At 42.9% G+C, this 130,690-nt stretch overlaps 1 protein-coding gene across 1 annotated transcript; it reads right to left on the bottom strand.

Moving 5' to 3' along the window:
• Positions 1-9,401: 9,401 nt before the first annotated feature.
• Positions 9,402-104,055, bottom strand: Prtfdc1 (phosphoribosyl transferase domain containing 1). The gene is made up of 11 exons (XM_052156634.1): positions 104,008-104,055; positions 103,436-103,506; positions 98,112-98,151; positions 93,312-93,418; positions 87,837-88,020; positions 26,425-26,490; positions 16,048-16,065; positions 14,619-14,701; positions 14,176-14,222; positions 10,918-10,994; positions 9,402-9,533 (listed from the first exon to the last, which is right to left on the bottom strand). The coding sequence occupies exons 1-11, from the start codon at positions 104,053-104,055 to the stop codon at positions 9,453-9,455; spliced, it is 822 nt and encodes a 273-aa protein (XP_052012594.1). The 3' UTR covers positions 9,402-9,452.
• Between the last annotated feature and the right edge of the window lie 26,635 nt (positions 104,056-130,690).

Below are 130,690 nucleotides of genomic sequence, written 5' to 3'. Positions count from 1 at the left end.
CCTCCATCCGCATGCATATTATGCATATTTTATTCCCATCCGAGGAACTGTGAGACAGAAAGGATGAGAGATGAGAAACACATCTGGGCAGAACAGAGAAAAAAAGTTTACCTAGAGATGCATTTTGCAAAAAACATGAATTTTATCTTTTTTGTAGTAGTTATCAGAGAGATCACAAACATCTCTTAATAGAAACTTCTCTATAAGAAATAGGACTCTAACCCAGGTATATAAACTGTAATCCCAGCTCCTAGGAGACTGAGGCAGAAGAATGGTTATAAATCTGAAGCCAGCCTGAGCTACAGCATGAGATTCTGTCCCAAGAACACAACCCAATCAAAGCCAACAAAAAGGACACGGCGTTCCTCGCTGCCACATACGGCAGAGGAATTTTATGTCTTTGAATTCAATTTCCAATTATTTCTGGTTTTCATTTTTCTTAAGATTGGATCAACATCAACATCAAAGATTCAGGAACTGATCACTGCAAATGCTTATGGCGTAATATTTGACCAGGTTTCTGTGTGTGTTCGTCTTCCCCGGGAGATTGGAGATGTCTGACTATACAAAGAGAGCAGCCACTTGGAGGGAAATGGAAGACCGCCAGGTGCAGAAGCATGCTGTCCAGAAAAATCACTGATTGTAAAGAACACCCTCTCTTCTTATGTAAGCGACCAGATGTTGTTGAACAGAAGTTTTTAAAAAAGCTCGTGAGTCATAGAGAACAGCGGCCTCTGAGCAGGGCTTAGCAGCATTAGCTGAAGCACGTTGTGATCTGCGTGATGAGCAACTTATGAAGTGAGAGGTAGATTCTGTACCAAACGATTCAAGAATTCCCCATTATAAACGAGAAAGGTACTGAAAGCAAATGCTGGGTTAGTGTAATCAACAAACAAACAAACAACTAAATCAGGTCCGATCCAGAGCATTTTGCTAGTCCTAAATTGTACTTTAGCGAGTGTGCCGAGGTGTTGGGGTTTATTTCTGTCCGTGGTGGGGAAGGCAGCCGACCAGAGAGGGTAAGGCAGCTGGCCAGTCACCTTTCCTACACAGCCAGGAGCCACGAATGTTCTATTTAGCTCGTTTTCTTCTCCACATTCAGTCCAGGGCCCCTGGGTAAGGAATCATGTCACCCACATTCAGTAGGGGACTTCCTTCCTCAGGTAAATATATCTAGAACCACCTCACAGACAAGCCTAGAGTTCTATCTCCTAGGAAATCCTAAACTCAGTCAAGGCTGACCAACAAGGTTCACAGTTATCCAACAGTGGATATCTCCATGCATGCTTTAAAGGTAAGGGAAAATGGCTTGACCTTTGCCCATTCAGAAACCTTGATAGTTTACAATAGTTGAAAGGACGTTTAGAGGTCTAGACACAGTTTTTAAAAAAGCACAGCTACAGTCTGGTCCACATGGAAAGGAGGTTGACATATAATTCCCTTCAGAAATGCAACTTATTAGAAAGAAAGGTGGCCAAGCTCATGGTGACTTGGTGGCTCAATGTCAGATGTTCAGTTTCCACTAAGGCTACCTTTTTAAAGGAAGAATAGTTGTCTGTAAATGCCAGTAGAGTCTTGATCCTCTGCGATTCACCTATAAGGCCCTGCCAATGGTCCCAAAGAGCATCTTCATCTTCCATGAACCACAGGGGCTGCTGGATTCTATGGAAGCCTGCACAGTGATGTGGACCTGTAATAGAGCCTTCTATTCCAGGTTCCGCTAAAACTAGTAGCTTTCAGAGTCATTTGGCACATGGCTGGAGGAACACTCCAGGGTGAAGATTATGCTCCCCAGGTGATCCAAAGAGGCCCGCTAGCCACTGTGCTTCCTTCCTGGTGGTGGGAAGGGGAGGTGAGGCGACTTTCGTTAGAAGGGATGTCTCTGCATGCCCCACACACCTAGACATTTTACTGAGGTAGAAAGCCCTTGAATTTTGGTTGGATTTATTTCCCATCCTTTGATGCAAATCTCATATTTACATATTTTACATATAGTCCTGTGCTGAGTAGTTTTTATGTTAATTTGACATAAGCTAAAGTCCTCTGAGAGGAGAGAACCTAAATTAAGAAAACTTTCATAAGGCCACTGGCAAACCTGTAGAGCATTTTTCTTTAGTGATGGATGAGGGAGGGCCCAGCCCATTGTAGGTGGTGCTGCCCTGGGTTGGTGGTCCTGGGTGCGGGAGAAAGCAGGCTAGGGAAAGCAGGTTAAGCAGCACTCCTCCCTGTCCTGTGAGAGGCTCCTCCCTTCAGGTTCTGCCCTGGGTGACTTTCTGCCCTCACTGCTTTGATAATAAATTGTTAGATAGAACTGGGGGAGAAATAACCCTTTCTCTTCCCAAGTTGTTTTTGGTCACCGTGTTTTATCACAGCAATAGTGATGAACTTGATCACTGTTGAAAGCGATTTCAACCCTAACTAAGAAAATCTCTCTCTCTCTCTCTCTCTCTCTCTCTCTCTCTCTCTCTCACACACACACACACACACCCCACACACTTGTATTAGTTTTATTTGTGATGCTGTGATAAAATACCCTGACAAAGAGAAACTTCGGGGAGGAAGGGTTTATTTTAGCTCTCATTTCCAGACTATAGCCCATCACTGCAGGGAAGCCAGAGGCAAAATACTGAGACAGCTGCCACCGACACATCCACAGCCAAGAGCAGAGAAAAACAAATGCCATCCTCCCTACTGCCTGCTTGCTTGCTAGCTTTCTTCGCTCTTAACACAGTATAGGGCTAGGCCTAGGGGATGGTGCTTCCCATAGTGGGTGGGGCTGACATCGCTGAACAACCAGTATACTCCCACCTACCTTAGACATGCCCACAGTTAATTTGGTCTAGATAACTCATTAGTACTTTCTTATCAAGTGATTCTAGGCTGAGCCAGGTGGACAGTTTAAATAGTACAATCATGTACATTATATTATTTATATTTGTATGATACATATATAGTCTCATATAAATTCTTTATACATATACATTTTATAGTGTGACTAGTTACATTATGGTGTTTTAAAGTCTACCTTGTATTAGGTTATTGGCTAAATTTTTGTGGAAGTTCTTCATATAGAACAGGGGCTGGTGAGATAGTTCAGCAGATAAAAGTGTCCACCATGCCTGACATCCTTGCCTCAATCCCTGGGACGCACATGGGAGAAGGAAAAAACCAAGTTCCTGATAGTTGTCTTCTGTTTGCTCTCTCTCTCTCTCTCTCTCTCTCTCTCTCTCTCTCTCTCTCTCTCTCTCTCTCTCATGCTCTCTCTCTCTCACACACATCCTCACACACACATGCACACACACATACATATGAACACATACATAAGCAAGCACACATACATATGCACACACACGTTGTAGACACATATATACATGCGCACACACACATACACACACTTAATAAACATAAAAAGAAAAAGGGAATCAAAACTAACTCTGGAGTCTCAGGATGAATTTACATTTCTAGAATTCTTGGTGAGCAAAAGTAACTGCTTTCATTACTGCAAACTTAGGTTAACCCAGTGTTGCAAACTGCTCTCCCAGAGTCTTCACGATTTCCTCCAAACTGTCAGTGAGCAAATATCTATCTTTAAGGTCTGCAGACTGCTGGGTATTCTTTTCATTGTCTCATGTTTTCTTATATGTGGCTAAGTAGAATTCTGTAGTTATTTTATTTTTACTTAAAATCTCTATGGGTTGGAGCTGGCTTGGTGGCTGGAGATGTTTGAATTTTCAGAAGGACACAACTGGACACATATCCAGCACCCATCTCAGCTCTCCTCCTGGGAGATGGGAGGTAGAGACAGGAGAATCCCCACAACTTGTGGGCAGGACCACCTAGGATGCATAGTGCAAAAGCAAGGAGAAGGATTCTGCCTTGGAACGAGGTGGGAGTTGAGGACTGGTTTCCAAAGTTGTGCTGACTCCCACATACAGGTGCCTGTATTCACACACAAATTCATGCACACATTTATACACATACATTTACACACACAAAGAATACATATATGTAAACATGTTTTTATTCACATATTATAACCATTGAATAATCAATATCCTCACTGATCTTAAGAAATGCACAGGACACAACTTTTCTGAGGGAGATGGATTTTCTCAAGGTAGTCACAGCCACGTATATTCACCCCTCTTGAACTTATAATATGATGTTAATGGTCTATCAAGTTGTGATCATCTGCTTCCTTCTTCAGTATCTATGAACTACACCAAATGTGGTAGAAGTGAGTCCGTCATATAAAATGCACTGTAGGCCCTGCCCTTTGTCTTTAGAATTCAGCCTCCGTGTTTTGAGGGAGATGGGGCCTTGTGGAAAAGGAACATGGGAGATACCCCAGCTAAGCTCCAGCTGATTGCTAACAGTGAAACACAATCTTTCAGGTCAGGGTTTCCATGTGACTTCCTATGAGAAGAGAAAAGTCCCATGTCTCCCTGTCCATTGTGGTATCACAGGGCCCAGCAGGTTACAGAGCCAGAGTGGCTCAGCTAGTATGAATGAGGACGTGCACTGCTACTTTTATTTACCATTCATTCAATCACGCACAATTCATGGTTGCACTGCTGGACAGTTGGGTGTCATTTGGTTGAAACTCTCAAACTTTAGGGTCTCTGTCTGAAGCATCAGACCTCATAGAACAGAGGCAGCCAGACCATCCCCCTCCCAGACACAAGGCATGCTAAATAAATAAATCCATTGTTGGTTTAAGGCCTCAGTCTAGGGATATTTTACTACAAAGTGTCTCAGTTAGGGTTGTTATTTCTATGACGAAACACCATGGCCTAAAGGCAAGTTGTGGAGAAAAAGGTTTCAGTTCCTAGTTGTGGTGATTTGAATGAAAATGACCCCAATAGATCCATAGAGAGTGTCACTAGTAGGAGGTGTGGCCTTGTTGGAGTAGGTGTGGCCCTTATGGAGGAAGTGTGTCACCAGCGTGGGCTTTGAGGTCTCAGATGTTCGAGCCACGCCCAGTGTCACTCTCTTTTCCTGCTGTCTGCTGATCCAGATGCAGAACTCTCAGCCACTTCTCCAGTACTGTCTGCATGCCACCATGCTTCTGCCATGATGATAATGGACTAAATCTCTAAATTGTAAGCTAGCCCCAATTAAATGTTTTCCTTTATAAGAGTTGCCATGGTCATGATGTTTCTACACAGCAATAGACACCCTAAGATTTACATCATAGTCCATCACTGAATGAAGTCAGGACAGGAACTCAAGCAGGGAAGGAATCTGGAGGCAGGAACTTATGCAGAGGCCATAGAAAAGTGCTGCTTACTGGTTTGCTTCCTATGGCTTGTGCGCCCTGTGATTTTATAGAAGCCAGGACTACCAGCCCAGGGATGGCACTACTCACAATGAGCTGGGCCCTCCCACGTCCGTCACTAACTAAGAAAGTGTCTTACAGCCACATCTTATGGAAGCATTTTCTCCTTTCAGATAACGCTAGCTTATGTCTAGTTAATCTAAAACTAGCCTGTACATGAAGCAATAGATGACTGATTCTTCCTGTCTAGAATGTGCTGTTCTCTGTAGTAAACAGAAACATACACGTGTCTCTCTGTGTGTCTCGCCTGTCTTTCTTTTTATTTTTTCTTCTTTGTTGGAGTTTAAACATAAGGCCAGGCAGGGTTAAGCAGCTTTACAGTGCACCATAACCCCACCCCTATCTTTTAAAAGCCAGGCTTCTCAAGTATGCTGTGGTGGGGAAAAAACAAAACAAACCCATCTACTTCTAGATAGGAAATTGCAAACATCAACAGCAAACCAACTAGTCCAACTTTGAATAATTAAGAAAAGGATGCTTTTTTATTTTTATTTATTTATTTATTTATTTATTTATTTATTTATTTATTTAGTAAGAGCAACCCCTTCCTGGAGCCACTACAGCCATTAGCAAGGTTCCTGGGCTGGGTGAGCCTGGAGTCTGACCAGCCCAGTGTCCTGTGCAGGCTCAGGCAGCCTGTACCACAGCAGTACTTCCAGCTGCCTTGAACTTTCTCCCCATGTCCATCAAGAGTCCTGCCCCATGGTCCTCAGGGCAACGTCTGCAGTAAATGAAGCCTCCAGAATGTGGCTTTTGTGACTGGTAGAGATGGTCTTTCCACAGTTCCTTCTTTGCCCCACTACAGACCCCATGGGGTCTTCACGTGTAGCTGCTGCTCTGCCTCTCTTTGGACCAAAGCTTTGTCGTGCTCACGGGTGCCCTTGTGCATATAAAAATCAAGAGTATCATTCTTTTGGCTGTGCCTCTCAGTTAGGGTTCTGATACAACTCTGCAGCCGGACTAGGGCCAGGTAAACCTGTAGCCAATCCCATGAGCAACCTTTTCATTTTTTTTCTTTGTTTGTTTGTTTTTCCGAGACTGGGTTTCTCTGTATAGCTCCAGCTATCCTGGAACTCACTCTGTAGACCAGGTTGGTCTCGAACTCAGAAATCCGCCTGCCTCTGCCTCCCAAGTGCTGGGATTACAGGCGTGTGCCACCACTGCCTGGCTGAGCACCCTTTTCGTATCCCTACACACCTCTGCATCAGGGCAGAGCCACCCCTTCTGAAGTCTCCTTCTTCCCTCCCAGAACAAGCCTGCTCTTCCATCCTCTGCTGTGGTCTTTGGAGCTGAAGAAATCTTGTGACCAGCCAAATCAAGTAAAATTCTCAAATGTTGACTTTTCCAAAGCAGACAGTTGCGTGGAGAGTGTAGTTCAAGGGTTTCTAGAATGTGTAATTTCTAGCCCCAAAGGGAAGGGGTAGCTCACTGAGGCCTGGGAGGGGATAAGTGACCCCGCCCCCCCCCCACACACACACACCTCACACGCAGGAGCTGAGCAATGGCTGACAAGCTGTTTTGCCATTTTCGAATACCAGAAACAATCCGAGATAGCCAGAGAACACAGACACACCTGTCTGCCTTTCACACTTGAGTAAGAAACTGAAATTCTAATAAAGTCCAGTCAGATTATAACTAGGCATTCTAATTCATTTTGAAAAATCCCAAATTATTACTAATTTTATTAATTAAATAGCCCAGAATTTCTAATGTAACACATACAGTTCTCTACCCAAGCTTTTTTGCTTTTGTGGTATTGGGGCTGTACAGGGTAGGCAAGGGTCCCACTACGAAGATTCACTCCCAGCTCTACTTTGAGTCCCTGATGGTCTGTGCTGTCAACTTGACGAAATCTAGAATCATCTGGGCATGCTTGTAGGGCACTATCTTGATTACTTCAACTGAAGTTGGCCAACCCATCTTAATTGTGGGTGGGGTCATTCCCTGGCCAGGGGATCGTGGACTGTATAAAATAAAAGAGTGAACTGACCATTAGCATGTTTCCATGTCTCTGTTTTTTGCTCATGGGTGCTATGCGACTAGCTCTGCTATTATGACTTCACCAGGATGAACTGTAGCCCAGGAAGGGGAACTAAACAGAGAAGAAACCAAGACAGTTTCTTCCTCCTCACAAGTGCTAAATAAATACGTGGATTTGTTGCTAATCGGGTAAAAGGATTATGTGTTTTTGGAGTGATAATGAGTTAACTTGGGGGTATAAAACAAAAGTAAGAGTTTTGCAAGACAAAAGAAAACACTGTTTTTCCTAGGATGATGTTCTTGTATATCAATGTCAAAACAGTCTGCAAAAAATTGCAGAAATGATTAAACTTTTGTATTTACTGTTTTTTTCTTTTTCGTTTTGATACTGAAATATACAATCCTTCACAATCTGTGAAACAGATCAGTTTCCTTTCTAATATGAATAAACAGAACCCTCCCAAATGGTAAGGATGCTTATCAAAACTCAAGGTAGTTTAGGAAAACATTTCAAGCTGTATATTTCATGGATAATTTCTATTCAGAAGCAAGTGTGCCTATCTTTCTAGGCCTATGGGTAGAAATATAGCATAGTGAGAAAGTATATATAAATATTGGTTTTATGAATTCAGTTCTACACAATTATTCATCAGTGACTTTGGTGTGAGATAAAGCCAGAAGTGACTCTCATTGTGTCCCATTCCGTCCCCTCGCCAAGACCCCCGGTCTGTTTTCTACAGAGGGAAATCTCTCACGAGTAAAATCCCTGTTCTTACAATGCAAGTGTGAGAAGGAAAATGGGAAACGCTGTCTCCCGGACTTATGCTTGCTTAGTTTAGCGCATAATTTGGATTTAATCCAGGCTAACCATGGCACAGGTACACAGCCATGCATTTAGGCTGCTGGCTCATATACATTTCAATGACTAAAAATATTACAAACAGTAAGCAGCTATGAAGCATAATATCTTTTTTATTTTTAGTTTAAAGGACTTGACAATATAACAATACACCACATAGGATGGTTCAGAATCAAGCAAAGGCTGTTTCGGTGTTTATCTTGCATTTGCTTCTTTTAGGAGGTAAGAAATCCAGCACTTTGGACTTGGGAGCTTATTTTTAATTAAACCCCTGCAAATTAGGAAATGTCACATATAGTCGTGATAATGAATATGCATGTGTGTGTGTGTGTGTGTTACACACAAAAACTTCCATATATGCTTGTTTCCTGTGGCACCCTGGATTGTGTGAGAAGCCGTATAAGCTTAATCATTTAGCTAAATAATTCAACCTTTGTTGATGTTTAGGTGTTTTATCCTTCCATGCAAATATGAGGAACAATTTACACTTGCTTAGTACTGATTTTTGGAAACAGCCCCACCCCAAGTGCCCGCGTCCCACTTGAATAAAGGGATTCAGCTCAGGGAGGGCAGGCCTTGCTGCTATTGTGCTTTTTGCCTCATTAAAATGCAGAGTATTAAACACAGTTGAGTACATCCATGCACACATCCACACTGTCATCACACACAGGAAGCAGAGCTCATGCTCTCGCCGCGAAGGCTCATTTCATAACATCATTAAGATCCATTGTACCCGCACGTCTGAAAGGCTTTGTCAAAGCAGATAATAATGTCCTGTCAGAACAGAGCAAACAGATGCTCATGCGAAGCTGTCCTTTTGCTCCTGTTTTAGCAAGGGGACCTAGCTGCATTCTTATAGTACAGGCACAGGGGGAGGCTAAGGGGGCTGCCGGTCATTACTGTAAGGTGGTATTATTATTATTATTGCTATTGTTATTATTATTATTATTATTATTAAAAACAGTATTAAAGGAGTTAAGTAAACAGTGGTTGAGTCACCGGGTGGGTGTATTCCTTGAGTCACGGAGCGTAGTGACTGTACTAAAGGAGGAGCATGAAGTGGGCGGAATTTTGGGAATCAGAAATTTAATTTGTAAAGAGCCAAGCGCAAGCACAGTCTTCTCTTCCCGAAGAACCTTTGCTGTTTACAATCTAATCTCTGTAGAAAGAGAGCTTGTCTTTTAAAACAGTCTTTTATACCTCGCTGAGTGAGGATGGCTACAGAGACAGACTTTACACTCTTGGCTTCCTGAGTAGCAAGGTAGAAGAACGGCCTTATCTAGGAAAGACATTGATGAGTTTTGCTTCGCATATTCGGTACTTTTCTTTACCGTGTTCGTTGATCACACAAATGTGCTGGAACAAGAGAGAGAGTTAAAAGGTATCTGAGTCTTACATTTAGGTTAAAAATCTGCATATGATGTGCTAGATGCCTTTGCGACATTTTCAACAAGTGTGTTTTGGGAGCACCCCTCCCCCATCAGCATCCGTTGCATAGCAAGATATGAGGCCCAGGAGGTGAGATTTGACAATAGCAGCCTGACAACTTGTGACTGGTGACTCTTCACCTAAACCCTGGTGTCTATATGGGCACACAAGATCTAGAGTCCCGTTCAATGCTCGACAAAGGTTCTCTGCTGATTTGGTTTTGAGCCCTAGTCAGGATTTGGTTTCCAGTCCTGCCCCCCCCCCCCTTGCCCCAGCCGCCAAATGTAAAATTGTTGAAGTCACAGTATGGTTGTCTCTAGTGGAGACAATGTGAAGTGATAACTCTTTGACTGAAAGGAGAAAACAATACTGGGAATTAGAATCTGCTCTACCCTGTTAACCCTCTTTGGGAGAGCAAGTAATATGTCTGGATTGGAAAGAGCAGAGCAAAGAAACAATGGGAACAGGGCTGTGGTCCTAGACAATGCAGCCAGCTGTGCTAAGGATGCACCAGGCATTGCTACTAGAGAGCTTATATACCCTTGGTCTTGGTGACTTCTGGCTTTCAAATTTTCTTTTCTTTTTTCTTTTCTTTTCTTTTCTTTTCTTTTCCTTTCCTTTCCTTTCCTTTCCTTTCCTTTCCTTTCCTTTCCTTTCCTTTCCTTTCCTTTCCTTTCCTTTCCTTTCCTTTCCTTTCCTTTCCATTTTTATGTTTGTTTCGAGACAGGGTTTCTCTGTGTAGCCTGGACTGTTCTGGAACTCGCTCTACAGAGACAAGGCTGGCCTCGAACTCACAGAGATCCATTTGCCTCTGCCTCCTGTGTGCTGGGCTTAAAAGCATGCATCACCAACCACCTGACTGGCTTTCTAATTTCTAATAGGGAGACACTGGTTACTTTGAGGTAAGATGCCTCCTCCAGATCACTTAGGGTGGATCAGGGTTGGATCATTGGGTACCACACTGGAGGGCTGTTTCTGTATGTTGAGGTAGCTTCCCCAAATTAATTCTTACAATGTCACTATAATTCCAAGTGGTCAGATATCAGACACAGACATGAAATGACTGATAGAACATTGGCTGGGCATCCTCAATTACTATGGAGAAAAATCAGAGTAGGCCATTTTCCTGCTTCCCCATTCTCATCACTTGCCTCCAAGGCTCTGGTACCTACTGTGTAGGGTTCTGGAAGAATTCACTAAGTCACAAGGTACACCTAATCATTTTATTACTGCTTTTAGTACTTTGTTAAATTGATGCTAGTATTAATCGTTCTTAGGCAAAGAGGATTAGGGCTTAGTATGTAATACTTACATTAAGGTCTCTGAAATACTCGTTGTAGTCTAAGGCGTAGCCTACCACAAAGACATCTGGAATCTCAAATCCAGCATCTTAAGGGAAAGAGACGAGGAAGAAAGTTCAGAGCGAATACATAAGCACCATATCCTGCTGTGGCATTTAAACAGTGAGGCAGAAGACAGAAGGGAGACGCAGTGTGCAGGACAAGTCCAGCAGTTTCCTGGACTACAGTGACAGCTTGGGGACACAAGGCCAACTAGCACGTGTAAGGAATGGACCTCGAGTATTCAGAGTTGAGGAAGGGCTCAGGAGACCCAGTGGGTGACGAGGTGGGGATGCTAGCTACAGTGGGCTTGTTCAAAGGGAACAGTATGCTATGTCACTGTGCCTAAGGAGATTCTTTTAAAGGCACAAAGGACCAATCCAATACAAAGCACCACGGCATGGCCATACATGAGCAGCAGTCACCAGGAAGCAATTCCCTTCGGCTGGTTGAAGGGCTGGAAAGCAAAACCTGAGGGGCAGGATGACAGGAGTGGAGCTTGTTCAGTGTGAGGGGAGACCAGGAGAGGGTTATCTCCATGCTGATCTCTGCACCAACAATGCAGGGGTCCTAATAGCACTTTATCTCTAATGAGGCCAGAATGACAGGAAATGGATGTAAATACAGTACAAGGTACTTGGGCTCACAATGAGAAGACCACTGAGAGGAAGATGACGTCTGTCGAGAAACAGACAATGGTTCTCTTCCAGAGATCTTCAAGAAGAATCAATGTGTGTGGTACAGTGGTTTTCAAACTTGCTTCAGTGTATGAGACTCTTGTAAGCTCATTTATTACAATTCAATAGACAGAGGTGTGTATGCCTAGTTACATGAACCTGTCCTGTCCTTGGTACGGCCTGTGAGCTGGGCACATGAACAGAGACCTTCACAGTTACTACCATTTTTGGTTTTATTTTTGGTGTGTTTTTTCCCTTTTTCCTGAGACAATGTTTTTCTATTTAGCTCTTGGCTCTTTGGAAACTCACTCTTTAATCCAGGCTAGTCTTGAACTCAGAGATCCACCTGCCTCTACCTCCCGAGTTCTGGAATTAAAGGTGTGTGCCATCATGCCCAACCCATCATTTCGATTTCTATGACCCAATATGTTTTCACATGGAGTATTTTAGGCTTACAGAACTTGCTAGACCAACTTACAGAAAGTGCTAGAAGTCCTGGATCAGTTTTCTAGGGGTCTGTCTTATGGGGTCACTAAGTAGGTAGCCTGTTTGATTCCTCAAACTTGCTGTTTCTTGAAAAATAATTCTAGAGCAGCTGTAGATAATGGTGTGTGCTTGTAATCTCAGTATTTTGGGAAGCTGAGGCAGCAGGTTTTTAAGTTTGATGCTAGCCTGTGCTACACAGAAGTTCCTGTCTAAACAAAAAGAAGCAAATTCAAAGAGAAGAAGCAAGTGCAGAAGAAAAGACATTAGCACTTGAGCATGCAACAAAGAGTCTGAGCCGCTCAAAAACACTGTCTTAGCGCTCCAGAAAGAAGGGAGAAACAGATTCTGTGCTAACAGGACAGGATTAGATTCCAGAGAACCCTACTTTAATAATAATGGATTTTCCAATGAGCAATATAGTTGCCTACAACAGGTATGACGATTCAGACTGTGCAAACTGAGGCCGAAAGCCATGTAGAAAGATGTTGTGACATAAGGTATTGACCATCAGTCAATAGGGCTGTCAGGCATCAGAGGTGTCCACCACTCACTGCTCACTGCGGTGTTTGTAAATGTCCTGTGTGCCTAGGCTCATCACTGGCCCTCTCCATTTGCTTATAGGACCCTGGTAAGCTATTTATTTGTGTTCCATTTTATCTGTTAAATGGCATAACAATAACAATTGCCTCTACAGAGTGGTAGAGACTAAATTAATTGCCCCCTGTATGCCTGTAAGAACCTTCTCTGACACATCATAGCCTCTTACAGTACTAGTTAGCATTTTTTAGAATTATTTAAAAATGTGGTGTGTGTGTGTGTGTGTACACGCGCGCATATATACAGGCCAGATATATCACATCCCCACAAAGATGGAGTGACAGGTGGCTGGCTGTGAGCTGTCTCATGGAGACACTGAGAATAGAACCTGGATCCCCTGTAAAAGCAGTGATGTTTTAAACCACTGGGTCATGTCTTCCGTCTTATCTTTCAAACACCATTTAATAAAATTTCCTCACAAAATTTTTGCTTAATATCCTCCTATAACGACAGTGACATGCAGACCAGATCCCAAGGACAGTAACTGACAGGAACTGGCCATTGGCTCTCTCTCTCTGTTCAGAACCTGGTGTGTGGTTAGGAATCCAGCAGAGGAGACCTGGGTTCAGAATGTCGAGAGCCTGACCTATCCATACTACTCTTCCCTATCTAATGTTGTTTCAGCTTACGGATGAGAATTTGAGCCAAATTTTACTTTAGAGCAATTGCAAGTGAGAAATTTTAGCTGAAGTCTGCCTTATGCATGTAAAAAAGAAAAAAAAAATCACCTCTTGTTTAGAATAATAAATAATTCAATGGCTTGTTTAATCCTCCTGGCAACAGAGTCAATCTTGCCATGAGGGGAGAAAAGTGCCCTGGACAAGGAAAGTCCCCTCGAGCACATGTCTGAAGTCAAGTGTGCAGATGACAGGCACAGAGCTCTGCTTGGTCGTGTTCTGGGGCTCTGGATTTTTGTTGGAGGTTGCCGGGAGATGCTGTACTAAATGTGCAGGGACTGGAAAGGGGTGGGAGGATCCTTCTAAAGCTTTGCAGTGCCTCTTTGATTGGTGAAAACAGCTGTCAGTCAGGGATCCTGAATGTCTGAATTAGTCTAGGGGAGTCAGTCTATCTCCACCCTAAAACTGATCAGCTGCATAAAATGTAACAGAAGCAGCCTCCAATGCACCGGGGTGTGGTGCACACCTGTAATCCCAGCACTCTGCAAGCTGAGACAAGAGGGTAGATGTCTGTTTGAGGCCAGCCTGGGCTACATAGCTGAGTTATACAGTAGCCTGGACTGAATCACACACCAGTGAGGTTCTTTAAAATACAGCCAAAACAAACCCAAACAAATCCCATATATAGAACGGAGTTGTTGTGAAAGATGCAAATATAAAGCAGTGGTCTCTCAAAGAGCCTCAGCCTCCTTCACAAGGTGATGGAGATGAAGAATCTGTAGGATTATCAGTCCCGCATGAAACATCATCACCAAGAACCGCCCCTCCTCCCCCCAAGCCCTTCAACACTTACAGTCAGGTTTAAAGCTGTCGCTTCTGGCTGTCCTCTTCACCAATAAACTGCCATTATAAAAAGAAAGTTACTCTAGTAAATCGGGATATGAATTTGCAAAGAGAACTAAACACCGGTGCGCCGTGTGTGCTCCTCCTCAAGCCTGTGGAGTGACATCATCACCACGGTCTACTTTAACTCCTGCCTTTGCAGCTGAGGTATGGCACGACCACACTGGATAGAAGGACGCATGCTGAGTGACTGCTCAGGGCTCACCCACCCGCTTCTTATGCACACATGAGGAGCAAGCAGGGCGCCCGTTAAAGGCCTTCTTCTCCCTTTTCTCTCTCAGGCTAGAAATCAGGTGATCAAACGATAGCATCCCAGGTATAGGGGTAATGGCTCAGAACAGTGGTCTTGTTTTGAAGGACAAAGGACAGATGGTGCTGTGGTGTCTGACTCACCTGGCTACCTTCACCATGTTGGGTTTGTATTTCTCAATGCTGCTGAGCAGGGCTTTCATGGTCCTCCCGGTTCCAACAACGTCCTTTGTGAAAAGCAGACATGTTCAACAAGGCAGTTTGCACAGCATCATGCCCTTTACATTTGCAGAGCTATTCCTTATTAATAAAATGCACATTAATTTCAAATGTCAACCAGTAGGAGTCAAGACAGGAAGCAGAATCACTTATGGTTTAATGGGCATTTCGTTTTGGAAGCTAGAGACTATCTTGGTGAATAAATTCTGTTCTTGAATCCTTCAGCTGTGTCAAGGATTCAGTTCAGCCTCCGGAGAGGGCGTGGACCCTTCCTCATTGAGAGTGCCCATGCTTCTGTATGCACGGTCAGGGACTAAATTTGGCCTGGAGGTTACATTTTACAATACAAGAGACACATGAATTTTCATGGACATGGGCTATACATCTGAATACATGGAACAGATAAACACTCAGCCTCCGACTCCTTAGGGGATGCCATGGCTGGGAAGCTAGACGTGTCTGGGCAGCAGCTGGTGACAGCCAGGAGGTCTGAGCTCTTCAGCTGCCGTGAACACGGGGTCTCTGCCTCTGTGAGCTGTGGATGCACAGTTACACAGAACTGGCTGCTGTAGTTTATTGTCCTCCTGACAGAACTCAGCTGTCAGGAGCAGCGGATGACTGCAGTGGGTCTGAGCAAAGCCAGGGTCCAGTGACTCATTTGGCTGGAGGGTCTGCTTGTGAGTTGTGTAAAGCCAGAATTGCGCATACGGAAGGCCATACTGGTAAATGCGAGACTGAAGCTTGCGGGCAACAAGATACTTTGACTTTTAGGGGGCTGATGAGACAGGATCTTGAGGGAGCATGGGCACTGACCATGGGAGCCTACAGCAGTCACAAGATGGCCTTTCTGTTTCTTTTTGAACAGAACAACAACAAAAGACCCACCGCTTCAAAAACTCCATAACTTTCCCTTGGATTGATGTGTTCATTGACTCAATTTAAGATTTCTGAGGCTTGAGAACAGATTAAAAGCATTAGAAGTCATTGGGCGAGGAGAGGTCTAGCCTTGTTTTACCTGTTAAATAAATAACAGCAAACGTATTGACTGGTTCTACAAGCCACTTTACTTTCCCTACAACTGTCTAGTGTATAAATCCACACAAGAATGGGTTAAGAAGCATGTGAGATTAGATATAAAACAGGAGCAACTATCAAACAGTCATTGTAAAGTGCTGATTCTGAATTAGTTAAAGCCAGTGACTATAGTTGGCTTCTGTTCACCATGAGTTGAAGAGTCTCACACACACAGTGAGGACTCACTACTTGGCCAGTTTAATAAACAAGGCCAGCCTTTTAAAACTCACCATTGGATTCTTGTACCTTCCAAACACAGAAAAGGAAAAGGCCAGCTTACCTCAACAATGAGGACATTCTGGAGGGAGATAAAGAACAAAAACCCAATATTTCAGAATATGATTAAAGCAAACAAGCAAAGAAATCCTGGGTCACAGGATTACTGCAAGTTTTGCTTACAGTTAGAATTCCACGGGGTGTGTTGTAGGCCTGCCCATCCTATGAGTCCAAACAATTAGAGTAGTGGTTCTCAACCTATAGGCTGCAACCCCATTAGGCCCTTTTCACAGGCTATATGCGTATCAAATATTTACAGTATGATTCACAACAGTAGTAAAATTATAGTTATGAAGTAGTAACAAAAATGATTTTATGGTTGGGAGTCACCGCAACATAAGAAACTGTACTAAGGGGTTAGCATTAGGAAAGTTGAGAACCACTGAACTGGAGCAAACCTAAGTGCTCCAGATTCATGTTAATATCCCTGTGGAATTGCTTGATATTGTAATTTTATTGTCTATATTCTGGTTAGTAGCAAGCTCACATCAGACTTTGTTGCTTCATGATAGCATACAATCATGACATCTCAACAGTGCCATGTCCCTCTGGCTCCCATCTTTGGGATTACCAGGAAAGCCAGCCAACATAAACTCTATTATTAATGGAGGAATGCTCAGCAGATGGTCATATACTTAGTGGTGACAGCCCTATTCCTATGTAGCCACCCAAATCCCCAGTGTATCTACCCAGAGGAAATAGGGTGAGGGCATCGAAGGAGTTGCAAGGGGCCTGCTGTGACCTTTTTACTGTCATGGCCAGATCCCTGCTAAATGCTCACCAGGTATTCATCTATATCTCCCAAGAACACAAATTATGCTTTATCCCAATTTCTTGTTAGTTTCTTTGCCTATAGGCTCCAAACTTCACGTAGTGGGGAGTTGTTTGTTTTGTTTACTCCTGTGCTCTCAGACCCTACTGCATTGTCTGCGTGGAAACAACAATTGTTTTTTTAAAAGAGTACGACTGTCAAGCTTATTCACAATCCATCAATCAACCAACTAATTGGATTAGCGGTAATATGCCAATGCTGTCCCATCAAACTATGACTATGTTAATATACCATTCCATCCACCCAGTGGGGAGAATAGTCCTTGAAAGTAACACACTTTTATTTTATGGTCTTAGATTTTTTTTTAAAGATTACTTATTTTTATGTGCGCACATATGCACACGTGAAGGTCAGAAGACAAACTGGGGAGGGGCTTGTCTTCTCCCACCATGTGCTGTCTGGGGACTGAACTCAGACAGTCAGGCTTGGGGGCAAGTGCTTTCACCTGCTGGGGCATTTTGCCACACCCCTAGTGCTTTCATTCATCCTTGATTAAGTAACACTGTCACATCAGATCAAACTATAAATTTCTTCTTTATATCTAATACGAAAGAGGTAAGACGGCACCAATACAAAAGCCATGATAAAGCTGTATTTCCACGTCACACATGTAGAAACGCCTTTCTAGAAGTGTTTTCTCTTAGGTAGGACATTCTTATTAAGAATATTAGTTTTATTTTCCTGATGGAAGGCTATGTTGTTTGTCCTCAAAGCCCATGTTCCTTCTCCATGACACTGCACATTAATGTCACATGTAGGGGTCAGGCCGTCATGTCCCCTAAGACTCACACCGACAGCAGCTTCTTTGGCATTTTCAATACTGCTTTCTATGGCCTTTGCCCTTATTCCACAGCACTTAGCTTGGACGTGTATTTTTAGTTTGACTGAGGCTTGAATAAGCCTATTAGCTAACCAGGATGCTTAGAGAATCCTGGTTAATTGAATTTCCCTGTTCACAATCCATTTTTGGTTCAATTGTGTAAACAAATATTTCCTTCCAAAATATGTTAGTATGCATGCTTGTCTAATTAGGTAGGAAGTACTGAAAAGAATTAGGTCTCAGTCCCTCCCTCTCCTCCTCTCCCTCTCTTCTTCCATTCTCCCGCCCTCAATTTAGAAACGATGTAAACTAGGCGTCATCTTTGAAAAGATTAACCATGATTTTAAGACTATAACTAGGAAGTAGGACTTGGATGTGTATCAATCTGAGATATATTATCAAAATGATTCCAACATATTTTAAGCTTGAAAGGTTTTAAGGAAGATGACTCCTCCCACTTCACATCTCCCATCCCCAAGTACTGCTTTAAGGGGCAGTCACCTTGACCTCTGCACTGTCTTCCTGGCTGGTGGGCCTGGATTTCTCATATATGCTGCTACGCCACATTTCTAAAACCACACACATTAAAAACACTTTTTTTTTTCCCTTTGCAAGACTGATATTGAATGCCATGCATACCAGGCAAACGTTCTAGCCTCAGTCTTGTATGTTTACTAACACATTTTATATAGCTACTTTGGTTTTTAAATGTATTTAAAATATATTTGAAAACAGAAAAATCTAAATATTTTCCCCCTTCACTCCCTCTTCCTTCCTCTTTCCCCGAAAACATACAGGTAAACAAGCAGTCTACCACCAAGCCCTGAACTTTGCTTAACTTTTGATGTATATTTAACTTTAAAGACTTTAAATATGTTTGTGTGTGCTTTTAAAAAAGGATTGAGCCAGGTGGTGGTGGCACACACCTATAATCCTAACAGAGGCAGGAGGATTTCTGAGTTCGAGGCCAGCCCGGTCTACAGAGTGAGTACCAGGACAGCCAGGGCTATACAGAGAAACCCTGTTTCAGGGTGGGGGTGGGGAGACCAATAAAAAAGAATTAAACTTACAGTACCATTTTCTATTTTATATAACCAAAATCTCACATCTATCAAAAATGATAAACTCTTAGTATTACATAAAGCCAACTACATATTCAAATATTTTCAATTGTCCTTTAAAAGGCCTTTGTAATTTCTCTGTTCAACCTGAGACTAGATATTGGATTCTACTATATTTTGAATATATTCTCCAGAGTTCCTGAATTGGAAAATTAACCACCAATAAACATTAAGATGGAGCCCAATAAAAGGTCATCAGACATGTGTTCTGCCCCCAATAATAGAGTATTACCATCATTTCAAGAATGGGTTAGTTGCCTTAATAGCAGATTGTTGTAGCAGTGAGGTAGGTCCCTGTCAGTCTCTCGTCTCTCTTCCTTATCTTTCCACTTTCTACCACAGCATGATACAGCATGAAGGAAGAAGGTATAGCAAATGGAATTGTCTCAACCTTGGAAGCATTTGTATTGTATCTAAGGGAACCAACTCTTGGGTTTCCATGTGCAAGATTATACTCAAGGGCTCAGAGACAAATAGTAGCCCATCTCCACATGGTTAGCACGGAACTCTGATAGAAAAAGGTGATCCAGAAGGGCTTGTGCTCCAGCTATGGTGGTGCGTATGTAAGCAGAGCACCCAGGAAGGCAGAGGCGGAAAGATCATGAGTTCTAGGTCAGCCTGGGTTATACAGCAAGACTCTGTGATAGGAAGGAAGGAAGGAAGGAAGGAAGGAAGGAAGGAAGGAAGGAAAGAAGGAAGGGCATGGAGAAGAAAAAGGAAAAAGGAAAGAACTCTGTGGTAAATGAATAACCTTGGCCCATCTCTTTCACTTTCTGTAGCTTATTTTACTCACTAGACATCATCTCCACCTATCTTTAAGGATCTGCAGTTCTTCTTCAACCAACCTTTCATTACTGTCTACTGCTTTTAATTTACTCTGAGCAGTCTACTAAGATTCCCACTTTTTGAGTGGGCAACTCTGGGGATTTTTTTTTTCTCAGAACACTCTGTGCCTCCAGAACACTTCCCATCTGATAACCGCTGATTGCTGAATCTGAGATGTTTGCCAGTTACTGTCTTAGTCATCTTCTCACACCTAGCTCACTTCCTCCCAGGGAGCCAGTAACAGTCTGCGGGGGCTGTAGGCAAGAATTCTATAGGGACTCTCTAGACACTGTGTTGACTTTGATGCTATTCTGAGGTCTGAGCAAAGCCCATCACATCCAGTTTTCCTAAGGAAGGAGACAAGAAGGTACAGAAGAATTATACAAACACAGATGATTTTCTTAAATTGGCTATTCCTATTTTTAACCTTTTAAAATGCAAAGTGATCAGCAGCAGCAGTGGAGTGTGTGGGTGTGGTCACCCCCAGAGAGATTGGCATGGCAAAAATGGGCGAATGGTGGTGGTTGTTGGCGTGTGGAGGGGTGTGAATACAAATCCCACAGGGAAAGGAATGTCACTCAGCATTTTATTTTATGTGATAACTCACAAAATTGCCAGAGTCATCCGTCAGGGGCCATTTCTACTATTGTTCTTAGGCTAGTCAGGGGCAATAAAAAAGAATGATTTAAGTTAAGGCAGCCGGTTTGCTGTGGTGGGGATTTGGCAGGTTTCAGTTCTGGCATTTGATTAGAAACTTCTTTGGGGGTGGGGCGCGCGCCTCCTGAAATCTTGCACAGAACCTGCCCAGCTGTGCATCTTCGCTGCCAGATCCGGGCCTGCTTGCCCGCCTTTCAGTTTTCTTCAAGCCTTTCAGAGGTTTCTCTTGGACATGAATAGAATCTTCCTGCTTTAATGGATACACACATTTTATGAAGTGCCAGGATTAAATCAACTTGGGAAAAAAAAATCAGAGTGAGAGTGTGTTGTGCAGACAGCTTAAATACAGTGAGTAATGCTTTTAAGTGCAGAGAGCCCACTGAACAGAACTGTCGAGGGCCATTGTATTCGACAGCACCAGCCTATTTAGAGCCCTGACTCAGCCAGCACAGCCCCTGAAAATGAAAGAAGGCAGCAGAGAAAGGTCGGGAGGGAGCAAAAAAGATGAGACCTTTTCTCTTAGTTGAACTCTAACATCTTCAGAGGACCTCAGCAGTTGGTTCCAGAGCTGCTGGTTACAAACTCGACACAGCAGAACAGAGGGAGCTGTTTCCGTATGCTTTCTGAGCCTCTTCCTTTCATAGAGCTAGGTAAGAACTATGTCTGGTTTCCTCTTCGTTTTGGCCACAGCCTTTGTCTTCCAGGTTCGCACACACAGGCACGCACTCCACTCCGCTCAGCCCTCGCCCTCCTTCCCTCCTTCACTTCCTTCTACCACGTGTCAGGCTCAACCTATTTTTTAAAATTCACATTAAATAAATAAAATTCACAATTGTGTGAATTTTGTACGACATACCATGATTATATTCTTTTCCCCTTAAACGGCTCCGTGATATCACTTCTGCCCAAACAGCCAAGTTCATCTCTTTATTGAGACCATCATTCTACTCTATAAACCCAACTCCACTACATTTTCAGCTATTTTATTATTTCCTTGTTTGGTTCCTGACTTCTTTCCTTAGTCATGCAGGTCCAGCCCTGTCTACTTTCCTTACTTTCTCTTCCCTCCCCAAGTCTAGGTCTAATTCTCTTCTGTGTTACTTCCATACCTTCTCCCTAAGATCATTACAATTCCAAGAATCATCATCTTCTTCTCCTCCTCTTCCTCCTCCCTCTCCTTTTTTTGTACAAAGAAAGGGGATTTGTGGAAAGACTCAGAGAGCTATTCTTGAGGTGCTCAACACTGAGAGAAGTCATGTCCAAATTCCTGGTAGGGTAGTAATATGAAAAGAATGCAAATTTATTGACTGAACCGATGGACTGCATGACAAATACAAATATATGAGAAAGAGGAAGCTAGATGATGGCCTGTAACAACCCTGCCACATGACACAGATATTTATTACAGTTTGGATTCTTCTATAACCACTGAGACAGACCCAGTAGGTGCTGAGTGCTGGCTTCCCTTAAGCTTGTTCCCCATCACACATCTGCCTCTGTGAAGAGATTCTGCTTACTGGATTTCTTTGTTGTCTTGATGATTCTTCTTCAGTAGACAAGCGTGCCATAGAGCTGGCTATTGCGGGTTGCATATAAACTGTCCTCCCCAAAGGCTCTCATGTTGAAGGTTTTGTACCCAGGTGATGGCACTACTTCGAGGTGACCTTGGCTCGGGGACCTAACTTTATGATTCTGCTATTTGGAAGCAGGTGGCTGGGACATGTCTTTGAGAAGTGATTTATGTCTGGTTTCGCAGATCCCCACCCCACCCTCTGCCCAGCCTCTCCTGGCCAGCAAGGTAGACACACCCTCCCGTCACCAATCACTCATGCCTTTCTATTGTGATGTTCTGACTTAAGCCTGGCGTCAAATGGCCATGCACTGAGGCTACTGAAACTGTAAGTCAAAATGACCCTTTCTTCTTTTTAATTGTCTTTTTTCAGGTATTTTGTTACAGTGCTACGGTTGGAGTAAAATAATGTCCTTATTTTATAAGGAAAAGCACATCCCTAAAGTTAAATGAATTTTTTTTCCTTTTTTTTCCTTTTCCAGTAGTGCTGGCCATTCAATCCAGGGTCTTGTGAGTGCAAGCTAGGCAAGCACTCTGCCCGCCGCTGCCACAGCCAAGCACTCTGCCCACCGCTGCCACAGCCAAGCACTCTGCCCGCCGCTGCTACACTCCAGCTGCAGTTCTTTTCTCTCCCACCCTTAGCCAAGCAGGATTCACTTCCTCCATTTTCCTTTTGGTTTCTTCAGTATTGAAGCTTTGCCCTCTCACAGACACTCCACGCTTTCCAAATCAGCTACTCTGATAAATCCTTTCATTGTTACACTCATTAGCTTTTGTTACCCTCCAAACTGTCCTCTTTGAAGCAGCAAATGTGTTTGGTTTTGGTTTTGGATCCCGTCTCTCACCACTCACCACCAGAAGCCTGGTCATTTTGGCTTGGTTCTCCCCCCCCCCGTGTCCTTGCTGGAGAGTGACTGAAACCATCTCTCCGATTCCTACGTAAGCTGATGCACACAGTGATCTTCCAGTATCTACTCTAACCTGTGCTGGAGCAGGCTGTGTACAATGCTAGGGTTAAGATGGTGAACACAGTGGTCCCATTTCACGCTGATTTTTCTGGGGAATGAGGGGAAAGGTAAATAAAAAAAACATGCTCGTAAGTAAGTGCTAAACTGTGAATTGCAGAAAGGGCTCCAAGGGAGTTGGGCTCACATACAGATGCACACTGGAACTGGGGGACAGTAGGGGAGCAGGACCAGGTTCTCGTTCCTTACAGCTATGCAGGGAAGCTGTGCTGTACAGAGCAGACATTGGGGCTGAGTCCTTAGAGAGAAGAAATTGTATTCCAAGAAGGTTGGCAAGAAAGGCTTTGCTAGTGACGGTGCAGTGTCATGAGGCCAATAGAGTATGACAATATGGTAGAGATGCCAGCTGGATCAAGCAGGATTTACTGTAGTCAAGAATTTGGATCATACTTAAAGAGCATTGGGGGAAGGGAGGCTTGCTAGGTAAACCACAAACACTTAATTCTATTTTAAGGTCAGGTAATCAATGAATAAATTTTTAGAGTAAGTATGTCCAAAATACCACACAAGGCACAGTTAGAGTACATATATTTACTATGTACTTATACTGAACATCTATTCAGTATTTGAAGTTCAAATTTGACTGGGCTCCTGGGTTTTTGTTTTGTTTTTGTTAAGTCTGGCAACTGCTAATTAAGAGGCCGCTGAAAGGTTTCAATTGCCAAGTGGCGTAACCCAATTTGTATTTTAAGATGATCCCCTGGGCAGCTTTATAGAGAATGGTTTGAAGGTGAGAGTCAACTGAAGTCTGAAGTTCAGGGCAGCGAGTTGGACTCAGAGGGAAGTTCAGTGACATGACAATGGCAACTCTTAAAAAGGAAAATATTCAATTTGGGCTGGCATGCATTTTAAAGGTTTCATCCTCGTTGTCACCATGGAGGGAAGCACTGCCTGCAGGCAGACATGGTGCTGGGGAAGGCAGCTGAAAGTTCTAGATCTTCATCTCAAGGCAGCAGAAGGAAACTGTGTGCTCCCCTTGATATAGCTTGAGCATATGAGACCACAAAACCCACCTCCACAGTGACACACTTCTTCCAACAAGGCCAGACCTCCTAACAGCCCCACTTCCCACAGGCCAAGCATGAACAACACGAGTCTACGGGGCCGTTCCCATTCAAACCACCACAAGGGGCATTCAGTGTCTTGTAAACCTTGACATTAGAAGAGACTGTCTTGAGGTTGCAAATGTGGCTTTTTTTTTTTTTTTTTTTTTTTTTTTTGGTTTTTTGGATTTAGTTTTTTCAAGACAGGGTTTCTCTGTATAGCCCTGGCTGTCTTGGAACTCACTCTGTAGACCAGGCTGGCCTCGAACTCAGAAATTCACCTGCCCCCGCCCTCCCAGAATGCTGGGATTACAGGTGTGCGCCACCACGCCCAGCCGCAAAGGTGGCTTCTAACTCAAGAGTTCCGGTGTGGCTCCTGAGACTGCATTTCTAATAAGCTCCTAGAAATCATGTCAATAAACTATATATAGCCCCTGGGACACATTAGGCCTCATCCCTGTTTTTTTTTTTTTAAATAAATTTTTATGGGAACATATTCATTTGCTTCTGCATCACCTCTGGTACAACAGAGGCAAATCACTGCAACAGGGACTGTTAGTCTGCACTGTCTACACTATTTATATTTGACTCGTTTATGGAGACACTTGCTTGCCTACACTATACTTTGAGTAGCAAGGGTCAAGAGTTGGAAGACAGCCAGGGAAGTAATATGTGGATAAATATCCTGAGTAGCTGAAGGTACCAGAGGGCTGGGAGATGGTCTACCCTGGCTCACCTAGCCTTCCCCTCTTCTGGGAGCTAGGCACTTGAACTTCAGTCTTCAAAATCAAGTTGGTATGTCAGCTGCTGAGTGGCTAGTCATTGTTGATTCATCTTAGAAGTTCTTGGCCCAAGGAGTTCTACTTCGCACCAATTTAAACAGGCAGAAATGTGGCTCCACAAATAGGAGGCTATAGATATAACTAGATAGCACCAGGTGATCTGAAAGAAACTGTCTTGTCAGCAGCGAGTTAATGTTGAGTTCTGCTTGTCCTTGCCCCTGCCTAGTGGTCCACCCTCTCCCCTGAATGTACACTCACATGGGTCTCTGTGATTTACAGCAGGAGACACCAAAGCCAAGACCCAGCATCCCTTCTGCTTACTCCAGCAACAGTAAGTAGTCCCGCCTCCTCCATCTCCTACGTTGTCTGAAAGGCATACCTGTGCATGTCTACGTGGGAAATCACTTCAGAACAAACTGGTGAAGTAGGAGACAGGAAGCCCAATAGGACTCCTTTCAGAGTTGTCATTTTGACGGTCCTCTCAGTAAAAGCACAAGCAAGATCTGGCTGCTGTGGAGTCGTAACTATATAGAAAGAACTAAGCTAAAATGACTTAAAGAACGCTTTCAGGGTGTTAAAAGCTATGAATTTCAGGACATTGCTGCAAGTATTTTAGCTTTCCTAGGCTAGTTCCTGTTGTAATACAGTGATGACAAACGATGCCTAGTGATATGCTAACATTAACAAGTTCACTGCAGTTGCCATAGAACAAGATATACTACTCTTGGAATCCACTTGGCTGTCTTCAGCAGAAGCAGAAACTGTTTTCTAGTCAGAGTCCGTGCATCCCAATAGCATTCTAAACATTAGGATATGTATTTTTATTAAATGTGGCTGCTGTTCTGTTTTTCCCTGTCCGGGGACTGTGTAGCAGTAAGAACTGCCAAGGATGAGAGATTAAGCATGCGTAATAGACTGACACACTCTGCGGAGAAAACCGAAGGTGTTTGTGGGCAATGAGCACAGCATTGGTCAGGATAGGTGAACAGAAACGAGTTCTGCAGTTGCTGTCATCCTTCCAGGGGAATCTGTATTTCAAGTCACACACCACCAGGATCATCTGCTTATAAATTCCTTGGGAATCCTAAAATTGTGCTAGATCCAAATAGTCTTTTCACTTCATAATTAATAGAGGGCAAGTTTGGAACGCTAAATTAAAATAGGATATTTCCTCCCAAATCTAGTAGGTTTCATTTTCTCTTTCTTCACCCCCTCTCTCCCTCTTCCTTCCTCCTTCCTTCTCTCTTTCTCTGTGATATTAGCTCTTCAGCAAAGGGCTAATAACTGTGCTCTCAAAACGTGACCCCATACCATGCTGCATGTATCAATAAACCAGCTTAAAGGTCTTATTACTACAGTGCCTGCTGCAAAGCAACAGACACAGCAGAGCAGACAAAAGAGAAAGCTTGTTTTGGGGTGGGGGTGCCTACAAAGTAGAAAAGAAGCCGCTAAGGGCCCCGGGGGGTTTTGGTGTCTGAAATAAGGTTGGGATTGGAAGCTGGGAGGATTTGTTCTGCAGCACGTCCCAGAAGCCTTCTACTGGCAGTGTTTTGGACGGGAGAAATCATTAAAGGGCCTCACACATCTATTTGCATGAATTAGCAAACCCGAGAGAGCTTTTGAAATGCATTTGGAACTCTGACCTGACATGAAGGTCACATAGATGTCCCCAGAAGTGTATGCCTACTGAGAAGTTACAAACAAACCTTTCCAGCCAGTGTTGAAAGATCCTCGCCTCCGATGATCTGCATCTCACCCATGGATCGATCATTCTACAGAAAGCGGGGAGGGGAGGGAAAAGGAAGACAATGATTTTAGTGCACCGGAAAACGTTAAAAGCACATTTTCCCATCTCTTTGGTTAATGGCTAGATTGTGCCTTGCAAATACAGCACACATAGCTAGCAAGGGCTCATGGTTGCCCATGGTTACCAAGAGCCACTTTCCTGCAGGCTCTTGAGACAAAGCCAGCTAATGACTGGCTGGCTGGCGGGGGCAAGTCTGAGGAGGGGGATGGACAGCTGGAAAGAGGATAGACAAACTTAATATACCACAGACGATACCTATCCTGAGGCAGACAAATAGGAAAAGACACACACTCGGACTTTACTGAGGGGTGGGGGCTGAGTGACTTCCGATAAGCTCTCTCCGAGGAGAACAATCAAATTCTGATTCCCCTAGAAATGGAGCCCTCATCTATTTTTTTTTTGTCATTGTAAACTCAGCCCCTCATCTGATGACAAGAATATGGTCCAACAGACCATAGGGCAAGAAAAATTTGGTCTTCTGACGTGAGTGAACCAGTCCAAGAATATGAAAACCAGGGAGATTAGGGTTTTGTTTTTTTTAAAATCCAAATCTTCTATAAGTGAGCTATCATTCATGTTCTCAGTGTTTAAATATCGAGCATTACTGTGTCCTAAGAAAGCCTCAAAAAGCAAGCAAACAAGCACAAAACCAAACAGGCAAATACTCATTTTGAAAGTGCACCTTATGAGAATCACTTGGGGATAAAATGGAAATGGAACTTGGCCTCTGTCTAATGACAGGCACACACTAGAGGAACTCAAGCAGACAGACCCAGCCAGTCTGCTCATGACCCAAGCAAGAATGTGATGATGTTGCAATGCCTCGATCTAACAGATAAACCTGAGAAGCCGGTCCGAAGGAGTCTAGCATGCTGTGCTGAGGCAGGAGAGGCTGAGGCTGGACTGCTGTCCCCAGTTACCATGCAGACGCAGGTGGCTGTTCTTATGCCAGTCTAGCAGGTCCTTGTCTTGAAAAGGTTTTCCCACCTTCTGGAAACATTCATCCTTCCCATAGGGTCCAGCAGGCCCAGGGGTTAGCAGTGTAGAGAAAACAGCTGGAGGCTCCTTCCAGTCTTAGAATTTCTCAGGCTAAGTTCTCGGAGAACTTCTCAGGAGAAGTTCTTGGAGGAATTTCTTTGAACTGGGTTAAATTGGATTCTGCTGCCTATAGGTAGGAATCTCTATTAGGGTACAGAATTACTTTGTCAGGGGACTGGTTGTCTGGGAAAGGAAAAAATAGTCTAAACACCAATATGACAACTCTGCCAGTGAAGTACCTTTGTTTGACAAGAGAAAAACAACAAAAAACAAAACAAAACAAAAGTGGAGAGAAAGAGTACTTAAAGATTCACACCTTTAATTCCAGCACTAGGGGGGCAGAGGCAGGAAGATCTGAGTTCCAGGCCAGCCTAGTCTATGGAACAATGAGTTCCAGGATGGCCACAGCTACCTAAAAATACCCAGTCTTGGAAAAGCAAAATGAATAAATAAGTGAGTGAGTCACTTGTCCATGCTGAAGGGTTTCCCCTTAGAGCAGAAGGGAGAGGAGACTGAAGGTGAACCCTTAAATTAGATAGTCTGATCCTTGAAAGAGAACACTGGATACTCAGAATTCTAGGCTTTTTTTCTTTCTTTTTCTTTTCTTTTCTTTTCTTTTCTTTTTCTTTTCTTTCCTTTTTCCTTTCCTTTCCTTTCCTTTCCTTTCCTTTCCTTTCCTTTCCTTTCCTTTCCTTTCCTTTCCTTTCCTTTCCTTTCCTTTTCTTTTCTTTCTTTCTTTCTTTCTTTCTTTCTTTCTTTCTTTCTTTCTTTCTTTCTTTCTTTCTTTCTTTCTTTCTTTCTTTCTTTTTTTTTTTGAGACAGGGTTTCTCTGTGTAGCCTTGGTTATTCTGGAACTCACTCTGTAGACAAGGTAGGCCTTGAACTCAGAAATCTGCCTGCCTCTGCCTCCCAAGTGCTGGGATTAAAGGTGTGTGCCACCACCGCCTGGCTCTAGGCTATTTTTGTATTGGTAAAGACGACCATTCACAAGCAGATCTGGTAGTGGCAAGAATTTTGAAAAAAAATAAGTCAAGGAGGGCTGACGAGTCATCTCAGTGGCTAACTGCTTTTGCTGCCCTCCTAAAGGACCTGTATTCTGTTCTCAGACCACACCTTCAGGAGGTCATGTTAGCAGTTCCAGGGGATCTGACACCCCCTGTGGCCTCCAGGGGGTAACTGCACTCATGTGGCATACTCAAACACATACATACATATATACATACATACATACATACATACATACATATGTCAGAATTTTAAAAAATCTTGCCTAGGGAGAATACTTTCTATCACTCCCAGGGTCACTCTGATACACAGTCCAACATGAGAAGATTTGTATATTAGAGTCAGCTAAGTTGTTACAAGCTTCAGGAGAAACACTTCAGGTCAGGGATAATGCATAGCTGGATGCAACCGCTAAACTACAGAGCAAGTGAGATTAACGGCTCAGAGTACATTGTGAAACCGTCCTGCTATTACACCCACCCTGTGGAATGATTATCTTTATCCTACTGATTTTGTATTTGTTTTGTTAAAACAACAACAAGCACAGACCATCAGAAAATTAAATACTGTGCTCAAAGTCACACAGCGTGCTACCAAGAAAGTCTCATTTACAAAGGCCTTTCTTAGCCCAAGTTTCTAAATATGTTTTTAATATTCAATTTCTTCTTAACTCATCTGGAAGTTATATCTCCCAAGTGTGTATATAGTCAATTATCCCAACACCCTTAACTGAACTGTTTATTTTCTCCACTATGGACTAGAAATGCCAATTTTTAAAAACCATAATTTTTCTCTTCATGTGTGTAAGGGTCAGTTTCTACATCTGTCCACTTTAACATGCCCATGCTAGTATTAATTAATCTGATATTGGCTCAACTAATTAATTTGATTTTCCAATTAATTATAAATAGTAAGTAGTAAATTAACCTTTCCCAATATTAAAACTTTATTCTTATAATTTTCACAGTTCTTCAATGTCTTAATATCTAGTTGTACATGATATTTTTATATTCTCTGGCTAGCCCATATTAAAGACGCACAATCCTGATATTGTATTTCCAAGCTGTAAGCCCTAGATTGTGCTGTTTTTGAACCTATTACCTTATATCCTAGCCATATATGTCCCTTGTCACCTGCTGTTTCTCCATGGCAACGTGCTCACGGTCCATCTCCTGCTCACGGTCCATCTCCTCTCCTGGCCATTTCTCCTCACCTTGTCTCCTCCTTTCTCTCTTTGTCTCTCTCTGAGACCCCCTCACAGGATCTCCAAGCCCTGCCTTTCTCTCTTCCTACTGCCCAATCACAGGTGTACGTGAAAACTTGCTTCTTCTTGGGACAACCAGATCTTGGGATACAGAATTTAACATTTGAATACACCATAGCACACTAGCAACCCCAACATCTAGTAGAGTTTTAATTTTTATTTCTGTTTTCTGTTTTTTTTCTGCTTTTTGTTTTTGTTTTGTTTTGTTTTTGGCTATTTCCGTTCCTGCTCTGTGTCCTTCCAGTGGTTTGTCTTTTGAAGATCAAACGCATTGATCACGTGGAACACTGGGAACAGAGCAGGACCTTACTGTCACTGTGTGGTTGACAAGCACTCCCGCCACCCATGTTAACAGTGTTAACCATGTTCCAGTTTTGGAGGCACTTGGAGGTAGCGGAACCTTTAAGGGCTTAGCGGAAAAAGAACCGGGGGGGGGGGGGGGGGGCGTGTTGCTCAGGAAAGTGATGCTGGCACCACAACCCTTCCTCCTACTCCATCTTATCATTTCCTGGCCACAGGGGTCAGCGGCATGGCTCCTATGCTCGCTCTGTGGATGTTGCTGCATCACCCACAGATCCAAAAGCAGTAGAGCCAATCAACCTCCAGAACCAAGAGCCACCACACACTTGTCTTGTTTTCTCGGTGTATTTGTTTACACCGGTGGAAAGCAGATGGAATGTAAACTTTTTTCCTTTGTTAGTTCATTAGAAAACAGCCTCTCCCTAGGCACCTGAGGGTCGGCAAGCTCCCCTGCTTTATTTATTATAAAAATAAGTGAGTCTTCCTTCCTCCTTCCTTCCTTCCTTCCTTCCTTCCTTCCTTCCTTCCTTCCTTCCTTCCTTCCTTCCTTCTCTTCCTTCCTTCCTTCTTTTGTTTTTTGTTTGGTTTTTCCTTGTGAGGCAGAAAGGGGACCTGAGAGATCTAAGCTCTCCATCTGTAGACTTCTGACCAACCTTGCTGCGTTCGCTCCCATTCTGCTTTTCCTCCATCTTTTCAGAAGGTGGTGACCGACTCCTGGCGTCCCGGGACCCCTGCGGCTGCCCCTGGCCTGCCGCTGACCTTCCTCTCCATGGGCATTCGGGGTTCTCTGTCTGCTCTGCATTGCTGGCGATCTTCATCAACCTGTCTGCTTTCTAAAGCTTAAATGCTGACCGCCACGCCCAGTGGAAGACTTCGCTCTCTCCTTTCAGTCCTTGCTCGAATACATTTTATTTCTTTGATCTTATTCTCTTAGAGTCAAAAAAAAAATTTCTCCTGGTCAAAAGAATAGAATCTCTGGCCTGTGTGGAGGCCTAACATTCCAATCACCCCAGTCATTCACTTGGCTAAGGGACCACACCTAGGAAAGTGAGCTCAGTGGGCAGAATAATTAGTCCTTTAATGAGATGCTGTATTTTTCCTTCTTATTATCCCCACCCCTACTGCAATGGCTCACACAGCTATATGGCTTGTAAGGCTTAGTTTCTCTTCCCTGAGCATGCTTTCTTTAACACTTTGAGTTCTCTGAGCACTTTGGCTTCCTTCCTCTCCTGCTAAAGCCTTTCCTTCTGCCATGGGGCTGCTTATCTGCCATAGGGCTGATGTCAGCCATGGGTCTGACCTCCTAGTATGAACCACGTGGCCTTTTTAAAGCTCTTTCTCTCCTCTATCCTTCTCCTCCGGACAGCAGGAGCAGTTCCTCCGGATAGCAGGAGCAGTTGACAGCTGCCCCGCTTTGGTTTTTTTGTTTTTCCAGACAGGGTTTCTCTGTGTAGCCCTGGCTGTCCTGGAACTCCCTCTGTAGACCAGGCTGGCCTCGAACTCAGAAATCCACCTGCCTCTGCCTCCCAAGTGCTGAGATTACAGGCGTGCGCCACCATGCCCAGCTGGTTTTCTTTTAAACTCTATTGAGTCTGTTCTTCAGTTCTTTTATGGTGAGATTAGAAACCTAAAGAAGGGCTCATGACTTCCTCTGTATCAGTTCTAGCAAGGCTTCAGGAGGTGATAACGTTAGTGATATGTATCCAGTCCTTTGTCCTTAGCCATGACCTAAATCTAATTGTTCCCAACTATCACATACAAATAAACTATCATACAGAACTAGGGTAGGAGCTTGTTTTAAACTGGGGGGTTACTCATCCTGGCTTCATCTGACTGGGCTGCTGTGTTTTGTCCCTGGATCTCTAAAGCAGATATACTAGCCTCATAAAGCAAGCTGGATATTTCCTCTTCCCCCATAATTTAAAAGAGTTTTGAATGAATGGGTTTATCCATTTCATTAAGGTTTAGTAGAGCTCAGACTAGAGTAGAGCTGGGATCCAATGACGGATCCCAGCTCCATCCTAGATCTGCCTAGAAGACATGGCCCAATTCCTTCCTAGTATCCTAGAAGCAAGAGGCACACAGTGACTCCCAGACTGGCATGGGAAAGGAATACAATAGCTGAATGGCCAGGAAAAATGAACATCACGGTATAAATGCTGGGGATAGAGGAACAGTAGACAGACTAAGATACTAAAGGAAATCTCTGACATTTACCTCAGTCATCCTTAGAAGAAATATTTTGAAAGTTAGCTGAGGTGTCCTGCCTTGCATCAGGTGACACGGTTCTCCATTCAGAACTGGACTGCTTAGATATGGAAAATAAACTGAGGAAAAGCCACTACTGAAAATATCCTGTCCTACCGAAGAACCGGAAGACGAATACCAAGGATGTAAATAAACAAAAAAAATGGTTCTCTAAGCCACTGGTTATCCAAGTCAGAGCAATTTGCCCTGAAACCTCTATGTTGCACACGTCCCCAGCATCCTCTCTGCCACAGATGCCTCTGCTCATGGCCTGCTCGTGCTGGCCACCGGGGTTCCAGGAAATGAACAGCAATGCAGAACAGAAATATTTCATCCCACGAAAATTCAATCACCACAGAGGGAAACTTCTAGAAAGGTGTTGCACAGGGCTCAAATCGAGTCCTCCCCTTTTAGGGCACTTGATCCCAAGCCAGATCCTGAGGATAACGGAGCTGGTTCTGGCGTCCTAGTTTTCCAGGGATGGAAGTGAGGTCAGACCTGATTCTTAATTAGATCCCTTAGTTCCTTACGCTGCATGGGATGTCACAGCACATCAAGGATACACCCCAGAGCCTCATGCATTATCTGCCTCTGCGCCTGCTTCCAATTGTGCAGTCACTTACTGGGTTCAAAACAAGACATGGGGGGTAGGGGTGGGAGGGCAAATTTCCGCAACTACACCGAAAGTGATGAAAGCTACCATGCTGATGTTTGGGGATTCATCACTGTTGGTGTTTTGTCTAAGCTCTGCCCCACACCTACCTGGCAATAGCCAGGTATGCCCCGCCCCAGAGATCTGGCCCACTATAAAAGGGGCTACTTGCCCCTCCTCTCCCTCTTTGCTCTCCGCTCTCCCACATACTCTCACCTCTCTGCCCCTTGGGCTCTCCCCCTCCCCCCTCCACGTGGTCATGGCCGGCCTCCACTCCACTTCTTTACTCTCTCTCTCACTCTATTCTCTCTCTCTCTCTCTCTCTCTTTCCCACTAACTCCCATCCCCTACTCTGAATAAACTCTATTTTATACCATGCCTGTATGTGTGTGGTCCCTTAGGGGGCAGAGGTGTCCAGGCAAGAGCCTGCCTGGGCATCCCCTTTCCCAGGCCGCTGTGCCACATTCCCTTAATCCCCATCCTCCTCTTTTTAAGCCCCCTCATTGGTGCCATGACTCGGATGAGAAACACAGTGGGTTTTGCTTAAGTCCTTTCAATCACCCCTTCACATTGTCTTACTGTTTTACTTGGGTTTTGGGTTTTTTTTTTAGTGTGTGTCTTTGTTTTTTGCTTTTGTTTCTTTAAATACTTCTGAAAGACTTTTTGTTTAGAAACCCATTTCGTGGGGGGCTAGAAAAGGGAAAATCATTTGAAATGTAAATAAAAAATATATCGAATAAAAAAAAAAGAAACCCATTTTGAGCATCTCTGGGTTGGGGGGAATCATAAAGGAGAAACAAGAGAAACAAGACTGCTAGTGTCCTGTACCCTAGAACAACCCCCCAGGTTCTAGTCACAGGGTCCGCCACCCTTTCTGAGACAGGGTCTCTCTGTGTATCCCTGTCTATCCTGAAACTTTCTCTGTAGAGTAGGCTGACCTTGAACTCACTGATCTATCTACCTCTGCCTCCTGAGTGCTGGGATCAATGGTGTGTGCCACCACACCCAGCCACGGGTTCCCTTTTAATAGGTATATGAACCTGAAGCAATTTAACCTCTCTGTGCTTCAGTTTTCCTGTGTATAAAAAGACTGCATTTATGGTTTGTACCTCAAAGGATTATGGGAGGAGTGGATGAATTCATGTGTCTTGAGCATTAAGAAAAGCACCTGGCATGCAGCAGTTAATAACACTTGAAGAAGGATACTCTCTCTTCTTACCGTCTGTCTGTGGTCTGAAGCAATGGATGCACCTGCTGTTTCCTAATCCTGGGTTCGTAGCGGCTTAGTCAAATCACCAAATACGTGTAAATTGTGTGTTTAGTGGTTGTGGTCCATTGTCAATGCTGATGACTGCAACCCACAGCTGTGACTGCAACCCAGGGGTCATGTGGTTAAGAATGTGTGCTTCCAGCGACACTGTGAGTCATGGTCACCACTGGTGGAAACAAGGTCACTTGTGAGTTTCTTCAGAGTTTCCCAGCTCCTAAGCCACAGTCTTGCTGCTTTAAAATGACCCACTTGACAGGCATAATTTTTTATCCCCTTTTGCTGTTTTCATTAACAGAAGCACCTGGGGATCACACTTTGCACTCGAAGTGGATGCATGTTAGTTTTTCTACCCAGATATGGATAGATCAGTAGGCATAGGACTGACCTTAGAAGTGCTCTAAAGAGGTGTATGTGGTCAGGGGTGGAGTTCAGTGATCACGTTCATGTACAGTATGCATGAGCCCCTGGACTGGTCTCCAGCACATTAAAAACATGGAGGTAGAAGATGGGATCCAGCGTGGATGGCTAAGTTTCTCATTGTTCCAGACCGGAATGCCCTGTTTATATGGTTACTGGGGACTTGGGATCGTTTAAATAGATTTGCCTACTTGTGAACAAAAGAACACTTTCCAAATATCAATGTAACAGAGAAATCCAGAACTCACAAATTTCAACAATACTGAGTTTCCGATTTGTGAGCTGATTTACCACAGCTAATGGGTACCCCTGGCTACAGAGGACCCTGGGCGTGTTAGTCACCTGTCATGGCCTTTCCCCTCGAGTCATGGCTTTCGTTTGTCCATGCCATGTCTTGCCATCTTTCTTCACAGAGGTGATAGTACTCTTTATTAATTTTATTGCATGTATCTCTGTGTGGCACCTGTGCATGTGTGTTCATGCGTGTGCGCCTATGTGCATATATGTGTGTTCATGTATGTGTAGTGACTCAGGTTTGAGTCAGGTGTCTTCTTTGTTTGCTCACCACCTTATATATTGAGACAGGGTCTCTCAGTAGAGCCCAGAGCTTGCTGATTCAGTCAGTCTAGCCAGCTAGCCAGCTTGCCTTTTAAGTGCTGAAGTTACAAGCAGGCTGCTATGCCTGTCTGGCATTTATGTGGGTACAGGGGACCCCAACTCTGGTCTGCATACTTGTACAGCAAATGTTCTACTTACTGAGATACCTAGTTAGCCTGGCAATTCTTTTCTATTTTTTAACTCTTGACAGGGTTTCACTGTGTAGCCCCGGCTGTCCTAGAACTCACTCTGTAGACCAGGCTGGCCTCAAACTCAGAGACCCACCTGCGTCTGCCTCCCGAGTACTGAGATTAAAGGAATAGCCTGGTAATTTTTAATTCAATTGCCTGGACTTCACATTTTCTGTGTCCCAACAACATTTTATGCATATCAGCAAACCAGGACAGAATGCCGTGAATGTTGAAATTGCCAAGGAAGGAAATCTTCAGGCACTGTAACCTATTTCCATCCCATTTGGACCACTGTGGTTAGCATCCAGTTTCTGCTAAGGCACCAGAAGCACGTGGCACACTTTGCTCATATTGTAAAACGTCTCTCCCTACTCATTTTAGACGAGAAGCCTTTGCAGGGAGCACTTGGTTTTTCCTGCTTTCTGTTCCTAGCCAGACTCTGGAAGGAGCTCATTCTCAAATGGATTAACAACAGAACTAAAATAACAAACATCACATATGGAAGAATTTATCTGTGAAGCTTGGATGGAGGGTCAGAAATGACTCGACTTGGGCGTCGTGGGCCATGGGAAGACTAGGCGCAGAGATCAGCCACATACACACGTACGTTCCCTCCTTCTCTTTACTACTGTTTGTTATCTCACCTCCTGGGCTTCTTAAAAAGCTGAGATGCATAAAGCCAGCTGAGCTCCGAGCATTAAAATGAAAAGCACTGATTTTTATTGCCAACACTCTACCTATTGAGTAGTAAAGGATACATTAAAAACATTAAAGTATTTGCAACCAGGTGTGTGTGTGTGTGTGTGTGTGTGAGAGAGAGAGAGAGATACACAACTGAGTTCTCTTTGCATCTCTTGACAGTAGTGTTCCTAACTTTGTAAACACCATGTGACTTTCTTCCATATCTGAATGGTTTTCTGTTTAAGGACAATGATTTATTATTCCTCTGTGATTGGCACTCTCTCTGCCTCATCTTTAAGAGGGGTACTGGCTAGCTAATGGCAAAATCCCCAGTCAACAGAGCAAAGTTCTTTTTAAGAAATAAAGGACCAGGAGCGGTGAAGTGCCACTGAGAAAACAGGGAGGGCTGAGAGCAGAGGCAGCCTCGCTTCCACAAGGTTCTAGAAGATTCCAGGAAAGAGGAAACTGAGTTTCCAAACAGATCCAGCCACTGTGCTTCCCGTGAGCCTTGTCTGAAACCTTGGCGCAGGGCAGGATATCCTTCTGTTTTGAACCGTGGTATGAACTTCTTGTTTTGTTTTAAATTATGTTTTAAAATCATAGAGCAGGACAAACAAGCCGAGTCTCTTGACACATCTGACCCCCCTCGCTCCCCCCCAAAGACTGTAGTAGAGTGTTTCTTAACAAGTGTATGACCACATCCCAGTGGTGACTAACTCTTAAAACATAATTTTCACAGTTTCCTTCCCATCCTTAAATAATCCAGGAAACATAACTATAACTTTAAAAAATAGCTAGACAACTCCCGGCCGAGGAGCTCACAGGCTCCGGGATGAGCCAGTATTGTCACCTGGCTCTTTGTGGCTTGCACCTGTGATGATGAGCCTGCATTATTTAGCCCAGTCCTGACAAAACAACCTTATCTGATTTTGGTATTTCGATCTTTATTTACCCTTGCCCATGGTAAGCCTGATGGTCAGAATCACTAGCTGAGAAGTCTCTTAAGTGTTAACCACTATGCTAAGCACTTAGCTGTCACAAATCCTGAGGCCCATGCAATATGATCTAGCAATTATGGTATTTACCTACACGACTTAAAAAACACCTGTCTGCATAGGAATCTGTACACAGCAGCTTTGCCCACAACTGTTAAACAACAGAGATGTCTTAGTGTAGATAGCAGAAAATACACTGTAGTGTATCTAGACAGTGGACTTGGTTATTTGCTGCTAAGAAGTATGCTATCAGGTTATGAAAATACATGAAGAAAATTTCAATGCGTCCTTTTTAGTGAAAGATGTCATCCTGTCTCACTCCAACTATATCACATTCCAGTCAAGACAATACTGTCGACAGAGTTTTAAAAAGATTAGTGGGTAGTAGAGGTCGGGGAGAAAAATGTAAGTAGGAGAGCTTGGGACTCTCAGGGCGGAAACCATTGCATGCAGCGCTTCAATGGTATTGATAGGTTTAGGCCATTGGACAACTGGTCAAACCCAAAGAACATTAAATATCAGACATGAGTCCTCCCTAAGCTGGATGTACTATCACAGGACTTTAATTCCAGCACCCAGGAGGCAGAGGCAGGAGGAGTTCTGTGAGTTCAAGGCCAGCCTAGTCTACATTGCAAGTTCTAGCCCAGCCAGTGATATCCGGTGAGACCCTGTCTCATTAACTGTGAACTGTGGAAGCTGGGTAATGACCATCTACCAACATGGCTCCCTGATCATCACGAATGCCCTGCGCTAGTGCAGGATGCTCTAAGAAGAGACATTACATGCGTGGTTGGGGGTGGGGGTGGGGGTGGGGCGGGGACAGGGTAGCTCTTGTACCCTCTGAGCAACTTTGCAGGAACCTAAACCTGCAAACATTTTCAAAAGATGAGCCCAAGGGGGTGTGTGGTCATTTCAGGTTCAGATCATACACCTTACTAACTAACCCACAGTCCCCCAACTGGAAAGTTATGTTGTTGGCAGGATACACAGATTTTAAGGAACTGGAAAGACAGCTCCGTGGTTAGCTGTGCTTACTGCTCTGTAGTTTGGTTCCCAGCATCCACACTAGGCATCTCACAACTGCCTGTAATGTTAGCTCCTGGAATTCTGTTGTCTTCTGACCTCTGAAGGCACCTGCACTCATATAGTGCAGATACAGACAAGTAGGTATGGACAGAGTCATAAAGAATAAGAAATATTCTAAAGGATTTAAATTTTCCCATCCCAGTTTGCTCTGAAGCCTGTTTTCCAGCCTCTCGCTGGCGCCTGATCACCCGTCCGTCCGTGTGACTCGAGTCTCTAAAATTCTCTGTCCCAGAGCTTCCCAGCATGCAACCTTGCCAAAACCGTGCTTGTGTATCTCTTCTGCCCTCCTTTCCTCATCTTTCATCATCTGAGACAGAATCCTCCCATCTCACCCTTCCAAATGCTGGGATTCCTGGAGTGCTGTACCAAGCCTGGCGAACAGTCTGAGTTCCTAAGGAGCTCCCAGGAAACAGGGATGTTACAGGATCATGGGATACCCCCTGAAGCCGTGGTGTATGCTCCACTAATGTCAACTGCATTTTGTTCTATGCCAGCTGGTGCATCTTCTACACATTATGTCTCTCTGCCATATCTCTACCTGTTAATGGTAGAGGTAGGGCTGATTGTGGAATCATCCCTAGACAGCCAGACTGAAGTCTGCTTCGCTATGACTTATTCCTTGATTCCGCCTCTCCCATCAGTTTGCTTCTTTTCATTCAGCTCCAATTCACAGAGCACCATAGATCCCTTCTTGTGCCAGCTCTGCCTTATTCAGTGAAGCTGTATCTGCTCAGCTCGGCTGCTTTGAAAGCAACCTGGAGGTGGAGCCTTGCTGCCTGTGTTCTGGAGAGGGATCTTTACCAGCAAGAAGGCTTTTCATTCACGATACTAAAAGAACATTAGATGCAGAAGATATTTATCAAAGTGTATTGGGTAAAGTACTTTGCATGTGACACTTAAATTAGATGTCATGGGAGGAGTTTGAACAAAAGTTTTACTTTGGAATCTAACCCTAGTTAAAGAGTCCCGTTACAAGGCCTTAGTTTATCACTCAAGCAAAATAAGTGAAACTTTAAGAGTCATCATTTTCTTAGACCTCTTCAACCAACTGTTATTTTTATATGAATCTCTAAATAAAATAGTGTTCCCCTCAAGGTATAGATATAAGCCAGCTTCTTGGTATAAATAAAAATTTATGTATTTATTTATAAACAATTTCAATGTATAGCTTGAGAATTCTGCAGCTTCCTCTAAATAAAAGAACATGCATATTGAAATGAAAAAAGAAGTAGATGTCACGGTGACACAAAGGGAGGGATGCTGTCTGTCCCCACATTATAGAAGTGAGGACAAGTATCAGAGAGCTGATGTAAAAAACAAAGAAAAGTCAGAGACCATCTTCTATTTCCACCCTACGTTGTTTTCTGCATAAACACACAAGAAACCAGTGCATCCCATATCCTGGGGAATGGGATGGGACTAGAGGGTAATAAAGCATGTTTCATACGCACTCACCACAAAGTGGTGTGTCTATGAAACTCAAAACAATCAAATTTAAAATGAGGTGATGGTTTCCAGATTAACTATGATTGTATAAGGAAAAAAGGCAATTTATGATAACAATGGTACTGACTGACACCCTTCAACAAGGTTGAAATCCCTTCCTTTCTCCTTTGCTGTGATCTGCTTGCTGTTATCTGAGTGGCCTGGCCCACATCCCCATTCATTGGTTGAAATATAATCACCAATGAACTGATACTAAAAAGTGGGGTCTTGCAGTTGGCGAGACAGTTTGGCAGTTAAGAGCACTGACTGCTCTTGCAGAGGTCCAGGGTTCAATTCTCAGCATCCACGTAGTGGCTCACAACCATCCTTAACTCCAGTTTCTGGTGGTCTAATGCCTTCTTCCTCCTGCCTCCACAGGCACTATGCCACCGTGCCCAGACTAAGGTGGTCCTTGTGAAATGAATAGGCTTAGTATCCTTATCTGAGTGATACGGAGAGCCACCATGTTCATTTTACCATGTGAGGGCACAGATGGAAAACGTCATTGCTGAGCTGGGATGCAATCTGCCGGTGTCTCCATCTGAGACTCCCCAGGCTACAGAACTATGAGAAACTTCCTTGTTCATAAGCCACTTAGCTTATGGTATTTCATTATAGCCGCCTGAACAGATTGAGACACTGCCTGATGCGCTTCTCAAAACCAATGTAAGCAGCATTATTACCAAATGTATTTGTGCCCTGAAAAAACCCTAACCAATTTTCCATGGGCAAAAATTTTAACAGTAACTTTATGCACACAACATAGAGCTAAAAAGGAAGGCAATTTATGGGAAATACACATAGAACAGGAGACTGGGGGAAGGCCAAATACCAAGTGTTTCATCTTCTGCTATTAGTTTTTTTAGATTCATGGCCTTTGCTCAAATTTCTCCCAGTATTTAAGGAGACAAGAGGCAAGCCATAGACAAGAGGTTCAGAGAGCAGAATGCTTCTATGGACACCTCTCATTAAAAAAAAAAAGTATAAGAAAAGATGGCTTATTTGACATGGCGTGCAGATCAGTAGTGCAGGCTTGCAAATACTTTCAGTATTAAGTCATGTCTTCAGAACTGGGTGGGGCGCTGAGTTGTTACATTTTCTCTTTTCCTCTGGAGGCCAGGGCTTGGAAAGCTGAAGAAGACATGTGAAATGAGTTGGGTGGTCTTGGGAAAATTCTGTGTAAACACCATTGCTCATCTAAAAGCAGCAGCGGACGTTGTGCACGTGTTCCTCCATGTCGTCCGAGAGAGTTGGACCCCAGCCATGTGCCCCAGGAATACAGTATTCTCCAATAAACACTGTAGTCACAGCGAGGCAAAAGGTCCAGAAAGCAAGAGTTAATGAGTCCGCTTTCTCCATGTACTGGTGGGAACCCAGAAGGTCAAGGTCAAGGACCAGAATTGTGTCTGAATGAGAAAGGCTGAGCTTTCTTGAGAAAGAGAGAAAGGAAGGTCCTGGAAGGAAGCCTCATCCTAGCCTGCCAGGGAGGAAGGCCAGGTGTCTGGGGAGGGATGCCTTTGTTTTTGCTGTCTGGGGTGTGGTGATCACCTTGATAGATATTCATCAGTGTAGTATCCAGGTGAGAGAGGCTGTGTGCCCTGAAGGTCAGGCATGGCCACACAATGCAGCAGGACAAGAGTTGGCACCAGGAAATTGAGCTTGGGGCTCAGTTGCCCGCCCCCCTCCCCCTCCCCCCCATATTATTAGCAATAAAACACCTAGTCTTCTCCTGGTCACTGGCTGAGGAACACAGGCCCCTTGCTGTGGGGAGAGAGGATATACCAGCGGGTACAGGGAAGAGGAGGTCGAAGGGAAAATACTTCAAGCAATGATTTTCAACATGTGTCACAAGAATGCCAGAGCTGGCAATAAGGCTTCTCAAGCCAACAGAAGATGAGGTACTGTGGGAAGCAGGCAAATCAGAGCATAGACAAATCCAATGGTCCTGGGGGAACAAAGGGTGCCGTTTAGAGTTCTTGACCCTCCTGCAGACCTGCTGGGTGTCAAGATGGCGGCAGCCTCTTGGGTCAGGGAACCTTGATTGGCCACTATTATTGTTCCATATGATGTGTCTACCAACAGACTGATGTTTTGAATGCTTCTGATGGTGGGGGACAGTGGAAACTTTGGGAGTTGGGACCTTGCTGGTTGAAGCATACACTAGGGGTGGGCATTTAAGGTGATACCCGTCCCCTGGTTCTTTTCACACTCTCTGGGTCCAGCTTCACTGCAATGTGAGCAACTCATTACGCGTGCCTACCACTATGAACCGAGCTGCCTGCTAGGCTCTCCCTGAATTCCTTCTGTAACCATGAGCATAAGCCAATCTTTCCTCCCTTGAGTTGTTTCTGTCAGTTTTTTGTTGTTGTTGTTTTAATCTTAGTGACATAGGTGACTAATCAGCCCCTAGAGCACAGAGCTACCTGCTGAGGGAGGTGCCAGTGAGGTGCCACACAAAGATAACCTAGCCACTAGGGGTGATGGCTCTGGCCCACTAGAACGTCCAGTTAGGTTTTCATCACTGCCACGGAGATTGAGACCTCTAGGAGGAACTGGCCAGGGGCTCTTGGCTATGAATGGACTCCCTGTCTGTTCTGGTTCCTGTGGTCAGAATGGTGTTCTGCCCTATGAGTTGCAGATAGATTGGGGGCACAGCCCCATGGGTCTTCACAGACACACCTGGCATCATTCCTGGGCATTCCTATGTGGCTTGTAGCTAGCTCAGCAGCCAGCAGCTTCTGGCCCAGCAGAGCCTGTGCCTCCTGACTCCTATCACCTGCTAGAACCTGGAAGATGCGGATTCATGCCTCTGTAGCTGCCTCCTTTTACAATATATGATGGAACTCATGTTTTCAGGGACTGGGAGATTTGAGGGAAAGGCTATAAACCAGAGTAGTGGGAATGTTCAGAACTGGTTTGAACTCTTAAAATCTGAAGAGAGCCGCTGGGCGGTGGCGGTGCATGGTTATAATCCCAGTACTCTGGGAGGCAGAGGCAGGCCGATTTCTGAGTTCGAGGCCAACCTGGTCTACAGAATGAGTTCCAGGACAGCCAGGGCTACACAGAGAAACCCTGTCTCAAAAAAACAAAACAAAACAAAAAAACAAAAACAAAAACAAAACAAAAACAAACAAACAAAAAAAAACCCCAAAAAACAACAACAACAACAAAAGACTAACCCAAAAAACAAAAAACAAAACAAAAAACAAAAAAATCACAACAACAACAACAAAATCTGAAGAGAGCCAATCCCATCTCATCCTGAAGGACCAGTAACTCTGGCTACTAATAGTATTAATATGACCACTCTCAGACATCAGCTCAGGGATGACAAAGAACCCAAAGTAGGTTCCTTGGATAGAAACATGGGAGCAGGGGCTGCAACCTGGCTGGGGGAGGAGGTGACAGTCACCTGGTACTGACTGTATTTGACTGACTTGTGGACGTGTGTGAGAACCCCAAGAAGTACACATAGAGGGGCTCTAGGGTATGGAAAAGGGTTAGCTCAAATTCAGTGTGTTTTGTACACATTCATAAATAGATCCAATTTTGTATTTATCATCTGGTAAACAACGTTAGGTGTGCCTTGAATTTGTGATCCTTGAGAACTTCGTTCAAAATAAAAAGAGTACAGCTCAGTGGTAGAGTACCTGCCTCGTATGTGTGAGTCCTCGGTATCAATGCCCAGCATCTCAGGGTGTGAGGAGAGAATATTGTACAAGTCCACTTACATTTAACCCTTTAATGTACGTGAACTCACAGAAACCAAAAGTAGAACGGGGGTTTTCAGTGGACGCAGAGCTTTCATTTTGCAATATTCGAAAGTTCTAGAGATGTGCCGTACAACAAAGTAAAATACACTCTACTACTGCCCTATATTCTGACAAATAGTTACAACACAAAGTTTCATGTTTCATGGTCTTTTTAAAAGCACAATGAAGCACGATTTTAAAATATGATTCCACGTTAAAATACTTTATAAATTTTGACATCTGGTGAGAGATTACTAGGCACAGAGGCAAAAAAAAAATTATTGAGAGTAATCAACACATTAACATCACCAAAGAGCCAGGCAGTGGTAGCGCATGCTTTTAATCCCAGCACTTGGGAGGCAGAGGCAGGCGGATTTCTTAGTTCTCGGCCAGCCTGGTCTACAGAGTGAGTTCCAGGACAGCCAGGGCTACACAGAGAAACCCTGTCTTGGGAAAAAAAAAAGATCACAGAAGAACTGACCCAGACACTAGAACTAGAAGTCAAAGCAATTGCAGAAGTGATCAGGATGGGGTCCTGTGCACTACCATGGGGTCCCAGCTGCCACATTGTGCGCTACCATGTTTTGGAGGGAGCCACGGAGCAGGAATGGGGGTGGGGAGGAGCAGCCCCCAGCCGACCACAGGCGAGAAAGCATGGCTTCAGAAAAATAACCTCAAGGAAACAAACTCAGCCAACAACCCGAAAGGACTTGGAAGCAGATACTTTTCCTAACTGAGCATATTTGGATGCAGTCAGATGACAACCTTGATTTCTGCCTTGAGAGATCTTGAGCAGAGGCTCCAGCTACGACAAGCCAGACTCCTGACTATGGAAATTATGAAATAATAAAAGATTTGTTTCAAGATCTAAAATCTGTGGTAATTGGTTATGCAGTAAAAAAAATAAATCTATACAGCTGGACAGGGTTGATTACGGACTAGACAGTGCTGAAGAAATGTATGAGAGCTGGATAACAAAAACAGAGAATATGAAACTGGGCGTGGGGCACACACATGCCTGTAATCCTAGCACTCAGGGTCCTAAGTCAGGAGGACTCAAGTTCAAGGCTGGCCTGGGCTCCACAGAGAGACTTTGCCTTAAAAAGCAAAAGAAAAGGAAAAAGAAAAACATAAAACAAATGTACAATACTTCTGGCTAAAAGCAATGGCATTTAAAAAATATTGGACTCACACACACACACACACACACACACACACACACACACACACACACACTACTGTCTGTCACCATAGAAGTATACACCTAGAACACACAAAATTCAAAGTTGAAAGTGAGAAGAAGAGTCTTTCTGGTGAAAGGTGCAGTATGCTCTGTTGCAAGAGATTGTCCCCGTAAAACAAGTCCCAGGAACAGCTCAGGCAGAAGGACTATGGTACGAGAAGGAGAGGTTAGATGTAAAGAGAAGAACATCACAACTGGGATCCATGTAGGAGATTCTCCAGTGCCTGAAATCTGCTAAAAAGCAACTCAAAGAATAGTCGTTGATTTAGAGAAGTTTCAGTGATATACAAAGAATTTCTGTATAGTTATGACCCACTTGCCCACAGTTTAAATGTCTTACACAACCATGGTATATTTTCCCACAAACATGGATACATTGTTCCTTCTAGTCATCTCTAAGTAGATGTACTTTATAAAGACATCTATTGTATCATCAGAGTTTATGGATTAACTATGTTCCATAATCAAACATACTTGTGGAAAAAAAAATCACTTGAAAATTAAAACACAGCTCTGAAGGAAAGAATCTAAACTTAAAACAAAAAGGGGTCATGGACCCAGCTCTGAATTAACATGTAACAATACGTGCTAGCAAAGTTTTTAAAAAAAACACTGGTTCTTTTCATTCTCTTACAATTAGAAAATTAACCTCATTAATTTAAAACAATAATTAATAATAATAGCTGATGATGAGCTGGGCAGTGGTGGCGCACACCTTTAATCCCAGCACTTGGGAGGCAGAGGCAGGAGGATTTCTGTGTTCGAGGCCAGGCTGGTCTACAGAGAAACCCTGTCTCAAAAAAAAAAGGGCTGGTGATATGTATTGGGGTGAATTTTATTTGTATAATCTCATTTTCTAAATGAGAAAATGAAATCTTTAATTTTTTTATTGTTGTTCTTGTTGCTGTTGTTAGTGGTGGTGGTGGTGGTGTATGTGTGTGTGAGTGTGTGTGTGTGTGTGTGTATACACAGGCACATGTGCTGTGGAGTGCATATGGAAGTCAGATAGAAACTTAGGGAGGTTGGTTTTCTCGTTCCTCTAGTACTCAGATCATCAGGCTTGTGTGGTAAATGCCTTTCTCAATGGGCCATCTCATCAATTCTGAAAATGGGACGTGAGAGAGTTGGCCCTAACCCATCCAATGTTTGGTAGACCCGGAATGTGGGCCCACGCTGTCCCATAGTGAAGTCCTCACATTTGATTTGACTCCTGTCTGTAATTTGAAGTTAGTAAAACAAATCAATGCCTGCCAACCGGGCAATGCTTTTTGTGTTGCCACTCAACAGTGGGTCCTCACAGGCTCCCACCTTTTCCCGGTTATTTGGAAATGTGACCAGGTAAAGCAGAGGCTGCATAGCACCAGGTACCATTATCCCGTGTGGTCCTCGGAGGAAGAATGAAACTAGACCGGCTCTGCTGTCTGGCAGCTGATGATGATGCTCACACTGTGAGTCATGGTCGTGTGTCTTTGCCTCTCTTGTGGAGACAGAGCATTTGGCCATCAGGCGGAGTCTCGATGGAAGACAAGGTGAGTCTCGCTTTGCTGTGGTCACACGTCGTAGCTTTTCTTCTTGCATAGTGGATGGGACGTGTGGCTGAGACGCAGGTTCCAATTTAACTATACCCAGAGATGCTTTGCTTTTGACATTTTTGGAAATATCCCTTACAAAAATCTCAGTGCAGAGCTTAAAAACTGTCCAACCTACTAGGAGACATCACAGTCTAGTGGTTAAGTTTGTGATTTCTCAGCTGGACAACTTGGGTTCAAATCCAGGCCATGCTAAGTGCTATCTACACTAATAGATACTGTGTGCCTCTGGCCAGTTAACCCTTTGAACCCCCAATACAGCTGGGTGCCGTGTAGGCCTCCAGCAAAGGAAGTGATTTAGTGTTACAGTAGGGATCCATGGCAGGTGAGCTGGAGGGGTCAGGTTGGGGGTGTGGTGGGGGTAGGGTCACAGGGACAGGCAAGTGATCAGCCTCCTCAGACAGACTGGACATAACCTGTGTTACTCCATCTACCATCTAAAATTACAAACCTGAGTGTCACTTTAGCAAAAATGACACCACCTGTGCTATGTGTGGCCTGGGAGCTTATACCTTGTCCTGCTGATGGAAGGTGCCTGTTCCACTAAGCCATCCTCTCCCTATAATGGGGGCTCTTGTTTTCTTCTGTAGATTATAGATTTTCTTAAGCTGCCTCTTTTAGTGGGGTGTGTGGGCGTGGCACACAGAGCCCAGCCTGCTCTTGGGATTTTCCTTCACTTCTCTTCCAGTGTTATCACAGTGTCCTAAGCACATGCCAAGCAGACTGCCCCAATACTTTGATGCACATATAGGAAACTACCACATTTGACCAGGACAGTTTACAGATTTCATGTGTATACATACATAAATGCAAATATAACATGTGTAGACACACATATAGTGAAAGAATGCTTCAAATGCAAAAGTAACTATGAAGTTTTAACCCACCAGAGCACTAGTGATATTAAAAACTCTTACACTAAACATCCTTTCATGTAATTTTCAGACCTCTAAGATATGTGATATATATTTGATCTAAAAAATAGAGTGTAAATAGTTCCCGTTTGCCTCTCTTCTGATGCTCTGAACTGGAGTTTCAGCATGTCCTGCCACAGGGTGTGTATGCACAAGTCAGCAGGTTTCTGATAGGCAACAGGTGCCTGGAGAAGTGGTCTTTCTCTGTTCCCTGCCTCCTTATGAAACACCTGAGTCTACTAAGGTCACTTTCCAGTACCCCCTGATCATTTCAGTCTGTTCCCCATGAAAGAGAGAGAGAGAGAGAGAGAGAGAGAGAGAGAGAGAGAGAGAGAGAGAGAGAGCCTGAAAGTAAATGTGCCTCATTTGAAATCATCACAAGGCGAGACAGAATGGAAAGGCATTCTGGCTCTTTTGGGGATACCAGGTCCTGGGGGTCACCCTTGTCATAGTCACTGGAAAAGGGGAGCGCCACAGAAGAAGGACCCGCTTGTTTGGTTTTGTTTTAAAAATATGAGACACAAAAGGCAGTCTCTTGTGTCAATCAATGGGCTTTCCACCCACCTCTGGCCACCAAATCTAAATGTTAACAAAACCAAACAAAATCGAGCAAAATTGCTCTTGCTGTCTTTGGTCTTCTAAAGGTGTCAAAGGTCACAGTCAAAGGCCTTACTCCCCCACAACAGAGTGAAGAAAGATATTGGTATTTGAGATCACAACTAGATCACGTGATGTTTTGAGCAAGCCTTTGGCTGACAGGAAACTCTGTTAGCATTTGGATAGGGTGAGTCAGTCAGCGAGGGAGGGATCCACCGGGTGATAAGGGCAGCATGAGTATGACACCCTAGAACTGGAGGGGAATCCAAGGCTTCTTTGTAAGCATGACCTGGTTTTCCCAAGAAATGCAAGCTTGAAAAACAGAAAACAGTGTGCTGGCTCTTTCTGCCTCTCAAATTGGAAGCTGTATTAAGGAACTGGAGTGATGGTGTCTGGAGTTGGTAATAACATGTAAAAATGACACGCATACCAACTGCTTGAAGAATATATGAAATACAGCTGTTTTACAGGAAAGCTCGGACATTAGCTTTCCAGTGCACTGGGCACTAGGGGCAAGCCCAGCAAAAGACATGAGCATAGCACTTGTATGTAGTAGTAGTATAGCTTTTACTCAACTCCAGTGTGTTTATCACAGAACTAAGAATCTAAATGTATGGTGATAGAGAAATGCTTCCTACATCTGTAACTATATACACAATGGGCTCACCAGTTGTTAACTAATATTTTTCTTGATGCCTGACTTGGGATTTTCTCCAGTAGATACACAGGGTCCCTATTTCTGAATTCATTTAAATAGAAACAGGATTAGTTAAAAGGGAGAATTGGGGCATGATAAATATCTCAGATGGGCTGGGGAAGCAGACACGAGAAGGTCTCTGGGACTTCCTGGCCAGATAACCTAGCTTACTTGGCCAGCTTTAGGAGTGGGAAAGACCCTGTCTCAAAAAATAAAAGGTGGTGATGCCCATAGAGCAGTGCTCCAGGTTGTCCTCCTCACTTTATTTGAATATGCACACATGAGCACATTCACCTGTGTGTGTCTATAAACACACGAGAGAGAGAGAGAGAGAGAGAGAGAGAGAGAGAGAGAGAGAGAGAGAGAGAGAGAAAACACACACACACACACACACACACACACATGGGAAAGGAGGGAGGATTAATCAATCATAGAAAGTCAGGCTACAAGGCAGTTTAAATGGCAAATGACAGAAAATGCTTTTCCTCTTGTCTCTGCTTCTATTTAATACCTAAGTTAACATGTCCCCCAGGAAAAAAGAATTCCCAGAAAGAGAATTTCCAGAAAGACCCAGTCTACTTTGGATCAATCTACCATTGTTATTATACAAGAGTTATAGCGATTCTCCAATTTTGTATCAGATTGTTATGAGACTTTTCTTGGGGATATGTGAACAGTGTCTTAACCAGACAAGACTCTGAACAGACCAAAGAAATGCTTCTACTCAACTCCAGCTTGTTGAACAAGGGAGTTTATTGGGGCTGCTTACAGGAGCGTGAGTGAGGAGATTCTCACAGGACTGTGGGTGATTCCCAAACAACAGCATCACTGGAAAGTCCAGCCCCAGCGTTTGTCACGGTTTCTCCAAAACTACATATGGAGTCATGTCATATACACTCACCCTTCAACCTTCTACCTCTTCCATCCCCAGAGGCTCCTAAGGTCATGCACAGCTGTGGTGGAATCCAACACAGCTTGGAGATGGGTGGTGTAATATGGTAAAGTGGTCGGAAGCTCAGGAGAGGGTCTGATGAACTTTCTGCCTGTAAGGTAATATCCATGGTGCGATTGGCTGAGGTTCGTTCCTATGTGGTCACAGCTGTTCTCAGTAAGATGGTAATGGTCACACTGTGCTGGAAGACGGGGGCCCAAAACACACATTGTTACAAACCGAGTGCTTTTGTTCCCCATGTTCATATGCTAAAATCCTAAACCCTTATGTTAGGCTCTCCTAATGCTATAAGGATTTAGGGTCACTAGAAGGTAATTATGCCATGACATTAGTGCCCTTACAAGAATTAAAGAGAAGTCTCCCATCTGGCTCAAGAGGACTCTCACCAGCACTCAACCATGCCTTTTTTCTATTTTTTTTCCAGAGGCAAATACTTTTCTATTTTTTTTATATACCAGCTCCTGGGATTTTGTTAGAGCTTGGTGAGCTGACTACTAAGATGCTTTAATGGACGTAACACCACATCTATCCTTATATAAGCTGCTGAGGTCTCATGCTGAGCCTTGAGAGACCCCCAGCGTGGTTGACCTAGTGAGAACTTGGAGCCAGTGAGAAACTGCTTGAACCCAGAAAGCAACTCCCAACTTCTGCCTGTGACAATTTTAGTTGGGAAAGTGTTCACTGGTACTTTCTTTCCACAATAATTTGACCTGGTCTTCTTGAGAGGTGTAAGTTTAACTGTGTCTTACTTTATTGCATGTAACGAGGCCCTCAGTGAAGTGCTCTGGATAGTGGTCACACTCCTGCAGTTTATCACCTTCTCTAGCTATTGTGCTTGTTAAAGATCAGATGAAATGTGTTGCCAGCCCTGACAAGATTCCACGTCCCTCACCAAATCCCATGCAATTGCTTGTCTAGAGCAATTTACCTATGATTTCAAAATCTAGCTGGCGCTCCTAGCGTATACAAATTTCTAACTAAGCAAAACATAGGCTCATAAGGCTATCCATGGATGGCTTCTTTGCATCACATACTTTACATAGAGGGAAAAACAACAACAACAGTGTGGGTCTTTGAAATTCAGGTTTTCATGACAACTGAGCTAGATGACATGGTTATGATGAGTGACAGTTACTTTAAACACGTCACCATTATAGTCAAATTCTCATGTTGAGTTAGGGAGTCCCAACCATGTTGCTGCAAGTCCTCTGAATTGACCAGCAATAATGCCTTTGGGCGTATTCCTAATCCATAGACCTCCACTCTGACATTAGTGACAGGGAGCTGGGAGTGGACCTTGATTTTATTTGGGAAGCCAATTAAAAAATAAAATCAAGATGTGTCAGTCCATACTTGAAATCCAAGAACATGGGATGGAGAGATGGCCCAGTGATTGGGAGCATTGGGTGCTCTCACAGGGGACCTGGGTTGGATTCTATGCCCCCACATCGTGGTTTACAGCCGGCTGTTGCTCTAGTTCCAGGGAAGCTTGTGCCCTCCTCTGGCCTCCACAGGCACTGCATGCACACAGCTCACCGACATGGTACATGGAGGCAAAACGCCTATACATATAGGATGAAATATCTTTAAAAAAAAATCCCAGAGTGTGAGAGGCTGAGTTAGGAGGTCATGAGTTCTGAGTCTTAGCAACTTGGTGTAACTTTGTTGAAACAAAATGAAACAAAACAGTTCAAAAAGAGAGAAAACTTAAGCCTCTCCACTAATGGACAGAACTAGTACTAATGGCCTAGTAGATGTAGACAGCCTTTCTCCATTATATGTCAGATTAAGAGACTATGTTATAGCTGCTTATCTCTGCTGAAATGATCTTTCATTTGAATGAGGGAGAAACCTATATCTACACTGGGGAGAAGTGAGAAATCTGACACACAAAATATGCTTTAAAGTAATACTACATAAATGTGCTGATCTGTGTTGTGGGTTCTTTTATCTTGTGGACAAATCTGACAAGGATATTCAGAGAATAAAGAACGATGTATCCCAAAGAAGATCATTCTCTGCCGGCTTACTCTCTCCCTAAATCAGATGCCACATTTCTTTACTTCTGCTCAAGATCCTAGAAGGGTTTAGAGTTACAAAGGTTGATGATGGAAAAATTCAGATGAAAAAATCCCAGTTGTTCTGGGGTTATATGACGCGTCGGCTATAAGCCCTAGTCTCAGAACTGTTAGCCTCTTGCTTTCTATTCCTCTGGAGCCCAGAAAACAGAGACCCAGGCAAATGGTGGCTACAGTGATTCTTCCAGAGAGGGCAACAAAGCCTTGATGGGCAGCCCAGCCTGACCTTGAACCTCAAATCCTTCTGCCTCAGTCTCCCCTGTGTGAGGGTAATGGACATGCGCCATCATACTGATTAGTTTTTAGAATTAAAAAGCAAGCGAGCAAGCAAACAAACAAAAATGATTATACAGCTCAGGGGACAAAGATTCAAGTAGAACATTTTATATATACATATGATCTCTCTATCTCTCTATCTATGAACTATATTTGGAAACCAAGGACCCTGTTTCCTGGCACATCACCAAAAGAGGAGATTATTTCTGGGCAAAGTTTTCTAACAGGTGTTTGAAGGTCAACTTTGAAACTTGCAGCCTGAATAACAACCTTAACTTATCAAAGTCCAAAGTAATGATGACTCAAAAATCAACTTGTATTAGAAAAAAGTCTAACTCTCTGAAAATTCTTTAACTTAATGTTTTAGACATCATTATGCAGCTTTACAGAGAAGTAACTATGTCTTGGTTTCTTTATGAATGCACATAACAGAAGACCACAATGAAAAATCCCTCCATTCAGGTGGTGGTGGCGCACACCTTTAATCACAGCACTTGGGAGGCAGAGGCAGGTGGAGCCCTGTGAGTTTGAGGCCAGCCTGGTCTACATCCAGAGTGACAGCCAGGGCTACACCAAGACACCCTGTCTGGGAAAGAAAGAAAGAAAGAAAGAAAGAAAGAAAGAAAGAAAGAAAGAAAGAAAGAAAGAAAGAAAGGAAGGAAGGAAGGAAGGAAGGAAGGAAGGAAGGAAGGAAGGAAGGAAGGAAGGAAGGAAGGAAGGAAAGAAGGAAGTCCCTCTATTGCTCAAGTGACCACGCTAGACCTTGGCTTCCTTTTGTGATGCCATTGAATGGGCTACAAGCAACTCAGCACATTGCAAGGAACAAACGAAGTGGGTGGCTCTTCGTTGGCATCACGCCTGCGATTGGAGGAGGGAAGGGAAGCAGCAGGCGAGATGTGTTGTAATCAGAGATAAAAGGAGAAGTTGCTGGGAGAAGGATGCTTCTCAAAGGAAAGACCCAGTGCACTGATCCACGCTGTGTCCTTGTTTTAAATAGAAGCAGAGCAACTTCATTTCCAAAATTCCATTCGTCCTATTTGCTGACAGTATCTACAGTCTTAGCGTCCAGTTCCCCTGCACTCCCAGGGAGTTTTCTTTCTGAGCGTGGATGGACACCCACCTCCCCAACAGATGGTGGATGGATAACCACTTGCCTAACAGATGGCTTCAAGGCAGAGTCCTGACAGGTCTTACCCTCCAGGTCCAGGGGCTGGGAATTCCATCAGGCATCTCCCTGACATTCCTGCACAATTATCTGTGCAGCAGGTGGCTGTTAGCAGAGGCTAGGGGCAGAGCTGAGAACTCTGCACCAATCCGGCCCCTCCAGCACAGCTGGCACAGGCACTGGCAACAAAAACTGAGGCCCAAAGGTGAGAGAGGAGAGCCAACATCTGGAGCAATAGACAGTTACTCATCAAAGCTGCCAGTGCGACCAGACTGCCCAGGATTTCTCCCCCCTTAATCTTTAAATTGCTCCTTTGGAAAGCAACAATTCACATTCTACTTAGGCATTAATGTCTGCCCGGTTTGATTGGCTGGCTCCTCCGGCCCTGGGCTAATGCCAACAGTGTACTGTTGTGGGGCCCTGGGGTTATTTTGATCTGCTCCATGGCCACAGATTGCACCCTGAATTGCAGCTGGACATCTTGTTTTAAGTGTGTGTGTGTCATCAGAACTTCAGAGAAGACTAGATCCTCATCTTTGACAAGTTATACTTAATTGGCCGTGACATCAGAATCCTAGCCAGAATCTAGAACCATAAATTCCTATCCTGTGCAAACTGCGTCTCGGGGAAGTGAGCTTCACCTGGGTGTCCCATGGGAAGTTCATCTCCTATCCTTTTCTTCACATTTGGACCAAATATAAATGGCACCTGGGTTAGGAACATTCCTAAAATCCTGTGGCAAGGTCACAGGAATTATGCCCGACAAATTAAAGAAGTCAAGGTTCTTCTACCATGAGCCGTGTGCACTCTTTCTCCTTCACCGTCTTGGTGCTTGGATGTGTGTGTCGGTTTAGCTGTTCATTCATTTATTCTTTCAACAAACAATTGACGATTTAAAGATAACTCTAACAGGTGGGATTGATCACTCAGTACAAATTCTGTCATATAATGGAATAACAAGGTCTAGAGATTTTTGAGGACAAAGTGCATTACGTTGACCTCACTAAATTATTGAGTATTCCCTTTAAGTTGAAGAACAACAAAGCAGATAATTGGTAATGCCCTCTCCTCCCCTCCCTTTTCCTCCCCTTCCCTCCTCTTCCCTCCCCTCCCTCCCTCCCTTGCCTCCATCTGTCTCTGAGACACAGTATCACCGTATAGCTTCTGCTGGTCTCAAACTTGCTATGCCCCTCAGGCTGGGTTTGGATCTTCCATCTTCCATCTTCCATCTTCAGCTTCCCGAATGCACAGTTCCAGTATTCAAGTAGTGAGTATTCAGAAAAGCAGTGTTAGCTGAACTCCAGCATCCAGCCAGTTCACCGGGTGGTCTGGGCTGACCCAAGATGGGCACTGCTCCCCTGGTTTGTCTTTCTTTCTATTCTACACTTGTTCATCTCAGTAGTGTGGTGCTCTGTGGAGCCCCCAGCCCTGCCACAGGAGGCTGCTGAGAAAAATGAACTATTTTTTGCAGGCTTGTTCTGTTTGATTATGTCAGCTGACCCTTTGAGCCTTTTTAAGATTACGAACTGAATTATTAAGTACTTAAAATTAACAGAGGCAGATAACAAAGGGAATTACCTCAGCATTGTGAGTCAGCTCCGTGCTCACAACGATATCAGTCTCTTTCTCTCTCTCTCCCCATATACATATTTGCAAAACTGAGATTTTCTTCAGGAATTCTAAAGTTGACAAAAGCTGATGATGTGAAAAGTAACCTCTTTTCTTCAGCACCAGATGGAACCCAGGGCCACCCTCATCCTAGGCAAATGCTCCACCACCTAGCTCTACTCCAGATCTGGGAAGTACCCTGCTGCTGAGACCAATCATATTAGCCTCTATCTCCTTTGTGATGGCTGTAAGCCAGCTGTGCCCTTCCACCAGAATCATGTGCACCAAGTTGTGTGGATAATATCTGAAATCTTGTGTAACACCTCAGTTCCTGTCTTTAGCCACTCTGGTCCATAGTATCGATTTCTCCCTGTGTGCTGGATGCTTCTCATTCATATATATATATATATATATATATATATATATGAAGGCAAATGTCAAATAAGCATGAGAAATAAGTGTTTGACATATGACAAACATACCCTACAACAACATAAAAACAGCCGTCTATTCATTCAACCACTTAAAGGAATTAATAGTTATTGATTGTTTCATCATATTCTAGGAAAACAGGAAAGGCCTTGTAAATCATTTACATGGTACTGGATTGTAAGGAGTCAATGAATTCCTATGAATCCTAGTACTGTGATCACTGTTACTTGATCAGTCGGATGTTTGCTAGATACACGATGACAGACAGATGAATGGCAGGACTCATGTATCTGTCAGTGTACATCAATTATTTATGCATTCAAAAGTATTTATCAGAAGCATAGTCCAACCCCTAGCCCTATCTATTGCAACTGTTGCTTTGGCCTGTGGGCCTCTTTCAGGACTGCAGCAACACAAGCCATTGTTTCCACGATGGTGATCTACCTGTGCATTGCATCTTGTCTATAGTGATAAAGAAGAAACAGAAAGACAATTCAGTTTCTTCGAAGCAAACAAAATACGATTTGAAGAAAATACATTGGAGGCAGAGAGGAGAATTAAAGGTGGATGAGATAAGATGTACCTGAAAACAGTTGACGAGCCGTGGGTGCCTCTGGCAGTCATGCTGCTGTAGGCTTGTGTTAGCACCTGATTCAAAGGCAGCAGAGGCCCAGGCAGAGCCACGGTGTGAGCATTGAGCATCCCTCACTCAGTATCTTGAGAAACGAGTCTCCATCACACTCATAGAATAGCAAAGTGATCTAAGCTTCAAAAGAAATAGGCTTAATGTTGATGCAATAGACTAGTCAGTGTCCTCAAGGTGAAGCGATAATTAAAATGTGACAATATCAGCATGAAAAATGGGACATGTAACCCAAACATAAGATGATATCATAGATGGCTATTGTCATTTTGTATACTTCAAATATGGAGGAATTAAAAGGGTGGGGGAGGAAGGGAGAGAGGAAGACTTAGGTCAAAAATTGTCTCAATTCACAAACATGTACCTTCTCATGCTTCTTTGACATTTTCCTTCTCATACACACACACACACACATATGAATTCACATATATGATATATATGCTAAATATTACATATATGATATACATTATACATATATGATATATGTGATACATATATGATATAGATCATATGTCATATACACACATGTATATATGAATCACAATACATCATATATATATTTTATAAAGTTTTCCAGGCTTCATAGTATGGCTTTTCATTGAACACTCATTGGCCAAAATCTCAAAATACATGACTTTTTCCACAAGAAAAGCATTAGATGCAACAGTGGATTCTTTGTTTTAACCACACAGTGATGTCAAAGCCATGCTTCCAGGCTTCTTGTCTCAGTGGAATGCCCATGGAAAGCCACTGTCTCTCTGACCGTTTGTCTCAGTTTAGGTATGTGAACACAGTGAAGTCAAGGAAAAAGCATCACTAGTGTGATTTCATCAGAGAGCACAGGTACCAAGCAAAAGGAGCAACTTTCAAAATACACTTTTTTTTTGGAATTAATTTTTTAAAGACTTCCAAAAGGACAAACATAAGTCTGGAATCGCTCCTCAGAGGATTCACATGTTGTGCTTTAATGCTATGCAACTTTGCTTCAAAGCAAGCAGCTTTTATTCCTCACTGCTTCACTATATCTGCTGTTCATAAAGCCATACTCTGCAAAAGCCAACGTATAATGAAGCCATGGCTTTGCTTACTAAGATGCAAACAATATCGTGCTGGAAAATAAACCATGTTTTAGAAACATAAAATATATTTATAGTGTCCTGTGATGGAGAAAAAGCTCTTAGAATCTGGAGACAGGATATTAAGTGAATAAAGCAAAGTGTCTGTCTCATGGACTCACAGTCAGGAGATGCCACTAACAGATACAGGCAAACTGTATTACTGATACATTCTTCAGAGAATAACCTAAGCTGAAAGGGAGCAAGGATGGGGAATACCACTTTAGATCAGGTTCAACAGGTGACATTTAGGAAGAGATTTGAAGGAAGTAAGAGTACAGACATCTCATTTTATCCTGATTAGAATCTTTAAGGAAGATACCCAATTACCACCAGGAGAGAGCTGGTCTCCCAGGAGTGCTGGCACACCTGTGAGCACAAGTAATACCACGACTTCTGCTCAAATTCCTGGCCCAAGAAGGACCAACCCAGAGTCATCAGGACACAGGAACCAAGGAACAGCCAGGGACAGGATTTTTCAGGTTCCGTCTGTGCCCCAGAGCTGACCCTGTGCCACAGTTCTCCATACCCAATTTCATCCTGGAAAGAACTGGTCTTCAGGAGTACTGACACACAGGCTTGTAGGAGGGACAAGCCACACCCAGAAACAGCAAGACCAACTAACACCAGAGATATCCAGATGGCAAGAGGCAAGGGCAAGAACATAAGAAACAGAAACCAAAGTTACTTGGCATCATCAGAACCCAGTTCTTCCACTACAGCAAGCCCTGGATACCCCATAACACCAGAAAAGCAAGGCTCAGATTTAAAGTCACATCTCATGATGATGATAGAGGACTTTAAGAAGGACATAAATAGCTCCCTTAAAGAAATACACAGAACACAGGTAAACAGATATAAGCCCATAAAGAGGAAACACAAAGTCCCTTAAAGAATTATAGAAAAACACAACCAAACAGGTGAAGGAATTGAACAAAACCATCCAGGATCTAAAAATGGAAATAGAAGCAATAAAGAAATCACAAAGGGAGACAACTCTGGAGATAGAAAACATAGGAAAGAGATCAAGAGTCATAGACTCAGGCATCCTCAACAGAAAACAAGAGATAGAAGAGAGACTCTCCAGTGCAGAAGATACCATAGAAAACATGGACACAACAGTCAAAGAAAATGCAAACTGCAAAAAGCTCCTAATCCAAAACATCCAGGAAATCCAGGAAACAATGAAAAGACCAAACCTAAAGATAATAGGTATAGAAGAGATCAAAGATTCCCAACTTAAAGGGCCAGTAAGTATCTTCAACAAAATTATAGAAGGAAAAAACCTTCCCTAACCTAAAGAAAGAGATGCCCATGAACATATAAGAAGCCTATAGAACTCTAAATAGACTGGACCAGAAAAGAAATTCCTCCTGTCACATACAGTCAAAACACCAAATGCAGAAAACAAAGAAAAAATATTAAAAGCAGTAAGGGGAAAAGGTCAAGTTACATATAAATGCAGACCTATCAGAATTACACCAGACTTCTCACCAGAGACTATGAAAGCTAGAAGATCCTGGACAGATCTCATACAGACCCTAAGAGAACCCAAATGCCAGCCTAGGCTACTATACCCAGCAAAACTCTCAATTACCATAGATGGAGAAACCAATACATTCCATGACAAAACAAAATTTACACAACATCTTTCCACAAATCCAGCCTTATGAAGGATAAAAGATGGAAAACTCCAACACAATGAGGGAAACTATACCCTAGAAAAAGCAAGAAAGTAATCTTTCAACAAACCTAAAAGAAGATAGCCACACAAACATAATTCCATCTCTAACAAAAATAACAACAAGGAAGCAACAATTTTTTTGTTAACATCAATGGACTCAATTCCCCAATAAAAAGACATACAAACTGGATACACAAATAGGACTCAGCATTTTGCTACATACAGACACTACCTCAGAGTAAAATGCTGGAAAACAATTTTCCAAGCAAATGGTCCCAAGAAACAAGCTGGAGTAGCCATTTTAATATCAAATTAAATAGACTTTCAATCAAAAGTTATCAAAAAAGATAAGGAAGGACACTTCATACTCATCAAAGGGAAACATCTATCAAGATGAACTTTCAATTCTGAGCATCTATGCTCCAAATGCAAGGGCACTCACATTCATAAAATAAACATTACTAAAGCTCAAAGCACACATTGCACCTCACACAATAATATAATGGAGACTTCAACACCTCATTCTTACTGATGGACAGATCATGGAAACAGAAACTAAACAGAGACACAGTGAAACTAACAGAAGTTATGAACCAAATGGATTTAATAGATATCTACAGAACATCTCATCCTAAAACAAAATAATATTCCATCTTCTCAGCACCCTATGGTACATTCTCCAAAACTGACCATATAATCAGTCACAAAACAGGCCTCAACAGATACAAGAAGATTGAAATAATCCCATGCATCCTATCATATCACCACAGACTAAGGCTGGTCTTCAATAACAACAAAGACAATAGAAAGACCACGTACACATGGAAGCTGAATACCAGATCATAACCTCAGGGTGCACTGCAGTGAACCAGAGACTTCAGCTTGTGTTTCACAGCTCCTGCTTCCAACACCAAGGCAGTGCCACACCAGGCATTGATACCCCAGATTAAGTTAATGTGAAATGTTTGGAATGGTTTCTACTGAAAGTTAGTTACATTCCTCCATCATAAAATGTGCAAAGGATTCTTGAACTATCACAGATTGTGAGCAGCCCGTATCGGCTAATTTTTGTAGATCAATAGACATGCATCTGTTTGGATAGCTGAATGTATATATTTAAATACTTCATGATTAAAATGTTCACATATCCTTTTTTCCTGAAATATCTTGTAATTTCTTGAAGACATTTTAGAAATCACTGAGTTAGAAATTTTCTATAAAATATGCATATTGACAATGTTGTAAGATATGAACACCAGGAATCTGCACGCTGGTGATATAACATAAAAAAACAAAAAAATAAATTGAATACAATTATAATAAAAAAATAAAATAAAGATGGGCCCAATACAACAACAAGAATCTTTAAGGAAGTACCATGTGCATCCTTAGATTCTTCTGTCTCCAGAGGTCCATGTCAGACTGACTTCCTATGATGCTAAAAGGTTTTCAATACTTAAAGTTCTTCCTTTGCTTTGGCCCTCTATACTCAAAGCTAGTCCTTCAGAGCTCCAAGAAGTCCATCCTGTCATGTCCTGAGCATATAATGCTCCATCCAACCCAGTTTCAAGTTTCCTTTTGTTTCTGAAGCTGTTGTATGAAAGCCAGAAGGCTGCTTTTTTTCAGCAATAACGTCTTTTCTCCTGTTAGCTTGAGGAATGACCCTGCCATATTATCTTTGCAATTCATGGCTCAGCCGATGACTCTTCTCAAGTGCTCCTCCCATCACCTGCTCCCACGCTTCAGCAAAGGCCTCATCCTGGGACCAATTACACTGTGACTGACAGGCATTCTCTGAAGTCAGCAGAGGCCAGGCCCTCTCATTGGATGAGGTCCTTGACATACAGTGAAGAACAACTGAGAATTACTAAAGTATAGTTGTGTCTTCACATTGCATATTCAGGTATGTACATTTCTTCACATAGATTACGTTAGTTTATTTATATCAATAAGTGATAGCCCCCTGTGATACACAGACAGACTATAGATCCCACAAAGAGTGAAGGGAAGGCTGTCTTTAATTGTCTGGTACATACAGCCTTGGGATTTCTGACTAGTTAATACCCATGTTGATTTATTGAAGAGATAAAAAGGAGATTGCCACAAGACTCATTTCACAGATCAGCCACAAAGCCTATATGCCGAAGTCTCCTCACATATACCAAGACTGGCTTGAGGCCTATGTGTTTCCTCACATCTGAGCATGGCAGGCCTTGGCTCTAATAGACCTATGCCTGCAGAGTGGAGACATGGAGATGTCAGACATCTTGACACCTCCTGACATTCTTCTTGGTTTTGCCTCTAGTTCTTCTTCCTTTATGTTTGAAACGTAGTCAGATATATATATATAGCCACTTAGGATATGAGATGGCCGGCTTACTTTTTTTTTCTGAAAAGGGAGATAGTATAACTGAGCATGAAAATGGAAAATTACCCAGAAAGGTGGTGATAATGAGTCGTATAAATGATTACTCCTGCAGGATAAAGTCATACAATCTAGAATCAGTTCAAGATGAGGTCTACCGAAAAAACAATTGCCTATCAACATGCAGCATAACTGGTTTTGATTATTTACCTTTACTTGATTTTTTTTTTTGACTATCCAGGGAAGCTTCATCAATGCCAGTGAAACAGTCACATCCTTCCAAATGCAATATCTAACAACAAAAAATATTTAGAGTAGCGACTTCCTTTCGTCGCTTTCTGTCCTTTCCTGACTTTAAAACTACAACTCAAGTCCTTTCAAAGCAAAGTTTTCCAACACAGTATATCTAGAAAACACAGAACAAAAGATCATTTCATTCTGGAGCCAGGCAACAAAATGTCACGACCTTTGTCCTGGGAGTTTGACTTTCAGTCAAATTTCTTCATAGACTTTTCTAGCAATCAAGTGTTTGGAACATTAAATGTGGGAAAATTTTACTTGAGGCCAGCACTGCTCTCTAGGATATGACCCAAGACATTTGAAATGAATGTTGAAAGGGGTCTTTTATAAGAAAATGTGCCCAGTGTTGCTAGATACAAAGGCGTCAGGGCCCAGAGCGCTATTGCATCCTTGAATCCCACTCCTGAGTTCAGAAGATGCTCCCTACACGTCTTGGTAGAATTACATGTCGCAAACATACCTTCTGTCTTTGGTAAAGAACCTGAGGACCACTACACTGCATTTCAAGGCCCCATTTTTTTTTAAATGAAAACAATGCTTATTGTTTTAATGGGATTTTCTTTGATGATTTCCACAATCTCATTCATGCGGCCCTGTCTCACATTTCCACCCCTCCCTGCCCCCAGGACTGCTGGCATGGCCAGAAGTTGAGGGACTGAGCACTGGAACCTTCCAGGTATCATCACTGGGCACCTCACTAGATTTGAGACCTACCCGCTTCTGCTCTGACCCTGGTGAGACTGTAGGAAGCCGAGAAACAGCATGGCTCTCTCAAAATGACCCCTTCGGTTCCAGCTAGTGTGAGGAAAAAAAAAGGCAAGAGGTCTTATGAGGGTCAGAATTAGGCAAAGAGGGTGAATTTCCTTAAACCTTATTTTTAAATTACACCTTACTTATTTTTGTGTTTGTGGATGTGGACCAGACGGCAATCTGTAGCTCTCTTCTCCCTCCCCTTCCATTGTGTGGATTTTGGTATCAAACTCAGGTCATCAGACTGCAGGGGACCTTTATCCACTGATTTCTCTGACACCTAAACACAAATTTCTCTTTCTGTACTGGGATGGGCCAACCTAGGACAAAGCACCCAGCTGTCTGGCCTTGGTTACATCAGTAAGTGAAAGGTGGATTATCTACCTTGCTTCTGCTGAGTGCATGCTTAAAAGAAAAAAAGTGTAAACTCCAGCTAGCCTTGAACTTGGGATCTTCTTGTCTCTGTCTCCCCAGGGAATGTATCATTGTGCTTAGCAGACTGCCTCTTTATTATAAGGGTGCCTATCACTCTGACCTCAGGGTTCAGGATTTTCAGTTGTTGTTTTAGCTTGCCTTGCCAGGCCAGGCCTCCTTCTGAGGCCACAAATTGAGTGAGATTTTTTCCCCATGGACTCACGGGGTCTACCAGACTTCCAGCATATCCTAATTAAATGGAAACATCTTTAAATACTGTGCATATGTGTCTTATTCCTTCTCCTTTGCACCAGAAAGAGTCGGGTGCTAGTCAGTTTTATGTTAGCTGGACAGAGCTTAGGGTTATCTGAAAGGAGGGAACCTCAATTGAAAGTTGCCTCCATAAGATCTGGTTGTAAGACATTTCCTTAATTAGTCATCGATGGGGGAGGCCCAGGCCATTGTGAGTGGGGTCACCCTGGGCTGGTGGTTCTGCGTTCTATGATAAAGCAGGCCGAGCAATCCACGGGGAGCAAGCTAGTGAGCAGTGTCCCTCCATGGCCTCTGCACCAGCTCCTGCACCAGGTTCCTGCCCTGTTTGAATTCTTCTCTTTATTGCCTTCCCAGATGAACAGTGCTGTGGAAGTGCAACCCAAATAATCCTTTTCACCCCCAAATGCTTTCTGTCATGGTGCTTTATCACAATAGCAACCCTAACTAAAACAAGTTCCTTTCACCTAATAGCCAAAGGCTGATACTGCTACACTTAGAGTTTCACATGTTCTCGGGCCCTAGTTTATTCTCTAAAACAGAAAAGTAACGCTTTGCTTCATCTTGCATCTTATTCCAAGTCCACGGAGCTCTTAGTTCTTCTGCAAATGATGGACTTGAAATAGCAGCACAACCCCTCCCTTAGTGCCTATAGCCAGAAACTACTGGCAATGTTGGTGTCCTAGTGAGAATTTATAACCTAGTCCAGTGAGCAGAACAACAGCCAAGGACTGAGAAAAATCACAACCTTGACAGTTTCTACATACAAGGGGTAGGATTTCTGAGGATCTAACTCACAGTCTTCTGATGCTAGGCAAATGTTCTATTCTTTAAGTGATACCCTAGTACTATCTCTCATGTATTTTCAGGACTAGTAGTAGAAACAGGAGGGGTGGAGTCGGGGATGGGGTTGAAGAAAGAGTGCTTTGAAAGCCTGGTAAGTTATAATTTTCATTTTACAAGTTGGCTGACCACAATCAAGTCAGTAAACAATTCACATATTTTAAAATCTATTCTGTGTACAGTGGAGATGATGATTCCCATGTCAAGAGTCTGGTAGCAATTAAGATAATGCGCACATGAAAACACAGTACAACTGAGTGAGCTGTTGGTGTGAGCAGAGATGGGAACAGCTAAAAACCTCACATTTCTGGCTGTCAGTGTGAGATAGAGCACTTTCCTCTAATTACATACCCACCCAGCTTTACCATGACGAACTACAGCATGCAAAATTATAAGCCCGAGAAGTAATTCGAGCCCACTTAAATTTTACTACAAGAGAATACAAAACAAGGCACCACTGGATTGTGCTAAATAAAAGCTGAACTGCCGGGTGGTGGTGGTGCACGCCTTTAATACCAGCACTTTGGAGGCAGACGTAGGCAGATCACGGAGTTCCAGGCCAGCCAGGGCTACACAGAGAAACCGTGTCTTAAAACAAAAACAAAATAAAAAAACAAAAACAAGAAAAAACATTAACTGAAGGCAGTTAATATTCAAAACAATTAACAAAAAACATTATTACACATGACTCTGTATTTAAAAAACAACCCAAGTCACTATGATTTGTACCTTATAGCTGAGGAGGCAGATACCTGGAGACTAAAGATGTATGTATGTAGTATGTATGTACGTATGTATGAATGTATGTATGTATGTATCTATGTATGTATATATGTATATAATGACTCATTAAACATGGTACATCTATATACTTCTTTATCAAATCTCAATTAAAATTTGCTGACTTCAAACATAAAATGCAGTAATACTTGGAATTAGGTTTTACAAAAAAAAAAAAAAACCCAAATCAGCTCTTTTGAGGCAAAATTTTCATACATCAATACTGGTATTTCATCCAGTGAGTCGTGACAAATGCATTCAGCCCGGAGTCCTTCATCACAGTCCTGACATGGCAGACCTTCAGCCCAAGCAGTTCCTGGTGTCCCTTGTCTCTTTGCTCTTGCTTGGTGGCTTTCTCAGCAGTGAGAAAGTGTTGCTCTGCTTTCTGCTCTGTTTAGTTTTCCTAGAATTTCATTTCAGTGTAGCTGAGTAGCTTTTAGAATCCAGCTCTCGTACTGAATCCGGTTCATCTGAGACCCCTTCAATCCCAGTGCTCTCATTCCTGTCTGCTGTGCATTCCTTGGGAATTGCTGAGTGATGTTGTTAGGATTCTGTCTAAGCTCCACCCCACAATTACCTGGCAACAGCTAGCTATGCCCCTTTCCACCATTACCTGGCAACAGCCAGGTAGGCCCGGTCTACTATAAAAGGGGCTGCTGGGCTCCTCCTCTCTCTCTTACAACTCTTATTCTCTCACTCTCAGTTTCTCTCTTGCCCCTCTTGAGTTGTCCTCCCCTCCCCCTCTCTGCACGGGGTCATGGCCGGCCTCGACTTCTCTTCTCTCTGCCTTTCTCTGCCTCTACCACCCCATTAGCTCCCACCCTCTGCCCTAAATAAACTCTACACTACATTATTCCTGTGTGTCTGTCTGGTCCCTTGGGGGAAGAGATGCCTCGGTACGGGTCCACTGGGGCATCCCTTCCCCCCCACACCACTGTATACCACATTCTCTAAAACCTTGTTCTCTTTTTATGATCACAACAGTTATAGTCCCTGGTCTACCCCTTCAACTGTCTCGGATAGTTGGAACAGTCTGGTTTGGGTTATTATAAATACAGTAGTTATGAACTTTGCAGATCAGCGTTGGAAAGTATGTCTTCATTCCATTTAGATAAATGCCTAGGTGAAGGGCTCTGGGTCATGTTAAGTGTGTTTTGCTTTATAATAAATCGACAAAGTGATTTTGAAACTGGCTGGACCATTTTACATTTTCACCAGCAGGATCCTGCTTCCTGTCCCACCACCTGAAGTAAAGTTTCTACTTTACTTTTGTATTGTGGGCAGCCTAGACAGTGTGAGGGACACGATCTCCCCTCCATACATGTCTAAGGATGCTACCCCTCCATGTCTGATGGTACAACCCCCCCATCCATGTCTAATGATATGAACCCCCCTCCCCATCCATCCATGCCTAATGCTGCCCACAATCCCACTTTCTCACTTACTACTTACCTGTCTTTGCTTGAAAGAGGGCCTAGTCAATTCTTGATGACAAAAAACTCAGTTATTTGTTTTTCTTTGAATGAGTTATAAGAGCATTATGGGTACTTGGATACGTGGCCTTTGGACGATCTTTTTAGTGATAATTTTGTCCAATTTGTGCCTGTTTCCCTAACTATGATGTCACCTCTGTTTCCTCATATGCAGCTCGTGTTCTAGCTGACACCACAGAATCCCACACTTGTCAGCCCCTGCCACCCTTCCATCCTGGCTCGACCACCAGTTCTCACCCAGCTCTGACAGCAACCTTGTATCTGGTTTCTCTTACTCTGCCTGCGGTGCATCTCATCCTGAACACAGAACCACTGCCATCCTCTGAACCTACAAACAGACCATGCAGCTCTTCCATTTGTCCCGAAGGTTTCTCTTCAAAGTTCCAACTCTAAAGCTCCAGATCATTACAAAAGTGGGGACGATTCCATTTACTATGCCATGAAAGCAGATTTTGATACTATAGTATCACACAGTCCTTATACTAAGTAACATATAAACATGGCATCTTTCCCATTTATCTTCAAAATGCAAGGCATTTTATGGAGGAAACAATACAGTTTAAACGACTGCCCAGCCTTCAAGGCAGAATCACTTGACAGAGCAACAGATGAGCCGACAGTTAGTATTCCTAACTGAGAGGTAGCACTGCCAGGGAACACTACGCTAACTGCTCCTTGTTGCTTGATATCTTAGATAACTGCGCATGTATTGATCTAGTTCCTAAGATGATCAGTTGTGTGATTTTCAATAATCATAAATTCCTCTGTTGGATGTTATTATTGTTTCAATGGCTCCAAACTCTTTAACTTACGTCAGGCCTAAACTCATGATTCTTTAGGCTCAGATAACAGTTTTAGTACAATTCTCTCATAATCATGACAATCAAGAGGTTAGAATCAACAAGCCAGGCATAAAACCTCTTATCTGGGGAGTTAGGAAGGACCAAAATGGCCCTTAAAGTCTGCCCAAGTGATTTAGTATGCCTCTATTAGGATACATTTTCATGTCCAGCTAAACCCCTTGGGGCAATGATTACAAAGAAAGTTTCAAAATCTGTTTTTCTCTAACACGGGGACCAGACCTCAGCTCCTGAAGGTCAGCAAAGGAGTCAGCTGGCTTCTGGAAGCATGAACAAACATTCCCCGAATCCTACATTAGAAACAGGATTTCCATGGTTATTTTTTTTTAAAGGGCTAGAAGATCTTTAAATTCAGAGACTAATGAAATTTTATGTTTCCCCTGGGGAAACTATTAGACTTCTGGGAAATATCCATGTGTCCTGAATGTTTTTAATGTTGATAAATTGAATGACCATGAACTGAAATATGAAAACTGAAATTCAAAACCCACACTGTTCCTTGAGCATCTCAGCTCAAGGGCTCTAAAGCTATAAAGTTTCAAGCCAGATAGACAAAAATAAATCATAGGTTCAGGACTCCGAATCATATATTTAAATACGAAAATGAAGTTAATAATAGCCCCAAGTAAACATTTCAGGACACTGAACAGACTTGCTAAAGTTTTAAATATTTTCTTCAAGAATGAGGAATGTGACTATTTCTACTAAAAGATTCCAATTTGGTTTTGGTTTCTGTGAAAATAGAAAGAAAGTCATGATGTACTCTCAACATCTTTTTCCTGAGGCGGTTGCTATCTGCTTTCTATTCCATGAGCCATCGAGAACAAAACCAACACCCTCGTGGATACAGGACCTCAGTGTGAAAATCAAGGAGATCCAGAGTCAAAACAGAAAGGTGAGCCCGAGGCTACTTGGTGCACGGCAACCATTTTCTTCCTGGCCTGCCAATACCCTCAGGCTACAAGGTGTTCACTGGCCCCCAGCCTCCCAAGGGTGCAGGGGCAGCCTAACCTTACAAATTTGAGAGCTAGTTGAAAGGGCAGAGTTTCAGAGAAGTTAAATGACATTTATTTAGGAATATATCAAGAAAATATGACCCCGAGACCTATTCTGTTTCATATAAGGCTCAGGACATGGGAATGTCTTTCAGGGGATTTTATAAAGCTGCAGCCGCAGTTGCTTCCTCTTCAGCTACAGGCACGACAATGCAAACGATGCTCCCTGAGCCTAACTCTGAGACAGTACCAATGATAATGGCTTTGTTTTTTGATCCCAGGTTAGGATGATATAGCGCCTGGGCTTTTCCACATGGCATCCAATTTATTACTCATAAACTATTTTCATTCTCCTGATGGCCCTTAGTTTACTAGGGGGAGTACCACAATTAGTAGCTTGGTACCAAAACACAATATGCTGTAATTTTTTTTTCAAATCATACTTTTAATGATGGTTCTTAAATTCTTTAACCTCCCTTCTTAGCCCACCACTCACCAGAGGTAGGAAAAAAGAAAGGATATGGGGGAAGTGGACCTGTTTAGAAAGGTCCTTTGGAGCAACTCCCATCTGAGCTGTCTGGAAATCGGCAGTTCAGTTCACAGGAGTTAGCAGTGGCAGCTCAATCCACAGGAGTTAGCAGTGGCAGCTCAATCCACTCGCAAATGCTTCACAGAAATATCTGCAGGTCAGTTCGGTAGAGGCGGAGAGAGCCAGGGCACGACCTAGCAGGAACAGCCAGGCCTTAGCCTCAGCACTAGTCAGCAGAAGGGACCGGCACGCCTGCCAGGAGCTGTTCTCGGCTGTGTCTCTCTCAGCAAAGCGAAGACCTGCTAAGGTGTGAGACCCACAAGCACTGCGCAGCCAGCTCTGTCAGCAAGCCTAGCTCCGCCTCCATCACTGTCCATTAAGTCCTGGTTATGCCCTTCAAACGTCACATGTCCTCCGTGGGTTTTACCTCAGCACATGCATCTGTCTCAACTGGCATCACTCTGCCAATCATTCTGAGTCTGCTGAAGTGGCAAGAAACCACAGCACACCACCAGAAGTTTTTTTTGGTGTGTTTCTTTCTATGGAGTCCCGACAAAGGCAGCTCAGCTATGCAGTGTAAGGCAGTTAGCAAATTCGTGTGTGTTGTTAGCAAAGGATGCGTCATCATGTGTCCTTTCATGCGCTTGCGTTAGCAGAATATTCTCTCTCCTGTGTCTGCTTCAGCCAAATGTTCCTTTACAAGTCTGTCTTAGCCTTTCACCTGTATCCACTTCAGCTAAACTTTCCTTCACGCATTTGCCCCAGCAAAACACCATCCAAACAACTTTCCAAAGAACCCTTATGTTTCCATTTTAGTATACAACACTGGAATTTGTACCAATGATGCTTTTCTTTTTCTTAAAAATAATTACATTTTTATTTGTTCATTTGTGTGCATGCTACAGAGTGCACGGGGAGGACAGAGGACGACTCGTGGGAATCCGTTCTCTTCTCTCATTATGTGGGTACCAGAAACTGTAGAACTCAGGTTGTTTGGCTTAGCGACAAACACTTTGATCATTTGAGCCATCTCACTGCACGTGCACACATGATCCTGGACTAGCTATTCAGTATAGGCTGGCCCTGAACTTCAGTGCCTCTATAGTCAAAGGTAGGCATTAGCATATCCAGCCTGGATACATCTTTCTTCTGTTTTAGAAAATCAGGGGGGAGGCCTGAAAAGGGGAAATCATTTGAAATGTAAATAAAAAATATATTGAATTAAAAAAAAAAAAGAATTGATGAGCACTATTCCAGACACAGTGCTTTGTGCCTGGAATCCTAGCACTTGGATTGCTTGGGAGACTGAGATGAGATAACTGAGAATTCAAGGCTAGCCTGGGCTACAGAGAAAAAATCTCCTATTAAACAAAAAGCAAAGCAAAAAAAAAAAAAAAAAAAAAGAAAGAAAGAAAGAAAGAAAAAAAGAAAAAAAGAAAATCATGTCACCAACCTTGCTTGCTTTATTTATTTATTTATTTATTTATTTATTTATTTATTTATTTATTTATATGTGGTTGTGAGCCACCCCGTGTGTGCTGGGATTTGAACTCAGGACCTCTGGAAGAGCAGCCAGTCCTCTTAATCACTGAGCCATCTCTTCTTCATTGCACACGTGGTTTCCATCTTGCCTTGTGTTCTGCTTGCCTCTCTTCAAAGGCTTCTGACATTTGGACAGGGAAATCAATTTGGCTTCTCTTAGCAGGGTTTTTTACACAGACAAAGGCTTCTCATATCTGCTCAATGGAAGTCACCACACCAGAGCTTCTCATTCTCTTTTCAAGGACTCTGATGGTTTGAATAAATGACCTAGTCTATAAGCCCATAGGGAGTAGCACTGGTAGGATGTGTGGTCCTTTTGGAGAAGGTGTGGCTTTGTTGGAGGAGGTCTGTTACTTGGGAGATGGGTTTCAGGTCTCAGAAGCTCCAGCCAGTTCACTTTTGCTTCCTGTGGATCCTGATGTAGAACTCTTACCTCCTTCTCCAGCACCATGTCTGCCTGGACACTGCCATATTTCCTGCTGTGATGACAGTGGATTAAAGCTCTGAAACTGTAAGACAGCCCCAATGAAATATTCCCCTTTATATGAGTTGCTGTGGCAACAATGTCTCTTCACAGCAATAGAACCCTGACTAAGACAGACTCCCTTCCCAAAGCAGGCTTCGGTGGTTCACCGTCAAGGTGAGACTTGCACAAGCAGGGCAGCTGCGGAGTTACCTTCAAGCGTGACTCTGCCTGAGCTGACTCTTAGGATTCCCTGTTGTTGCACACATCACAGTTCGTTAGTGCCAGCAATACGCTCATCTTGATCATTTTGGTGGTTGGATTCCAAACTTCATTTCTTGGTTTGCTGCTTGTTGTCATTTTTAGCTATTTTTCTTTGTTTGCTTGTCTTTTTGAGATAAAGTTTGGCTGTGCAATCTGGGCTGACCTCAAACTTGCAATCCTCCTGTCTCAACCTCCCAAGTGCTGAAGTTGCAGGTGAGGTTTCGGTCTTCTTGATAGGTGCATCAATTGCGTATATCCAGAATACGTGTGCACTATATACAGGGCATGATTTCCTGTGGCAGGCTCCTTCCTCACAGGTTCTATCCTACCCAGACTCTGGTCTCCTGTGTACAATTCTTCTGTATGCACTCTCATCCCCTGGTGGATCTGTTCTTTATCAAAATTAGATTTCTTTTTAAGTAGTAACCTCCCTCAGGCTTCTGCCTTACCCATCTAGCTGCCTACCCAATTTGGATACCAAAGAACAAATCAAACTTCTGGTTCCTCTTCTCCTTGTTAGTGAATGACCACCCAGTTCCTATTTTTGCTCAGTCCCCACCCTGGAAATCTACCAGTATCAAATTCCTCAGTAATGGGGTTGTCTCTCCACGATCTAGTTATCTTCCACTTTTCACCAGGTCTTCCATCAGTGTCCTGGCTCAAGACAGCAGTCTCTCACTGCAATGGATTCCCAAACATCTCCCTGCTTTGAACTCTGACTTAATCCCTAAAATGAGAGTCAGAACATGCTGCTATACTCAAATCCCAAGAAAAACGCCCCACCTTTTCATAGCAAAAGGCTAAGTCCACACCAGAGCCTGCCAGACTCAACAGTATTTTAACTCTGTTTACCTCTTAGTCATCTAGTGTCTCCAGTTGGCTTTCCTTTGGCTGCCTTTGCTTTTCTTCAAATGTACCAAACACATTCCCACCTAAGGCTTCTACCCTTGCTGCACCCACTGTCTGCAACTCACTTCCCTGCCCATGTGATTTGTGAAAAAGAAGATTTGTATTCTTCTTTCCTTCAAGTCTCTGCTTCAAAGGCCTGTGGTTATCAGCTAGCTGCCCTGACCTCTGGCCCCTACTGCCACAGAGTCCATCTTATCTCTGTGACCCACTTCAGTTTTCTTCCTAGTACTCTCACTGATATACTTCATGTCTTCCAATTTATTTCCAATTCTTATGTGTTCTGCCCTCAAAATTGTGAAGTCTCAAATGTCAAGGAATCTATTTTGTTTACTCCTAAAACCTTGTCTCACAGAACAGGGCTCAATACTCAGTGTAACTATTTGTGGAGAGAATGGGTTTACGCACCATTGTGCTTGATGGAACCCTGGCAGCAATGTCTCTTTTCTGCAAGGTTCTGTTTTCCCATCTAAACTTCAAGATCTTCCCTTATGGCCCGCATTTCATATATTTAAATTTTTTTCCTTTTAGTCAATATGACCCTGGCTTACTGGTGCCATTAAAGACCCAAGCTCCATCTCCTCCGTCCCTGCCACCTTTAGTCACTAGCTATGGCTTTTTACTTGGTCGTCTCATGGTCTCAAGAAAGTCACCACAGTTGCAGGGTTCATTTAAAGTAATATCTTTCTCCACACAGAGAGATTTCATCCATTAGTCTATTTTTTTCTTTTTCACTGGGGAAGCAAACTCTCTCCTCTGAGAAGATTCTCAGCATGTCTCCATATCTTAGTACAAAGGATGCTGGGAAAGCAAAGTGCTGGTGTTGGTTGTCTTGGTGATCGAGGCAGGGAAATGGGTGGAGGGTAGGGATGGTTGTTGACTAGGCAATCAAGAGCAGCCACGGAAGCTCATGTACTTCTAATTGCAGAAACCCTTTGGTTCATGTTCTCTTGTCATGTTAGTTTTGATTATGCTTAATGGATACAGGTTACTTATTCTGTCTCCGTGGAAATAAGTTGGACATTTTCTTCTGTCCCTATTGTGCTCTACAAAGATGAATCCATTAGTGTCTTCAGAATGTGCTCAAGCAGGAATGAGTTTATAAAAGCACTTAAGGCAGTAGCCTCTGAAGCAATACTTATAAATCTAGTTGAACACCTAACAAACTCAATCAGCACTATCATATTAAAAATATCGACCAACCTATCCATCCATCCATCCATCCATCCATCCATCCATCCATCCATCCACCTGTCTGTCCATCCATCCATCTGTCCATCTGTCTGTCTATCTATCTATCTATCTATCTATCTATCTATCTATCTATCTATCTACCCACCCATTGATTACAGTTCTAAGGCTCATACTAAGGGAGTTGTATATGCTCACCAAGCTTTCTGTGACTAACATCTTAGCCCTTGGTTTTACAAGTCTTATTATAAAAGAGCCCAAGCTGCCTTGAACTCACAATCCTCCAGCCCCAGCCTCCTATATGTTGGTATTACAGATAACACTATGTGTGGTTTAAAGATATCTTACTTTAAGAAATGCTAGATTGTGAAAGGAAACCTCTATTTCTTGGAAGATGTCATTTCATCTTTAAGTGACTTCACAGAACTGCAGACATGTCCTTGAGATTGCAAGAAGACAAACAAAAGTAAAGGTTTTCTTTTCTTGAGCATCCCTTTCTGATTGTTGTTTTTATTTTGGTTTGTTGTATGGTGTTTCTTCTTGTCTGCCTTGTTCATAGTTTAACACAAGCTACCTGCCTAGCCTACTGGAAAGGGGGTGTATGCCTCCTGGGGAGCAGAGGGCAATGATGCATTAGAAGGTTCCCATAAGAGAGATGTCTTTTTCAGGTGTGGAATTCCAGTGTCATATGTAGAGGTCCTACATGACAGAGGTTTGAAGAAAGGTCTTCAAACCCATTCAGTTCCTGCAAAGAACGCCCATTGTCTAATCCCAGTACCTATGTGGTCAGAGAGTGGTAATATGGCTGGTTGGGTAGGGACACTGGAGTGCTCAGAACCTCATGCGAAGCCTATAACCAAAGCTCTCCAGATTTCTATTCCTTTCATATCCATGTACTGAACAATTTTTTAAAATTGTTTTTTCTTTCTGAAAAATGAGTCTTCCGTCTCCTGCAGCAGTGGGTGACTGGATGTGAGGGGAGGTAAGTATGCGCCAGTAGAAGTGACATCAATGACGAAGATATACAAATGGTCTGTGCAATGGCATTGCTCATGTCTGCTGTGCCTGCAGTCTTTAGAGTGCCAGATCTCTCAGGCCACAGTTGCTCGTCTCTAGGACTTTTTGCCCAGACACTTAATCTCCAACACTATTAGGCTCACTATCTTTGGCCTTGCCATCTCTCTCCCGTTCAGCATGTCATATGAGGCTTTATGTACATATCCATGCCATTTTAATGGAGAATGAGAAACCAACATAATGGGGCAACCAGTCATTTTCATAAGACATGTGAAGACTTTAAAGATGACATAAATTTAGATTTATCAGGGAACTAAGGGAGCTTGAAGGTCAGCCTCACTGGTTCCCAAAATAAGGGAAAATCCAGAAAGAAAGAGAAAAAAAAAAAAACCCAAAAACCAAAACAAAAAAACAAAAACCAAGATTCTTCCCATATCAAGTCAAGGTCACAGGAAGCAGAATAGAGAGGCTGTCAGGCTTAAGTCTGGGTCAGACAGCTTAATTTTGCATCTTGGTCTCTTTCCAACAAGCTTTGTAATAATGGGGTGTTTTAAAAAAAACACTAGGCCTCATTGTCCTCCTTTGTGAAATGGGGATAAAAGTAGTTGTCTAATTCATCAGACTGTGGCCCATACTTAAGAGTTAATATTTCTAAAACACTTACGATCATACTTTGAGATAGAAATAAATTAATTATTATTTTAGATATATTTAACTCAATCATTATACTGAAGCACTATCTTGCATTTTATCATTTATGTGTATGAGTGTTTGTCTACATGTACATCTACATACCACATGTGTGCTTGGTGCCCACAGAGGCCAGAAAAGGGCGTCAAAAGTCCCCCAGACTATAATTACATATGGCTGTAAGTCGCCCTGTGGGTGCCGGGATTTGAAGTCAGGTCCCCTTGAAAGAACATCAAGTGCTGTTAACTGCGGAGTCATTTCTCCAGCCCTAGGGGGTTATCTTAAGAAATACAGGAGATACTTTTCTTCCTAGATTTGTTCTGCATATAACAAGCAAACTAACAAAGCAGCTCACAAAGAGAAAGAGAACCTCTGGAGAAGCCTGGGCTCATTCACAGCCGACATGAGTTTACTCATAGCCAACACACGTTGAACTGTCCAAGTTCTCAACTCACATCTGCTAATCTTCTAAAATAATTAACAATTCTAACTTCTAAGATTGCTACAAAGTATCGTGTGTGTGTGTGTGTGTGTGTGTATGTGTGTGTGTGTGTGTGAAACTGATCCATACTACAGGAAGTGACTGACTGACCTGGTTGCTGTTGTGTCAACTGGGCATGAGGCAGAGTCATGTGGAAGAAGTCAGTTGAGAAATGCCTCTATCAGACTGGTGTGGGAGGTCTGTGGTGCACCTTCTTGATGAGCCGTTTCACACGGGGCCCAGCTCACTAGACATGACAGGCATGGAAGGTGGCCCTCTGTAGTATAAGAAAGCATGCTATGCAAGCCATTAAGCAGCATTCTTCCATAGCTTTCTTTCAGCTCTGTCTTCCATGTTCCTGCTTGGGGCTTCCCTCAGAGATGTGGAACACTGATCACATCCGCTCTAAGAGGAAGTAAATCTGCTCCTCTCCAAGTTGCTTTCAGTCATGGTGTTTATCACAGGAATAAAAAAGTGTTTGCCTGGCAGTACTAGACCCTGGGTTAAATCCCTAGATCCATAGAAGGGTGAAACAAAACAACCTTTTAGGAAATTGATTTTACTACAAGTGGGTTGATTTTCCCTTAAATAGAGACAGACGCTAAAATGTGGTCCCTCTGCAGTCAAGCATTTCTCTGCATGCAGTGTAACATGTCACAGGTGATTAAAAGAAACAACATGAGGAATGTCACTTCCTAAGAGGTGTGGGCTCTGACGTGGGTAGGAATGGGTAGGCATTCAGAAACCACTGTCAGAGCACTTGTCTTGCTGGCCCTGATCTAGATGGTCAGTACTGCCACAAATTCATTAGTTAATCTAAAGACAATTTTTAATCTTAAAATTTACAATATGAGGAGAGACAACATCATACATTTTCATTCCTTAGACTTCATAGTTGGCTGCTTTGATTTTGGTAGGCAAGGGGAGTGCGGGAATCAATCCAGGACTTTACATGCTTTTGGAAGTGTATCATAGCCTCTTAGCTGTCATAAATATAATAGGCTCTCCTCACAACCGGAGATAGACTGGCAGTGTAAGACTTGAGGGAGTCCTAACTTACCGCAGAGACCCCCTGAGTGGACCACGTGGATGCTGGAATCGATGCAAAAAGCAAGAGGATTTTTATTTAATATCCAGCGTGCTGGGGCCGCCCTGAACGTGGAGACAGAATGACCATACTCCCTGGCCTGTGCGTGGCCTTTTATACAGTTCTCAGGGCAGTCACCATTAGGCACAATGTGATTGGCAGAACAGTGTAACCTTTAAACTAATTGGTTGTTAGGGGATGAGGTAGGTGGCCAAGGGCTCTGGGCCTTATTTGCTGCAGGGACCTCCCTGTGGTCTAAGCAATATAATTTAGCCTCTCTCTCCTGGGAGGGGGAACATTTACCCTCCTGGCCATGAACTTTCCAAAGTTCCTTAGTTAACCCTTTCAACAGGGCAGGGAAGCCCATTACAGATTTTTGTTTGTTTGTTTGTTTGTTTTGTTTTGTTTTTCAAGACTGTATTTCTGTGTAGCCCTGGATGTCCTGGAATTCATTCAGTAGAACAGGTTGGCCTTGAACTCAAAGATCCTTCTGCCTCTGTCTCCCAAGTGCTGGGATTAAAGGGATTGCCTGGACCATTCCAGTTTTTCAGCAGGGACCTTCTGGGTGTCATGTACCTAATACTTCCCTCTAGATCAGTGGTTCTCAGCCTTCCTAATACTGCAACCCTTTAATACAGTTCCTCATGTTATTGTGACCATAAAATTATTTTTGTTGCTACTTCATAACTATAATTTTGCTACTGTTAACAAATTGTAATGTAAGTATTTTTGGAGATAGAGGTTTGCAAAAGGGTCTCAGCCCACAGGTTAAGATCCACTTCTCTAAACTTTAGGCCCACAGGTTTAGATCCACTTTTCTAAACTTTAGCAAGTTTGTCAGTGAAGTCACAGGTGAGTCGCTGCAGTCTTTGGTCCCTGCAAATGCTTTTCCCCAGGCTGGCCTGCTGTGGCTCCTAGCTGTGGGGTGAGTTGCAGGCCCTAGATGTTTGTGAAGCTCTTTTCCTCCCTGGCCATCATCCCACTTTTATGGCATGATTTTCTCAGATGTCACTATCTTTTTTGGCTCTGTTTCTATTGATGTGGAGGAAAAAAAATGCTAGGCAGACTGGCTATTTGTAAACTATGACAACAAGAAGTGTTAACAAGAAATTAAATAATTCTTGTCTGTGAAAGTTATGAATCCTCAACATGCCAATGTGTGTTAAAATTACTCACAGAGACTGAACCACTAACCAAAGAGCGTGCAGGGGCTGCACAGAGGCCCCCTACACATCTGTAACAGATGTTCAGCTTGTCTTTAGGTGGGTCCCCTAACGATTGGAGTGGAGGCTGTCTCTGACTCAGTTGCAGGCCATTGGATCCCCTTCCCCTAACTGGACTACCTAGTTGGGCCTTGGATAGGAGGTACTTAGGTCTAATGTGACTGGCTGTCTCAGGGTAGGGTGGTACCCAAGGGGATGGCTTCCCTTTCTCTGAGAAAGGGAGGAAGTAGTGGGGGAGGGATTTGTAAGGGTAGGAATGGGAGGAGAGGAGGGACAGTGGGGTGGCGCATGATCTGTTCTAAAGTGAATAAATAAATAATAAAAATTATATTGTTAATGACAAGATTGTTCTTAGCAATGCTAAGCTCAGACAATAAAGAAAGAACAAAGGAACAAGGGGCCTGGAGAGATGGTGGTTAAGGGAACTGACTACTCTTCCAGGGGACCCCTGCTTGATCTTAAGCCACCCATCCACGTGATGGCTCACAACAATTTTTAATTCCAGTTCCAGGGGATCCCATGCCTTCTTCTGACCTCCATGGCCACCAGGCACACATGTGGTACATAGACATACATGTAGACAAAATACCCATACACACAAAGTTGTACAGAATGCCAGAGGCATCTGACGGGAACAACACTTACAGTGCATACACTCCCAGATGGGTAAGGCTCGTGCTGATTCAAAGTTCTGCATGCAATCCTCTCTCTCTCCTGATAAGGTATCCATTCCCACCTCACATCTGGCACAATGCTACAGAATTGTTGAGAAAAAAAAAAGAACTGGCCTTAGGTGGGGCTGGGTCACAGCACTTGCTAGGCAGGCAAAGGAAAACCCAGTACAAGGTGCTAGTATTGCCCCTACTTGGTTGGCTTTGGCCTTTCTGCCTGGGTCTCAGGATTGAGTTCCTACATTCTCCTTCATGTTCCGTTCTAGTTCCTGCATCCACATTCCTTGCTTCAAGTTCACTCAGCACACTAAGAGAGAACAGAACACCCCCTCAGGCTTGCCCGTGCCTCAGGGGAGGAGTCCTCTTCCTCTACCACAGCTCCAAGATGAAGCCAAGTTGTGATTACAAGTTGTGGGTCTGAAATGAAGCAGAACTCCACTTTCCAGAAGTGAGTTTTTTGGGAAATGCGACTATTCCAACTAACCTCAACAGCATCTTCTGCTGAAGAACTAAGTGTCCCTGACTGTGTGTGTGTGTATGGCCTGCAAATGTTTAATAAGTTATCACATACATAGTATTCAGAACTTAAGTCACCCATAAATACTCGTAAACTGGGCTTGGCATGGAGTAATCCTCACTTGCCCAAACTGACAGCTATGCCTGCCTACTTCCAGAACTATGGCTAGTTTCTACAGGCACAACGCCCCTCTCCAAAGCCATGTCTTCCAATTCCCTGGGTTCCACATTGACCAGGCTCCATTTGCCGAGTGACATAGGTCTAACTCTAACTTCAGAGGAGTGTCCCGAAACTTGGTTTCCTGTATATGTAATTCAGTAACCCTTCCTACATTATTCTTTTATTTGCTGTCTTACTTCTTTGGTTTTCATCAGGGAAGTCAAACTCTAACAACTATTTCTATAGAAAACTAAATTTGAATGTAAAGAATGTATATTAACAGTGCCAGGGAGATGGCTCTGCCAGTAAAGGCGCCTACTGCCAAGCCTGAAGGCCTGGGTTCAACTCCGAGGCCCCACATGGTGGAAGAAGAGAAGTGACTCTTGCCACCTGTCCTTTGATTATATATGTGTGCGTGCGCACACACATACACACACACACAAGATAAATAAAAATGTCCCAAGGAGTCTTCTAAAAAGAGTGTACATTAATAAAACCCTCTAGTATTTATTAAAAGAGTAAGGAGCAATAACCTAAACTGTTAAAACTAACCCATACTACACAGACAGGGGTTTTGCCTTGAAGAAAATCAACAAAACCTTTGACTAGATAGAAATCTCAAGTAGCCTTGCCTACAGCAATACTGAGGACCTCAGGGCAAATTAGGTATGTGCTACACTGAAGGTTCTTCAACCATGCATGTCGAAATCCAGCAGTTGATGTATCTCATGATCCACAAGTCAGGGCCTACAGAGATGGCTCAGCAGTTAAGAGCACTAGCTGCTTTTCCAGGGGACCCAGGTTTTACTCCCAGCACCCAAATAGTAGCTCATAACCACTTGTAACTCTGGTTCCAGGGACTCTAAATCCCTTTTGTGGTCTCTACAGGAACTAGGCTCATGTTGAGACATACTCACACGGAAGTAAATCACGTGCACACTTAAAAAGTCTTGGAAAAACAACAAAAGAACCAGAAGTTACTGAAAAATGTAGTCGGTCCTAACTAACCAATTCAGGATGCACCTGAGCAGGGTCACGGCTCAGCCTAAGTCCAAAGGTTTGGTGACGTGCTGGCTTCACACATCCTTCCTGCCAATTTTAAGGTAGATTGAGTAAGTTTACGCTTATCCATTCTTTATCATTAGGCCTTAGAGCACTGTTCTAGGAACCAAGATTTGAGAAGAATCACAGAGTAAAGGCAATGTTTTTCATAATGTTCCAGTTAGTGAAATACTTGTATATGATGTTGTTGAAGTTGTGGGAGAGATCTTTTACACTGAAAAACTCAATTCCAGGCTGCATAATTCGTTCACATCTTGCTATCTCCAAAATCAGGATGTACTTCAACAATCTATGTGATATCATTGCTTAATTAGTAGTATTTTTATTTTTCTTCTTGACAGAACATAAAGAGAAATGCAGTTTACAGCTACGATGACTTAGATTTAATAAAATATTTTAGAGTTGTTTTTTTTTTCTGTCTCTCATCGACCATTTTTGCTTTAGGTTATTTTCTTCATTCTCTAAGTAAGGCCTTTGCCTGCCTCTGTGTGTGTGTGTGTGTGTGTGTGTGTATCAGTTTGGGAGAGAGATACAGACAGACATGGAGAGAGAGAGAGAGAGAGAGAGAGAGAGAGAGAGAGAGAGAGAGAGAGAATGAGCAAGGTATGTTCTACAGGTAGAGAAATGTCATAATGAAACCATTGATTTTGTACAACTAACAGACTCTGAAAAAGAAAGGAACAAAGGCCGTTCAGCAAGGGGCCTGGTAGGGCACAAAGTGAGATACTAGGATGCTGGCTTTGGCTTATCTAACCTCACCAGCTCATCAGCATGGATTGCCAAGGACTTATTTAAACCTTCCTTCTCAGCTGTCACAATGAGAGAGGAAAACCAAACCAAACCAAACCAAACCAAACCAAACCAAAACAAAACAAACCAAACCAAACCAAACAGATGTTAGCATTTCTCTACCTTCTTGGGAACAGGACTGTGGCCAGTCAATGTTGCTCTTTAATACTGCTGCCAGTTTGCCTGGGGCTCCCACCCCTGCGTGGTTAATCTCACAGACCTATTCTGGTTACACTGTGGGTGGTGTTTTACCTCCCATTTTGGATTCCTCTTGTGGTGTCTTCACCCAAGAATTGTGATTTAATACAAAGCACAGCACATTCAAAGAACTGGTGGGAAGGGAGGCCTGCGGCTGCGTGGGGAGGCATGCAGATGTGGGGGCAAACTCCAGCCTGTGAAAAATAACATCCCTTCTTGAGCTGTCTTGAAACTTGAATATTTTCTGTGTTCACAGGTAAGCTAATGAAACTGTTGAAAAAAGCAATCTGCTGGGGCAATCACCTCCTCACACTGGCTTGTATGTAAGATGATGAACATTTAGATTAGGCTATTTAAGAAGAAAAAAACAGAAACGTTTGACGGAATACCACATCCTCATGCAGAAAAGCTGGCTGGCTGAAAAATCCCTCATTGATGCCCAACAACACTCACCTGCAAATATTCACAAATCTGTATGTCCACCATAAGTCCTAAGAACAGACACCACAAAGGCCTTCCCACCCTCAGCTTGCATTTAGGTTAAATGAGAGTTTATTTTAGGAATCCGCCCTCAAATAGGGTACTCCCTGCAGATAGGTTTTGAACCGGCTTTCATCAGGCACCGCCTGAGATCAAGGTTAAAACCCTGGTCTTAGAGTGAAGTTCTGGGACTTGGCACTACAGGGGTGAATTAAGCTAAAATTTCAAGCTGTGTTGTGCAGATTCCTGTTTAAAAATCTCACACAAGGCTGACCGTGTGCTAGAGTGCTTGCCTAGCATTCGTGAGAACTGAGGTTTGATTCCTGGCACCACACACACCAAAATATTATGCAAGAAAGAGTTCACTCTTCTGCGGTAATAGACAAGCTAGCTTTTTGGATCTTCAGTGATTGGAAGTTGAGCTTTTCTTGAAGGATAGGAAGGCTGCTCTGGGGATTCCTAGCAGGGGTAGGGTGGGGGTGGGGCGGGATGGGGTGGGGTGGCTCGTCCAGCTTCCAATTCTATTTAATTACAAGACTTTTTCCCTCGCCTCTGCAAGAGTGTTAAAAACAGATGCTCTACTCCAGCCTTGTTTTTGCAGCTATTTAACATTCTGATGTCATACTGGCCCCTGAATATTCCTATTGGCATTGTGAGCACCAGTAAGCATGCAAACCACTCTTCATTTCCCCCAGCACTGTTAGGGGCTTTATTTAAGAGGAGGACTTCTAAGTTATTCACAGTAGTCCATCAAATTGCCAGAGTCAAATTCTCCCAGTGAATGCGTATGCGTTGGAGTCTAAGAAAAAGAAAATACTTTAAGCTTTTAACTATATGAAGCAGTAGAAGAAAATAAACGGTTGCAAGACATAATGTGCCTTTGAGTTTCTGGTGGCTGAATGTTTTCCCACAGACAAGAAAACTCTTAGGAAAGATTTGATTTCTCATAAAAAAAAATAGAATAAAATAACATAAAATAAAATAAAAAATAGTATCATACAGTCATCGATATTACAGGACGAGTTACTGAGCCCAGCCACGTGTGTGCATATGGGACACCATCCATGCAATTTCTTTTCTTTCCTCCAAGATTTTCAGATTCGATTGCTTCTCAAAAGCAAATTGTTATATAATGAGGATACTTATACACACAAACTTCTTATTTCTCTTGTGTGTGTTTTAGGACAGTGACGTTTTCTGGGAAAACCTTGGGGAAATTCTGTGAGAAACGTTTGCGTACTGCAATGGACAGAGGCTTGAGAGACAGTTGGGACTGGGTTATAACACTGTTTCTATTGGTTGCTGGCTTGTGTGGCATTCTCTGACTTAAGTGACAACTGCGTGAAAGGTGGGAGAGACCCTCAGCAAGATTTCAGAAAGGATTAAACGAGATATGACTATTAGCAGGTGCTGACTGAGCATCAGTAGTTGATAGAGGAAGGATTGGAGGGAAAGAGAAGGGCGGGAGCAAGGGAGGAAGGAGGGTTCTGGTTGCCAGGGCTCCTCCTTCCATTAAAGAACTGGAATATTCAACATGCCTATAATACACCAGTCTCATGCTAATTTCTAAGCAATCAGTCTCTAGATTGCTACTGTTCATGCAAATTCACTTCAGGTCTAAGTTTAACATAAGAACAAAGACAGCCTAGAGCCCAGAGACATGTTTTGTCTGTCCCGAAGGGAGGTCTAAAGAGACAGCCCCTGGCAGAGTACCCTTGACACAACCTATGAAGGCTGAGGGCTGGGACAAGGCGAGACAGAACCTAAGAGAGAAACAAACTACCTGCCTGTTCTCCTCAGAATAGTATCATTGCTTTCCCAGGATGTAGGTGGAAATGGCTTCTTCCCTGGGCTCTGAATGGGGAGAAAGGCAAGGATACAGTATCGTCACTGTCATTCAGTGTCTCTCATAATTTATCCTAGAGTATATCAGATAACAGAATAACAGGATAGATGGTTGGTTCTGATTTTCATCTCACCAGGATTTAGAATCACCCAAGAGAGACATCTTTGGGAGTGTACGGTGGGGGCATTTACAGAGAGATCAACACAGTGGGAGTTGTTATCATTCCCACCAGGAGACTTGGACAGAAATCTAGGAGGACAGATGTATTTTGGCTCATGGTTTCAGTCCCCAAGTCACAGTGGAGCAGATCAGCTGGCACATGTGGCACAAGCTGTTCTCATCACTGGCAAACCAGGAAGTAAAGAGAGCCAGTCAGGAGCTAGCCCCAGACTACAATCTTCAAACCATGGATCACGACCCCAACCCCAATGGCCTACTTTTCCCAGCAAGGATCCACAGCCTCCCAGACTACTATCACCTGCTGGGGAAGACCATCCAAGAATGAGCTGTGAGAGTACTTGTCAGAAGCAAGTTATCACAGAGATGTTTTCCAGATGTGCTGAAAGGATAGAAAATAATACAACCTAACTCTAATGACCCCAAGAAGTCAGAAGTTTAAAATGCTATCTTGCTTTGTTAGAAACTAGGTAAAAGGTCACATTCCAGAGCCCGCCCTTTGTTTAGACCTAGCAGAAAGGCCTTGAATAGGTGATCCTGGCCCCACAAGGTAACTGGAAATGGGCTAAGCTTATCTTGCTTCTGTAAACTGCTTATGCCATTACCCCTGTGCAGGAGTTCACGCAGCTATAGACATTCAAGAAAATAGGAAACTAATTGGTCCACTGAGCACGGGCTCCGATAATTTAAACTGATTGGCCTAAAAACTATGGAGTGGTACAAATCGATTGGCTCGCACTTCACGGGCTCTCCATGCTAAGAAATGATTGGTTTGTGATTTGCAGGCTTTGTCGTAAAGTTATAAAAGCTGTCGCAATTCAGCACTCATGGTCCTCAGTCCTCTAACCCTGCATAGTGTATGGCTGTGGAACCCAGAATTCTGGAATAAGAAACCCTCATGTTATTGAATCGAGACCGTTTCTTGTGAGTGATTTGGGTGTTGCCTTCCAGGGCGTGGGGTGCTGGGGCACCCTCGGTTTTTGGGATCTTACAGTGCGAGCCCGAGAATTAGGTGTGCAGGAATGAAGAGGGACAAACGCTCTCAGGAAAGTGAGCTAGGCCCGCTCTCCCTATTTGACAGGGTTTGTTTTGCTTTCTTTGTTTTTTATTGGCCTCTGCCCCCCAGGGATGCTGAGCTGAGCTCAGTTTTGTAAAGGGATGAGCAGTTCCTGCAACCGACCTAGCAAAGAAGGCATCTCTGAGTAGGGGCAGCGTATGTGCCATGGGTGGAGAACTGCCCATGCCACAGGCCAGACTATGACTATGGGTTTCCCATCTATTTTGGATGCTATGTAATTAGAGGGATGCCTGCCTGAGTGAGCAGGCAGACAGTTACATGAGGTAATTGCTCAGGAGATGATCTGCGTCGTTACCTGGGTGATAGACAAGAGGAGAAATATTTGGCTTAGAAGAGCGGAGACATCATCACAATTGGGCTTGAAAGGACTTCTGGTGCGGGAACCAGGGATACAGACTGAGTATTGTCATTTGCTGACTTCCTCCTCCCAGGGAAACCTGGGTAAGAGCTGTAGCATCCCCACCCCCAGGAAATACCATGGTGATTTAAAATCAACTGTCTAAATGCAGTGCTAATGAACACAGTGCCTCTGCTTAAGAAATGAATACATTTTCCCTGCCCTGGTGATATTAGAAGCCTGGGTTAGTGAGGCATTTAAATGTTAGAATGTGGCCTCTAGGTGAGAGGCTGGCATGAGGATGCTGAGAGAGCTAGTCCGTGAAAAGGCTCCAACGCGCCCAACGCGCTAGAAAAAGCACAGCAAAGTGGAGTACAGTGCTGCTGGTTGGAGGACAGTGGACCACGCCTCGGAAAACCCAAAAGGACAGAACTCTTACAAAGTGCCATTTCTGTAGCAGAATTAAGCTGGATATAGTAGAAAAGTCGTTAGAAACCTCCTGCAGGTGGTTAAAAATTAAACAAAAAAGGACCAACAAACGAAAGAGAAAGGCCTGCTGGTCACGTGATGTGCACAGCGGTAGGGCCAGCTGAAGAGTGGAGGCGGGTCGAGCTGGGACTTGGCCCATCCTGTGGCGCATCTCAAGAAAAGAAAATTAAAGGAGTGAAGGAAAAGGAAAGAGGAAGTCGCAGCCAGAACCAGAGAAAAGTCTGAACGCCCATGCAGCATATCAAAATCTACGAGATGCAGCTAAAAATATTCTTAAGGGAAACCTCACATCATTAGGAGTTTATAGTGGACAGCAAGACAGATCTCGAACCGTTGAACTAAATCTCCATCTTATGAAACCAGGAAAAGAAGCAAACCAGAAGATGGAAAAAAGACCATAAATGCATTTATTGATATAAATCAAAACAGTAAGATAATAGAGAAAATCAAGGAACTTATGACCATTAGGCACAGGCCGAAAGAGACTGGGAAGAGAACTCTCAGAAGGGACATAGTAGCAGTTCCCAGGCCCTAGGGTTTGGGATTCAAGGTTAGGACAAAGAACAAAAGGAACCACACGGATTGCAGATTCTTACATGGAGAGAGGTATTGAAACCTAGTAAATTAAAAGGGACAGATGTTTATACATATAAATTGAACCTCAATAAACCACATTTTTACTCTTAAAAGACTTTAGAAAGGATTTTTTTTTTTTTTTTTTTTGATGTGCTAGGACAATAAAATAAAGACCAGGGCCAAGTGAATGAGGAGAATCTTGTTAAGATGGAGGGAAAGCTACTTAACCCAAGGCAAAACGAAAGTGGGGAAAAGGGAAGTTTTCAAAAGAGCACAGAGGGCTAGAGATGGTTCAGTAGTTAAGAGCACTGACTGCTCTTTCACAGGTCCAGAGTTCAATTCTCAAAACGACAAGGTGGCATACAAACCATCTGTAATGGGATCTGATGCCTTCTTCTGGTGTGTCTGAAGACAGTGACAGTGAACTTACATATCATAAATAAATCTTAGATATCTAGACAAATATCTAGATATCTAGATATCTAGACAAATATCTAGATATCTAGATAGATAGATAGATAGATAGATAGATAGATAGATAGATTAGATAGATAGATAGATATCCAGACAGACGGACAGACAGACTGCTGGACCCATCAACCAGGTGAGGATGCCCATATGGAAACAAAAGTATTGGTAGATGCTGTAAATCTCCTACTCTGATCCTGGGAGGTTCAGGAATACTGAAGACACATCTTAAGAAATGATAAGGCAACTGCAGCTGCCCTAGACCTGAGGCAACTTGGAACAGTGTCACATGGAAACCATAGGCAGAATTCCACGCATATCCTCAAGAAGGCTGCACTATCTTTATGTTAACCTGGCACAATCTAGAGTCAATTTGGAAGAGAGACACTCAACTCAGAAAATGCCTTTAGACAAATCTGTTAAAGTGGGGGTGGGGGTGGGTTGGGGGTTGAGGGGTAGGTGGGGGGGTTGCTTTTGTTATTGCTTTTTTTTTTGATTGGTGACTTATGTGGGAGAGTCCAGCTCACTGTGGGCAGTGCCACGCTCCCCACTACCACATTAAGCAAGTCAGTCAGCAGCATTCTTCCAGAGCTCTCCCTAAATTCCCGCCTCTGTATTCCTACACAAGTTCCTGCCCTAACTTCTTCCTCTCAGTGGTGGAGAGAAGTAAGGTGAAATAAATGTTTTCCTCTCCTAGTCGCATTTATCACAACACTAACGACCTGAACTGACAAAATGGATATTCCCGGTACACATGCCCAGAACAATCCTCCTCACTTGAGTGTGAATGGACCTTGAAAATGTGGCCAGAATTCCTTCCCCAGGTTATATGCCTAGTCAGTTAACTAGGTGAACAAGACCTAATCACTTCAGTGATTAGAAGAAGGGTAGGATCCTCGATGAATGCATAGCATCCTATCTGGTGTGAAGGAAACTGTAACTCCATTATGAATTGGCCCTGGAGGAGCCCCTGTGGTGAATGAAGACCTGAGGACCGGACCTGAGGGCTGGAGGAATAAGAGTCAAGTCCTGCAGTGAGGACCGCAGTTGGAGTTCTTGGTAAAGGGTCCTGAACCTCAGCTGATCAAAACCCAGCTAGGAAAGATTGAGAGCTAGCTATAAACACACTTAGATTTCTAACCCAGCAAAGGGTCCGTAAATAAACCCACGTTAGTTTCTGCCATTATATTTGTCCTGGTGTGGATAGGTACTGATAGGAAGCCATTGAGACCGTCAGATCGAACTCAAATGTGCCAAGTAGTTTAGTCAATAAAAATTCCATCACGGTTTTGACCAGCAGAGTTTCTTAGTGGGCAATACCCTAGTTTAGAATTAATTGGCCAAAAAGTATCACATAAGTTAACACTTTGTGAAAAGAGAAGATTAATTGGAGAACGTGTGTGGAAAACCACTGGGATCAATTCCATCCAGAGGTAGCCAGGAAGCCTTCACAGGCTGGTGGAAGGCTTTTGGTGGAGATCCTGGCCTGGTCTCCACACATTGGCCGTCTGCTCCAGGCCTTCCTTCTCCCTCTCAGGTATGACAGCAGAGAACCGGGTCTCCCCACTGGCTTGGACTCTCCCATAGGACTCCAGAACCAAGAATAACACTCAGCACAAATCACATCACCCTCCAGCAAACTTTCTTCACACTGACTATACTCATCAGGTTCATTTATATTAGCTAATGCAGAAATAATTTCCAAAAAGTATTTCCATATATGTGAAAAATATATGTGAAAATAGAAGCCTATTTTCTAAATTCTTATAATTGTTGTAATCTTGTTCATTAAAAAAAAAATACTTAAACTGGGAAAGGTAGAACATGGCTTTAGTCCCAGCACTCATGAGGCAAAAGCCAGACAGATCTCTGAGTTCAAGGCCAGTCTAGTTTCCAGAGTGAATTCTAAGATAGCCAGGACTGCACAGAGAAATTCCATTTTTAAAAAGCAATGACAATAACAAAAAGTACACTCTTCACGTGAGTTCTGATAATCATGCAATAACAATAGAACACATAACAACTTACCTTGTAACTTTTTAGTCTGATGAAGTCAACCTTCATAGAGACAAATCGATCTGAATTCCGGCTGATGTTCTTGAGGTGTTCTACAAGATCAGCACAGAACTTGTAACCTCCCTTCAGTACACAGAGGACCAAAATATCATGGTAGCCTATGTCTTTCATTATATCCTTAGCCAGCCGCTCAATTCTGAAAGAAGTAATACATAAAAGATATATTAATATACAACTAATAGACACATGATCAGATCATTAATGTGAACATGGAGCAAAGCCTGGAAAACAGAACGCTTCAAGCAGAAAAGTTCTCTTAAAGTGGAACCAAAGTGTTGATAACATACTCCTAACGTGACATCATAGCTCCGGTATGTCATAAACAGTGTTAAAGATGATGCATGATATTTATTTATTTATTTATAGAAATATGATATATATATCATATTTATTTATTATTTTATCATTATAGCACCTGTTGTTAAGCTTTAAAATATTTTGATGATATTTATAGAAATCCTCATTTTATAGCAAAGAAAGTGGAAATAGAGAACTGATTTTTTTTTTGTTTCTTTTTTTTTTTTTTTTATCAGTTTGACACCTAGACCTGTGTGGGAAGAGGAAACTGAGATGATGTTTTCATAAGACTGGCCTGTGGGGAAGTCTCTGGGATATGGTCTTGATTAATGATGATGTAGGAGGACCCAGATCACTGTGGGTAGGGCTATCTTTTGGATAGATTGTCCTGGGTTTTATAAGGAAGCAAGCCTTCCCCTTCAGCTTCTGCTACAGTTCCTGCCTTCAAGTTACCATCCTGCTTGAGGTTCTGTCCTGGCTTCCCCCAGTGATGGACTGTTGTTACCTAAGAGTATAAGATGAAATAAATTCTTTCCTCCCCAAGTTGATTTTGGTTCTGGTGTTTTATTTATCAAATCATAAGACAGAGTGACATATTCTCCTTACACTGGAAGAAAAGTCAAACTCAGAATAACTGAAAAAAATCATATATTCACCAAAGGCTGCACACCACAGCGCAATGGGAGGGGAGAGGTAGCAATACAGTGTGGAATCTTGTGTGGGGTCTGCTCCTTAGAGTAAACGAACAGCAATGGCTGCCTCTCCCCGAGCTCTGGCACTGTCTTCACAGATTTCTAATCATTCTATATGTACAAGTGTGTAGCCACTCCCCACACAAACCCAAAACCCTGAACAGAGGCAGGATCTCAAATGTGTTCCTTAAAGAGAAAATCCCTATGGCTATTTAAAATCAGATTAGATTAAAAGTGTTCATCTATCTATCTATCTATCTATCTATCTATCTATCTATCTATCTCTATATATATACAAATAGTGTTTGTTTAAATAAATATGATCACCCAAAGATTGTGTATCAGAATATCTGGCATACTTTTACAAAGATGCATTGAATTCAGAAATTTTACATTTATTTATTTATTGTGTGTCCACATATGTACATACATACATATATACATACATATCATAGTGTGTGAACACATATGTGTGTATTTACAAGTGTATGTGGGGAGTATTTACATGCATATATATGAAAGTACATGTACAGATGGAGGCCAGAAATCAACCTAGGATATCCTTTCTTGAGAGCTGTCCATCATATTTTGAGACAGGGTCTCAGTGGGTCTTGGAGCTCACTAATTAATATAAGCTGGTGAGCCCGGGATCTGCCTGTCTGTCTCCCCAGAGCTGGGATTACAGGCACAGCTTACCATCTCAGTCTTTTCAGTCTTGGTTCTGGGGATCAAACTCAGGTCTGCATACTTACATAGCAAACGCTTTACCAACTGCGCATTTCCTCAGCCCCCAGATCCCACTTTAAACATAAAGACTCAGATTAAAGTGAAAGGCCCGGGAAGGAAGCATCATGCTTGTGGCCGTGAAAAGATGAAGAAACCATCTTACTTTCAGTCAGAATGTGATCTCTGTCTGCTCCTGAAGAAAGCTTGAAATCCTAGTGTATATTTCCCTAGGGATGCCAGGTAACTGACAGAATAGCAAGGAGGAAGAGACACTACTGCACTTAAGAGACTCCCCCCCTACACCTCCTCTACCAGGCATGGGCAGATCTTGCAGTTGGGAAATCAGTTAGGATAAAAGGATAAAGTTGAACAACCCATCAATAAACTGGATCTAGCTGATATGTGTACAACACTCAACCAAACAACAGAATATGCATTCTTCTCAAAATATTCCAATGAAAATGACAACACTAGAAAAATATGTAAAAATTATAATCTGATAAAGGTTTGTATCTAATATATATGTTATATATCTAATATTTAATATATATCATACATGTTTTCACTGTATAGCTGTGGCTGTTTAGAACTCACTTTGTAAACCAGGTCAGCCTCGAACTCACAAAGATCTGTCTGCCTCTGCTGGAATTAAAGGTGTCCATCGCCACTGCCTGGCTTATGCATTTATATAATTCAAATGATTATATTCACATAATATATGTGATTATAATTATAGTTGTAAATATTTAACCCTTTTATGACTCAACAAAAAGACAAACAACCAAATAAATAAAAAATTGGCAAAAGGCTTGAATAGAGACCTTTTACGCCCATAGAAAAAGAACGGGAGTAGCTGCTAAGCACACTAATGATACAGGAAATATAAGTTCCAATCACAGGGAGACATCATCATACATATACTAGAATGACTATGACCCAAAGGACAGACAACAGAGTACTGCTGAACTACTGGTGATGCTGGGAAACGTCACAGCCCCTTTGAGAAACAACCTGCAGTTGTTGAAACTCACCAGGAAGCCCAGAATTTCACCGCAAGGGTTAATCTAGGAGAAATGAAAATATACACCCATGCCAAGAATTGTACCTGTACTGTTTACAAATCCAAACCAGAAGTCCAAATGGTAACTGGCTGTTGGATCAATGATTAGATATTCTATGACTTAATTTCTGAGACACATCCAGAGAAATTTCCACGGAAAGAAACCTGATTCGTAATTACCTGTCAGTAGATTAATGAAACTGTAAGCCAGGATTGTGGAGATGGACCCAAGCATAAAAATGTACTGAAACCATAGAATCATTTCCCACATAAAGTAGCTGTAATGTTTGTTTTAAAGCTGAGGGCTGAATTCCTGGCCCCCACCCTGGACCACTTAGGGAGGAATTTTAAGCATTGAATGGAGAGACTGGAACATCATCCCAGCCACAAAATCTTCCACACACAATTTATCCTGCCTAAGAGATGTATAGGGGTAAAAGTTGGAGAATTTGAGGGAAGGTCCAAGCAATAACTGGCCCCACTTGAAACCCATGTCATGAGATGGAGCTCACCCTCGACACTGTTAGTAATATCCTGCTATACTTGCAGACAGGAGCCTAACATAACTGTCATCAGAGAGCTTTCACCAAGCAAGTGATGGAAACAGATGCAGAGACCCACAGCCAAACATTAAGTGGAGCTTTGGGAATCCTGTGGAAGAGGGGAAGGGAGGATTGAAGAAGCAAGAGTGGGTCAAGGACACTACAAGAAAACCTACAGAGTCAACTAACCTGGGCCCACAGGGGCTCATAACAACTGGACTGCCAACCAGCATGCATGGGACGGACCTAGGCCCTCTGCACATAGCTAAGAGTCGTGCAGCTGGGTCTTCTATAGCTGGCGTTAGCTACTTTGTGGGTTCTTTTTCCTTCTACCCCTTTTCTACCCATTCACCCCCCCAATGCTAGATAGGAAATAAAAAAGAATAAAGGAGAAAGGGTTCAGCTTTATCATTAGATTACTTCCTGCTGATTAGGGGCATTGGGTTCCTTGGGACAAGTTTGAACTCACCATCAGGATATCTAATGTTTTCTTGTTGTTTCTTTTTTTGTGCATGGCTACGTAATAAACTTCAATCAACAGCAATTATACAACAAACCATTCCACTTCTTGGGCTCTTGCATTTACATACCCTCTGAAAGGTCCCCAGCATTCCAGACATTACACAACTGCAGAAATTATCTGCCACTGAAAATCTTGCCCCGGCTAGAGCAAGAAGCAAGTCAAAGTCAGATGCTGTGGACAATCTGAAGCAGTCCCATATCCCACACCTGGGATTAAAATAAAAATATATTCTTATACTATCTCTGTGTTTTTGAAAGAAATCAACATTTCAAAATTATCACTATTGTCTTCATGTGAGACCTCTAACAGCAGGAGCAGGGGCTATCTCTGACTACATTGCCTGCCTTTGACTCCCTTTCCCCTAACTGGGATGCCTTGTCTAGCCTCAATAGAAGACTTGCCTAAGCCAGGCAGTGTTGGTGTATGCCTTTAATCCCAGCACTTGGGAGGCAGAGGCAGGTGGATTTCTGAGTTCGAGGTCAGCCTGGTCTACAGAGTGAATTCCAGGACAGCCAGGGCTACACAGAGAAACCCTGTCTCGAAAAGCAAAAACGAAAACAAAAACAAACAAACAAAAAAGATTTGCCTAGTCCTACTGCAACCTGATATGTCAGGGTTGATTGATATCCATGGGAGACCTCTCCATTTCTGAGGAGGAGGGTGGATGGCGGGAGAGGAGAGGCGAAAGGGAGGGACTAGGAGGAGAAGGGGAAGAGGAAGCTTCGATCAGGATGTAAAGTAAATAATTAATCAATAAAAAAGAATATAACAAATTAAAAATACATTAGCGGTAGAAGTACTGCTGAAGAATTAGCCCAAGGACCCTGATTTTTCATTCCTCTCTCTGAGTTCTGGGCTTCTGAGGAGTCCTGAATTCCAGACCTCATGCTGTGAACATGAGGAAGCTTGTCTCCCATGTGTAATGTGAAGATTTCTTTATTCAGTCTTGGTACAGGAATGGGCTCGTGGTCTAGGTAGTGGGCTCTGCTAAAGTGCTACACCCACAAATCCAGATCCATGGTAGTGAATCGCAGGTGGGGTTTAGAAACCCAAGAGTAAGCTGATGTGTCTAAGACTAGAAGTGAAAAACTTAGAAGAGAGGAAATATCTGTACTTTCCACAAACAGTTTGAAGGTACATTGTTTTATTCTCAAAACATCACCGCTGATAGAGACAATCACACACATGGTGACTGGCTGACCTGACACACTGGTTGTCCCAAAGGAAATGGAAGTCTCAGGGAAAGAATGCGTCCTGTGAAGGTGATGTTCACCTCCTAACTCTCCCAGGTTAAACCGAATGTCTATGAAAAGCAATGCTTTCTCTTCCTTATCTCCATGATTTGTATAAGGCATTGCTTTGGGAGAGTGTGTGTGTCAATTATTATAACTTCCATCTGTATATCTTTACCAATCTTTCTAATTGCCCACAGTTATGAAGTTCCTTGTATGTACATGTTCCTAGAGTTCAAATTTGCTACCCCATAGAAGTTCTCCCAGCCACTAGGAAGAAAGTCCTTAGTGGAACTGAGACGTCCCATGAGAGGGGGCTGCTCCAATCACCGCTGGTACAGGACGCAGGACTCACCTGTCCACTATGATGCCGTGGGGGATGAGCACACACTCTAGATCACCATAATAGTGCTGTGGGTACGTGAATAAATCCAAATCATATCCTGGCCAGTTATCCAGAAGCTGTAAATCAAAGTAGTTTGGTTTTGGTATTTTTTTTCATTAATGATTTATTTTGTAACGTAAATAACAAAAATTATCATTTGGAAACAGACTAATGTTGAACACAGAGGTTAGATCTGCACACCTTGGTAAATTACCCTCAAGCTATGATAAGCTTAGTAGCGCAAGGTTATTGGTGATACAACCTGATAAAACAAGAGGGTATCGAATCAACAATATACTCTACTCTGAACCATCATACAGTAAAAGTGCAACCCTGAAGTCTATTTTTAAAGAGTGATTCCATTATCTTCATTTGTAAGTGTACCTGCATAAGTTTATGTGTATTAGATGCATGTGGGTGCCCTCAAAGGCCAGCTCAGAGGCCAGAGAGCATCAGATCCCCTATGGAACTACAGGTAATTGTTAATTATTTGATATTGGTGCTGGGAACCAAACCTGGGCCTTCTGCAAGAGCAGTCAGTGCTCTTAACTACCCGGCCACCTCTCCAGCCCCTAAACCCACCATCTTTACCTAACTTGATAGAACTGTATAGAAGACCATTTGTATGTAAGCACTATATAGGTGCAGCTCAATAATAGAGCATCCAGGACGCCTGAAGCCTTAAGCTCAGTCTCTGGCACTATAAAAAAGCATGCAAGTATAAGCATTATATACTTTGTATCTAAATTATAAAAATATGATTACATTATACACATGTGTAATTGTATAAAATACAGTATTATGATATATTCTGAATTTCTGTTTACCATAAATGCCTCATTTTCCTGGGAAGGTTTACCTGTGAAAAGTATATCATGGGATTACAATAAACCCAGACTTCTGAGTGCCTTTGCCAGTGCAGTAAAGACTAAAAAAGAATGTTCTTTGAAAGAGACTCCAGTGAGTCTTAGTTAGGATGTTGCAGCCCAAGAAAACAGTTCTGTTCACAGAACACAGACTACTAACAAGCCAGCTAGCCAGCCTTTCTCTTGTTTAAGATAACAGACAAGTTTTCTGGTTAGAATAGGAACAAGATGTAGAAGAAAATGACAGTAGAAGTTACTTTTCCTTCACATAGACAAAAAGGATGCAATAATGAAAACGTCCACGAAAACCTTTCTGTAGCTATGTTAGCTCTTGGTATTTGATCGTTTTTCCACACCTTTGTGACTGCTCTGTCCAGTTTTGAGCCATGGAGGGATTTTATAATATAGACCCAGCCTGATTTTCTAGCTCATTTACACATCTAGTTCCTGCCCTCAGGTTGCTTTTAAGTCTAGACATGATTCGGCATTGTTTGTGCATACATGTAATATTAAGTGTCTGAGCATTTCATTGTAGCAGTGAGTTTGTCCTATACTGTTTTGGCTTCTGGCGCATGCTTCCAGCCACCTGGCCAGGAACTATCTGGATTTGAGAATGGAAGACACACACACACACACACACACACACACACACACACACACACACACACGTTAATTTTAAAATGCCTTGGTTACCCCCAAAGGCTGGACACTTCTAATCCTCTGCCTGCTAAGTAACCAGTGGTTATCTGGACTCTCACATGGCTGGTTGGCTTTCTCTCCTGCAGCTCCTGTGTCTCCATCTTTCTCCCCTGAGTCATGGCAATTCTCTGTCTCCTTCTCAGTTCCTAGCAAATCTAAAGGTCCTGCCCAGCCATTAGCCACTGGCATCTTTATTGATTAATCAAAAACCAGTTAGAGACAAGGACCTTTAGCGTTTGAACATTCAGATTCCCGATGGAATAAAAGTATTAGAACCAATCTCCAGCTTTTTATAAGTGCATGCAATGCATTTTGATCCTATTTAGCTCTACTCCTCCCCACTTCTCTCAGATTGACTCTCTACCACCTCTTCCAATTCCTTGTCCTTCATTTTTCTAAAACCCCCATTGAGTCCAGTTTTGTTGCTCTTATACTAGTTGGCGTTGGCCCATCAAGCAGTGGAGCATCAGATCTACCAGATGCCAGACCCTTAGAAAAAAAACCTGAATCTCATTCCTCCCAAAAGCCAGTAGTGATCACTAGGGTTGGTGCTTATGAAGCCCTTCTTCTCCAAGTTAAAATGCTCACTGGATTGATCTGGTACAGGTCTTGTGCAGGCAACTGCAGACGTTGTGAATTTATGACTGCAGTGGCCCTGCCTTGTACAAAGTATAGTGTTGCCCTCCGATCCGCCCTGACCTCTGGCTCTTATCATCTTCCTGTTCTCTCTTCTGGGATGGTTCCTGAGCCTTGGGGGAAGGGTGTGATGCAGATGTCCTGTTTATAGATGAGCACTCCACAGCTCTGTCCTTTGGGAATCGTTGCATTAATGGGCATCCAATGCACAAAATCTTCCTTGATGAGGTCTGATCAAGCCACACTAATCTACAGGTAGAGAGATAGGAATTTACAGGGCAGTTTGACACTTTGTCCAGTTAGGAAAATAATTGTACAAGTTTCACTATTGTCTCCTATGAGCTCCCCAACCATAGGTTTTTGGCCATGTTTGTAGCACCAGATATGTTTTTCTGTGATGCAGGTCTTAAATCCAGTCAGGAATCGGTGGTTGCCCTTACATAGAACATTTAGTCCATGAGGGCACCTGTAGGAGTGTCTTGCTGTGTCAATCATTCTAGTTCACAGAGCATAGCATCTTCCAGTAATATGAAAACTAGCTACCAGGAAGGAAGCTTCTCAGTTAAAACCAACCTGACTTTTCCATGTCTCATGATCAAACTGTGTGATATTCTCAGCGATAGGTTCTGGTGGGCAGCCAAGAGCAATGGCATAGCTTGTATTTTGTTTTGGGGATTTCTAGGACACCTAATTCTTCCTGGCTCTGACTCCCTTCCTCTGTCTTACACATTGCCCTTGTTTTTACTTCCTCTGTCTCTATGCCAGAGTTCACCTCCCTCTTGGAAGGCCAGGTCAATCCCACTTCTTCCTGGAAGCCTCGCTGACTGCTCTCACATTGTGATTCTCTTTCCTGTCCCCCTGGGGTTCCCTGCAGCTCTGGCTTCACCTTGGGCTCTTTGGGAAGTTTCCACACTTTCCATTCACATGCTCTGTCTTATCTCTTCACTTCTGGTTTGGGGTCCATTCCCAGCCGCTCCATCTGATACTAAGACATTCCCCACCCCACTCCCACCCTCCTCTACATGAAGGGCTCCGGTTTTAGAAAGGAGGTTTTAAGGTAGAGCCCAAGCCACTCTTGTCCTAATTTTGGTCTCTAGGCAGACCAAACTCATGTTATTTCTCCCCAAACTTAACCTTTTTCCTATCTCAGGTAAGGGCAGCACTTTCTTCTGTTTCTTCAGACTACAACTTTGGCATTGGCTTTGTTCCTTCCTTTAATCTTTGTGCCAATCAGTATGTCATCTCCTTCCCAGTTCCCTCCCAATGAGAGCAGAAGCACACCTGAGCAACTTCCCCACTGCCCCCTCCCTACCCTGATCTGGGTCTCCACTGCTCCCATTTCATCCTCAACTACTTCAGAAATGGCCAAACCTGGTCTTCCTTCTCCCAACACGGCAGCTGTGGTGACTTTTGAGGACTGTACTTCACATCATGACACTGGCTCAAATGTTCTGAAGGACTTCTCCTTTCATGTCAAGTAAAACCTACAGTCCTCACCTAGGCCCACAAGAATCCCCCTCTTGATGGCCTGCTACTTTCTCCTTTACTTTGCTCTGGACAGTTTTCTCCTGGATGACTGAATCTGCTGACACAAGGCTTGTGTATTCCTTTTCTCTAGTCTTCATTCAATGTCATGTCTACAGAGAGGCCTTTCTGATTCCAAATATAAACCAGCACTCTCCTTCCTCCCTGTCCCATTGCTGTGTCCTCCATATCTAATGTTATGTTCCTTCACAGCATGTGTTACTACTAGTTATGTGTGAGTACATATATATGAGTGAGTGTGTGTGCGTGTATGTGTATATATACATATATGAATGTGTGTGCATGTGTGTAAAGAGCATGTATATGAGTGAGTGTGGTTGTGTGTGTGTGTGTGTGTATGTATGTGTGTGTGTTTCTGTCTGTCTGTCTGTCTGTTCTGACTTGGCCTAATCCACTCGAATATGAGCTACTTCTAGCAGAGATTTTATCTTACTTTCTGTTCAATTCCTCATGCCCAGACCACTGACCTGAGATCTGGTAACTACTAAAAAGATAAATGAGATAGTTATTAACTCTGAACTCCAACCGTGATGCTCAGCTTGTCAACTTGTGATAGAAATGACTACAGTTCAAAGCTCTGGAGACTCATAGCTGTCCTACAGGCCAAGAAGTATGGGCCATCCACATAGGCAAAAAGTGTCGGACTCATTGTACCCCCACCGGCAAGCTGCCTGGTGACTGGTAAGCTGGTACGAGGCAACTCTGGTTCCCACCCTGTACATTCCCAGAGCTGCGGTAACCAGAGTGGCTGGTCAGTGGCCTCACAGCTGCACCTGAATGACCTTTAGCCTCTGTGATGGCCCAGGAAAGACTGTCCACGGAGATCAGCCAAGCACGTATTCTGGCTTGTCTTCTAGACCACACAGCGGTACCCACTCCACTTCCTGGAGCTCATCCCCCACATCCCTGTAATTAGTGGTTTCCCAAGCTTGGTCCTCGCCCTGTGCAAATCCTTCCAGCTCTGCTCAGTCACAGAGAACACTCTCCATGTTGAGGTCGTGCTCCACTCTCTCATTTTTACTACCATGAGATTAGGAGACCGTATTTTTCTTCTCTTCTCTTCTCTTCTCTTCTCTTCTCTTCTCTTCTCTTCTCTTCTCTTCTCTTCTCTTCTCTTCTCTTCTCTTCTCTTCTCTTCTCTTCTCTTCTCTCTCTCTCTCTCTCTCTCTCTCTCTCTCTCTCTCTCTCTCTCTCTCTCTTATTTTTTGAGACAGGCTCTCACTATGCAGCCATGACTAGCCTAGAACTAGCCATGCAGATTAGGCTAGGGTTTAAATTCACAGAGATCCACCTGCTTTTGCCTCTGTGTTCTGAGTGCTGGGATTAAAGATGTGTACAACGTGCCCAGTCCTGATTCTGTTTTCTTTAAATAAGATACAATAAAACCTGTGGAGTGGATGACATCAAATAGAGTGCAAAGACTAATGTATAACAAATACTAAACAAATGCACAATACACACACATACATACATGCACACATGCATACACACATATACAGACACACATATACACACATACACACTCATACGCACACACATACATACACAATATACATATGTACATGCACATACATACATACACATGCATACACATATATACATACGTACACACATAAACACACGTACATACTCATATACATTCACACATACACATATATATAGACATACATGTACTATGCACATATATACTGCACACATACATACACACATATACACACATACGTACACATACATACTAATACACATACATATATATATACACATATACACATACAAATACATACATATAGACATATTCACACATATACACTCATACATATATACATACATATACACTATACCCACATACACACATATACATACACACATACATATATATACACATAGGTACACACACACACACATGAATGGCAAAGAAAAGGAAAAGATGATAGGAAAATTAGAAAACAAACCTGTACGTGAAAACAGTCAGAGCAGACAGTAGCCCAGAGCAACATGCACAATGTGGATGTCCAAGTCTGACTCCTCTGGGGCAAGTCTGCTAGCTATGAGACCTGGGACATACTAATGTCTCTAAAATAAAGTCAAGGTCTGTCACACATGACTATTGGAAATGTTAAATAAGACAGATAATGAATATAAGACTCCCTGGCATGTGGCCTGTAGTGCTTATGCAGTGACATTGGCCACGCAACTATACTGAAGCATCAGTTGTCTATATAAGTCATATACATCATTCATATAAATACATTTTAACTCATTTAAAGAAAAACCTCAATTCCATTTGCCAAAGTCTTACTACCCCAGCTCAAGCAGCAACTTTAAATCCAGCAGGAATGTCATGTTTCTACAACTATTCTCATGATCACACATGGCCATTACTTCTAGTTAATCTGAGATGGTGCTTTTGCTGAGGAACTAAAAGATAATAGGAAATGTAACTCCAAGTCTTTGCACACAAATGGTGTGTGTATGTGTAAGTCTACCCTTGGAGGAACGCAGGGATGCAGGATGGCTCTGGACTTTATAGGTAATGGCTTTACTAGCTTTAAAACAAAACAAAACAAAACAAAACAAAAAAAAAAGAGAAGCAAGAATCTTTAAATAGTTTTAGGATCACAGATAACATACTCCAATTTTATTCTACATGATGCTTTCTCTGTTTGAAGAGGCAAAGCATCTCCAGTTGGAGAGGTGACAAACACCGTAGCTGAGTCATTTTATACCACATCCAAATCCAGAACCCGTTGACTCTCTTGGTCACATTTAAAGAGACATTGACCATCTTTTTTTTTTAGCATGTTTCTTCCCAGGGAGAAAAACAGCTCAGAAGCACATGGGTAGAGCTCAAGCCTGCTTCTGTCCCCCTCCAAGTGCCATGCACCTAGTCCTACCTCGCCTGCAGACAGACGACTGTCATTGGTTTTCATGTCCGTGGCTGTCCTTCCGTCAGCACAGAACCCCAGACAGCAACATCAGCAGGCCCAGGTCCAGAGCCCAACTCAACAATCTTAGAACAATGAATCCAAGTGCTGAAGGTTCTTCTGCTAAAGCAAGGACCGAGCTCAACAGGACACAGAACACTTCCTTCCCAGTGCCTTCCTCTTCCACAGTCCTCTTCTTCCTCTTATTTATCCTCCTATATTGCTACTCCATCCCCACAGGAATGAGGATGAACGTAAGGAGAGGAGAGTCAACCAAACGGAAACTCAACAGTAACTTTGATTTCTCTCATCTTTTAACAAACGTACTTATGTTGGTTCTAACTATGGGTCCTTTAACCACACTTTAGTAAAACACAAACTAGAGAGACAAACCTGACCCTCCCCCCCCAACCAAAGCCAGGTGGGCAGTGAAGACCATATCTCCCTGATAAATAATTGCAAAGTGTCAACTGCATCTGGTGACTTTGCTAGCTCCAAACCAATGACAACCAACTTGAGCAAGATCTTTGAGGTCTGTCTACATCCTTTCATTTGGCAATTCCTGTATGCTACTATTTATTCTTTATAATGCATTAACGCCCCTTCTACCCAAATCGACTGAATGTCATTTGCAGATAAGACCTCTCTTATTTTTTTTTTTTTTGTAGTAAGCTGTTCTTTCACATTTTCATATACCTGTACTCTGTATTCTGGATGCTCTCTCCTTCCATTTCTCCCTGTCCCCATCTAGCCAACCCCTCCTCCATATAATTATCTTTCTCCTATTAGTTTGGTCTTGTTTAGTGTCCCGTATGGATTAACCAGGCTCATACGTATAATCTTGAGTTTGGAACTCCCCATTAGAGAGCATGGCGGACTCAATAGTGGGTACACAAGCATGCCTCCCTTTCTTCTAGAATCTGAGGGTTGCCAATACATCAGCAGCAAGTGACAAAGGCCTGTGGGTCACGTCCCTCTCTACAGATGACAGTTAAGAGGGCCTGGCTTTTGCCAACTCAGTGTGAGCATGCCCATTAGTCCTGTTCTCTCCCAATCCTTCCTCCATCTTGAGGCTCTTACCATTCTTTCTGCCTGCTCTCCCACAGTGTCCCCTGAACCTTAAGGAGGCCACATCCACATTTTTTTCTGGGGTCAGCACCTCAGTCAGCCTTTATTGTTATCATATAGAACTGCCATGGGTCTTTGTTTCCCGTCCCTGGAAGGAGACATTTCACTGTTTGGGTATCCTTTGTCTGGAAGAGATGGGCTATGAGTAGCCTTAAATTTCTCAGTAGTCCCCTTCTCACACAAACTGTGCTTGTGTCATGATTAAACTACTCAGCTCCATGCCTCTAACCATCATTAGTATTGCAGCTCTCCTGACCCACCCTGGTTTTTTTCTTCCTAGTCATTGGTAAACACATGGGGTGCTTTACTCTAAACTGGAGACCATCTTGTAGTTCCTTCAATTGTCCCACTCAGTGATTTTTATCCTAATTCTACACTAGCAACACTTTCCCATGAACCTACCAGCCCTCCGGGCAGGCCTACCTCTGGAGTTTCAAGGTATGTTTATTGTTATAACTTCCTTTTGATTTTTTTTTTTTTACCCTAGCTTTAAGGTCTTGCTATTTTGCTTACATCCTTATCTTCTCTAGCTTTCCTAACCCTTTCACCTGAATTTTCTTCAAATTTTACTGTCAAAGTTTTACTGGAGAAATTAACACATGGATGGGTGTTTCTGCATACACTGGTTATTGTCAACCTTAGGGGGTACTTGTACAGATTAGCGACTGCCCACAGTGCCCAAGCCCCATCCTAGCTTCTTCTCTCCTTACCGACCTCTTGCTATGCTCATGCATCCTTTACAAGAAGGCCTCTGTTGACGTGAATAGATGAGACTATTATATTTACACTGTCTTTCCATTTGCTTATTAGACTTTAGTAATCTACCCAATCTATGAGTACATCCAGATTTAGCTCCTTTTGATTTTTAATAATCTGCGGTTCTGGGGGCTCTACCACTGAGCTCCACCTCATCTTGTAGTTCCTTCAATTGTCCCACTCAGTGATTTTATCCTAATTCTACACTGGATCGTGGTATTCTTTAGAAGCATCTAGTATTTATGACACAGGGGTACTCTGAATTGTAGGTTTGGCTATTTGAAAGATGTTCCGTGCTACTGTGGTACTCCGCTGAGTCTAGAGATGGGACGTCTATTTGGAAGGAGCCCCTCACTAATGGGCTCTTGCCCACCCCCATCCCACTGACTCTTCTGCAACGTGGGACACTCCTGATGATCTCATGACCCTGGCAAATCCACTTCCATCGAACCGTTCTCTAGACATCTACTACTCTCCTGCTTGCTCTGTCCCATCCAACTCTTCACGTTTGGTCCCTTGACCCGGCTTTGTCCGTCCACAGTGTGCCTCTCACATCTGGAGGGGCTTTCCAGGCAATTGTTCTTAATGGTTGTTTATATTTCTCCCATTTTATTTTATTCCATTCTTCATTTATCCCCAAAGCTAACCTGCTAACGGTTTTCCAAATCCACCTTATCACATTCTGGAGTTTCAAGTATGACTTTCAAGTTGCCTACAGAGCATCCTGACCGGTGAGCCTTAAAGACGCAATATGGGGAAGGGGTTAGTTTAATGACTTCCTCTTTCATATTTTCATTCCCTCCCATCTGGTCTATCATACCCACAGCGACTGAAGTGTTTTTCTTGTAAAAGCACAAATCAGATACAGTGATCTCTTCTCTGTCCTTGACATGTGTTTCTGTACCGTGTGTTTCTCCTTCTGTTTCTGCCTGTGATCTTGGATGCAATGTCACTGCAGACTTTTTGATCATATGGGTAAAGACACTGCTCCCCAACCCCCTTCCAGGAAATGTCCCCCTTCTTCCTGTCGCACACCTGGCTGGCTGAATTATCTGGACTGTGAGTTTCACACCGGCTGCCAGTGTCCCTTCCCAGAATGCAAGTTTTGGGAAGTAGAGTTTGCCTTGTTCCAAAACTGTAGGAGCGGAACCTGGCAGGGCAGACTAAAAGCATTCCTCCTTGAGGAAAGACTGGTCCTGCTGTTTAAGTAAGAGCTGAGCCCCACCTTTCAACCTAAACAGTTCTATTTAACTGTGAGGTGTTTCCTTCCCAACCCACTCATTCTTATTCAATCCATTCATTTCCATAAACAGAGTAGCTGTGAATTACACGCAGAGCTCTGGAAAGATGATCTTAATGGCAAATCAGCCCCACCTTCACACCTTTTCAATCCTGGAGTCATAACTACCATCCACTAGAATTTAATTTCAAGATTATGGGAGGTGGGTACCCTCCGGTTGACACCTGAATGATTCCCGGAATTGAAGAGGTTTGGATCTGGCCCCCACCTTCCGTCTTGACACACTACTGGGTTTTTCACATATCACGCTTGTCTTCCGTCACAGACAAGGCATGGGGCAGTCGGGCTGCTGGCTTCTGCAGAGCCGCGCCCTAGATTCAAAGTCCCAATTGTATTCACTTGCGTTACTTTGCACCTTGGCTGCCCTGAAGAGTTAGTTCTCAGTAGCCGTTTTGAAAACAAACCTCCAAACTCACTGAAGGGAGGAGGCCGCTAGAGCTGCATTCTGGGGTCTTTCTAAACCCCGGCGGCTCGCAGGCTAGACTCCTTGTGGCTAGCCGAAGTGGGGACCGGGTAGGAGGCAGACTTCCCGGCCAGGAACCCGGGGAAGGGTGGGAAAGGAGGAGTTACTGGGAACTCTGGATGAGGGAACGACTTTAGTAGGGGTTTCGTCAGACGGGATGGAGAGGGAAGGCTTGGGTGCGAGGAAGCCGGCGATCTCCGCTCGCAGGAGGAACAAAGCCTTGGCCGGTTCTCACCCAAACGCATTTCAGCTAAAGGAGTTGGGGGGTGGGAGTGGAGCGGGTGCCACGAAGGGAGGAAAGGAGAGGGGAGCGAACTAAGGGAGCCTGGAATCCAGAGTTCGCATTTACCACGACGCCTCGCCCGGAGTCTGGCGCCTTCTCACTGCTCCCGGCCATGTCTCTCGCAGGGGACGCCGGACGGACAGACGCCCGGAGGACGTGGGGGGCGGGGGAGGGGATGTGGCTGGGGCCGCCCCGCCCCCAGCCTGCGGGCGGGAAAGCCGGGACTACAGTCGAGCCTCATTCCCCCGGCGGCGCGGGAGCAGCTGTGGAGCAGCGCCTGATGCACCTGAGCGCGCTCAGGGAAGCGTCCCTGGCGGCACCCCCGCCTGCCCCTTTGCCGGCCCCGCACCCCGCGGGGATATGGGACAGGCCTGCGATTCGTTCAGGAGAAAAAGCAGTCCCCTGTTATTTGCCTTCTCAAAGCCCATCGCTGCAGCCCCCAGGCCAGCAATCTCCAAGACTCCCCCTGCCAGATTTTAAATGCACAATTGTCCCAAGTCAATACATTAAAGAGAGGCGGTGCAGCGCGTTCTCCCGGGTTGGAAGTGGGCCGGAGTATCCCGGAGGACTTCAGATCTTGGCGCCCAGCCAGGAGTTGGAAAGCGCCACGAGCCCGCATTTCCTCCGACCAAACCTTAGTGATCCGATGGGCCTAGGGCAGGGACTTTTTACAAAATACTGTATTTGATTTAACACTTGACTCTAATTGTCTAAGGTTGTAGCTAAAGGCAATCGCTCTCCTCTGATTAGAAAGCCTTGTTTTATGAATCTGTTGTTAAACCAACCCCTAATCCCAGCTTTCTTCTAGCCCAGTGCCCTGGTTCTTTGTTCTTTCCTCTAAGGTCTTGCTTTCTGTTTATATATCCTTGGTTTCCCATATCTTGCCAGAGCCTGCAGTCAGCACACTTTGGGTTTAAAAGCTTCACATTGGGTATATAGTGCTCTTGACTTTTCTTCTCCAAAAGATTTTTGCTAGGATATAGTGTAGCTCAGTGATAGAGCATTTGCCTAGAATGTGAAAAGTCACGGAGGTTCACACCAGACCACACACCACACACACACACACACACACACACACAGAAGCTTCTTCACTCTTTGGCTAAGATCAAGTGCAAAAGATGGGTTCAATATTCCTTTTCTGGCACACACACTGGCAAGAAGAATACTGGTTGTGTTGCTTTGAAAGGAAAATAGTTACCTATCAATTCACATTGCCCTAAATTGGAATAATCGTGTAATAATAGTGTACTTATGTTTCATAGACCAGCCGTCCTCAGCACTTTGGCTGTTTATGTCTAAGCACCAGATCTGTGGAAGAAGAGGGACGTGAGGTGTAGGCTCCCTGACATAGTCCTTGTGTTTGGTGAATGGCTGTATCAATGGGTAATGTTCTCTAGCACACAGGTAAATGGTTTTATTCAGAGTCATTTTTATAGCTGCCTCTCACCCGTTTTCCACATTCTTTCCTTAAAACTGGGCCCAGACAATATTTGTAAGCAATATTACTGTAATTTCCAGGGATTGGGCTGGAGAGATGGCTCAGGCATCAAGAGTGCTTGCTTCTCTTACAGAGGACCAGGGTGCAAATCTCAGCACTTAGGTGGTGGCTCACAAGCACCCGTAACTCCAGTTCCAGGGGATCTGATATTCTCCGTTAACCTCTGTGGGTACAAGCCATCCAGGTAAGCACTCATACGGGAAATGAAAGAAAATAAATCTTAAAAAAATTACAGGAACTGAAAAGTGCTGTTGTCATGGTAGCAATTGAACTCCAGTGTCCAGGAAGCAAGTTAATGCAGCTCAGAGGCCACATTCTTCCCACTGGGTATGGTGCGGGCCTAGGGGCCTAGGGTAGGGCTATGGCTGGTTCACAAACCATGCTGGAAGACACATCACACGAGTGTCCAACTGCTTCAAGGTCAGACTCAGCCACAAGAATATCACTGTGAAGTCATAGGACAGATTATGGGGCAGGGGACTTCAAAACATATTTCAGGGCAGGACACCTGTCTTGGTGTCAGAAGAGTGAGTGTTTAGGATGCTCATTGACTGAAAAATAACAGATAGACCTTTTTCTTTCTTTTTAAAAAAATATTTATTTATTTATTATATGTAAGTACATTGTAGCTGTCTTCAGACACTCCAGAAGAGGGAGTCAGATCTTGTTACAGATGGATGTGAGCCACCATGTGGTTGCTGGAATTTGAACTCAGGACCTTCAGACGAGCAGTTGGTGCTCTTAACCACTGAGCTATCTCTCCAGTCCCCGCATTGAAGGAGTCAGGGTTACTTCTGGATGAAGGATTCAGCAGGATGATGAGGCTTAAAGGGGGTAAGGATTCAGCAGGATGAGGAGGAGGCTTAAAGGGGGGAGTATAGGGGTTAGGTGAGTGTGGCTAGGTGGCGTGGGGGAAGGTGTCCAGGCGGGCCCTTGCCCGGGCACCTCTGCCCCTGAGGGACCACACACACACAGACATGGTATAGAATAGAGTTTATTCAGAATAGGGGATGGGAGTTAGTGGGAGAGAGAGAGAGAGAGAAAGAGAGAGAGAGAGAGAGAGAGAGAGAGAGAGAGAGAGAGAGAGAGAGAGAGGAGGCCGGCCATGACCACGTGGGGGGGGGGAAGAGCCCCAGGGGCAGAGAGGTGAGAGTATGTGGGAGAGCGGTGAGCAAAGAGAGAGAGGAGGAGCAAGTAGCCCCTCTTATATTGGGCCAGATCTCTGGGGCGGGGCATACCTGGCTATTGCCAGGTAGGTGTGGGGTGGAGCTTAGACAAAACCCCAACACGCATAGACCTTTTTCAAAAGACCATTATGTTTAGACATAAGCCCCAATGAATTTCTGAAAAAAAAATATAGCTTGCTTGAAGGACAACAAGAATCTTTTATAAATTCATGTTCTAGATCAACCTATAGACATAAACCCCAATGAATTCAGTGTAAAAAAAATATAGCTTGCTTGGACAACAAGAATCTTTTATGAATTCATGTTCTAAAACATTCTATATATACCATTGTAGGCGATTGCATAAAGAACAATAAATAAACTTTAAAATAATAAAGTTATATTTCTTCCTGTCACTATGTTTTGTATTTGTTGGACTATAATTATAATCTGGGTCACATGAATGTAATATAATATTAAATTATACTTGTGATGACAATATCAATAATGCTTCTATCTAGGCTTTAATATTAATCACACATTAGGAAGATTTAGAGGCATATGTTTAATTTGTGTAATAAAGGTCCTAAAATAGTTTTGGATAGGAATTTCAGTTCTAGTATGACCTGTATGTCTTTAACACATGAGTCTAAACTAGTAAGATAAATATGTTATGTTTCAGTTCTATCCTCTGTAAGGGGAGAAGGGTAAGGCATTTTTGTACTGCATATGATAATGAGGTTAACATGAGATCACATGCTTGAAAAACTTCTGAAATTGCTAATAAAAGAAAAGTATAACATTATCTGCTTGAGATGCCATGGAAAAATTTATGAATAAAGAAAGGTTTTAGATTGCTGAATAAAGAAGAAATGGTCTCTCCCATGGATGAGCTCTCTGATTGATTGGTTATTCAATGGCCTCTCCCAGGAATAATCCCTCTGATTGGTTATCCAATGCAAAGTGGTCAGTTCTGAAACCATCTACATGCAAACAACAAAAATGGACTCAGAATGCATATATGTGTATGTATGTGTGTGTGTGTATATATATATATATATATATATATATATATATATATAAACGTATGTAACAATAATAAGGTAAAAGAGGCAATCTATTTGGAGGGAACAAGGTTGGGACCGAACTGAGGAACAGTTGGAAAGAGAATTGGGAAGGGCATAAGTGATATAATTCTATTTTAATTAAGCATGTATAAAAGAATAAAAAGGAAAGATTTATGAAATCCATCTCTGTAAAATGATGGGACATTGATGTTCGTGCATGTGTTTGTGTGTGTTCATGTGTGTGTGTACGTTCCTGAGGGCTAGAGCACTGAGCACAGAGCACGGTGTATCCTGCTTCGCCTTCAACCATTGGCTCCACCCTAGGCAATGCTGAGGTTTCAAGTGTGCACAGCCACAGACAGTTGTTTTTGATATTTTTTATGTTAGTTTTTATATGTGGGTGCAGGGATTTGAACTCAAGACCTCATGGTTGAGCAGCAAGCATTCTTTCCCACTAGGCCATCTCTCCAGACCCTAGGGATTACTCTCTAAAATTTACATAAGGGTCTGGGAAGGTGGCTCAAAAGTTAAAAGTACCTTCTTCTCTTACAGAGAACTCACATGGCAGCTCACAACCTTGTGTAAATCCAGCACCAGGAGATCAAATGTCCTCTTCTGACCTCCATTGGCACCAGGCACATGTGAAGACATGAAGGCAAAATGTTCATACACATAAAATGGCAACAAATCTTTGTAAAGAATTGACATAAGATTTGGACACACCTGTTGTCTGTAGACAACCTGGGACTGATATGTCAAAATATACAGAAAACATGACAATATAATTAAAATAGTGGATTTTTTTCCATTAGTAAGTGGTATCTTAGTCCAGACTGTTCACTAATAATTCTTCAGAGGAGCTACAATAACAGAGCTGTACATCTTTTATCATGCTGTATAGTATGGCAACTGTGTTATTCCTAGGTTTCGGCACCAAATGCTGGGTTCATAAAGAGAGAGAAGTGTTTAGAGAATGGTATAAGGCACTGTGGGGAAGGGGGTGCCTAGGTGGGCCCATGCCCAGGCACCCTTTCCCCCTGAGGGGCCAGACACACACAGACATGGTATAGAATAGAGTTTATTCAGGGCAGAGGATGGGAATTAATGGGTTAGTAGAGGCAGAGAGAGAGAGAGAGAGAGAGAGAGAGAGAGAGAGAGAGAGAGAGAGAGGGAGGAGGGGCAAGCAGCCCCTTTTATAGTGGGCCAGGTCTATGGGGCGGGGCATACCTGGCAGTTGCCATGTAATTGTGGGGTGGAGCTTAGACAGAATACTAACAATCTGGGGGAGTACCCGGCAGTCTTATGCCAAGGTGTCTGTCCCCTGAGTCCCCCTGAGATATCGCACCATGCAACAAATCTGGTATAAAGGAGGTTTATTGGGGGCAAGGGAGGGGAGTGAGGGCCTGGGGAGTTGGTAGAGGCAGGCAGATGGGAGCCAGGCCATGAAGGCAGAGAAGCAGGGATGGGAAAGAACAGAAAAGGGGACAGAGGGAAAAAGATCAGCCAGGGACATGAGAGAGCGCGGGAGCTGGGGATGGCAGGGCTGCCCACACTTGGGTGGAGTTTAGGGGCATCAGCCGGATGCCAACATCTTTGCATGTTAATAACCAGTGAGTGCCTGAGTTTTCCAAGCATTTGTGCCTCCATATTTTCACTGAAGGTCCTCACTTTAAATCCTCTCCACTACCATGGTACAAACACACGTGTTTATCAGTACCTGAATCTCCTTCAAGCTGCAAGTCCTTACTAAACTTTTGGCATTTTGGTGACTCGTGGTCCTTCGTTAGTGAAGCAGCAATCTCATCTGCCCACCTTTTGTCCAGTCAGTCACCCAGTGACAGCGGACTGGAAACTTAAACGGACGTTTGATTCTTTCCGAGTCCTGAAACAAAAATAAATAATTAAAATCCTGTTAGCCTGGGAATTGTGTTGAAATACATAAACAAGTGAAACTTGGTGACTCAGATGGTTAGTCAGAGTTGCTGGCGAGAATCCGGAGCGAAGCCACCGTGGAGGAAGGTCAGTGATTATGACAGTATCTTGCTTTTCTATCAAGCTGAACAGAAGACTTTACAAAACCCCAAAGAACCAAAAACCTTTTCCTCTAAGCAGTCTGTCCAAGTAAAAACCTTGTGACCCCCGAAGTAATCTCCCCTCTCTGCAGTAAAGAGAACTGTAGCTGTGAATGATTGTAGAAAAAAAAAAATCAACTTAAACAAAAGCCCCATTCGTATCCACAAGCATAGAAACCCATCTTTCTGACCTCTCATCACAGTCTGATTGCGATGTGAGGTCCTTGAGTAAAGAACACAGCCGTTCTCAGAACTGAAGCCAGAAGCTGCCTGGCCGTCAGTTTTTACGGCATCGCACCTTCTTTTGTGATTAACCTTCCGTTGAAGAGCTCGCTGAGGGTGGAAGCTCATTGTCTCTCAGCAGTGTCATAGATGGGCGGCCACTCCAGTAAGGCACTGGGCGGCTTCGAGTCATCCTCCAACCATCTCCCCATCTAACTGAAAGACGAATTGGATAGTTTCAGGGAAAAAAAGAATAATGTGTCCATGTGTTCTTCCAGATTCCAAGTCGGGGCAGCTGATCTCAGCTCTCTTGGCTGCCGTAAAGCGGTCACCGAAAGATTACAGCTGCAGAACTCTGAACTGAGCACAGAATAAAACAAAACAGACTGGACGCAAAAGTCCTTTACCTGGCCCTAGCCTTGCTGCTTTGAATGAATGGATTATTAGCATTTCATGGTTTCGGGGGCAGCTTTTGCCAAATTAACTGGTACCTCAGGCACTTGCTCCCTCCCTAGTGGAAAGGTCTAATTCAAAAACAATCAAAACAAAACCACATAGAAACCAAACAAACTTGCTAAAGTCTACAGCTTTGGCTAGGACCCTAAGAAGACATTTAATGGCGTATGAGGCAGAGAACAAGCTGTTTGTTTTGCTTAGCTGTGTAGATATTGTTGGTATTCTGTCTAAGCTCCACCCCACAGTTACCTGGCCAACAGCCAGGTATGCCCCGCCCCATAGACCTGGCCCACTATAAAAGGGGCTGCTTGCCCCGCCTCTAGCTCTCTCCTCTCTCTCATCCCACTCTCACCTCTCTGCCCCTTGGGCTCTCCTCCCCTCCCCCCTCACTCCATGTGGTCATGGCTGGCCTCCACTTCTCTATTCTTCTCTCTCTCTCTCTCTCTCTCTCTCTCTCTCTCTCTCTCTCTCTCTCTCCCCCTCTCTAACTCCCATTCTCTGCCCTGAATAAACTATTCTATACCAAGCCTGTGTGTGTGTGGTCCCTCAGGGGGAAGAGGTGCTTGGGCATGGGCCCGCCTGGGCACCCCCTTACCCCACACTGCCATGCCACACTCCCTTAACCCCCATTCTCTCTTTTAAGCCCCCTTCATTGGTGCATTGGCCCTTCAACTTTAGAGACTGTGGCTTAGTGTCTTAGCTTCTCTAAGACCTCAACTTTTGGGTCATATTTCAAGTTGACATGAATTTTTTAAATATACTTTTCATTTTTTATTTCATGTCTATGGGTGCTTTGCCTGCATATATGTCTGTCTTTGTTCCATATCTGTGCATGGCCCAGAGACCACAAGGCGGCATTGGATGCTCTTGGCAATGCAGTTAAAGGTCAGTTGCGGGTACTGGGACTAGGACCTGGGTTCTCTGTTAGAGTAGTTAGTACTTTTAACCACTGAGCCATTTCCGGTTCCGGTTCCATCATTTTATTTGTCCCAGAAGACCAGAATCTTATGTTTCCCTGACCCACTTCCCAGGTGTGAACATTATGAGCCTTCTAAGTAGCAGCAGAGATGAAAGCCAACCCTGCTGTTTCCTTTTAAGACCATTGTTTTTAAATGTTGCCAGCATTTAGAGTAACTCATGGACCAGGAAGCAAAACTAAGCTCTTGGCTATTTCTAAAGAACCATCTAAAAAACCAGGACAATGGGAGCAAATGCAACAAATACACCAATAGCTCCATGGCTTGTGAAGAAAAGCCAATGCTTTGTTTCTAACCAGGGAGGTTAACTGTATTCATCCCTTCATCAGTGCTGTGGGAATCTTTGCAGGTTTAACCTAATCAGGCAGGAGATCAAACCAGCCATTCTGAGAGGGAGATGGGAGACAGAGACAGAGAGAGAGACAGAAGAGAGAGAGAGAGAGAGAGAGAGAGAGAGAGAGAGAGAGAGAGAGAACAAAACGAATAAAAGAGGTGAAATTCAAAGTCATTTAAAACATGGATTGATATCTTCAGGTTTTTTGACTATGGAAAGTTCATCTTACACAGTTGTTAAACTTGAAAATTTTGGAGAGAAAGACCCAGTCCACAACTGTCCAACTTAAGGAAGTTTTATTAAATACTGGCCAGGAAGGTGGACACTTGCAAGGTCCATCCCTGGGATTCCCAGAGAAATGGCGCTGAATTAGGTCAGTCAGGTGCTGATAAAGGCCAAACCCACAAGGCTGCCTCCGTCCAATCGGGGCAAGCATACATCCTGATGTATTTCCTGCCTACATACCTCCCACTTACTGGTGACCGAGCGCATCCTGTGCTGTTGGGGCCACCAGCCTTGCTTACTGAGGCGAAAACTCATGACTTGTTATCTTACATGAACAGAAGCCCCCAGCATTCCGGGGGAGGTTATCTGTCTTGGGCCAGTGGGGCTTACAGGTTAACTCTAGCCCTTACACTGCGACTAAAAATGTACTCTATCATATACCCTTCTCGGCTTCACACTCCAAGAAAGGTAAAAAGAAAACATGTGGTGATAGAGGTTATCAACATCTTTTGGAATACTAGGGCCATCCTTTAACCATTACATGAAGTATTTTTTTAATAAGTTACTTACAAATTTCAATTTTACAAATTTATATAAATAAATGTTTGTAATAAAACATGTGCATTTTAGCTACTTCTAGAGGACAAGAATGTCTAAACTCGGAGATAATTATATTAAGGCCTTTGATGTGTACTGCAAAATGTAGTGAGCAATTTTAACAAAAAACCAGTAAATTGTACAGGTTGTTTTAAAAATCAAGTGAAGTCTTATTATGAAAACATTTTGAGGTTTGAAGGTAAAGGCTGTCAGCTAACATATGTAAAAGCTTGGTAATTGCAACTTGTAAGAAAAGTCAGTTTGAATAATGTGATTAATTCTCCTCTGTAGACTACTTTAAGACAATGTGGTTTTAGCATAAAGCTATACCTAGACTAATGAAAAGTTTATGGCGCTCTGTTCCAGGCTCTTGGCTCCAGGTTATGATTTTCTGTTTCAGCCTCAAGTTCTAAAACCAGACTCTATTTCCTATCACCTGACCTTGAGCAAATTTCTTCTTTGCTTTATTTGCTTCAACTGTTAAATGAAGATAGTGACAGCTTTGGCTTGCTAAAGGCATATACATACACATACACTACACATACACTACACATACACATACACATACACTACACATACACATACACTACACATACACATACACATATACATACACTACACATACACATTACACATACACATACACATATACAACACTACACATATACATACACTACACATATACTACACATACACATACACTACACATACACATGCACATATACAACACTACACATACACTATACATACACATACACTACACATACACATACACTATACATAAACATACACATACACATACACTACACATACACTACACATACACATACACAACACATACACATACACTACACATACACATATACTACACATACACATACTACACATATACTACACATACACATACACTACATATACACATACATTACACATACACTACACATACACATACACTACACATATACATACACATACACATACACACACACTACACATACACTACACATATACTACACATCCACATCCACATACACTACACATACACATACACTACACATCCACATCCACATACACTACACATACACATACACTACACATACACATACACTACACATATACATACACATACATATACACATACTCTACACATACACATACACATACACTACACATACACATACACTACACATACACATACACTACACATGCACATACACAGACACATACACAACACATACACAGACACATACACTACACATATACATACACATACACTACACATACACATACACATATACAACACTACACATACACTACACATACACTACACATACACATACACATACGCATGTGCATGCGCATACGCATACGCATACACTACACATACACATACACATACATATATATGGCTAGGTGAGGACAGCAGGCAAGAGCACTGGCTGTTCTTCCCAAGGACACAGTTTGATTCCCAGCACCCACGTGGCGCTGCCAGTTATTCAAGTCCAGGGGATCTGAGGCCTCTGGCCTTGTCTGGGCTCTGCACTCATGTGCACATAACCACACATAGGCACAGATGCAGACATACAGACACCACAGACACACACATACATATGCACATGATTATAAATAATAAGTCGATCTTTTTAAAAAGGAATATCTAAAATAATATACCCAGGCACTAGGTGCATAAGTCAGTGGTAGAGCTCTTACCTGGCATGCGCAAGGCCCCAAGTTTAATCATTGGCATATCACAGTAAAAATTAAAAAATGCAACAATATGTCCAGAGGTGCCAACTACTGGAATGTTGCTTACATTCATCCATTCATCCAGGATTTAAATTGGTTCTTAAAAAATGCAATCATTGATCACTAGGATTTTTGCATTAAGGGGCTGACAAGGCTGCATCAGTTAAGAGCACTTGTTACTTTTCTAGATGACTCAGGCTCCGTTCCCAGCACCACAGGGTGGCTCTCTGTGGGCCCCAGGCATTCATGTGGTATGTATACATACATGAAGGCAAAACACTCTTACACGTAAAAGTAAAAATCAATCTTAAAACAATTTGTATTAATGAAGAAATTAATTAAATTACATCTTTAAAATAAGCCAGTAATCTGAAAGGGATCTTTATGCAAATGAGCTAAAGATTTCCTTTGAAGTTGAGCTTATTTCTTCCTTCTGTAGAATACTGTAACCACATAAAACAATCTATCAGAAGCCTCTTGTCTAAATAACACAGTGACAGTATCATTGAGGTCTAGTTTTCAAACCATTGTCTTCTTATTTATTTTATGTTATAAAGAAAATAGCTTGATTTAATTGCTCATCATGTTTGGATCGTAAAGAACAACAATAAAACTTACCTTCAAAATTAATGAATGTCCTTCAAATAAACTCCATATTGTATATAAATACACAATGAATCACAATATTTTTCAATCACAATATTTATAGTTTATCTGTAAGAAAAAGTATAGGTGGATCAAATAAAAATTCTGAGTCAAACATTAATATGTAATATTTTCCCAAGTGTCTCTGTAAGGAAGAGTTGTGGAGGAATTGTATATACTGAACATTGTCTCTTGGTGTTGAAGGGATCCTGAACTACTTTGGTTTCTGTTTCTATTTTTAATGCAAAAACAGTGCTCAACTCAAAAAGGATAAGAGGGGTATGTATGCATGTATGTATGTATGTATGTATCTATCTATCTATCTGGAGCCAAATTTGAGTGGCCATGGCCCAGAAATATAGGTTTAGGTTATCCCAAATACCATGTTCCAATGTAAAGCAGACTCATAAAGTTTTTATACTAACATAACAAAGAAGCCTTAATCAAGGCACTTTCCAAGTATGTTGGTGGGAACATTAATTAGGAGGTTATAGCACAGTGGAGAAACCTCTGCTATTAGCCTGAGTTGTTATCTGATGACTCTTAGGCCTTTTGGTTGATGGAAAATTGGGATTTTCTTAATTTATTCTGTAGGCTTTTAATCTGTAGTCACAATGTTAGTCCCCAAACAGAGGTGGCAGTCTGAGAGTGGATAATTGTCATTAGGCTCTGATCCTGCAACATTGTAAAGTCTTCCCAGTCATACAAGGTTCAATTAGACAGTCATCAGGACCCCTGCCCAGGGGCGGCACTGCCCTCAGTGAGCTGGGCCCTCCCACATCAATCAGCAATCAAGAAATGCCACACAGCCATGCTTGCTGCCCAGTCTGACCAAGTCATTTTCCCAAATGAAGTTCTCTTCTCCCAGATGACTCTAGTTTGGGTCAGGTTGACAAAAACTAACCAGTGCAAACCCCAGACTTGGCTTCCACAGGCCATTTGGGATGCCGTTTGATCACTGTGACCCATAGTTTTCTTCATGCACCTTGCCTTAGATTTTTGGAGGGCAGGGCATCAGGATCTTTCCGAACTCTACTCTCAGGTCGACACAGTCAGTTCCTGACTGCTCAAAAAAGTTCCTTTTGGTTCCTTTGGTTCCTATCAAACTTACAAGTAGAAAATATTCTACTGATGCTAGTCACACAATTGAGAACACTTCAGTAAGCTTTGAAGTGATCCAAAAGGGGATGGGGGCAAGAAAACTTTCCTGTGTTAAAGCTGGACCACTCTCATTGTCTTCCTGCCTCCAAGACTCTTGTTGGCTTTTCACTCTTAGGTTTCTCACCAGCCTCAGAACAGGTACCTTAGTGACCTTTTACAGAGACTAGAGATGCCAGATGTGGCTGAGTCAGTCTTTCCCATGGGTCTGAGGACTTTGGTGAAGCTTAAGTGGTATAGATAGATCGATAGCTTCAAAAGTTGTAAAGTTCATACATGGTCTTTAGGGTCATTATTTTTCTCTACATAGTCAGGGCAAGCTCCCCTTCTTCTTATTGTGGGACTTGAACCCAGGGCAGAGTTGATGTGAAGTGGGTACTCTCTAGTGCTACATCTCTGGCTCTGGGTTCCGTTGTATGTTGAGTTTTTGGAGTGTCTGAGTCGCCTGTGACCTTTACGCATTGTTTCCTCAACATGTTTTCCCAACTCTTAAAACAGGTTTGTGTTCCTGAGTTCACAAATTAGTCACACTTCCTGTCATAAATCTAGTTGTCTAATCAACTTTGTGGAATGCTTAAAGTAACAGTCATAATGTTTGGGGATGTAGTTCTGTAGTAGAATCAATGCTTAGCAAGTCTGAGGTCAATGCCTAGCACCCAAGTAATAGAAAAAACGATGTAGCAAGCTTGAATGTGGTAAATACAGAGAGTCATCTAAGTTAACCATTTAAATGACTGTCCAGAGGTTGTTCTGTGTTCATTTAGAGAATGACATACATAGGTTTCCAGGAAAAATGTGACGTTTTGCCCAAATCTATATTTTTCTTATAAAAGAGAAGAAAGGAAAACTCTGATATAGAAAGTGAATCATGAAAAAAATTTATATAAAACAATGGACAATCAAAAAATTTCTGAAAACCAGTCTACACTTTCTAGAAAGAATATTGGAGTGAGGCGTTGACTACAGAAACCACCTTCCTTCCACGCGGCGCATCCTCTGATTATCTGAAGCCTAGAGAGCAGCACAGCTGTCGTCTGTGGCAGCAGCACCACTCTGGGGGTGATCTGGGACACACTGTTCTTGGGCATGAAAACACGCATTTTTTTTTTACCTGGATTCAAGTTAGGGCTTCTCCACGTCAGCAATGTAGACAGCTCCAGCTTTTATCATCCTTGCTATGGGACATCTTCTATCTTGCAGACTAGTTAGCATCATCTCTGGCTAACTAATTCTTCTAGTTCAGACATTCAACAACATCTCTGAAAGTTTCAGATGTCTCTTGACGTAGTAGAGAATATAACACTGCTTCGACTCCATCCAGCCTAGATTAAACAGTTCCTAAATGGATCCTAATTGTTTCCTACTTGGTTTTCAGGAGAATGATGGGTCCAGTGTTTGTGGAGCCATAGAAAATAATTCTGTGGTGCTCCTGACTACGTAGGGCAGGCGCAGGATGTAGAGAAGGGCTCTCTCTGTTTTATGCTTCCTGAATACAGGAACATGAATGTAAAGAAAAGAGCAGATGGTATTGCAAATACAGAGAAACACAAACAAAAGTCAGGTACATAAGCAAAACTGAAACTCAGGATTTGTGCTTTCTACTTGATACCCACTGGCTTTCTGTTTTCACCTAGATCAATGGTTCTCAGTCTTTCTAATGTTGTGCCCCCTTTTTCCCCCTTTTTAAAAATTTTTCTATATTCTTTGTTTACATTCCAAATGATTTCCCCTTTCCCATTCCCCCCTCCCCATATGTCCCATAAGCCTTCTTCTCTCCACCCATTCTCCAATCACTTCCCTCATGGTCCTTATAAAGTTGCTATATATTTAACAATTTTGATTATGAACATGTCAAACACAAAACAATGCGCTGGTGAGGCATCAGCAAGGGGGTCTTGAAGTTTAGGCTAGCCTGTAGTACAGAGGGGGGAAGAGGGAGAGAGAGGAAGGGAGGGAGGGAGGGAGGGAGAGAGAGAGAGAGAGAGAGAGAGAGAGAGAGAGAGAGAGAGAGAGATCCCATTACCATGTAACCTTCTGAAATAGTCTTATCTCGTATAGTTAATGGACCACTTACATTGGAAGGGCACAGTATTACCTTGCATTCAACCTTCTGTTAAAGAACTACCAGTGAATATATGCATTCTAAAACTTCAGAATCTGAGATCCAACTGCTGAGAAAAGAATTATATTTGGCTTTGACTTTCTTATAAATTTGATTGGAAATAGCCCCCCACAGACCAACATGTTCAAGACTGGTCACCAGTTTGTCTTGTTATTGCTCTTGATGGAGCGTTTAGGAGGTGGGGACTAATGGGAGGGACATTGTTGTGGAGTGTCTTTGAAGGGACATTGGGACCTTTCTGTCTTTACTTACCAGAGGTCTGAGGTGAGCCAGCTATGTTATGCTATGTCCACAAGACTGAGCACCCATAGTCCTCTACAACCATAGGCCAAAAGAAACATTTCCTCCTCACAAACTGCTTATTTTAGGTGTCTTCTCACAGTGACAGAAAACTGACAAACATAGCCTATAACTCACTAGTAGATAATATTTTTAAGAAGACCTCATGACAAGACATCCTTATGTGTGTCTTTCTGACCGAAGAACATGTTAAAAATGTACTCTGGTGGGAATATGAAATGGATACTACAGTTTGTTCTTGGGGTGTTTATACCAGCTGCAGAGCAAGAGAAGAGAAATAAAATTTGTGCAAAGCCTTTTTCACTAATACATATTTCTCATTACTGTGATAAAACACTCCAAAGAAGCAACTTAAACTCATGGTCTGAGGGGATCCACTTCGATATGGTTTGAGGGGATCCACTGCATTATGGTTTGAGGGGATCCACTTCGTTCCGGTTCCAGGGGGAGCAGTGGCAGAGGGCTCTGTGGTGCCGCTTCTCTCACATCTTGCTGTAGAAGGAACTGGGGACATTATAGACCTTAGCCAACGCCCTCCAGAGAATCTTTTCCTCTTCCAGTGAGGCTCTACCTCCCAAAGGTTCCATGACCCCCCCCCCAACCCAACATCTTCAGCTATTCAAACACTTGAGTGTGTGAAAGAAATTTTACATCCAAGCCATAACGTTCTATCACTGCCCCCAAAGGCTCATTGCCGTCTCATAATGCAAAATATAGTCAGCCTACCTTCAACAATCCTGGTAGTGTTACGGTTCCAACACTGTTCAAAAGTCCAAAGTCTGGTCTGTGACTCGACAGACTTCTATTTATGAATGTTTATGATATAAATAAATAATTAATTAATTAAATAAATAAATAACTCCCAACATATATTGGTGCAGAGTAAATATTCTTATTATAAAGAGGAAGAATGAGAACCCAGCAAGGAAACACTAAGCCACAGCAGGAACAACAATGGCTCAGCCGGTAAGAGCAGGCAAGGTTCTTGTTAGAACACCCCAGTTTCTACTCCCAGCTCCCACGTCTATAACTGCGGCTCCAGGGAGATCTAAATTCCTCTTCAGTCCTTTGCAGGTCCTGCACTTACATGCACACCCTGCCCCCAAACATACACACACATATATAAAGTTAAACATAAATCGTTAAAACAGAGAAAGAAATAAAAGATTGGCCCAGAGAGCAGGACCAAAACACAGCAGGGTGGGTGAACAGCAGGCAGCCCTGCACGTCCAGCATCTGGGTTTGTAACAGCATCATCTGGGCTCCACATGGCCTGGGCAACCTCCCAGCTGCCTCTCCTGTGGCACACATGGCCTCTCTTTCGAGTCAGCTCCACTTAGTGCCTAAGCAGGGATCCTATATTTCTGTCATTGCCAGTATCCTAGGGTCCCCACTACAATGAGGCTTCACTGTCACAGCTTAACAGATAGCTTGCCTGGGGACTCCACGTGGGAAATCTGACCCCACTACAAATAACTTGACCACAGTGGATTTCTGGAATCTCCATACAAGTCTCAGTGAACTCCTCACTCTTTTATCTTGCTTGCTTGAAACACCTCCATCAGATGGACAATGCCAACTAACGACAGAGCTTGTCCCTGTGTTCCCTCGGACCACAGCGGCAGCAGCTTTTTTTTTTTTTTTTAGCTTTAAGGTTCTGTTTTCGTTTTCTGTTGTTGTTTTGGTGAGGTGCTTGTTTGTTTTTGGTTTTGCTTGTTCGTGTTTGTTTTTCAGGCAGTTTCCTCTCTATGAATTTTCTCGGCTAAGCTGGAGCTCTAGAGAGGTGAGACTGGCGCTTACAACACCACTTTTCCTGTCCCAGAGCAAAGCATGTATGTAGCTTCTCTTTAACAAACCCAGGCACTTCTGCATTTGCAGACAAGCCTTGTTGTGCCTTTCTACCTTTGACGCTCCTTTTGTCTCTGAACCACATATCTCCTACGCCTATGAACACAACTTGTAGCTTTTTCTCGGTACATGCAAGCTAAGAGTTGTTGGTAACAGCCGTGGCACAGCATGAATGCTGTTTTTTTTTTGGAGTTTTTTTGTTTTTTGTTTTTGTTTTTGTTTTTCTGCCAAACCAACCCAGTCATTACCTGTGTTTAGAGAAGGTCTCTTGTAAGTCAGGCTGGGCCTCTCCTTGAGCTTATGATCTTCCTGCCTATTCCTCGAAACTTCTGGGCTCACCAGCATGCACCATTAAGCTCAGCTTAGCCTGTTATTTTGTTTAAAAATTCATCCCCACTTAAATATTTAGGACACAAACAGAACCCAGCCTTTTTATATTGCGAAAATATAACAGGAATGTCTTCTGGGATCAGTTTCTGGTCCTTTCAGAAACCTCATGAGCCTTCATTGTCTGCATTTCTATTGGCTGCTAGTCTTCCATATTCCTTCCGAAATGGCCTATTAAACTCTGATTACTGGGGTCTAGAAGCTTTTTAGACTAAACTCTGCAAATTAGTTACACAGGCCCAACAGTCGGTTTTCATGTAACAGTGTTTCCAATTTCCAGTACTATCTTTAATATTATTTATTGCTGTAAATTGAAGTGAACAATGTATTTGGCTTGCAGTTGGAGGGAATACAGTCCTCCATGGTGAGGAAGTCATGCTGGCAGGCACCACCACGGCAGTGAGTGTGCCCCAGGGATTCCACATCCCGACAGAAGAGAAAGCAAAAAATGCAGGAAGTTGGGCCATAAACTTTAAATCTCGCTTCCAGGATAGGACATTGACTTCTTCCTACTAAGAGTCACTCCCCAAGGCTCCACAGTCTCCTCAGTCCTCAAGCCCAGATGAAAACCACGAAGTCAAACATGATCTGGACAGTCATTTATATGCAAATCACAATGACCTATATAGTCAGGTGCACAACAAACAAGGTCCCATGAGATGGTGTGTGCAGCTTTCTTATCAGCTTTGGAAGCAATGGTGTCTTTCTCTTGAGCTCTAACAGTGCCCAGTTTTCTTCAGTTCTTGTTTCTTGTGGGCCTATTTCTGGACATCAAAACTGCCTTTTGTCCGAGACACTTCTCAGTACCCCTGAACTGTCAGCCCTGTTTCCTCACATTCTCTCCTTGTCTGTGAATCCCACCCAGTTCAACTATGCTGCTCTACAAAAGCAGGAACTCATGTGCATAGAATGTGGGACAGGAAACCTTAGGAGGGGGTCCTTAGGTCCCCTAAAGGGACCTGAGTATGCTTACTGAGGGCCATCAAGTCTCTTGTTCATCAACAATATATAACTACGCATTCATGACGAGCCTCTCTCTCTCTCTCTCTCTCTCTCTCTCTCACACACACACACACACACACACACAGACACACACACTTCTTTGTGTATAAGCCTTTGTAAGCCTATTACTTCTATATAAATGAAAATGCAGCAATGTTGTTTCATTATATTGTCTCTTAATGCCTTTGAAACATGTAGTCATTTTTAACCCAATTTAATAAGCAGATTTTCTATCGAAATGAGCAAGGCCCACTGTTTTGCTTATCAGCCTAATAGGCCAAGAAGAATGTGAAATTCATAGGGCCCAGGTTCAGGTTCTGCCTCCACAAGTTCAGAAATTTTCTATTGGTTTTGTGTGTGTGTGTGTGTGTGTGTATGTGTGTGAGTGTGTACATGTGTGTGTATATATGTGTATCTTATAAGTGTATATGTTTGTGTCTTTGCGTATGTATGTATGTATATGTGTGTGTGTGTATCTGTGTGTATCTGTGCTTGTGAGCATGTATGTGTAAGTGTACCTGTGTCTTTATGTGTATATATATGTGTATGTCTCTATGTGTTTATATATATATATATATATATATATATATATATATATATATATGTATCTGTGTATGACTATGTGTATGTGTCTGGGTGTAGAATGTCTATGTGTGTGTATATGTGTGAATGAGTGAGTATGTGTGTGTGTTATGTGTGTGTGTGAGAGAGGGTGTGTGTGTGTGTGAGAGAGAGTATGTGTGTGAGTGTGTGTGAGAGTGTGTGTGTTGTGTGTGTGTGTTGTGTGTATGTCTATGTCCTGTGCACATTAAAATATGAGAGAGTGTCAGTGATGGTTTCAGCTGGTCTGCTCGCTCGTTCCTCTTGTCATTCCTTGTATAATGAAACCGTGAGACCTTTTTCCATTGTGAGCAGCTGGTACTGCCTGAACGGACCTGATCGGAGGCCAAGCCAAGAAAGGGTGAAAGCCTGCTGTTGTCCTAGGGAGAGCAGCCCTCCCTCAGGGTGGAAGCCTGGTGTTGTCCTAGGGAGAGCAGCCCTTCCTCTAAGCCATGCCCTCACCGTGGCAGCAAGCTTCGAAGGATCATGACCTTCGTCTCATTGCATCTTCTCTTCCTCACTGCATTACTCTTAAAACTACTTAACTCTATATTCTACCGTAGACTTTTCTGTAGTTCTGTAGATTTTTCTGACTCTCTTGTATAGACACAGATATAATTTAGCTATAGATGTAACATGGTCAAATAATTTTAACTCAACATACCTGAAATTAAGAGTTTCACCATAGCCTAAAGATATAGGAATACATACTAGAGCAGTATATTGACTTTTTTTGTTTGTTTGTTTTTTAACAGATTCCTCTAGACAAGGAGGAACCTGTTGACTTTGGCCATCATGCAGAAGCTGCAGGGAATGAAAACTGGCAGTAGAAATTGCTGTAGATTAAAAAAAAAATCATTTTTCTTCACCAGGTTTATTAATTAACTACAACACCCGTACACCTGTATTAGTAAAACTGAAATTAAAATTCTTGGGCCAAAGCAAAACAATGTGAAAAACAAAGCAACGATCCTTTAAAAATAAATATCAAGGCTGTAATCTTAGTTTTTTTTATATTATTTCCTTAATAAGGTTGTACCATGTCATTTATAATGGGGCTAGCTAGCCCATGGAGGTTGTGAGTGTGAAGAAGAAAAGAGAGAAGGCCTTTGTCTGCAAAAGTCCAAGGGAGAGCAGTTTTGGAAACGTCTGCTTAAGCGGTCTCTTTAGCTGTGGAGCTGCTGGCACGTGACCTTGGTCATGTGGAATGACAATTTGGGCCTTTATCCCTTCTTATCGGGAACATTCTTACAGCACTCCCCAAGGATCTCTAAAGCTGTTCTAAGAAATGGTTGTATCATCCTAAACTTGCATCTGCTCAGCTCTTGATTGTCTCAGGAAAAAAAAAACCTACTCTTTTATAGTGTTTTGCATAGCAACATCCCAAACACAGCAAACACAATGATGCTTGGAAAATACAGAATCTGGGAGAAATATAGCTATGCAGAGACCGGGTGTACGTTCCCAGAAACCACTTGGGGACTAAGTAGCTACTCTCCCATGACAGCTGTAAAGGGCAGAGTCACTCCGGGTTCTCATTTCCTGAAAGTCTTCCTTAGCAATTCTTACAAACAAAGTTTTATTTTATTCTGAAATCAGGTGAAAAAGATAAAAAAAATCATTGTTTATTAAAAGGCAAAAGGCCCTTTCGAGATGATGTGTACTCCCATAAGGACAGGCTACATACTTCAGAAGTTTAGTCAGTATGTAAGTATACACGGGTCTAGAACAGTTACTATAGAAACAAAACGTTCCTCCGTTGAATGGAAAGACACTCGTAGTAAATTTCCATACTGATGTCTAAGCTACACAAATTGCACATTGGTTTCAAGTCAAATTTATCTGATTGTATATTCTAACACTTTCTGAAATAAGCTGGCATGAATTCTGAGGAGAAGGGAAGATGCTTTCCTTCCCAAGATTCAAACCAGAGCTCACCTAACCCAGCACTAAAGAAGCCTTGCTGGGTCTTAGTCAGTCCCAAGTTCCTGTCACCCCAGTTCTCAGAGCACCCTATCCACTAAACTGCATCAGAGGATTCTCCTACCATGGCTCACAGGACTTGCTCTGAAGAAGAGAGCAGGGTGCAATGTATTGCAGGCTTTGGGAACAAGTCAAGGTGTCAAATAGAGTTTCACTTTGGAAGGCTTCAGGGAGCTGGTTTTGAGCAAAGCATTTCTGTTTTGGTTTTGTCATTTTGAGTCAGGGTCTCATGATGTAGACTGGCCTGAAACTTGTATTGGTCCTCCTACATCAGCTTCCTAAATGCAGGGATAATAGATGTGTCCCACCATGCCCAACTTTGAGCAAAGTTTCCATTTCTCTGAAGATGTGCAGTCTCAGCTGTGCCTAGTGGCACAGGCCTGGAATCCCAACGACTTGGAAGGCTTATACTGGAAGGCCATATGTAATGACAATTTTGGAATTTTGTTTCCCTAAAAAAATAAACCCAGATTAATATTATAAGAAAATGTTTTCATTTTAATCCCAGGTGTGGGAATCTGGGACTGCTTCACAGCAGCTGACTGGGATTTGCTTCCTGCTCTGGCAGAGAGGCATGGCTTTGCCAGATGCGGATAGTTTTCCACAATTGTACAACATTTGGAATTCTGGGAACTTTTCATAGAAGGCCCCAATAGGTGGAGTTGGTGGTTGTTCAGGGAGGTTTGTTGTAGTTTGGTTAGTCGTGCTCAAAGAAGAAACAAGAAAGAATTCACATGCAAGGATCTCTCTCCCCCCCCTTTCCTCCCCATCCTTCCTTGTCTCTTGTCTAGTGAAAGGAGGTAGGGGGATAAAGGGTGGAAAAAAGAAGAACCCATAAAGTAGCAAAGACCAGCTGATCTACAAGTTCAAGAAAAGGCTTAGAAGAGTCTGTTTCAAAATAAAAATTACCAAATATGGGGCGGGGCAGGGAGGAAGAAAAAACTGGGCATTAATCTTAGTAATAGGATGCTTAATGTCTTGGGCTCAATCCTTACTATCATTAAAGTAATTAATTAATTAATTAATTAATTAAATAAATAAGTAAGTAAATCAGTAGAAAATGCCCAGATCTCTTCCTTGAGTATGTATAAAACGATACTAGTTTTGATTTGATCACGTCTCACAGTCCCTGTCAAGATAACAACTGTGATGCAAATGACATTTGTTGCACACGAGTGAACTTGGTCATTATTCCTTTGACTGTTTTGTCAATGACTGGCTCTATGTACACTGAATTTGACTGACATTTAAAATGGCATTCAATAGGCTGCATGACTACTTGTTTTTGAGATGAAATTTTCCACAGGGATGAAGTTTGATGTTAATTGAAGGAAGTGGTTGTTGAGGAGGAACCCCCAGTATCATCAAATTGCAGAGGAGATAAAGCAATTTGGGAAGAGATCACAGAGTCTTTCATGTGGGAAGCTGTGTCACCAATACACTGGCTGGCATATAATGTGCTGAAATACCAATACTGATGGTTCTGAGTACTGCAGGGATAGATACAGCCCCTGTTGATGTAAACATACAGGATCACGAAACCTTCCAGGCTCACACAATAATATAGGAAGACAAGCTGTCCTAAGCTGAAAGGATCATATACAACAAATATAAAGTAAAAACTCAAAGAGCTAAGAAAGTTTTGTGATGTTTTGCTAGAACACTCATCGTTTGTGGTATGTGAAATAGCTGTACTTTTTACTATAATGGCATTTCAGACTTACTGGTGTAAAGACCTGCAAAGAAGACCATCAGACAGAGGAGGAGCAGTTAGGAGCCATGGTAGAAAAGCAAGTGGGACCCAGTACATCAGCCTGAAGAACTCAAACTCCTTAAGATCTTCTCCAAATACTAGTAAATAGATTATTTTTAAAATTCACTTTCTATGACATGGACTAATGAATCAGAACACTTGAATTCTGCTGTGAGCTTTGGAATAAGACTTTACCACTTTAACAATAGTTAAAACTTTTAAAAAAGGAAATTAGCCTTGATTGTGCACTATGACGATCATCTAATGAGTCGTTACGATGCATTCTACTTGCATAAAAGATGCTTTTATTTTAAGAAAGAAAGAAACTTAGGTGGGAGGAGAAGAAGGAAGGGAGAGAAGAAGGAAGAATAGAAAGGAAGGAAGGAAAATGCTGTATGAAAACTCAGTAGCAGCTCTAACTCAAAGTCCTAAGAGGACACTGGGACCGTAGGAGGCTCACACAGGCTCACAATTCAGATCAAGTTAAAAAAGCCTTTGATTATATTCTTATTTTTTTCCAAACTTAAAAAAGCATCTTAATTTTTTTTTTTAAAAAAAGGTCAATCGCCATTATTTCATTTGGCTTATGCTGAAATAAGTAGAAAATTTGAAGACTAAGAATCTTGTCCCATTTTCCTCTGTAGTTTTTAAGTTATAAAATATACATACAGGAAACAGAGTCTTTTAGTATTTATTACTGTATCTTAATATCCAACAGAGTGTGTCAAAGCAATTAAAAAGTATCTTTGGGTGACTTACAGAAGAGCAACTGTAGAGTGATGGTCCAGTGAAGTGGCCATCCAAATTCTGGGGGAGTAGTAATTGGAGGGCCACCTCACCAGGCTTGTGGTTTTATACCATCTATACCCTCAGGACTCCCGTGTTAGCCAGCACCGGACATCATCTTTCTATGTGGGTGGCAGCTGCCTGTCAGCTCCATAATCCTGAAGGAAAGCCAGGAATTTGTTTCAAAGCATTTGTCCAGAATAAACCACATGTGGTCTCCAGGGAGCTCTGGGCCTGAAGCCTGCTGGCTTATCCAGGAAAAAAAAATGGACTGTCTTCTCAAAGCCAATAAGATAAAAGAAACCCTCCATCGTCCAAAACAGCACAAGCTCATGGGTGGGAATTGCACAAGATTGAGGTTTGTCTTTTTGTTGGCCTCAGAGAAGCAAAGAAATAGGAGGAAATGCAGACTGCTGTCAGGGTCCTCTGTTTAATGCTGTTTGTTCGACTTGCTTAAAAGCAATTGTGTGTTGGACAGCTCCATAGGTCACTAGGAGGCCTTGAACACACAATAGCAGACTTCTATTAGTCTATCACTGTCACTTCAGGACCCATGGCCACATCACATCATTGGAGCAGAATCCTACCAAAGTCAAGATTTCTGAATCTTAGAAGAATGTGTTTTCTTAATAGTTCTTGACTGCGGTAGTACACAGGCAAGATCTGAGGGTAGACACAAAAGCTGGTAACTCTTGTTATTTCCTGCCAAAACGGCCTCAGAAGGGCATCCACCTACCTGTCTACCCTTCCAAGGGAACTGGAGTACTGGAACACAGAACACTGTAGTAGGTCAGCTGCTTTTTGTTACTTTTTAGCAAAATAATGTGAAAGAGAAGTGGAGCAAATCTTTGCTACTTTGCTGGTTCTTTTCCCAGCTTCTTATATCTCCTTTCATTCCACAACACTAAATAGGATAAAAAACAAACAAACAAACAAACAAAAACAAAGATAGAGGGGAGAGGGGATTTAGAAAAATCCCTGATTTTATTATTTTCCTTTTATTTTTTCTTTGACCATGGTTACTGACAAACTGCAAATAAACTCCCTAAGTGACCAACAGCCATCCATCCTGCCTCTCAGGGCTCTAGTATTTATATACCTTTTGAAAATTTCCCAGAATTCCAAATGTCACACAGTCACAAAAAGGTGTCAGCAGCTGGCAAAAACACACTTCTACTAGAGCACGAGGAAAATCATAGTCAGCTGCTGTAGACAATCTGAAGCAGCCCTATATAGCCATACCTGGGCTTAAAAATAAAAACATATTATTATAATATTTCTGTGTTTTTGTTAAGAAATCAAAATTCCAGAATTGTCACCACAGAGAAGGGCTTAAACAAGGAATGTACAGTTAATATGGAGAGATGAAAGCAAATAGATGAGATTCTATTGTGTTTTCTTTGCAGATGAGCTGATAATTTAAAAAAGAGAGATAGGTAGGAGAGAGAACTGACAGGTTGATGCTCATCAGCAGGATGCAGAAAGAACATCTCAGATGGTTACAAAAAATCTATATAGGATCATTCAACATAGAGTGCCCAGGCAGTGCAAGTTTCCAAATCCATAGCTTCTATCCAAAGTGAGAACATCTAATGTTCTCTATGGACTCTAATGCTCTGTGAGATCTAATGAAACCATTGTTTCATAATGAGATACCTACACATCTCTCCCTCTCTCTCTCATCTATTTATCATCTATCATCTATGTATCCACAAACACTGGATCTATATATTCACTGTATGCATATATATTAAATGAAGTCCATCATATACAGTGGATAATATGTGTTATATGTTTTACATATATAATAGAATATATTAAATAATATGACATATGGACTACAGCTCCCAAAGGAATGAGAGATTAAATCCTTATTCTTTTTTTTTTTTTTTTGAGACGGGGTTTTTTTGTATAGCCCTGGCTGTCCTGAAACTCACTCTGTAGAGCAGGCTGGCCTCGGAACTCAGAAATCCACCTGCCTCTGCCTCCCAAAGTGCTGGGATTAAAGACATGTGCTACCACCACCTGGCTAAATCCTTATTCTTAACAGGAATACTTAAATTAGATGATTCATCTCTTGGTAACTCTTCTGATCCTTTAGAGCACTGGTTCTCAACTTTCCTAATGCTATGACCCTTTAATGCAGTTCCTCATGTTGTGGTAATCCCCTTCCCCCAACCATAAAATTATTTTCATTGCTACTTCATAACTGTAATTTCATTACTGTTATGAATTTTAATGTGAGTATCTCTGGTCTTAGGAGACCTCTGTGATGAGGTCATTTGACTCCCAAAGGAGTTGTGACCTGCAGATTGAGAAATGCTGCTATAGATTGTAACAAAACATAACCACATCCCTTTAACATCTGAGTAGTTCTATTGAAACATATACATTTTTCATATTATAAATACCTACATGCACAAAATGTTATTTGGAAACATATATTAGAAACTGGTCCCAGTGGCTACCTTTGGGAAGAGGGTTCTGGCTATAGGAGCAGAAGGAAGACTGGCACTTCCTACTTTTCCTTACATAGATTGGATCACATACATCTCCATCACCTAATGACACACACATAGAAAAAGTATATTACCTGACAAGACTGTAAGTGCTTTTTGATTCAGATATTTCTCTCCTGGGAGTAATATCCTACAAATGCACCCACAAGTGTGAAATGGTGTCCTTTCAAGTTGATGTGCACTGATTTTAATAACAAAGACTGAAGTAATTAAAGCATCTGCCAATAAGACACAGGAAAAGTTAATCATATATGCCTATGGAATTCAATAGCGTGCATTCACAAAAGGAATGCTGGTAACATGTTTTGACAGGAGATAAGCCCCCCAATATTACTAACTGAAAAGGGCAAATCATATACCATTGTTAGAATTTAAAGACTCTATGGCCATATCTCCCTGATCTCTTCTGATCTTAGAAGCTACACAGAGTCAGAGCCTGTTGGTGCTTGAATGGGAGAATTCATCTATATGTATTTGTGTATCCATGTGTGTATATCCATGTGTGTGTGTGTGTGTGTGTGTACATGTTTGCTGTTATGTGATGAGGACAGTGGATGTTTCAAGAAAGGAGAACTTGGCAGTAGGGTGTTAGGAGTGGGACAGAGACATTTCTGTTAGATTTCCCAGATGTTTCTCAAAACAGCAGTGCCATTTAGGTAAGCGTCATATCCTTTCTTCATGGGCCACACTCATTTAGTAAGGATGCTACACCTCTTAACAATTTTATCTATTCATTTGTTTTGTATATGTGTGTGTAAGAATGTATGTGTGGAAGTCCAAAGACAACTTGAGACTCCTGTTGAGTCTCTCCTTCCATCTCACTGACCCCATGAAATTTTAACAAAAATACATATGACCTACTGTATGCATTACATTTCTATTGCTGTGACAAAGGACCACGACCAAAGCAGCCTATAAGAGAAAACATTGAATTGGACTCAAGGTTTCAAAGGCTTAGAGTCCGTGATTGTGGAGCAAAGGTCTGGATAGCAGTAGAAATGGCTGAGAGCTCACAACTTGATATGGGAGCAGGACCAGAAATCGGAACACTGGGAACAGTGTGTCTTCTGAAACCTCAAAGTCTGTCCCAAGTGAAACACCTCCTTCAACAAAGCCATACCTGCTAAACCTTATTAAACAGTTCCACCATCTGGGAATCAAAAATTCAAACATACGTGCTGCATGTATTTTTAAATCGCTTTTGCCTTTTCCCATGGTTGGACCGTGCGACTGGCCCCTCCTGGCTTCCCTTTTGTTTACCCACCTTTGCTCAGGAGGTGACCCTG

This window comes from Apodemus sylvaticus, chromosome 14 (assembly GCF_947179515.1).
Source record: "Apodemus sylvaticus chromosome 14, mApoSyl1.1, whole genome shotgun sequence".
Classification (NCBI taxonomy): domain Eukaryota; kingdom Metazoa; phylum Chordata; class Mammalia; order Rodentia; family Muridae; genus Apodemus; species Apodemus sylvaticus.
The sequence above is the reverse complement of the archived record's forward strand: the minus strand, read 5'-3'. Positions and strand labels throughout refer to the sequence as shown.

Bases quoted from the DNA above. Each gene is read 5' to 3' on its own strand.
- Prtfdc1 (XM_052156634.1), bottom strand. From the start codon at position 104,055: ATGGCCGGGAGCAGTGAGAAGGCGCCAGACTCCGGGCGAGGCGTCGTG. The intron at 98,152-103,435 runs GTGAAAAACCCA...AGAGAAGAGAAG, and splicing joins ACGGAAGACAAGCGTGATAT to AGAAGAGAAGAGAAGAAAAA. The intron at 26,491-87,836 runs GTAAGTTGTTAT...CGCTTTCTGTAG, and splicing joins TCAGACTAAAAAGTTACAAG to AATGATCGATCCATGGGTGA.